This window comes from Hyperolius riggenbachi, chromosome 11 (assembly GCF_040937935.1).
Source record: "Hyperolius riggenbachi isolate aHypRig1 chromosome 11, aHypRig1.pri, whole genome shotgun sequence".
Lineage (NCBI taxonomy): Eukaryota > Metazoa > Chordata > Amphibia > Anura > Hyperoliidae > Hyperolius > Hyperolius riggenbachi.
This window is the reverse complement of record NC_090656.1, coordinates 228,362,891-228,507,069: the sequence shown is the minus strand read 5'-3', so window position 1 is coordinate 228,507,069 and position 144,179 is coordinate 228,362,891. Positions and strand designations below refer to the sequence as shown.

The 144,179-nt window shown below is 47.0% G+C and overlaps 1 protein-coding gene across 4 annotated transcripts; it reads right to left on the bottom strand.

The window, feature by feature from the left end:
* Window positions 1-59,411: 59,411 nt before the first annotated feature.
* Window positions 59,412-116,215, bottom strand: LOC137537655 (tubulin-specific chaperone D-like). Of its 4 annotated transcripts, XM_068259566.1 has the most exons (6): window positions 115,934-116,215; window positions 114,476-114,685; window positions 113,358-113,408; window positions 111,300-111,397; window positions 60,016-60,081; window positions 59,412-59,935 (listed from the first exon to the last, which is right to left on the bottom strand). In XM_068259566.1, the coding sequence occupies exons 2-6, from the start codon at window positions 114,525-114,527 to the stop codon at window positions 59,873-59,875; spliced, it is 330 nt and encodes a 109-aa protein (XP_068115667.1). In that variant the 5' UTR covers window positions 114,528-114,685; window positions 115,934-116,215; the 3' UTR covers window positions 59,412-59,872. The 4 variants fall into 4 exon arrangements, 2 of the variants coding, with proteins under 2 accessions (XP_068115667.1, XP_068115668.1); XR_011024647.1 differs by lacking the exons at window positions 113,358-113,408; window positions 114,476-114,685 and adding an exon at window positions 96,414-96,509; XR_011024646.1 differs by lacking the exons at window positions 114,476-114,685; window positions 115,934-116,215 and adding an exon at window positions 96,414-96,509 and having other exon boundaries at window positions 113,358-113,409.
* Window positions 116,216-144,179: the final 27,964 nt, after the last annotated feature.

Sequence of the window (144,179 nt, the reverse complement as noted above, 5' to 3'; positions counted from 1 at the left end):
ATAGGCAGCATAGCTGCTGTCCCCAATGTAGGTAGTGTTGCTGCCCCCAGTGTAGCTAGTATAGTGGCCCCCGTACAGCTGCCCTCCAGTATAGCTAGTATAGTGGCCCCCATAGTTGCCCCAGTATAGCTAGTATAGTGGCCCACAGTTTAGATAGTATAGTTGCCTCCATTGTAGCTGGTATGGTGCCCCCCCCCCAGTATAGGTAATATGTAATATAGTGGCCCCCATAGATGACCCCAGTGTAGCCAGTATAGTGGCCCCCTGTTTAGCTTCCCCCAGTATAGTGGCCCCCAGTATAGCTAGTATAGTGGCCCCCAGTTTAGGTAGTATAGTGCTCCCCCCCCCCCCCATGTAGCTAGAAGGAGGGGTGACAGCAGGGATAGCGGCGGGGAGGGGGGAAATATCCCCCCTCCCTCACCTGGGTCCCCTACTTCTGCCTCTCTTCTCCCCCCAAAAATGCGGGCAGCAGGCCGGGGGCAGTGGGCAGCGAGCAGGCTGGCGCGGAGAATACTCACGTTACTTCCACGTATCAGCCTGGAACGCTGCGTCGCCGTCACGTGCCTCTACGGCGCCTCCAATGATTGGAGGCGCAGAAGAGGCACGTGATGGCGACGCAGCGTTCCAGGCTGATACGCGGAAGTAATGTGAGTATTCTCCGCGCCAGCCTGCTCGCTGCCCACTGCCCCTGGCCCGCATTTTTTGGGGGGAGAAGAGAGGCAGAAGGAGGGGGACCCAGGTGAGGGGGGGGGGGGGTATTTCCCCCCTCCCCGCCGCTATCCCTGCTGTCAACCCTCCTCCTAGCGCTGCTCTTCCCCTCAGTCAGGTTTAGGGGGGTCGTGGCGACACCCCCCTGGCTGTCTGGCACCCGGTGCGCCACGCCCCCCTGCGCTATTAGGTAGGAACGCTACTGTTACCTCATTTAAAATACTTTTTAAAGTTTCGAAGGAAAAAAGTGACATTTACCTCATTTAAATCGATTTTCTCAAAAACTATAAGGCCGATTTGAAAAAAAAATAATTTTTTCCTCTTGTAGCCACTGGGGGCCCCTACAAGCTCTGGGGCCCTGGGGCAGCTGCGTCCTTTGCCTCTATGGTAGCGCCAGCCCTGAGAGCCAGCGTAGTTTGGGAAAATACCGCAGTGCTATCACAACTGTGAAAATTTTTATGAATGAGCACACAGAAGTCTACAATACTGACAGTTTTTTTTTCTTTTTTTGGTGTATTTTAACTCCCCACAATTAGTGTTTATCTTTAATAAAACATGATGATACGTGCATCATTTACCCCCCCCCCCCCCCTTCCCAAAAAAAAAAAAAGTTTTGAAAGCAATTTAGAGGCCACTTGCGGTTTTCTGTGCGGATATCCGAATAGGTCGGATATCCGCGGATAATGCGTTTGGATATCCACATGAACACGGATAGCAGAAATTTCGGACACAGATATCCGATCTGGACATCTGGGTATCCAGATCAATTTGGATTTTGAAAAGCGGCATCAGAGCACCCCTGAAAACCAATGGAAAGTTATTAGATTTGATCCAGATCCCATATAAATTTATATCCAATTGACTATCTAAATCTATATCTATATATACACACACACACACACACACATAATACAGACCTGTTATTCACCACAGCAGCATATCCACCATGTATACTGCTGTATAACCCACCCACCTTCCAAAATAACACATAACAGCTCCCACCCCCCCAAAAAAAAAAAAAAAAACCTTCAGGAATGCACTTCACACCAAACCAATTCCCCTGGTGGTCAGAAAACAGCTTATAGTCAGAGCTAAGACCACCTGTGTGCAGGAGGCGGGAACTCCCACATTGGGCTCTATTCACTAACAGGCAAAAACACCGCAAAATTTTACCGCTATATTTCCGCCAGCGGTAAACTCCGCATTTTTTCCACATTCACTAATATTTTCTGCATGCGGAAAAAAAGATGCGGAAACAGCCATTATTCATGCGGGAATCATGCGGTAAAAAGGTCGCATGAAAAAGTGTTTAAAAAATAAATAAATTTAAAGTCCACCAAGCACAGCCCTTAACCACTTGAGGACCGTGGGCTTTCTACCCCTAAAGAGTAACTGTCAGGCTGCAGAAGCTAATTTAAACCTCTATTCTCCTGTGTTAAACAGTTTAGAAGGAAGCCAGAAAAGCATTAGTGAAGATAAAAATCTCTCTTACCTTTGATGTGTGCTTATCAGAAAAGCTAATTAGACCCAAGAGGACGCAAGCCGCATACTATATTGCAAAGCATTCTGGGGCCCTCCCCTCGGCTGCTAATGAGACATTACAGCAGCTTGTAATCAGTCCAGCGCGTAGCACTGATAAATCTCCGGGCAGAGTACACTGCAGGAGTCAGCTATTGTTCCTAGCCACATGGCTCATTAATATTCACTGCACACTGTGTTATTCAGTACGAGCTTATCTGTGATCAGGAAGCAGGCAGGACATGACGACACATTTGACAGAAAAACATGGAGCCTGTCAGGAGCATCTATCTCTGCATATACTATATACAAATTCTGTGAAATCCAAACATGGACAGTGAAATGCATATGTAATGTAAGTACAGCCAATATTTAGCTACTGATATATGTGTTTATTTTCTCTGAGACCTTATACCTAACAGCTCCTCTTTAAGGACCGGCCACTTTTTTTTCCATTCAGACCACTGCAGCTTTCACGGTTTATTGCTCCCTCATACAACCTACCACCTAAATGAATTTTGGCTCCTTTTCTTGTCACTAATAAAGCTTTCTTTTGGTGCTATTTGATTGCTCCTGCGATTTTTACTTTTTATTATATTCATCAAAAAAGACATGAATTTTGGCAAAAAAAAGATTTTTTTAACTTTCTGTGCTGACATTTTTCAAATAAAGTAACATTTCTGTATACATGCAGCACAAAAAATGTGGACAAACATGTTTTTGATAAAAAAAAAAAAAACATTCAGTGTATATTTATTGGTTTGGGTAAAAGTTATAGCGTTTACAAACTATGGTGCAAAAAGTGAATTTTCTCATTTTCAAGCATCTATGACTTTTCTGACCCCCTGTCATGTTTCATGAGGGGCTAGAATTCCAGGATAGTATAAATACCCCCCAAATTACCCCATTTTGGAAAGAAGACATCCCAAAGTATTCACTGAGAGGCATAGTGAGTTCATCGAAGATATTTTTTGTCACAAGTAAGCGAAAAATGACACTTTGTGAGAAAAAAAAAAAAAAAGTTTCCATTTCTTCTAACTTGCGACAAAAAAAAAAATGAAATCTGCCACGGACTCACCATGCCCCTCTCTGAATACCTTGAAGGGTCTACTTTCCAAAATGGGGTCATTTGTGGGGTGTGTTTACGGTCCTGACATTTTGGGGGTTCTAAATTGTAAGCACCCCTGTAAAGCCTAAAGGTGCTCATTGGACTTTGGACCCATTAGCGCAGTTAGGCTGCAAAAAAGTGCCACACATGTGGCATTGCCGTACTCAGGAGAAGTAGTATAATGTGTTTTGGGGTGTATTTTTACACATACCCATGCTGGGTGGGAGAAATATCTCTGTAAATGACAATTTGTTAATTTTTTTTTACACACAATTGTCCATTTACAGAGATCTTTCTCCCACTCAGCATGGGTATGTGTAAAAATACACCCCAAAACACATTATACTACTTCTCCTGAGTACGGCGATACCACATGTGTGGCACTTTTTTGCACCCTAACTGCGCTAAGGGGCCCAAAGTCCAATGAGTACCTTTAGGATTTCACAGGTCATTTTGAGTAATTTCGTTTCAAGACTACTCCTCACGGTTTAGAGCCCCTAAAATGCCAAGGCAGTATAGGAACCCCACAAATGACCCCATTTTAGAAAGAAGACACCCCAAGGTATTCCGTTAGGAGTATGGTGAGTTCATAGAAGTTTTTATTTTTTGTCAAAAGTTAGCGGAAAATGACACTTTGTGAAAAAACACAATTAAAATCAATTTCCGCTAACTTGTGACAAAAAATAAAATCTTCTATGAACTCGCCATACTCCTAACGGAATACCTTGGGGTGTCTTCTTTCTAAAATGGGGTCATTTGTGGGGTTCCTATACTGCCCTGGCTTTTTAGGGGCCCTAAACCGTGAGGAGTAGTCTTGAAACGAAATTTCTCAAAATGACCTGTGAAATCCTAAAGGTACTCATTGGACTTTGGGCCCCTTAGCGCAGTTAGGGTGCAAAAAAGTGCCACACATGTGGTATCGCCATACTCGGGAGAAGTAGTACAACGTGTTTTGGGGTGTATTTTTACACATACCCATGCTGGGTGGGAGAAATACCTCTGTAAATGACAATCTTTTGATTTTTTTTTTTACACACAATTGTCCATTTACAGCGGTATTTCTCCCACCCAGCATGGGTATGTGTAAAAATACACCCTAAAACACATTGTACTATTTCTCCCGAGTGCGGCGATACCACATGTGTGGCACTTTTTTGCACCCTAACTGCGCTAAGTGGCCCAAAGTCCAATGAGTACCTTCAGGATTTCACAGGTCATTTTTGTTTCAAGACTACTCCTCACGGTTTAGGGCCCCTAAAATGCCAGGGCAGTATAGGAACCCCACTAATGACCCCATTTTAGAAAGAAGACACCCCAAGGTATTCCGTTAGGAGTATGGTGAGTTCATAGAAGATTTTATTTTTTTGTCACAAGTTAGCGGAAATTGATATTAATTGTTTTTTTTCACAAAGTGTCATTTTCCGCTAACTTGGGACAAAAAATAAAATCTTCTATGAACTCACCATACTCCTAACGGAATACCTTTGGGTGTCTTCTTTCTAGAATAGGGTCATTTGTGGGGTTCCTATACTGCCCTGGCATTTTAGGGGCCCTAAACCGTGAGGAGTAGTCTTGAAACCAAATGTTGCAAAATTACCTGTGAAATCCTAAAGGTACTCATTGGACTTTGGGCCCCTTAGCGTACTTCGGGTGTAAAAAAGTGCCACAAATGTGGTACCGCCGTACTCAGGAGAAGTAGTATAATGTGTTTTGGGGTGTATTTTTACACATACCCATGCTAAGTGGGAGAAAGACCTCTGTAAATGACAATTGTTTGATTTTTTTTTTTACACACAATTGTCCATTTACATAGAAATTTCTCCCACCCAGCATGGGTATGTGTAAAAATACACCCCAAAACACATTATACTACTTTTCCTGAGTACGGCGGTACCACATGTGTGACACTTTTTTGCAGCCTAGGTGCGCTAAGGGGCCCAACGTCCTATTCACAGGTCATTTTGAGGCATTTGTTTTCTAGACTACTCCTCGCGGTTTAGGGCCCCTAAAATGCCAGGGCAGTATAGGAACCCCACAAGTGACCCCATTTTAGAAGACACCCCAAGGTATTCCGTTAGGTGTATGGCGAGTTCATAAAAGTTTTTATTTTTTGTCACACGTTAGTGAAAAATGACACTTTGTGAAAAAAAACCAATAAAAAATCAAGTTCCGCTAACTTTTGACAAAAAATAAAATCTTCTATGAACTCGTCATACACCTAACAGAATACCTTGGGGTGTCTTTTTCTAAAATGGGGTCACTTGTGGGGTTCCTATACCGCCCTGGCATTTTACGGGCCCAAAACCGTGAGTAGTCTGGAAACCAAATGTCTCAAAATGACTGTTCAGGGGTATAAGCATCTGCAAATTTTGATGACAGGTGGTCTATGAGGGGGCGAATTTTGTGGAACCGGTCATAAGCAGGGTGGCCTTTTAGATGACAGGTTGTATTGTGCCTGATCTGATGGATAGGAGTGCTAGGGGGGGTGACAGGAGGTGATTGATGGGTGTCTCAGGGGGTGGTTAGAGGGGAAAATAGATGCAATCAATGCACTGGGGAGGTGATCGGAAGGGGGTCTGAGGGGGATCTGAGGGTTTGGCCGAGTGATCAGGAGCCCACATGGGGCAAATTAGGGCCTGATATGATGGGTAGGTGTGTTAGGGGGTGACAGGAGGTGATTGATGGGTGTCTCAAGGTGTGATTAGAGGGGGGGAATAGATGCAAGCAATGCACTGGCGAGGTGATCAGGGCTGGGGTCTGAGAGCATTCTGAGGGTGTGGGCGGGTGATTGAGTGCCCTAGGGGCAGATAGGGGTCTAATCTGATAGGTAGCAGTGACAGGGGGTGATTGATGGGTAATTAGTGGGTGTTTAGGGTAGAGAACAGATGTAAACACTGCACTTGGGAGGTGATCGGACGTCGGATCTGCGGGCGATCTATTGGTGTGGGTGGGTGATCAGATTGCCCGCAAGGGGCAGGTTAGGGGCTGATTGATGGGTGGCAGTGACAGCGGGTGATTGATGGGTGGCAGTGACAGGGGGTGATTGATGGGTGGCAGTGACAGGGGGTGATTGACAGGTAATCAGTGGGTTATTACAGGGAAGGACAGATGTAACTAATGCACTGGCGAATTGATAAGGGGGGATCTGAGGGCAATCTGAGCATGTAGGCGGGTGATTGGGTGCCCGCAAGGGGCAGATTAGGGTCTGATCTGATGGGTAACAGTGACAGGTGGTGATAGCGGGTGATTGATGGGTAATTAGTGGGTGTTTAGAGGAGAGAATAGATGGAAACACTGCGCTTGGGTGGTGATCTGATGTCGGATCTGCGGGCGATCTACTGGTGTGGGTGGGTGATCAGATTGCCCGCAAGGGGCAGGTTAGGGGCTGATTGATGGGTGGCAGTGACAGGGGGTGATTGATGGGTGATTGACAGGTGATTGACAGGTGATCAGGGGGGATAGATGCATACAGTACATGGGGTTGGGGGGTCTGGGGAGAATCTGAGGGGTGGGGGGTGATCAGGAGGGAGCAGGGGGCAGGGGGGGGGGGTAAAAAAAAATAAATAGCGTTTTTAGATAGTGACAGGGAGTGATTGATGGGTGATTAGGGGGGTGATTGGGTGCAAACAGGGGTCTGGGGGGTGGGCAGGGGGGGTCTGAGGGGTGCTGTGGGCGATCTGGGGCAGGGGGGGGAGAAATCAGTGTGCTTGGGTGCAGACTAGGGTGGCTGCAGCCTGCCCTGGTGGTCCCTCAGGCACTGGGACCACCAGGGCAGGAGGCAGCCTGTATAATACACTTTGTAAACATTAGAACGTGTATTATACACTTTGTATGCGGCGATCGTCGGGTTAACATCCTGCCGGCGCTTCCATATGGCCGGCGGGATGTTGCGGCGGGTGAGCGGCGCCAGGCTAAGGTGGAGGATCGCGTCACTGATGACGCGATCGCTCCGCCCATGCCCCTACAAGGACCGCCGCCAATTGTCAATACGGCGGTCCTTGCGGGGTCCACTTCCCGGCCGCCAATTGTATATACGGCGGTCGGGAAGTGGTTAAGCCTCCACACTTCATTAAAGTCAATGGGATGCGGAATATATCACCTACTATTTGTAGGTGATACAAATCGGTAAATGACGAAATGATGCGCCTGAACATTTTTGAGAATTGATTTTTTTATTGCAGAAAATACCGACTTTTGCAAGTAGTAGGTGATATATTTCGCATCCCATTGATTTTAATGACATCTGGAGGCTTAAGTGCTGTGCTTGGTGGACTTTGAAAAAAAATTTTAAACTATTTTTCATGCAACCTTTTTACCGCATGTTTACCGCACGTTTAATTGCCGTTTCCGCACTCTTTTTACCGCATGCGGAAAACATGCAGAAAATTTTAGTGAATGCAGGAAAAAATGCGAAGATTACCGCTGGCGGCAATTTTGCGGTAATATTTTGCGGTGATTTGGACTCTGAGAATAGAGCCCAATGCATTAGTAGGGAGGGCCAATTAGATGCAAATGCTAACAAGTAGATGCAGGATCATGCAATTTTATTTGCAAATACATACAGCTTGGAAATTGGCCAGATAAATCATGCCATGGTGATTGTCCATTTTCAAGATGCATACATTTGCATGTAAATTTTGCATAATACTGCACCAGCTTGCTATCATTTGCATTTCATTGCCGATCCCTAGTCAGGGACTCTATAACAAATACTGGCTATATTTTAATGGTCAAATTCTAAGCAGCAAAAATTGGCTCCAATCAATATAAAATTGACATCAACACAAAATTGTTACTATTTCATTGACCAGGGGCATTGCTAGGGCCCTGGGAGATCTGGGGCACCAGGCCAGAGTCAAGCTGTGACACGTGTTCCCACATAGAAATACCATAAACAGACAGCATTTTACAATAATGGCAGAGCTTTGTGTTGGCCTGGGTGTTGTGCTCAGCTGGCCTGCTGGAGATGTGCTGGCTGGACTGGCAGTGATGGGAGCATTGCTGGCTTAACCTCCCTGGCGGTAAGCCCGAGCTGAGCTCGGGCTATGCCGCGCAGGGGGAGAGCTCAGCCCCTGGTGGGGCGATTTTTGTGCTGTGAAGTGATGTGCGCGCAGCCAGCACTTTGCTAGCTGCGCGCACAGCTTGATCGCCGCAACTCTGTGGCGATCGGCCGCACGCAGCAGCGAAGGAGGCCCCCCCCCCGCCAGAGCCCTGCCCGGACCAATAAGTTCCGGGCAGCGCTATGGGCTGGATCGGGTGTGCCTGACGTCAGGACGTCGGCTGACATCCATGACGTCATCCCGATCGTCGCCAAGGCGACAGGAGAAGCCAAACAGGGGAACGCGTTATATACGCGTTCCCCTGTTTGCTATAGATGCCGGCGACGATCGCACTAGAGGGACACATGCGCCCTCTAGTGGTGTTTCATGTAGCTACCACTCTGGTAGCTTTACATGAAACAAAAAAAAAAAAAAAAAAAAATTTAAAAAAAAAGTTTTGCCAATTTGGCAAAAAAAAAAATTAACCGCCAGGGAGGTTAACAAGCTTGTGGAACTGTGCTGTCTGGCTTAACCTTCCTGGCGGTAAGCCCGAGCTGAGCTCGGGCTATGCCACACAAGAAGATTTCTCTGGCCCTACTGGGCCGATTTGCTCACTTTTTTTTTTGCAACACGCAGCTAGCACTTTGCTAGCTGCGTGTGCATTCCGATCGCCGCCGCTCCGCGCTTGATCGCTGCCCCCCCCAGACCCCATGCGCTGCCTGGCCAATCAGTGCCAGGCAGCGCTGAGGGGTGGATCGGGACTCCCTTAGACGTCACGACGTCCATGATGTCGGTGACGTCATCCCACCATGGCGACGGGGAAGCCCTTCAGGAAATCCCGTTCTTTGAACAGGATTTCCTGATCAAAGATCGCCAGAGGTGATCGAAGCGGGCGGGGGGAGGGGGGGGGGGGTGCCGCTGTACAGCGGCTATCATGTAGCGAGCCCTATGCTCACTACATGATTTAAAAAAAATAAAAATAATTGTGCTGCGCTGCCCCCTGGCAGTTTCTAATAGACCGCCAGGGAGGTTAATGAGCTGGTGATGCGGACTGTGTTGTGTCAGCTGGCTGAGTGACCAGCTGACCTGGTGATGCTATGCTGTGTGAGGCCCAGTGCACACCAAGACAGCTAGCAGATCCACAAACCACTAGCGGTTTTTGGAGCGGATTGCAGAGATTTGGCCCAGTGCACACCGAGCGGATTTGGATGCGATCCGCCGGCCGCATCCGCCTGTAAATCCGCTTGGCTATTGCATTTCAATGGGCTGGTGCACACCGGCGGTTTGGGGTTTTTAGCGAACCGCAAATGTGCAGCAGGAGGCACGTTTGCGGTTTGGAAAAAAAACTCAAACCGCCGGTGTGCACCAGCCCATTGAAATACAATAGCCAAGCAGATTTGGCCCGGCGGATCGCATCCAAATCCGCTCGGTGTGCACTGGGCCTGACCTACTGTGCTGCAGGATGGCTGACCTATACTAACTGGCAGGCAGTAGGCGAGACACTGAACTGCCCAACAAGCACACAGCTCAACCTCCTGTCTGTCCTAAAGGAAACCCAAGACTTCCAGACTGCAAGCATTTATAGTCACCTGGGTGCTTTCTCCAGCCCCCTGTAGGCCGTAGGCTTCCTCACCATCCTCCCAGTCCCATCCATTTATCCGCTGTGCAGCTCGGTAGTCTGGAAGTTCTGCAAATGCATGACTGAGCATCCGTGGCCGCACTCCTGTGGCTAGGAGTATTCTGCGCAGACAACCGGCCACAGAAGCACCATTGGGGCTGCACACAGTCAGGTATACACAGGGGAACATGACTGAGCCCAGTCACAGATTTAAAGGGAACCTAAACTGAGAAGTATGTTTTTTTTTTTTTTTTTAAATAATACCAGTTGCCCAACTCCCCTGCTTATCCTGTGTCTAATACTTTTAGCCACAGCCCCTAAACAGAAATGCAGATCAGGTGCTCTGACTGAAGTCAGACTGGATTGGCTGCATCATGCTTGTTTCAGGTGTGTGATTCAGCCATTACTGCAGCAAGAGAGATTATCAGGAGTGCCAAGCAACTGGTATTGTTTAAAAGGAAACATCCATATCCTCAGTTAAGGTTCTGTTAAACCCCAGCCAGCCAGTGGAGGAACGGAGCAGCCCTGGAGGAAGGTGAGGGAGCCCACAGGGGGCTGGGGGAAGTGCCAAGTATGAGGGCTCGTTTACACTATCGCGAATCCGCATGCGTCCAACGCTTCACACATGTAATGCAAGTGGATGGGCCTGTTTCCACTGTAGTGTTGAGGTGTTTTTTCAGCGGTAAAAAAACGCACAAAAGAGCCGCAGAATTCGCCTGCGAGTGGAATGCATGCGAATCGCATGCAATGTATTTAATAGGGAAATCGCATGCGGTTTCCTCATGCGTTTTTTGCCGCAAATTCGCATAGGTATGAATGTAAATTCACACAGGCAGTGACATGGTTAAAAATCACATATACCCTCACCTATGTGAATTCGCGGCAAAAACCGCATGGGGAATTGCATCCGCATGCGATTTCATCAGCGGTGGAATCCAGGCGATTCTGCACCGCAATAGTAGAAACAAGCCCTAAATGCTTGTACACATTAAAGTAGGGATGACCAATGAGATGCAAATATTTGACTTCATGCAGATTTATGCAGAGCTGTGGAGTAGCTACAAAAATCATCCAACTCTGACTCCTCAGTTTAGTGACACCAACAATTCCAGGTACCAAAATTGCTTCAACTGACTTCAGCTCCACAGCTCAGGATGTATGTAAATTTGTATGCAAATATATTCAGCTTGGATCTGACCAGCCAAGTCCCACACAGGTTCAATTGATTGGTCCATTTTCAAGCTGCATATATTTGCATAAACATTTAGACAAATCTGCATGAACTTATTTGTGTTTCATTGATCATCCCTACTTTATAGTACAATGGGCTCTATTCAGAAAGCACTACTGCATTTGTTAATGCTCAAAACAGCTGATTTTTCTGATCACCTTCCTAAACTACAATTCACTAAACTTGTTACCACACAAACAAACATAACACAAACCAGTTCCCGACTAGTGAGGTAAATTACCGACTTATGCCATAATTACGCCGGGAAAGATCAATTCACAATGATTTGCACACTTCATTTACCGGACAAAAGCATTTGGTAATTTTCTCCAGCCCACAACAACCTGCTCTCCTCATGCTGTCTCTGTGCAGTAACTTGACAGACAGCCTTTGGGGAGAACCTGGCAGCCAATAGGGAGAGCCACACAGCCTGCTTCTCATGCTAATTGGATGCACTAGGTATGCAGGTGGGACTTTCAGTGTATCAAAGCAGAGACAAGCTACAACTCTGCCGGCATCCCTTTAGATGTGCAGATTTGTATTTTAGCACATAGAAGAGCTCCCCCTGATGGCTCCAGCACATCTAAAGGGATGACAGGCGGCACAGTCTGGAAAACCTCTGAGTCACACACAAAGCTCCCTGCTAGAAAGTGGATTGAGGCAGTTTATTTGGTAAATTACCAAACTTCTGCCTCATGGGAGAAAACTTTTGTGAATTTGGAATAAAAAGTGTAAAATACCGCATGAGATATTTTATCCATTTTTTTTTTTCTTACCGAACTGCTTATTGTGAATAGAGCCCATTGAGCACTAATTCATAAAAAAAAAAAAAAAAAAAAAAAAAAAAGGTAAACCTTTATTTTATTGTAAACATAATTGCCATAAGTGAGGTTCCTAACTTAGTATGCTTTGGGTTGGGGAGGGCAGCACCATGACTTACCTACTGGAGGCTACTTCAAAGAATCCTGCAGTAGAGTACACTCCCAGCCACAATGCATGCCAGCAGATGCATGCTGCAATGTATACTGGGAGCTGTAGTGTGCAGTGCAGCCAGGAGCACACTCTACAGTGGGATTCTTTTAGGTGCGGGAAGCTGCAGCTGGCAATCATCACAGGGACAAGGGGCTACATGAGCAGCCCCCAGGTAAGAAATGGTGCTCCCCAACCCCCATTAGCATACCAAGTTCCAAATCTCCCTTATAGAGGTTCAATTTGGTATAAAAATTCTACAGGTGCACTTAAAGGAAACATGAGGCAAATGAAATCAGTGTAGCTTTACTTACCTTGGGCTCCCTGCAGCTCCTAGAAGTCTGTGTCCCTCGCAGCAGTTCTGCTGTCACCCATAATTCTGTTGTCCACTCCATAGTGATCACTGGCTTCTGCACATGCATGGGTGCATGCACCGCTCATGCACCTGTGGCTGGGAGTGTTCTGCGCAGTAGTACTGCACTTGTGCAGAATGCTCCCCCCAGGCACGAGCACTCAGGATTGCACACACCCGTGCTTGCACAGAAGCCACTGCTGAGGGGACAAAGGAAGAATGGGTGGCAGCAGAACTGCAACGAGGACTACACAAGACTTCTAGTCCCGGAGGAGGCTCCAGGTAAGTAAAGCTGAACGGATTTAAAGGAGGAACTGTAGTGAAAATGACAACATAATTACTTATTGTTTACGATATTCATCTATTGATTATTTAGCAAGTGGTTTCCCATTGTAAAGTCTTTCCTCTCCCTGATTTACATTCTGAAATATATCCCTGGTGATGAGTGACATCTTTAGTTCTGCGCGGAATGTTCATTACTGAGTTCTATGCACAGAGGAAGATATTGCTTGCTTGTTGGTTGGAAAAAGCCACAATTTCCCACAATGCAATGAGGGTCAAAGCCAGCAAACTGTCAGGACATCCCACTGTGGGAGGGGCTTCACCACAATATCCACCATACAGACCCTCCTGATCTATCTGAGAAAAGGTAAATATTGCTTGTGGGAAAGGGGGCATCAGCTACTTACTGGGATGTAGATAAATCCCTGATGGAAAAGGAAGCCAAGGTGTGAGACCTATGGAAGCTGACATGGATTTCCTTTTACACAATACCAGTTGCCTGTGCCTGGCAGTCCTACTGAGAATTCTGGTCAGTTGGGTGTAAATCACACACAGAACAAGCATGCAGCTAATCCTGTCATATTTGTCATAGACATGTGATCAGCATATGCTTGTTCAGGGTCTATGGCTGAAAGTATTAGAGGCAGAGGATCAGCAGGACAGCCAGGCAAATCGGAATTATTTAAAAGGAAACAAATATGTCAGCCACCATATCCCTCTCACCTTGGGTTCCCTTTAATGCTCCTTGTTAATTTGCCTCCCATATATCATTTAAAGGACAACTGTAACAAAAGAGATATGGAGGCTGTCATATGCATTTCCTTTTAAAAAATGCCAGTTGCCTGGCAGTCCTGCTGGTCTACTTGGATGCAGTAATGCATGAATTACACCAGAAACAAGCATGCAGCTAATCTTGTTAGAACACTCAGAACCACCTAACATGCTGCAAGCTTGTTCAGGGTCTATAGCTAAAAATATTACAGGCATGGGATTGACAGGATAGCCAGGAAACAGGTATTGCTTAAAAGGAAATAAATATGGCAGCCTCCATATACCCCTCACCTCAGGTATCCTTTTAAGATGTGCTGGTGGCTGCTCTTGCTGTGCTAAGCTAGCTGACACAAGCCCAGTCCTAATGCAGTTGGCCACTTACCTACACTTTTAAACTCAGCTCTCCTCTCCCTGCTACACACTGCCTCTCCCCACATCTCCCTGTGTGATGGGGGCAGCTGTGTCTGTGGCGTGATGGGAGGGCAGCTGCTGTGTGATGGGGAGGGGGCAAATGCAGCTTCTGTGTGACCGGGTGAAGCAGCTGCGGCTGCTGTGTGATGGGGGGGGGGGGGCAGATACAGCTGCTGTGTGATGGGGAGGGGGTAGATGCAGCTTCTGTGTTACCGGGGAAAGCAGCTGCGGCTGCTGTGTGATGGGGGGGCAGATACAGCTGCTGTGTGATGGGGGGGGGGGGGGCAGATACAGCTTCTGTGTGATGGGGAGGGGGTAGATGCAGCTTCTGTGTGACCGGGTGAAGCAGCTGCGGCTGCTGTGTGATGGGGGGCAGATACAGCTGCTGTGTGATGGGGAGGGGGTAGATGCAGGCTGCAGCTTCTGTGTTACCGGGGGAAGCAGCTGTGGCTGCTGTGTGATGGGGGGGCAGATACGGCTGCTGTGTGATGGGGGGGGGGCAAGTGCAGCTTCTGTGTGACCTGGGGAGACAGCTGCAGCTTCTGTGTGATGGGAAGGGGGCAGATGCAGCTTCTGTGTGACCGGGGGAGGCAACTGCTGTGTGACTGGGGGCAGCTGCTTATGGCTGTGTGACGGGGGGGGGGGGGGGGGGGAGATACGGTTTCTGTGTGACTGGGGGGCAGCTGCTGCTGGCTGTGTGCTGGGGGCTGGAGCTGCTGGCTGTGTGCTGAGGGCTGCTACTGGCCGTGTGCTGGGGGCTGCTGCTGGCCCTGTGCTGGGGGCTGCTGCTGGCCCTGTGCTGGGGGCTGCTGCTGGCCGTGTGCTGGGGGCTGCTGCTGGCCGTGTGCTGGGGGCTGCTGCTGGCCGTGTGCTGGGGGCTGCTGCTGGCCGTGTGCTGGGGGCTGCTGCTGGCCGTGTGCTGGGGGCTGCTGCTGAGCTGGCTGTGTGCTGGGGGCTGCTGCTGAGCTGGCTGTGTGCTGGGGGCTGCTGTGTGATGGGGGCTGCTGCTGGCTGTGTGATGGGGGCTACTGCTGCCGGCGGTGTGCTGCTGTTGTGCATGCACAATCTGTGTCCCTCTCCCTCCCCCTGACAGAGAGTATGTGAGCTCAGCTAGTTAGGCCTCCTTTCCACAGACCGCTGATAGGCAGTGAAATGCCTCTCAAACTCTCTTAACTGCTCACTTCTGCCTGGTAACTGCTTGCTGAGGCAGGTTGGCTTCTGCTGCTGGTCCTGCTGGAGCAGGCATAAGATGGCAGGTACAGGGGAGACAGGCAGCACGCTGTGGGATTCCACGCCAAAGGAATCCATTTCAACAAATCAAGTGCAGGAGGCAGAGCTATTCAAGCTTTTTCCTATCTCCCTCCTTTTGACATCAGATCCACGCCCCCTGCCAGTGATTGGCCAAGGGGGCAGTGGAATTTATTGTGACAGGCTCAGCCTCAGCCCATAGTGATAGCTGTAGGCTGATGCTAGTGCCAAGCCCCGCCCACAACATGTTGCAATATGAGTTCCCTGCAGTATGAGACAGTCCCGCCCCTAAGTTTAGCCAGCCAGTTACTGCAACCCAGCCTCAGCCTTTGTCCCTCCCCTTGGCCAATGATCTCTCCAGTTTATTTTTCCCTCCGATTTGTCCCTGTGAGGATGTGGTAACTGAGGATGGTTATGTGAGTGGCTGACTGCAGGAGCATTTCCCAGCAATGGCTATCTTTCATAAAAGCAGTACGGTAAAAAAAATCTGTGCGGGAAAATACCACATTTGGTAGTTTAGACTTCTTTGTGCTCATTCATAATAATGTTTACAGTTGCGATACAAGTTCGGTATTTTCCCCTGACTAGGCAGGCGGTAGGCTGGCGGTATGTTTGTGTAACATCAGAAGCTGCTTGAGTTGATACATTTACTCTCCAGAGACAGCGTTACTATAGAAGAGGCAGCCCCAGCATCCCTTTACATGGGCATTTTTTTAAAACTGCCTCTCCTTGCCCTGAATCTGTCGGAATCTGTCTATTAGGCCTGGTGCACACCAAAAACCGCTAGCAGATCCGCAAAATGCTAGCAGATTTTGAAACGCTTTTTCTTATTTTTCTGTAGCATTTCAGCTAGCATTTTGCGGTTTTGTAAAGCGTTTTTGGTGTAGTAGATTTCATGTATTGTTACAGTAAAGCTGTTACTGAACAGCTACTGTAACAAAAAACGCCTGGCAAACCGCTCTGAAGTACCGTTTTTCAGAGCGGTTTGCGGTTTTCCTATACTTAACATTGAGGCAGAAACGCATCCGCAATCCAAAATCTGCAGCAGCCCGGGAGTATCAGTTTCTGCAAAACACCTCCCGCTCTGGTGTGCACCAGCCCATTGAAATACATTACCCAAGCGGATCCGCACCCGCAAGCAGATCGCAAACCGCAGCAGAACCACTCTGGTGTGCACTAGGCCATAGTCTTTCTAAAGAATCTACTTAATTGCCACAACTTAGAGGAAGTTCAAAAAAATGATACACATGCAGGCTTTGTGATGTGAAATATATCTGAAAACAGGTACCCAAGGGGTTAATAAAACACAGCCTTTGTATTTCAATGCCTTTTTTTTGCTCTGCTTTCACTGCAGCTGCTGCCTGGGAGGTCTGTCTCATTAGCTTAGCTGTTCTCTGCATGGTTATCGCTGCGTAATATGTTGGCGCATTATCAATTCAATAAATAATAATAATAAATAATAATACTTCAAAGGGAGCGGTAATCTCCGTGCTGACACACCGCTTGCTCTAATCTTTATGAATTGACATATGGTGACATTTGTTAACATAATCACCGCACATGGCGGTAATTTTTAGCTCTGCTCAGGAATGTTAGCTTTTCACTTTGCTAAGGCAGGGAACACACTTGCAGGGCCGTTTTCCCCCTGCGTTTCCGGGTTTTGTGGTCGCGTGCGTTTTTCCATGTGCGTTATCGCGTTTATGCGATTGCATGGCATGTACTGCCATGCAACGTGCGGGAAAAAGCAGACAACTGTGCGTTTAGAAAAAGCGGAGAAAAACGCGAATGCAAACGTGCACAAACGCGTGCGGCACAGCGTTTCCTGCGCTAGGCTATTAATTTCAATAGCCTCTAAAATCGTGCGCGTTTTGCCGTTCGCAGCAAAACGCGCAAAATTGCATGTAGTGTGTTCCCTGCCTAAGTGTTTGGTAAATTCAGCTGTTTTCAGCATTTGCGCATGCGGGAATGCTTTATGAATGATAGCCATTGCAGAGGCTAGATTGGATGGCTAAGGAAGCCTTGTATAGACAATTGCCTCTATTCATAAAACATTTGCAGTAAAAAAAAAAAAAAATCTTGGAGGGAAAACACTGTATCGGTATTTTAGACTTTTGTGTGCTAATTCATAAAAATGTTTACACTTGCAATAATAGGTTGGGGAATTCCCGCACTAAACTGGTGGTACTGGCTGAGTTGTTAAATTTGCTGGCTGAGTTGATACATTTTCTCCTGCAGAGACAGCCTTAGGCCACATACAGACATCAGACCATAGTCTTTGGAAAATGAAAGATCACAGACCAATCTTACCACCCTTCCTGTAGTATAAGAGCCATACTCTACACAGTCTTTTCTATGGAGCTGAACTCCACATCAGGAAAAAATCTTTGCAAGATGCTGCACACAAAGATGCTGTACAGACACAAAAGATCAGTATCTGCAAAAGATCTGTTCTTGCCAAAAATCCATTCCTGCAAATTGCAATGATAGTCTATGAGATCTGCAGATCGTCATACACACATGATTTAACTGACATTCATCTGCAGATCTGCAGATCTGAAAATCCATCCTGGTGGATCTGATCTGCAGATGAATGTCAGTTAAATCATGTGTGTATGATGATCTGCAGATCTCATAGACTATCATTGCAATTTGCAGGAATGGATTTTTGGCAGGAACAGATCTTTTGCAGATACTGATCTTTTGTGTCTGTACAGCATCTTTGTGTGCAGCATCTTGCAAAGATTTTTTCCTGATGTGGAGTTCAGCTCCATAGAAAAGACTGTGTAGAGTATGGCTCTTATACTACAGGAAGGGTGGTAAGATTGGTCTGTGATCTTTCATTTTCCAAAGACTATGGTCTGATGTGTGTATGTGGCCTTAGTATAAAGGAGGCAGCCCCAGCATCCCTTTACATGTGCATTTTTCTGCCTCTACTCCTGAATCTGTCTATTAGTCTTCCTAAAAAATCTATTTAATTGCTGCAGCTTAGAAGAACTTCAATAAATGTTATACATGCCGGCTTTCTGATGTACAATTTATCTGAAAACAGGTACCCAAGGGGTTAAAAAAACACAGCCTTGGTATTCAGAATGCCTTGTCTGCTCTGCTCTCACTGCTACAGCTGCCTGGGAGGTCTTTCTCATTCACTTAGCTGTTATCTTGGCTGTTACCACTGGCTTATCGCCTTATCTAAACAACTGGTGTTCTCAGACAGTATTCCGCCTGCTCTAATCTTTATGAATTAACCTTCAGTGACATGTGTAAGGCGGTAATTTCCCGCACTGCTAAGGAATTGTATCTTTTCATGCGGAAACAGCTTTTATCAATGAACACTTTGCTAAATAGTCAGTAAAGTCACCTGTTTCCAGCAGTAAGCATGTAGGAAAGTTTTATAGGGATGCTCATTCGGATTCCGCGGAAATGCAATTTCCGAAATTCCGATCGGAAATTGCATTTCCGCATCGAAATCCGGAAATCGGTAATGCAAGGCACATTTCCGCCGGAAATCGCGGAAATTTCCGCCGGATATCGCGGAAATTCCACCCGACTTTAACATCGATTTTCTCAAAAACTATAAGGTCTTTTTGAAAACTTTTTTTTGCATCGTGTTCACAAGATTCGGTTTAATAAACGCTGAAAATTTGGTGTTTCTAGGACTTAAGGGGGATTTTCTATTAACCGCTAAAGTAGGCAGATTTTTACTGTAATGTAAAATGCAGAAAATCTGCATCTGCCAATTTTCTGCATTTAACATTACAGTAAAAATCTGCCGACTTTAGCAGTTAATAGCAAAGCCGCCGTAAGTCCTAGAAACACCAAATTTTCAGGGTTTATTAAACAGAACCTTCTGAGCAAGATGCAAAAAAAAGTTTTCAAAAAGACCTTATAGTTTTTGAGGAAATCGATGTTAAAGTTGGGCGGAATTTCCGCGATTTCCGGCGGAAATTCCGCCTTGGAATGCGGAAATTGGTAGCGGAAAGCGGAATCGGTAATCGGTACATGACGGAATGCGGAATTTCCGCGGAATCGGAATTTGGCATTCCGACCATCCCTAAAGTTTTATGAATAGAGGCCAATGTTCTCTTTGCTGCAGCTCACATTTCAATTGGCATTTCAATGGCAGCCCTGACAATAGAGAGGCTGCAGCTGGGATATCACACACACAGAACCTGTAACTTCAAAAATGTCCTCTGGGGGGGTACTTAACTTTGGAGGGGAAATCCTCTGGATCCTATGGAGGCTACCGAATGACCATGAGCTTAGAGCCGCTACTGAGCTGGAGCCGGGAAGGTAAATATTTACATGGCTGCTGTTAGGGGACTGCTAGCACTGTGAACGTGGGATGGAGGAGGATGGGGAAGCCTCAATAGGATCCAGAGGCTACCCCCCTCCCATGGTAAGTACCCCAGGAGACGTTTTTTTAAAGTTACAGGTCCTCTTTTATGTGTCCATACATCAAGCAGTGATGGGCAGATTTGACCAAGGGATAGATCGCTCTCTGATCAGAGAGAGATCTATCAGCTGCCCATACACCACAGGCCGATTCCCAATCAATTTCATGCTAAAATCTTTTGGAAATTGACCCAGTGTGTAGCCTTGCCACTGTTCCCTAGTGTGCACGTGTGCATTTTTACATTACCTGTCCTGTGTCGCAGTGCCCATCCAGCGTCCCAATCCACCGCTCTTCCATCACACACACTGATGTCATATATGGGGCTGAGGGAAAAGGGGCAGGACACCGTGACACGGGACAGGTAATGTATAAACACACACATGTACATTTTTACACTGTGGAAACAGCTCCGGGGGTTTCATCGCTCTTTGTTACTGCCAATCGAGGAAGTCGGCCCTACACCTTGCAGCTTGTCTGACCAATTCATGCACCAATTTCAGGACAAAATTGATTGCATCGTCGATCGGGCGTGCACTTGGCAGCACCGATATCCGTCCGATTTGATTATAATTGAATCGGATGATCGATTGGCCACCAAGTCCCCTGATGTATGGCCACCTTTATGGATTATCCATAAATATATGGTAACATTTGTAACAGTCATGGAACCATTGTTAAAACTGTTGTAGTCACATTGGTTTATTTTGGAGGGAAACCGTTGCTCGATTATGTGTATGTTGGAGGGAATCTGCCAGATTACGTGCATTTTGTGTGAAATGCTATTAGATTATGTGTATTTTGGGGGAAACACTATGGCGGTGCTCAAACTTCCTCCGTAGGAGCACTTACATAGCTGCTAAGGTCATGTATGTTTGGTACCACTCATGACCGTGCCCATGTTCTTTGGCGTTGCCACACCCATTTTGCAGCTGCATGGGGTGTGTGTCAGTAAAAATGATTCTTTGTCAGTATGATTTTCTTGATCGTGAGTGGTGTAAGTTTCTGATCAATTTTTTTTTTTTTTTTTTTTTTGAAAAATTGTATCATGCGTGATTGACAATTTTGTAATGTAGAGACACGACCATTTTTTTTTCAGAATTTTCAATCGTTTTTTTTCCATAATTCAGGAAAAAAGTTAACATAGGTGTGGTACATTGTTGTAATTTTTAGAATGTTACAATCAATCAGAAACATTGATTGTAAATCTTCAATTAAAAAGAAATATTAAAAAAAAAAAAATGTATGATGTGTGGCCACCTTAACCACTTGAGGACCACAGTCTTTTCTCCCCTTAAGGACCAGAGCCTTTTTCTCCATTCAGACCACTGCAGCTTTCACGGTTTATTGCTCGGTCATACAACCTACCACCTGAATGAATTTCACCTTCTTTTCTTGTCACTAATACAGCTTTCTTTTGATGCTATTTGATTGCTGCTGCGAGTTTTACTTTTTATTATATTCATCAAAAAAGACATGAATTTTGTCAAAAAAATGACTTTTTTAACTTTCTGTGCTGACATTTTTCAAATAAAGTAAAATTTCCTATACACTTGAGCGCGAAAGTTATTCTGCTACATGTCTTTGATAAAAAAAAAACCATTCAGTGTATATTTATTGGATTGGGTAAAAGTTATAGCGTTTACAAACTATGGTGCCAAAAGTGAATTTTCCCATTTTCAAGCATCTCTGACTTTTCTGCGCACCTGTCAGGTTTCATGAGGGGCTAAAATTCCAGGATAGTACAAATACCCGCCAAATGACCCCATTTTGGAAAGAAGACATCCCAAAGTATTCAGTGAGAGGCATGGTGAGTTCATAGAAGATTTTATTTTTTGTCACAAGTTAGCGGAAAATGACACTTTGTGAAGAAAAAAAAAAAAAAAAAAAAGTTTCCATTTCTTCTAACTTGCGACAAAAAAAAATGAAATCTGCCACGGACTCACTATGCTCCTCTCTGAATACCTTGAAGTGTCTACTTTCCAAAATGGGGTCATTTGTGGGGTGTGTTCACTGTCCTGGCATTTTGGGGGGTGCCTAATTGTAAGCACCCCTGTAAACCTAAAGATGCTCATTGGACTTTGGGCCCCTTAGCGCAGTTAGGCTGCAAAAAAGTGCCACACATGTGGTATTGCCGTACTCAGGAAAAGTAGTATAATGTGTTTTGGGGTGTATTTTTACACATACCCATGCTGGGTGGGAGAAATATCTCCGTAAATGACAATTTTTTTATTTTGTTTACACACAATTGTCTATTTATAGAGATATTTCTCCCACTCAGCATGGGTATGTGGAAAAATACACCCCAAAACACATTATACTACTTCTCCTGAGTACGGCAATACCACATGTGTGGCACTTTTTTGCACCCTAACTGCGCTAAGGGGCCCAAAGTCCAATGAGTACCTTTAGGATTTCACAGGTCATTTTGAGAAATTTCGTTTCAAGACTACTCCTCACGGTTTAGGGCCCCTAAAATGCCAGGACAGTATAGGAACCCCACAAATTACCCCATTTTAGAAAGAAGACACCCCAAGGTATTCCGTTAGATGTATGGTGAGTTCATAGAAGATTTTTTTTTTTTGTCACAAGTGAGCGGAAATTGATTTTAATTGTTTTTTTTTTTTCACAAAGTGTCATTTTCCGCTAACTTGTGACAAAAAATAAAATCTTCTATGAACTCACCATACTCCTAACGGAATACCTTGGGGTGTCTTCTTTCTAAAATGGGGTCATTTGTGGGGTTCCTATACTGCCCTGGCATTTTAGGGGCCCTAAACTGTGAGGAGTAGTCTTGAAACCAAATGTCGCAAAATGACCTGTGAAATCCTAAAGGTACTCATTGGACTTTGGGCCCCTTAGCGCACTTAGGGTGCAAAAAAGTGCCACACATGTGGTACCGCCATACTCAGGAGAAGTAGTATAATGTGTTTTGGGGTGTATTTTTACACATACCCATGCTGGGTGGGAGAAATATCTCTGTAAATGACAATTATTTGATTTTTTTTACACACAATTGTCCATTTACAGAGAGATTTCTCCCACCCAGCATGGGTATGTGTAAAAATACACCACAAAACACATTATACTACTTCTCCTGAGTATGGCGATACCACATGTGTGACACTTTTTTGCAGCCTAGGTGCGCTAAGGGGCCCAACGTCCTATTCACAGGTCATTTTGAGGCATTTGTTTTCTAGACTACTCCTCACGGTTTAGGGCCCCTAAAATGCCAGGGCAGTATAGGAACCCCACAAGTGACCCCATTTTAGAAAGAAGACACCCCAAGGTATTCTGTTAGGGGTATGGTGAGTTCATAGAAGATTTTATTTTTTGTCACAAGTTAGTGAAAAATGACACTTTGTGAAAAAAACAATAAAAATCCAATTTCCGCTAACTTTTGACAAAAAATAAAATATTATATGAACTCATAATACACCTAACAGAATACCTTGGGGTGTCTTCTTTCTAAAATGGGGTCACTTGTGGGGTTCCTATACTGCCCTGGCATTTTACGGGCCCAAAACTGTGAGTAGTCTGGAAACCAAATTTCTCAAAATGACTGTTCAGGGGTATAAGCATCTGCAAATTTTGATGACAGGTGGTCTATGAGGGGGCAAATTTTGTGGAATCGGTCATAAGCAGGGTGGCCTCTTAGATGACAGGATGTATTGGGCCTGATCTGATGGATAGGAGTGCTAGGGGGGGTGACAGGAGGTGATTGATGGGTGTCTCAGGGGGCGGTTAGAGGGGAAAATAGATGCAATCAATGCACTGGGGAGGTGATCGGAAGGGGGTCTGAGGGGGATCTGAGGGTTTGGCCGAGTGATCAGGAGCCCACACGGGGCAAATTAGGGCCTGATCTGATGGGTAAGTGTGCTAGGGGGTGACAGGAGGTGATTGATGGGTGTCTCAAGGTGTGATTAGAGGGGGGAAATAGATGCAAGCAATGCACTGGCGAGGTGATCAGGGCTGGGGTCTGAGGGCGTTCTGAGGTGTGGGCGGGTGATTGGGTGCCCGCAAGGGGCAGATTAGGGTCTAATCTGATGGGTAACAGTGACAGGTGGTGATAGGGGGTGATTGATGGGTGATTGATGGGTAATTAGTGGGTGTTTAGAGGAGAGAAGAGATGTAAACACTGCACTTGGGAGGTGATCTGATGTCGGATCTGCGGGCGATCTATTGGTGTGGGTGGGTGATCAGACTGCCCGCAAGGGGCAGGTTAGGGGCTGTTTGATGGGTGGCAGTGACAGGGGGTGATTGGTGGGTGGCAGTGACAGGGGGTGATTGATGGGTGATTGACAGGTGATCAGTGGCTTATTACAGGGAATAACAGATGTAAATATTGCACTGGCGAATTGATAAGGGGGGTCTGAGGGCAATCTGAGCGTGTGGGCGGGTGATTGGGTGCCCGCAAGGGCCAGATTAGGGTCTAATCTGATGGGTAACAGTGACAGGTGGTGATAGGGGGTGATTGATGGGTAATTAGTGGGTGTTTAAAAGAGAGAAGAGATGTAAACACTGCACTTGGGAGGTGATCTAATGTCGGATCTGCGGGCGATCTATTGGTGTGGGTGGGTGATCAGATTGCCCGCAAGGGTCAGGTTAGGGGCTGATTGATGGGTGGCAGTAACAGGGGGTGATTGATGGGTGGCAGTGACAGGGGGTGATTGATGGGTGATTGACAGGTGATAAGTGGGTTATTACAGGGAATAACAGATGTAAATATTGCACGGGCGAATTGATAAGGTGGGGGGGGGGTCTGAGGGCAATCTGAGCGTGTGGGCGGGTGATTGGGTGCCCGCAAGGGGCAGATTAGGGTCTAATCTGATGGGTAACAGTGACAGGTGGTGATAGGGGGTGATTGATGGGTAATTAGTGGGTGTTTAGAGGAGAGAATAGATGTAAACAATGGATTTGGGAGGTGATCTGATGTCGGATCTGCGGGCGATCTATTGGAGTGGGTGGGTGATCAGATTGCCCGCAAGGGGCAGGTTAGGGGCTGATTGATGGGTGGCAGTGACAGGGGGTGATTGACGGGTGATTGACAGGTGATTGACAGGTGATTGACAGGTGATCAGGGGGGATAGATGCATACAGTACACGGGGGGGGGGGGTCTGGGGAGAATCTGAGGGGTGGGGGGGTGATCAGGAGGGAGAAGGGGGCAGATTAGGGACTAAAAAAAAAATAGCGTTGACAGATAGTGACAGGGAGTGATTGATGGGTGATTAGGGGGGTGACTGGGTGCAAACAGTGGTCTGGGGGGTGGGCAGGGGGGGGGTCTGAGGCGTGCTGTGGGCGATCAGGGGGCAGGGGGGGGGAAATCATTGTGCTTGGGTGCAGACTAGGGTGGCTGCAGCCTGCCCTGGTGGTCCCTCGGACACTGGGACCACCAGGGCAGGAGGCAGCCAGTATAATAGGCTTTGTATACATTACAAAGCCTATTATACACAGTACACGCGGCGATCCGGGTGCTAGTAACCCGCCGGCGCTTCCGAACGGCCGGCGGGTTACAGCGAACGGGGGGCGGAGCCAGTCCCCGGCTGCTGATCGCGTCACGAATGACGCGATCGCCGCATAGCCACTCCCGCAGCCGCCCCCGCCGATGGGCGTATTGCGGTCGTTTGGGCCCGGACTTTGCCGCCGCCCATCGGCTGGGGGCGGTCGTGAAGTGGTTAAGTGTGAACGAGTCCATTGATTAACATTGGTCTCAGTTTAAATGTGTATTCGTATGCAGAAAACGTGCATGACAACAGAAAAAAAAAATGTGCTCCGCTTCATGCAGTGCTAGTGTCAATGTCCACACTTGTGTCATCAGGACAGGAAATGCAAACCATTTCTCACATGCCATTTTTCAAACAAGAAGTATGTTTGCATTATAATTGTGTCCGTTTTCACAGTAGCAATCCTAGTCAATGAAAAATTGCATTGCTGAATCAGAGATGCTTCCTAAAATCAAGGACAGCACATAGAAATGTATTATTGACATTTTTGCATGTGATGCAAGCCGGGTACATACTTTCAATTACAATTGACCAATCGCTGGCCAATTTCAGTAACCAATGTTCATGTATGAGAGTCAACAGATATTGAATACTATGAGCAAATTGTGTAGGGGAACTTATACTACATGGAGGTGGTAATATTGGTCAGTGATTGGCCAATTATAATTGAAAGCGTGTACAAGGCTTAAGGCCTCGTTCACACTATAAATCGCCAGAGCTATCGCACGTGCTGTCAGCCGATTTATACTGTGATTTTTTTATTACAGTGCTTTTCCCAGCGCTTTTTGCTGAAAGAAATGCCTTTCTAAGCGCTTTTGCTCAGTAATGATTTTTTTCACTTCTTGACGTCAGTCAGGAAGTGAACTGTTTATCCTGGAAATGAATAAATACAATCTATTTATTCATAAAAGCACTCAGGAAATTATACAAAACACTTTTTCAACGCTTTGCGATTTCCCTATACCTTCCATTGAGCTAAAAAAAAAATGGTACATGTGGTGCGTTTGTGATTTTAATAAAACACTCTCATAGGAAATCATTGCACAAGCGCTTTTATCTAAAATCACCAGCGCTTAAAAGAAAAATCGAAAACGCTCAGTGTAAACAAGCCCTTAGGCCTTATTCACACCATACGCGCTGCCGTGCACATTTCAGCAGTAAGTATAATATGCGATCAGCAAGAACATCAGAAGTGCATAGAGAGCACTTCTGGTGCTCAGACTGAGCGCTGCGCAGCAGTGTGATGCGCTATCAAGCTGCTGAATGCATATTTGCCAAAGCACCTTGCTGATTCCATTCACTGTAATTAATAGGATCTGCAGCGCAACGCGGATGGCATGCGATTGGGTGCGCTTGTGTCCTGAACGCACGGCCGTATGCCTTGCCTAATGTGAACAAGGCCTAAGGCCTGATACACACTTTCATTTATGATTGGTCAATCACTGACCAAGTTTACCAACTCCATGTAATATGAGGACTTACCTAATGTGCTCATAGGGCTCTATTCATAAAAAATGTTTGGCGAAAAAACTCCTGGAGGGAAAATACTGCAGCGGTATTTTAGACTTCTGGGTGGTAATTCATAAAAATCTTGCCAGCTGCGATGCAAGAGCGGAGATCTTCCGCTGAAGGCTGGCGGTAAGCTGTCGGAAGGCATGCGGAAACACTTCAGCCGGCAGAGTCCCTCCGTGCACTGCTCTCTCTGGGAGGTCTGTCCCATTCACTTGTATGTAATCCGCAAAATCAGAGGAAGCGGTATGTCCCGTCCACATACCGCTTCCTCTAAACTTCATGAATGGCCATTTTGTTACTTTTTTCTAGATAAATCTAGAAAAACACTGGAGAAGGTGGAAATTTCTCGCTCTGCTGGGGGATTGTAGATTTTCATGCGGGAACAGCTTTTATGAATGCCCACTTTGCTAAATGGATGGGAAAATCCGCTGTTTTGAGCGGAAAACTTGCGGTAAGGTTTTATGAATAGAGCCCATAGTATTGAATATTTGTTACATTAAACTTAAGGTAGCCATAGATCAGTAGATTACGGGCAGATTCAACAAAGAAACACATTTATCTGTAAGCAAATCTGATTAGAGAGAGATCTGCATCTTTGTCGAGCTGCCATATACAGCATTAAATCTTCAGGGAATCGGCTGAGTCCGCTGTATCTGCCCTGCCGCTGCCCCCTAATGTATAAATTATATAAATGTGCCCCCCAATGTGTGCATTTACACATTACCTTTCCTGTGTCAGCCTCCACGTGGTGTCCATCTGTCCTCTGGGTGGCTCTGCCGCATACACGCTGGTGGCGGCGCACAGTGTCACACGCTATGCGCAGAGCCACCCGGAGGACAGACGGGCCCCACGCGGAGGCTGACACAGGACAGGTAATGTATAAATGCACACACCGGGGGGCACATTTATACATGGGGGGCAGTGGTGGGGTTTTTTTGTTGTTTCGTCACTCGCCCCGAAATTGGCCGCCATACTGCCGCACGCCTGACCAACCAACTTTGGACAGACATCTTGCAATAGGTGCAATCGAGTAACACAACCAACTTTGGCCTACAATTGGTCACATAGTTGGTCGGGCCTGCACTAGGCGGCATCGATTTTCAACCAATTCTTTAATAATAATCACATTTTTTGGTCAATTAGCTTCCACAGTCAGCTGATATATGGGCACCTTACATGGTCAATGATTAGCAAATCATAATTGAAAGTGTTTGCTAAGCTTTAGTCAAACGTCACTCTCCTTAAGGTGCACACAGCACACATCCAATTTTGATTGACCAATGTTTGTCCAACAGATTTTGAATAATAATTCTTTATAAAGATCATATTCGCTTATGGTGGAACATACATAGTTTAGAACAATACAAAAAGGAATCTATATACCCCAGAGGCCTGAGAGTGCAAATCTTTCCCACATGGGAACTCCTAGGTGATTCTAAACAGAAATGGGAAGAGGGCCTGGGTAGGTGCTCTGTTATTATTATTAATATGCTTATTGAACATGATCAGAAACTTCTTAGGGATGTTAAGTCCGGCATTGCTGACCTTGAGACACAATTGAATTTACTTGATAAAGATACTGTTATCAAGCCCTTTATTGTTACATTTAAGAAGGATATGGAACAAATGGAACAGTCCATCATTGAGGGGAAAAAGAAAAAGTTGGATAGGGATAGACATGACTATGATACTGGTACTGCATATAGGTGGACACATCGTGGCAATAATAGACGGATTAGACGCAGACCCCGACCCAGACCCAAGGGTGATAATCCAGCACCTCAGGGTGGGCCACAGATCCCTAAACCTAAACATGTACCCAATAATGGTCAATATGGCTTACTATCTACTGACCAATCAGACACTCATAGTGATTTTTTATCAAGCGACACAGAAGAGGGAGAACCAGACGGGGGGGCCAGAAACATAAGAGATCTCAGGTCCCTACTGGATTCTCCTCGGAACCCCAAGCGCATGAGACACAAGGATTATGCCAATCAGACAGATTAAATGTGATCAATTTGACAGAGTATGTACTATCAGCAGATGAAGTGGCAGTTTTGCAGAAAGGCCTTTCTTTTTCACCAACTAGGACATTGGACAAGTTTGAATTGGTCAAAGATTTGTATTTGTTTTGCAGAAGGCTGTCTTTTAAAAAGCACTTTGGAAGCACTACTCCTATGGAAGCTAACTCAAATGAAATGGATCAACAGGCACTCAACGATCTTCTAGAATTACTCGATGAAGCTGAGGGTCAGGACGTGGTGAGTCAAAGGAACCGACGTTTTAGGAACCCTTCAAAATTCATGCCATGTTTTGGCAATTATCCCTCTATAAAAATCTTCTTTGAGGTTATGCTAAAATCGATTGCACAGATAGTACCTAAACAACATCATAAGTTAAATCTGAGTAGGAACGAAGTTTTGGCCATGAACAGTTTGAAAACAAACAGCCAGTTTATCATCAAAGAGGCTGACAAAGGGGGTAATATTGTGCTATGGCCAAGGGAAATGTATTTGAAGGAAGCTCATAGACAATTGGACAATCGCATTAACTATGTGGTTCTACCCGGTGACCCTACTGAATATTATCAGACCCAGTTGGAAGTGTTATTATTTGATGCTAGACAAGGCGGTGTTATCTCTTCTAGGGAATTTGATTTCCTGCTTCCTAAGTGGCCAACCGTACCCACTTTTTATATGCTTCCGAAAGTGCATAAAACTATTGATAATCCACCTGGCAGGCCCATAGTGGCGGGAATTAACAGCCTGACTGCTCCAGCATGCTCCTTCATAGACTTCTTTCTGCAGAAACATGTTATATCTTTAGATTCTTATCTCCGTGATAATATGGATTTGCTTTGGATTCTTGATGACATCAGGCTACCATCTGGTACGTTGCTGGTTACATGTGACGTGGAGTCACTCTATACTAACATATCACATCAATGGGCTATGCACTCTGTCAAATATTTCTTGAATATGGAAGATCTTACAAACTCTGACCTGCATGTGTTTTTGTTACAGCTACTGAATTTTGTTCTTGGACACAATTACTTCATTTTCAACGGGAAGTTTTATAAACGGGTATGTGGCGTGGCAATGGGTTCCAAATGTGCACCGGCCATAGCTAATCTGTTCCTGGGGTACTGGGAGCGTGAGATAGTGTTTGGGGACCTCTATGTGGCATACCACCCTTACATTTTGGGGTGGTATGGCTACATAGATGACCTGTTGATCATGTGGAGTGGCCCAGAGGACAAATGTCGACAATTCTTTTCAGAACTGAATAACCATATGAACATCTTTCTTACCATGCAGGTATCTGCCTCTGAGGTGCAGTTTTTGGACTTGACCATACGGGTCGAGGAAGATGGGTCTGTCACATCGGATTTGTATCGTAAGCTCACTGCCATAAATAGTTTTCTACACTATCAAAGTGCGCATAATCGGTCTTTTAGAAATAACATTCCAGTTAGCCAATTTTTACGGTTACGTCGACTTTGTTCTAATGATGATGATTTTTACAGACAGGCACGGGACCTACAGGGGAGATTCTTGGCTCGTGGATATCCCAGAAAAATCATTAAGAAAGCCTTTCATGTCGCCAAGGCCAAGGACCGTATGGACCTGATCAATAGTAGACCGAAAATTCAATCTAACTTGGTGAGATTAACCTCCCCGGCGTTCTATTGAGATCGCCAGGGAGGCTGCGGGAGGGTTTTTTTTTTAATTAAAAAAAAACTATTTCATGCAGCCAACTGAAAGTTGGCTGCATGAAAGCCCACTAGAGGGCGCTCCGGAGGCGTTCTTCCGATCGCCTCCGGCGCCCATAATAAACAAGGAAGGCCGCAATGAGCGGCCTTCCTTGTTTTGCTTAGATCGTCGCCATGGCGACGAGCGGAGTGACGTCATGGACGTCAGCCGACGTCCTGACGTCAGCCGCCTCCGATCCAGCCCTTAGCGCTGGCCGGAACTTTTTGTTCCGGCTGCGCAGGGCTCAGGCGGCTAGGGGGGCCCTCTTTCGCCGCTGCTCGCGGCGAATCGCCGCAGAGCGGCGGCGATCAGGCAGCACACGCGGCTGGCAAAGTGCCGGCTGCGTGTGCTGCACTTTATTTGATAAAAATCGGCCCAGCAGGGCCTGAGCGGCAGCCTCCGGCGGTGATGGACGAGCTGAGCTTGTCCATACCGCTCAGGAGGTTAAGCACTACCTTTAATAACGGGTGGCCGGATATGTATAAAGCACTACAGCATGCATGGCCAATTCTACAAGCTGACCCTGACCTGGTTAACCATATTACCGCTCACCCGTCTGTGACGGCCAAAAAGTGCCCATCATTAAAAGATAAACTCTGTCCTAGCCACTTTAGTTCAGTAGTTGGCCATACTCAAGGGAACCGCATTTCTGGAAGATATCCATGCGGATCTTGCAATGTGTGTCCTTTTATGCAGAGACAATTATCGATTATAAATCCAACACTGTCTAAACCATTCAAAATTGAACACTATGTTAATTGTAGGACCCGAGGTGTGGTATATGCCTTGAAGTGTAGTTGTCCAAAGATTTATGTAGGTCAGACAAAGAATGCCTTAAAAACTAGGATTCAACAGCACTTGTCGAAAATCAGGTTGGCAGCAAGAGACTTTGCAGAGGGGAAAACACTTACCTCTGTAGCGTCCCATTTCCTACATGTGCATTCAAGCAGCGTTTCCTGATTGCAAGTCTATGGCCTGGAGCAGGTTAAAACAACAGTAAGACGTGGGGATATAGAGAAAAAATTACTGCAGAGAGAGGCTAGATGGATATACATGTTGGATGCTAAGTCTCCCCATGGCCTGAATGAAGAAATTGATTTTTCTGGCTTTCTGTAATGGTTGCTGAGGTTGTATGTTAGTACAATATCTGTAATACTAATACTCATATGCTTGTTCTGCAGATTGGATATGGGTTCCCCTGTTTATAAATACATGTATCATGTTTTGCTGCGCTTATAATTGATATCAGCGGACTTCTTATTGTCACGTGGACTCTGTGTTACACCCGAGATGGATGGACTTTGTTGATCTTGGGACCTTTTGCTATTGGACCTATTGGATGTCGATTCGTCGTTTATGTGCGGGTTCGTTGTGGATCAAGGACTCTTGAACTGTCTTTACCCTACTCATCTTTGGACTGGACCTTCCTTGTGGACTATATAAATTGTAGTGTTTCTCTCCATCCATTGGGAGGGAATGTTATGTGATACAGAATATGTAAGTTTAATAGTTGTTGCTGTTTGTGCAATTAACATGTAAATTGCTTCACAGGTTATAGAGGCTGAAACACATGTATATATAAAAGTGTACTATGCGCTTTTTTGATATAAACTATATGCACTATTCTTTGTTTAGAGTGGTGCATTGTTTTGATACTTACTTCCTGTTTGCGCTCCAGCGTGGTCTTGGTTGGCCTTGTATCCCTCCTCCTATTGCCCTTATCGGCATCATCGGGCGGCTTGGGTCATGTGACGTTTGGACACCATGTGACGCTGACGCGTCACGCGGATAAACACATGCGATTGGCTATGCGTATGATGAGGCGCGTGCATGCTATGATGACGCATGCGCTCCACGCAGACATTTTGACGCGTCGTGCAATCACGTGACACCCGCCCCTCTCCACTATATAATTTGGCGTCCTTCGCCATTTTAACACATGGAGATTCCCCAGCTCTTGATAAAGCGGCATAATAGCCGCGGAACCGGTGGAGACATCCGCCTGGGGTCCTTCTTCCTTTTGCCAGCCTGATGTTGCGCTCTCATCCGGATAAGTATATTGTACATGTGTCCTCCGTGGTTCCTGTCCAGTATGCAGTATCATAGTCACTTTTGTTAAGTGTGTTCCAGCTTCACTGGTATTGTGTATTCACTGAAGATTGTTTGATCATATTGCATCGTTTTGTATTATTACATCATATTGATAGCATTTAGCACTGTATTGGGAGTTACTGTCATCAGGACAGCATTGCACTTTATTACTAGTATACTGGTTAACGATTGAACCCGGGTTCACACCCAGTGGGTGGCTCTTATGTGAGCACCCCTGAGGTTGATCTGTGACTATTATATACATATGGATTCAATGAGCGCTGCTATTTCATGGTGATTAATTACACAGGTGGCATATATGTTTTAATTGTTTTTATGTGTACAGTGATGTTATTGTACTAATAAATTGCATATATCTTTTCATTACTGTACATGTGTGGTGCTGTTTCTAAAGGGCCTTGTTCCTCCGCCCCCCATGCAACAGATTTTGAATGCAATGAGAAGATTGCACAGCTAAGGTGTCTGGAAGTGGTAAAATTGGGTAATGATCGAACAATCAACATTGAATGTGTATGCACCCTAAACAAGGTCAAAAACAATCCAATTTCTGGCAAAAAAAATCATTTGAGCGATCAGATAATTCTGATCGATGTGATCAGATTGGTTGTAAATATTCTCCACTGATGGGCACAATCGATCCACCCATCGTCAAACCAAAATTTGTATTTTATGGTTGGCTGCGATAAATGGGAAGCAAAAATTGGCTTGTTGATGGTGTTCAATATATTACAATATTTGACTTCAGATCAGAATTATCTGATCACTTGAATGATTTTTTGCTAGAAACTGGATCGATAGTGGCAACCATAAAGGTGGCCTGGCCACTAATGGTCCAGTTTTTAGTGAAAAATCGTTCAAGCGATCAGACAATTGTGATCAGACTGGCAAAAATAAACTCACAGCCCACCCATCCAGCTCTTTGTGCTCCGAGGGCAATGACTGGGTAGCCCACCCACCCAGCTCTCTATGCTCTGAGGGCGGTGACCGGGCAGCCCACCCACCCAGTTCTCTATGATCTGAGGGTGGTGACTGGACAGCCCACCCATCCAGCTCTCTATGCTCTGAGAGTGGTGACTGCACAGCCCACCCATCCAGCTCTCTATGATCCGAGGGTGGTGACTGCACAGCCCACCCATCCAGCTCTCTATGATCTGAGGGTGGTGACCAGACCGCCCACCCATCCAGTTCTCTATGCTCTGAGGGTGGTGACCAGACAGCCCACCCATCCAGTTCTCTATGCTCTGAGGGTGGTGACCAGACCGCCCACCCATCCAGTTCTCTATGCTCTGAGGGTGGTGACCAGACAGCCCACCAATCCAGCTCTCTATTATCCAAGGGGGGTGACCAGACAGCCCACCCATCCAGCTGTCTATGATCTGAGGGTAGTGATCGGCGGACAGCCCACCCATCCAGCTGTCTATGCTCCGAGGGCAATGACCGGGCAGCCCACCCATCAAGCTGTCTATGCATTGAGGATGGTGACTGGACAGCCCACCCATCCATCTCTCTATGATCCGAGGGTGGTGACCGGACAGCCCACCCATCCAGCTCTCTATGCTTTGAGGGCGGTGAATGGACAGCCCACCCATTCAGCTCTCTATGTTTCGAGGGTGGTGACCAGACAGCCTACCCATCCAGCTCTTTATGATCAGAGGGTGGTGATCGGATAGCCCACCCTTCCAGCTCTCTATGCTTCGAGGATGGTGATGAGGCAGCCCGCCCATCCAGCTCTCTACGATACGAGGGTGGTGATGAGGCAGCCCACACATCCAGCTCTCTATGATCCGAGGGTGGTGAACCGACAGCCCACTTATCCAGCTCTCTATGCTCTAAGAGCGGTGACTGGACAGCCCACCTATCTCATTCTCTGTGCTCTGGGAACAGTGACCGGACAGCCCACCCATCCCGTTCTCTATGCTCTGGTTATGGTGGGAGACCATCGGATCATCCGGAACATCCGGATCCGAATCAACTCGGATTTTAAAAAGGGGTATCCGAGCCCCTCTGGGGATTTGCAAACACTGGTTTGCAAACTTTGTTTGCCCCACCAAACTGTCATCTATACTTAGCATTTCAATGTCCCCTCCTGTCTTAGTATTCCAGTCTAATGTTTCCGAGTTGTGGTAATGTGGCATTTCTGCTGAACAGCTGAGATTGCCAGAACAGCCACAATACTGCTGTATTCACATCCTTGACAAATATATATATATATATATATATATATATATATATATATATATATATATACACACACTGTAATTTCCGACATGTCCGATCTGATTTTCGATCGTTTTTCTGATTGACATCATAGAAGTGAATGAAAATCGATTGAATAATCAATTGTTCACATCTAAATTCAAAATCGCTGATGCCAGTGATTTTTGTTTTTTTTGTACGTTTTTTTCTGTAAGGGCTTTTGCAGAGCGAATGAAGAGAATAGAGTAAAACAATTAGCATGTATTTTATTTTGCACTTAGCAAGCAGTTGAGTAAGGGATTTATATATCCAGTTAATAATGTAATCTGTTTTTCCTGGCAGGTTGATATGGACTATCACATCAGGTTGATATGGACTATCACATCAGATGTCCAACATAGAAGGAGAAGTAGATGTTATTTATTTATTTATTTATTTACGATTTAATTTTTTTGGGGGGGAAGAGTTGGTGTTTATCTGTGTGAAATTGTGCTTTGTTTGAGACAATATGACAAAAATAAGCCAGAGAGTATGGAAAGAACATCAAAGGGTCTAAGTTATTGAAAAAGATTCAACCTGGTATTTCTATAAATTAGGTTACTTTTTTTTTACTATTTTATATTTTTTTCAGACTTATGTACCAAGTAATCAATGCATTGAAGTTCATTACAGAGCTAAAGACAAATATCTGGGTACCAGTAACAGGCCATCTAATCTCATGAAAAGAGTAAGAAGACAAGATGCTGAGGTAAGTATATTATTTATATCACTTTCATATTAAATCACTTTCTCCCACTGACACTCACTCTCTTATCCACTCTCGTTCCTTCTCAGCCACTCCCATTCCTTCTCAGCCACTCTCATTCTTTCTCAGCCACTCTCGTTCCTTCTCAGCCACTCTCGTTCCTTCTCAGCCACTCTCATTCCTTCTCAGCCACTCTCATTCCTTCTCAGCCACTCTCATTCCTTCTCAGCCACCCTCACGCCTTCTCAGCCACCCTCACTCAACCATATTCATCAATCTCAGCTACTTTCCCTCATTTACATCATTTTTTGATCACTCTATCTCACTGTCACTCGCTCTCTTATCCTTACCTAGACCTGGTGCACACAGAGCGATTCTGAGTGCTTTTAAAAATGCTAACGCTTTGAAAAACACTTGGCTAATATGTTTGTATGGGATGGATCCCATAGAATCACCACATTTTCTATGAACTGCCCACTGTGTGATATGTGAGAAGTGTAAAAGATCAAATCCTGACCAAAACAAGGGTCTCCTCCCACCAGCCCAGGAACAAATCTGTGTATGCACATAGCACTGCCCCTCTGCTGATGGTAGAAGTGCCCTCAAACAGACAGACATTGTGAATGAGTATAAAACGTAAGAAGTCAGTTGTTTACCTCTCATACTCAGGAAGTGTGAGACTGCTGCAATGCCTAGTTCATGATGAATATTACTGTAGAGGCACTCTACATCTACACTCGCTAACATAGTGGTCTCAGACACCTACATGTTCTGTAGACATGTGAGGATGTCTTTTGTGTCTCATAAATAGGACGGAAAGGCTTCCATAAATGGGCGCAGAAATCTATCGACAGATTGGCTGATCTCATCAGCGAGGTTCCCTCTACCTGATACAATCGATCTCCCTGGGGGAGGAGTCACCATTTTGTGTGTCTTAGGAAGGACATAAAAAGTGATACTATGGGATGTGCAATTGATTTTTTGAGTTGTATATAATCATCTAAGCACAGGGAACCCTGATCCAAACCACCCTTCAAAATGAGTTCCAAACACTTCTAATGATCTTTCAGTGAGTTCTTTTTCAATACTGCATACTGTTGAGTGTCCATAAAGCAGAACTGAAGATATTATTAAAACAAACATTTCCACTTGCTTGGGGCTTCTGCAAGCCCCTTGCAGCTGGCCTGTCCCACAGCTTTCCTCAATGATCCTCCATTCCCCGCCGCCAGCTAGTTTCATTCCTCGACTTTTAAGTGGAGGGAACAGTGCGCCTGCACAGCCCTGCAAAGCGTATCCTTTTTCTGCATTCCCCTCTGCAATAGTGCTATTGTGGACTGGAACACAGAGAAGGATATGCGTGGCCAAAGCCGTGCAGACGCAGTGGCCCATCTGTGAAACCAAAACTACCTGGCAGCGGGTGAACAGGGGATCGTGGAGGACCGGCACAGTACAGGGAAGCCCCAGGTAAGTGAGACTGTTAGTTTTACAAATGTTTTCAGTTCCGCTTTAAGGATATTAAAGCACATTTGTTTATTCATGCATTTGTCCATTAACACCACATTACCCCCCTTTGTCAATGTGTATGGTGACTTTTCCTCAGGGTCTCTAGTGCTCTCATCTCATCTGATCACTCAGATTATCATGTATATAGAATTTTGGGGTAAAGGTAGACAGCATGCAAGGGCACAGGCTAATGTAGAATGTTGAGGCAGAGGTAGACAGTATGACAGGGCACAGACTGATATAGTATGTTGTAGCAGAAGTAGACAGTATGCCAGGGTAGAGGCTGATGTATGTTGGGGTACAGGATAATATAGTATGTTGGGGCACAGGTAAAGAGTATGCCAGGGCACGGGCTGATGTAGTATGTTGGGGCACAGGGAGACAGTATGCCAGGGTATAGGCTGATGTATGTTGGGGTACAGGATAATATAGTATGTTGGGGCACAGGTAGACAGTATGCCAGGGCACAGGCTGATGTAGTATGTTGGGGCACAGGGAGACAGAATGCCAGGGTACAGGTGGATGTAGCATGTTGGGGCACAGGTAAAGAGTATGCCAGGGCACGGGCTGATGTAGTATGTTGGGGCACAGGGAGATAGTAGGTCAGGGCATAGGCTGATGTATGTTGGGGTACAGGATAATATAGTATGTTGGGGCACAGGTAGACAGTATGCCAGAGTACAAGCTGATGCAGTGTGTTGGGACACAGGTAGACAGTATGCCAGGGTACAGGCTGATGTAGTATTTTGTGGAAAAGGTAGACAGTATGCCAAGGCACAGGCTGTTGTGGTATATTGTGGTACATGATGACATAGTATGTTGGGGCACAGGTAGACAGTATGCCAGGGCATAGGATTATGTAGTATGTTGGGGTACAGGATGATGTATGTTGGGGCACAGGTACACAGGCACACAGTATGCCTGGGCACAGGATGAGGTAATATGGTAGACAGTATGCCAGGGCACAGGCTGATATAGTATGGTGGGGAACAGGTAGACAGTATGCCAGGGTATAGGCTGGTGTAGTATGTTGGGACACAGGTAGTCCGTATGCCAGGGCACAGGCTGATGTATGTTGGGGCACAGGTAGAAAGTATACTGGGGCACAGGCTGATTCATGTTGTGGGCACAGGTAGACCTTATGCCAGGGCACAGGATGATGTAGTATCTTGGTGGGCCACATGAAAGTAGTATGCAACAGTGGGGCATATGTAGACATTATGCAAGGGCACAGGCTGATGTAGTATGTTGGGGCACAGGAAGACAGTATAGCTGGGCACAGGCCAATGTAGTGTGTTGGGGCACAGGAAGACAGTATAGCAGGGCACAGGCTGATGTAGTATGTTGGGGCACAGGTAGATAGTATAGCAGGGCACAGGCTGATGTAGTATGTTCGGGCACAGGTAGACAGTATAGCAGGCACAGGCTGATGTAGTATGTTGGGGCACGGGTAGACAGTATAGCTGGGCACAGGCTGATGTAGTATGTTGGGGCACAGGTAGACAGTATAGCTGGGCACAGGCTGATGTAGTGTGTTGGGGCACAGGTAGACAGTATAGCAGGCACAGGCTGATGTAGTATGTTGGGGCACAGGTTGACAGTATAGCTGGGCACAGGCTGATGTAGTATGTTGGAGCACAGGCTGATGTAGTATGTTGGGGCACAGGTAGACAGTATATCTGGGCACAGGCTGATGTAGTGTGTTGGAGCACAGGCTGATGTAGTGTGTTGGGGCACAGGAAGGCAGTCATCCAGGGTACAGTCAGATGTAGTATGTTGGGTCACAGGTAGAGAGCATGTCAGGGGACAGGCCGATGTAGTGTGTTGGGGCACAGGAAGACAGTCATCCAGGGTACAGTCAGATGTAGTATGTTGGGTCACAGGTAGACAGCATGTCAAGGGACAGGCCGATGTAGTGGGTTGGGGCAAAGAAAGACAGTCATCCAGGGTACAGTCAGATGTAGTATGTTGGGTCACAGGTAGACAGCATGTCAGGGGACAGGCCGATGTAGTGGGTTGGGGCACAGGTAGACAGTATAGCAGGGCACAGGCTGATGTAGTGTGTTGGGGCACAGGAAGACAGTCATCCAGGGTACAGTCAGATGTAGTATGTTGGGTCACAGGTAGACAGTATGTCAGGGGACAGGCCGATGTAGTGTGTTGGGGCACAGGTAGACAGTATGCCAGGGTACAGGCAAAAGTAGTATGGTGTGGCACATGGTAGACAGTGTGCTATGGCACAGGCTGATGTAGTATTTTGGGTAAAGGTGTATCGTATGCCAGGGGAAAGGCCTAAAGGATACTGCAGCCGAAAGGTTGCTGAGAGATAAAACCTGCAATGTGTAGGGAAAGAAAAGTACATACTCACCGCTCCCCTCGCTCCCTGCCGTCGGGTCCCGATCATCAGCCACAGCTCCTGGTACTGGCCGACTCTCCTGACCCGGACATACTGCGCCACGCATGCGCAGTATGTCCTGTAATCTTCGCTTCTGGCATCGCATCATGACGCCAGAAGTACGGACACTCCCCTGCCTCCTGCGTGTGCGCTCCAGCGGCTCCACTATAAAGCTTTATCCTTTAAGTAGTATGTTGGGGCACAAGTACACAGTATGCCAGGGCACAGGCTGATGTAGTATGTTGTGGCACATGTAGACTGTATGCCAGGACAAAGGATGATGTAATGGGTTGCGGAATAGGAAGACAGTATGCCAGGACATAGACTTATGTAGTATGTTGCGGCACCAGTTGCGGCCGGGCACAGGCTGATGTAGTACGTTTTGGCACAGGTAGACAGTATGGGCCTGATTCACATAGCGGTGCAAACTGTTAGCATGCTGGTGAAATGCCCCTTATCACGTGATAAAATAAGTCCCACGCGCAAAGTCTAGCGCGCAAAGTGTTACGTGCGCAAGAAAAAGTAATGCGCGCGCTAAGGAGGTGCATCACGTGATCAAACATTTTGCACGTGATCAGGCATCAGATAGCAGGTACTGAATACAAAGCACGTGATGTGAAGTTGTCAAAAATGTTATGGAGCTCAGCATCGACTTTACGCATGCAAAATGTTGCGCGCCATAACCGATACGTGCTGCACGTGCACTATCAATGAACCATGTGTTTGTGATTATTGTGATGATGATGATAATGAAAGAAAGTAGTTAACATTGATCAGGTGTTTTGGGCCTTTATAAGCTTTGCTTATGAGGAGATGATTCAGAATGGTTTGCGATTGAGCAAGTAAGTGCTGTTTGATGTTGTGCCTTCCACTTGTTTCAAGGTGAAATGGTAGTTTTGTAACATATTTCTTGTTAATGTGAATGAATGTGTCTTTTGATTATGAGTTGAAGTGAGTTTAGTATGATGTCCTGGGGGCCCCTCTGCTGCTGGGGCCCTGATAGTGTGAATGCCTTAAACATTGGTATGTTTAAAATTATTTTGTATCCCCTTTACAATAGTTAATAATGGTGTTCACAATAATTATGTTGACTTTTCATTTAGTAGGTGGAGTTAATACAACTTATTTAAGTTGGTGCTTTCCTGTATGTTTAATGTTAGTTTGTAAAAGTTTGTTATTTTCCTTTCCATTCTCATTTACAGATGGAGCCCTTTGGTGTTTGGTTCAATGTGGACCGCATATGCCGCTATAATCTGCGCAGGAGACACATTCCACGTCTCATACGGGAACGCACTGATGTGGCGTTGCTTTCAGACAGAGAACTGCTGAGGCTGACAAGGCTGAACAGGGCAGCCTTTGATGAGCTCTATGCTCGTTTGGAGACCTATCTCAGGCCATTAACATCTTGAAGTCATGCTGTGAGTGGGCAAACTAAGTTGTTTGCCTGCCTGCAGTTCCTGGCCAATGGGAGCTTTCAAAGGCTGGGTGGCTTCGCCTGTGGGGTGTCCCAGTCCACCATGATCAGGGTTCTATCCCAGTTCCTGATGGGCATGCGGAGGATGAACAGACAGTTTATCCACTTTCTGAGGTCCCGTGCCCAATGGGATGCAGTCATAGTGGCATTTTACCATCTTGTCCAAATGCCCAGGTTTACATTGATTGAAAATAATGTTTAAAGTTCTCATATTAACATTCTTTGCTGTTGCCAAGTTAAAGGATACCCAAAGTGACATGATGAGATAGACATGTGTATGTACACTGCCTAGCACACACATAACTATGCTGTATTCCTTTTTTTTTTCTTTCTCTGCTTGAAAGAGTTTAATATTAGGTTTGTAAGTGGCTAACTCAGTCCTGACTCAGACAGGAAGTGAGTAGAGTGTGAGCCTCACTGTTAAGAAATTACTAGTATAAAACACTTTCCAAGCAGAAACTGGCTTCTAAAAGCAACAAAGAGATAAAAATGCTAATTTATTATCAGTGCGCTCACACTGTCAGTACTGAGTCCGGACTGAGTCACCCACTTACAATACCACATATTTAACTCTTTCAGATACAGAAAAAAAAAAAAAAAAGGAACAGCATAGTTATTTGTGTGCTAGCCACTGTACATACACATGTCTATCTCATGTCACATGTCACTTCGGATATCTTTTAAAGTGAAATGTTAATTTCTTACTAATTTGTTTCTTCTTACAGACCCTCCTACGCACCAATTATGACAACGTGCATGACCTTCTTGCCAAACGGCGCATTATGGAGGAGCTGCAATGCCGAACTCCGGCAGCACTTCCGGGGCAACCACACCATAACCCAAATCCAACGGAGGTGGGCGAACATGAAGAGGAGGGAGCGGAGCTTCATCCGAGAAGTCCTACGGGAGCATGTGCCTGGTAAGTAATCTATACAAACTGTTGTGTATTTTTTTGGGTCGGGAGGGTGGTGAATATAAAAATGTTTCATGTACATGTCCTTTTGGAATTATTGTGCTTGCAATGCTTTGTGTGGGTGGTTATGTTAAACAATTTTTTTGTCTAAGGAGCCACAATGCAGATAGCACGGGTGCCTTAACTATTTTTTTATGTGGCTTGATTACCTACAGCACTGGAACAAGCATGCATATCTATTGGCATTGAAGTGATCTTTAAAGCTATTTTCCCGTTGACTGTTGTGTAAAGAATGGTGACTATTCTCAACAGGCCAAGCAGATACCTTCATGGCTTGTAGACACCATAGAAGTTTGGCATTAAAATGTGCCTACAGATATAGCAGGAAGTGTTTGTGTGGTGATTGGCCATACAGCAGTACTACAGGTGTGTTTTATGCAGTGTCATTCTCAACCCATTACTTTTTTTGTCGGAAGATACAAATTACCGTATTTTTTGGCATATAAGACGCACCTAAGTTTGGAGGGCAAAAATTAGGAAAAAAACTAAACCTAGGTGCGTCTGCAATGCTTGGGCATCTTATGGACCTTTCACCTACTAAAACTGTCTCTAACCTACTCTATCTACACTACACTATCCCCTGCTGCCCTACCAACTAAGCTACATAGCAATTAACTACACAACACTGCACTAACACACCACTTCAATACACTTCACTACACTATTACTGCACTAACACACCACACCACTTCAGTACACTTCACTACACTATTACTGCACTAGCACAACACACCACATCAATACACTTCACTATACTATCCTGCACTAACATAACACACCACTTCAATTCACTTCACTACACTATACTAACACTACAACACCATCAATACTACACCTGATCCTGCCATGGCGCTCCTTTCCCCCTTCTCTCCTGCTGCGATCCTCTTATACCTCTGGAAGTCAAGTTCGGTGAAGCTGCTGCCGCTGGGTCCTCTGTTCCTCCTGTGATGAAAATAAAGATAGGTACATCAGCGTCACGTTACCGATAGTTTATGCGTATCCGAAATTCCCTTCCATGCACCTCACGGAAAGCCACCCCCTGTCGCTACACGCTGGGTCCTTCTCACTGGCCGCCTCCTTTCCCGTCTTCACTGCACGTGCGCCGCATCATGCATGATGTCACGCATGACACGGCGCATGTGCAGTGAAGATGGGGAAGGAGGCGTCCAGCGAGAAGGACCCAGCGTGTAGCGGCAGGGGGTGGCTTTCCGTGAGGTGCATAGAAGGGGATTGCGGATGCACATAAACTATCTTTATTTTCATCACAGGAGGAATAGAAGACCCAGCGGCGGCAGCAGCTTCACCAAACTGGACTTCCAGAGGGAGAAGAGGATCGCAGCTGGAGAGAAGGGGCAGGATGAGTAAGAGCTTCCCTGCGCACTCTGCACCCATTTTTTTGTATCTTTGGCATATAAGACGCACTCACTTTCCCCCCCCCCCCCCCCCCCCGTTTGGGGTAAGAAAAAGTGCGTCTTATATGCCGAAAAATACGGTACTTCCCATACATCAATTTCCAAAAACCAAAAAGGGTAAAGAATAGCCCTACAAGCACCACAAGCACCACACTAAAGCAAAATTGTTATAAATAGATAGATGGTCATCTTTATTATAACATCAAAAATATATAAAAACATGTAAAAACAATAACATGGGTCTGGGGTCCCGAAGAGCAATAAATAACGTATCAACACTGATGATAATAGACAAAGGCAATGCTACAGTGCATGATAAATATACAAAAATACAAGTACAACAAACTCTCACAATAGCCAAAGGATAAACAACACTGGAGTGAAGAATGGATAAATGTTCCAGAAAGGAAACAAAAAAGATATTCAATAAAGTGCAATAATACAATGAGGTAGTCTATATGTCAAGAAGTATTGTATATGAAAAAGTGACAATGTGCAGCAAGAATAAATAGATGTTCCAAAAGGTGGTACACAATTGATATCCAATAAAGTGCAAAAACACACAATTGCAATGAGGTAATATGTATACCAAGAGGTGGTGTGTATTGAAAAAGTGTCAATGTGCAGCAAGGTGAAAAATAGAAATGGACAATGTGCAAATACAGCAGTGATAAGAGGTAGATGAGAGTATGAGAGCATGTGCAAAAGTGCACTGAAGAGCGACAAAGTGTCTAGGGAAATACTCAATACTCACTGGTGGATGGCTAGAGAGAAGAAGAGGGGACCCCAGGCTCACGGAAAGCCTTAGTGCACCTCGCGGGAAACGCCCGCTTCTAAGGAGGTTGGTTGAGGTTATAATAAAGATGACCATCTATCTATTTATTACAATTTTGCTTTAGTGTGGTGCTTGTAGGGCTATTCTTTACCCTTTTTGGTTTTTGTGATGTTGTCTTAGCTTATAGCAAGCCTAGGCCTTTACTTATCATGTATCATTGTTAGTGGTGCTTGTCAGGGCTGGATTTGTACTTTTTACCGCCCAAGGCCGACTATTACCAGCCGCCCCAACCGAAACCGTATCCTACCACCTCTCTCCACACACACCCATCCAAAAAAATTTGGGCCGATGGTGTCCACTATTGGGGCTAGTGCCGAGGTCTCCATGGCAACATGAAGTGAATCAATCATGTCACACGGGGGAACTGGTCAATCAAGCGATCTACAGGTGATGGGCGTGGTGTGAGCCGTCCACCACACACACATAGTCAAAAGTGGCTCACAATTGGACATTGGGTGGGGTTAGCAACACGTAAAAGTGAGTCCTGTAACCACTGCTGTCTCCAGGATAACAGCGCTGGCCAATCAATTAAGAAATGGGTACTGTGAGAGGCTGCCTTCTGTATTCTGTACTATTTGCTGGTGCTGCCCCTGGTCCTTTCATCCCCCACACCAAGTGTGTGAGACCCGGCCTTCTGTAACTGCCTGGAGCAGCTGCTATGTTATTGGACAAGGTTTGGCTTTTTGCTAGTCACACACTGTTCACAAACGTTTGGTTAACGGACTGCAGCTGCCTGTAGCACAGCACAGGCAGATGCCAGCTGGTACTAATAGTGCAGTTATCCTGACCACTTTCATTTGTTTGGACACTTGCAAATAATGCCCTGCAAATAATGCCCACTGTGTGCAGGCCGCCCCTTGTTTATCTGGTGCCCTAGGCCATGGCCTATGTGGCCTTGCCAGAAATCCGGCCATGGTGCTTGTTCCTATCCCTTCTATGAACTAAATACATCAATTTCCAATCATAAACCAAAGTAACAGTCATAAAATGTTATAGCCCCTGTTTGATTGATGGGCTTTAATTATTGTAATGGGCCCCACTGATGATCCAATCTTTTTCATCCAATCTGAGAATTTCTACCTAATATAAGGGAACTGGCTACTTTATCCATTTAATCAATTACCCTTATACTACATAGATTTACTCGAGTGTGATTTTAACTTGTGAATAGAAATGTTGCGAACCTCCAATTTTTGGTTCGCGAACCCTGTTCGCAAACTTCCGCGGAAGGTTCGGTTCGCGGAAAAGTTTGCGAACCGCAATAGACTTCAATGGGGTGGCAAACTTGAAAATTTAGAAAAATTTCTACCGGCTGGAAAAATGATAGAAAACATGTTTCAAGGGATTTAATACCTGGAGGAAAACATGATTGAGTGAAATACACATCAAAAGTCCCAGGCAAAAATCTAGATTTCACATAAACCCCTATTTTAAGGTCACAAATCTCAATGTTTAATTACAGGCCTACACTGCTTTACAACATCAGGCAGTGTCTCCCTCCCTCCCTCACCTTCCAGGGAATTGTAGAATTTCAAAAGCCAGATTATATACCTTGGCCGGGAATAGAACCCAGGTCTGAGTGCTTGGTAGATAGCTCTCTTAACCGGTATACCACCACCAACACTACATTCTGAAACCAGCCTAGCATGTACCATTACGATATAGCCTAGAGAAAAATGAGCTTGCTTAAAGATTTGTAGGCTTTCAAAAGCCAGCTTACACATACCTTGGCTGGGAATTGAACCCAGGTCTGAGTGCATGGTAGATAGCTCTCTTAACTGCTATACCACCACCCTCACTACATGCTGAAGCCAGCCTAGCATGTACCATTGTGATATACCCAAGAGAAAAATGAGCTTGCTCTCTCTCTAGGACTTGATGGTTTCAACCACTTTACCCCCGCGCGTACGTATTTCTCCGCCCCTTTTTCCATCCTTTAAAAACCAGGGACGGAGAAACACGTACTTTCCGCGTTCCCGACGCTGTCCGCGCTCCCGCTCGTAAACACGCCGCCCGCCGCTAGTAAAACCGCCGCCGCCCGCTCGCCCAGAGATCAATGAACGGGAAAATCCATTCCCGTTCGTTGATCTAAGCCCCACAATGACCCGCTGCTCTCCTATGGGCAGCGCGATCATTGTGAGAAGAAACTCACGTGTCCAGCCTCCTTATTCTTCCTCCAAGCTTCCGGAAGGAGGCTTGGAGGTCGCAATAAAGCAAAAAGTTACTGTGGCCATCTTGTGGCCAAATAGTAAACTACACCCTACACATTTTTCACATACAAATAAATGACTTTTACACAAAAAATTAACTCATTACCTCCCACACTCCCCATTTTTTTTTTTTTTGTAATTAAAAAAAAATTAAAAAATTTACAATTAAAAAAAATACATAATTAGTTACCTTAGGGACTGAACTTTTTAAATATTTAAGTCAAGAGGGTATAACACTGTTACTTTATAAACTATGGGCTTGTAATTAGGGATGGACGCAAAACTGAAAAAAAATGCACCTTTATTTCCAAATGAAATATTGGCGCCAAACATTGTGATAGGGACATAATTTAAACGGTTTTATAACCGGGACAAAAGGGCACATAAATTTCATGGGTTTTAATTACAGTAGCATGCATTATTTAAAAACTATAATGGCCGAAAACTGAAAAATAATTTTTTTTTCCCCCACATTTTTCCTATTTTCCCATTAAAACACATTTAGAAAAAAATAATTCTTGGCATAATGTCCCACCTAAAGAAAGCCTAATTGGTGGCGGAAAAAACAAGATATAGTTCATTTCATTGCGATAAGTAATGATAAAGTTATAGACGAATGAATGGAAGGAGCGCTGAAAGGTGAAAATTGCTCTGGTGGTCAGGGGGTAAAACCCCTCAGTGGTGAAGTGGTTAAGCTGAAAATTCACTTCAATGGCATCAACGGATACCAACAGAATTTCACAGGCAATTTCAGAATTCTGCCAGATTGAAAAAGCAATTTCGTTCCGACCAAATGGAATGGAATGACCAATTTCCGCCCAAAATTGCGGAAAATACAATTCTGCAGAAAGCGGTGACCATCCCTACTAGAGAGAGAGAGATGAATCTACATGGTTATCTGGGGTTCTCTTCGGACAACTGTTGAACACAAAAGGCAAGGCCATGCTTGGGTGGGGTTGAACTACCAACCTTTTAGTTAACAGCCAAACACACTAACCAATTGTGCCACAGAGACTGTGTTCTATTCCAGTGGTGCTCACCGCCAGGTCGTGATCATGCTTACGCGTGGATTCATGACCATTTTGACGCATTCCGCCTCGGACATGCTAAGCCGTGAATAGATTTTCAACCACGAAATCTGCTTCGGCTTCGCGTGAATGCGGACAGAAATCCGCATTCACGCTCGTGAAACCCGGCACTGAAGTCGTGGTTAGCGGAAATGTGTCAAACTATGCGGAAGTGACACATTGCAGGCCAATCAGAGGGCCCCAGCCAGGCCCTAGCAACCAATCACAGGAGGGGAGCTATGCCCTCCCCTCCTGAATATAAAGCGGCGGCCATGATGGAAAAGCTCTGTCCTTGCTAGACTGTGGTGCTGAGAGGATTATCTCCAGGCCATTGTTGTTTGAGCAAGTGCATTTATTGTGTTAAAAACAAAGCGTTTTTTTTGCTAACACTGCTCTTATACTGTACACAGTTAGCTAGTCAGTGAGTGATTTTTGTAGTTAGTTGTAGTCAGTGTAGTGTAGTGGGAGTGTGGGAGTCTAGTGATTATTTAACTGTGTGTAGTGCAGGCAGGTTCAGTGCTGCAGTGTAGCCAGTGTAGTGGGAGTGGGGATTATCTGTGTGTAGTGCAGGCAGGCAGGTTAGTGCAGCTGCAGTGTTCACTTGTATATTCCAGTGACAGTTATACACTTGTACTATTTGCAGGCAGCCAGTCACACCGCCGGCGCCGCCACTCTCTGCCAGCGCTGTTCATTCATTCTGTCAGTGACCTTGTGCAGTGCCCACTGCTCGCTGGCATATAAGCATCTCATTACACACTTGTATATTATTTCAGTGACAGTTATACACTTCACTTGTACTATTTGCAGGCAGCCAGTCACACCGCCGGCACCGCCACTCTCTGCCAGCGCTGTTCATTCATTCTGTCAGTGACCTTGTGCCGTGCCCAGTGCCCACTGCTCGCTCGCTGGCATATAAGCATCTCATTACACAGTGTGACATCCTTGTGTGCCCACTGCATCCTTCAGTGACCTAGTTGTATATCCAGTGCCCACTGCATCCTTCAGTGACCTTGTACTGTGCCCACTGCATCCTTCAGTGACCTAGTTGTATATCCAGTGCCCACTGCATCCTTCAGTGACCTTGTACTGTGCCCACTGCATCCTTCAGTGACCTAGTTGTATATCCAGTGCCCACTGCATCCTTCAGTGACCTTATACTGTGCCCACTGCATCCTTCAGTGACCTAGTTGTATATCCAGTGCCCACTGCTGTGCCCACTGCATCCTTCAGTGACCCACTGCATCCTTCAGTGACCTAGTTGTATATCCAGTGCCCACTGCTGTGCCCACTGCATCCTTCAGTGACCTTGTACTGTGCCCACTGCATCCTTCAGTGACCTAGTTGTATATCCAGTGCCCACTGCTGTGCCCACTGCATCCTTCAGTGCAGGCTCGGACAGAGCCGCCAAACCACCGATTCTCCTGGGGGCCCCAGAGCTAAGAGGAAAGGGGGCACAGCTTGGAAGGGGGGGAATTGGGCACAGAGCGGCGGGGAGGGGGGGAAGCGTCCCCCCCCCCTCCCTCACCTAGGGCCCCCCCTTCCGCGCACCCCCCTCCTCCAGAAGTGCAGCCAGCAGCGAGCGAGAATAGCTACAGAGATGATGCTATCTCGGCTCCGCTCCGAGTCCACATGCCGCTGCCCTGCTGGTCTCTGACTGTAGTGTGTGACGCTGTCCAATCACGCTCTCGCAGTACTTCCTGCGAGAGCGTGATTGGACAGCGTCACTACAGGAGACAGAGACCAGCAGGGCAGCAGCGGCATGCGGAGTGGAGCGGAGATAGCATCATCTGAAGCTGGTAAGCTATTCTCCGCTCGCTGCTGGCAGCACTTCTCGAGGAGGGGGGTGCGCGGAAGGGGGGGGGGGGCCCTAGGTGAGGGAGGGGGAGGGGGAAGCTTCCCCGCTGATCTGTGCCCTCTGCCCCCCCTTCCAAGCTGGGGGGGACTTGCATTGTGTGGGGGTATCTCTGCCACCAACCTGATCAGGGGCGAGCCTGTGCGGGTGCTGCGGCTAGGGGGGTGGGGGTGGGGGACTGTCACTCACTCACTCACTAACTAAAGGGGGTCCCTGTCACTCACTACATCTACTGGTCACATATACCCCCTGGCTACCTCTACTGGGCACATATACCCCCTGGCTACCTCTACTGGGCACATATACCCCCTGGCTACCTCTACTGGGCACATATACCCCCTGGCTACCTCTACTGGGCACATATACCCCCTGGCTACCTCTACTGGGCACATATACCCCCTGGCTACCTCTACTGGGCACATATACCCCCTGGCTACCTCTACTGGGGACACTGGCTGTTTGTCATTATGTGCATTTACTGGTGAAAATCTGTCTCTTATTAGGTTCATTTGCTGGTGAAAAGCTGTCTCTTATTATGTACATTTACTGGTGAAAAGCTGTCTTATTATGTGCATTTGCTGGTGAAAAGCGGCCTCTTATGTGCATTTACTGGTGAAAAGCTGTCTCTTATTATGTGCATTTACTGGTGAAAAGTTGTCTCTTATTATGTGCATTTACTGGTGAAAAGCGGTCTCTTGTTATGTGCATTTACTGGTGAAAAAAACTGTCTCTTATTATGTGCATTTACTGGGGAAAAGCTGTCTCTCATTATGTGCATTTACTGATGAAAGATTGTCTGTCATTACGTGCATTTACTGGTGAAACGCTGTCTCTTATGTGCCTTTAGTGGGGAAATGTTGTCAGTAAAAATCTTTTGTCAGTAAATTTGTAGGTATTTGTCAGTAAAAAGTAACGTGAAAGGTTGGTAACACTGGCAGGCTGTGCGGCGCAACGGGAAAGATACAGGCAGCCCACCTCACGCTTGGGCTTGGCGGGGGGAGGAGCCGATGACAGCGAGCAAGAGTAGGGTGGCCAGGCAGCCATAAATACGCAGTGTGTGACTGCATCGCACTCGCAGAGCCTCTCAGCCTGAGTCAGTCCAGAGACTAGCAGACTCTCAGGCAGCCAAAGCCAGCCAGGAGCAAGCCAATGGAAGAGGGGTAGGAATGGGGTATCGCATGCGTAAAGAGGTGGAAGGTGTGGGTGTGATTAGGCAGGACATGGGTGTGGTTATGTGGTTGGGCGCGGTTAATTTAACCACTCCTATAAGCGCCAGAGAAAATCTTGCACCCAGGTGCCAGGCACCCCAGGCTCACCCCTGAACCTGATTGCATAGTGTGGGGGTATCTCTGCCACCAACCTGATTGCATTGTGTGGGGGTATCTGCAGCCAACCTGATTGCATTGTGTGGGGGTATCTCTGCCACCAACCTGATTGCATTGTGTGGGGGTATCTGCAGCCAACCTGATTGCATTGTGTGGGGGTATCTGCAGCCAATCTGATTGCATTGTGTGGGGGTATCTGCAGCCAACCTGATTGCATTGTGTGGGAGTATCTGCAGCCAACCTGATTGCATTGTGTGGGGGTATCTGCAGCCAACCTGATTGCATTGTGTGGGGGTATCTGCCAGGGCTGTGGAGTCGGAGTCGGGGCAATTTTGGGCACCCAGAGTCGGAGTTGGAGTCGGAGTCGTGGTTTCAGAAACTGAGGAGTCGAGAGTCGGAGTCGCATGATTTTTGTACAAAATCCACAGCCCTGTTAAGTATCAGACTAAGGAGTCGGAATCGAGGAGTCGGAGTCTGAGCAATTTTGGGTACCCGGAGTCGGAGTTGGAGTCGTGGTTTCAGAAACTGAGGAGTCGGAGTCGGAAGATTTTTGTACCGACTCCACAGCCCTGGTATCTGCAGCCAACCTGATTGCATTTTGTGGGGGTATCTGCCACCAGGCTGGAACTTCCTTGGTGGGCCCTTGGTGTCCCAGTCCGACCCTGCTTCAGTGACCTTGTACTGTGCCCACTGCATCCTTCAGTGACCTAGTTGTATATCCAGTGCCCATTGCTGTGCCCACTGCATCCTTCAGTGACCTTGTACTGTGCCCACTGCATCCTTCAGTGACCTAGTTGTATATCCAGTGCCCACTGCTGTGCCCACTGCATCCTTCAGTGACCTTGTACTGTGCCCACTGCATCCTTCAGTGAACTAGTTGTATATCCAGTGCCCACTGCTGTGCCCACTGCATCCTTCAGTGACCTTGTACTGTGCCCACTGCATCCTTCAGTGACCTTGTACTGTGCCCACTGCATCCTTCAGTGACCTAGTTGTATATCCGGTGCCCACTGCTGTGCCCACTGCATCCTTCAGTGACCTTGTACTGTGCCCACTGCATCCTTCAGTGACCTAGTTGCATATCCAGTGCCCACTGTTGTGCCCACTGCATCCTTCAGTGACCTTGTACTGTGCCCACTGCATCCTTCAGTGACCTAGTTGTATATCCAGTGTCCACTGCTGTGCCCACTGCATCCTTCAGTGACCTTGTACTGTGCCCACTGCATCCTTCAGTGACCTTGTACTGTGCCCACTGCATCCTTCAGTGACCTTGTACTGTGCCCACTGCATCCTTCAGTGACCTAGTTGTATATCCAGTGCCCACTGCATCCTTCAGCGACATTGTACCGTGCCCACTGCATCCTTCAGTGACCTAGTTGTATATCCAGTGCCCACTGCTGTGCCCACTGCATCCTTCAGTGACCTTGTACTGTGCCCACTGCATCCTTCAGTGCCGTTGTACTGTGCCCACTGCATCCTTCAGTGACCTTGTACTGTGCCCACTGCATCCTTCAGTGACCTAGTTGTATATCCAGTGCCCACTGCATCCTTCAGTGACCTTGTACTGTGCCCACTGCATCCTTCAGTGACCTAGTTGTATATGCAGTGCCCACTGCTGTGCCCACTGCATCCTTCAGTGACCTTGTACTGTGCCCACTGCATCCTTCAGTGCCGTTGTACTGTGCCCACTGCATCCTTCAGTGACCTTGTACTGTGCCCACTGCATCCAGTGATTCATTACTAGCAACATGTCTGGCAGGGTTTCGCGGGGTGAGAGGAAAGGGAGTTCAATTGCCTCAGCCACTTCTGGGACTGCTCCACGTCCAGGGAGAGGACACCCAGCTGTACGTGGTCGTGATGCAGCAGAAAGGGGGGCAGCAAAGCCTGGGCCGAGTCAGCGGACGCCATTGTCCAAATATTTTAAAGTTTCTGGTCCCCGTGTGGTGGTTGAGCAAATGGAACCTGACGTACTCATGGACATCATGACTTCCTCCCAGACCTCTACTGTGAGCACCACTCCAAGCAGCCGGCAGCAGCCGCCAATGTCGCACGCTTGTTGTGACATCCACCTCAGCACCCACTGGTCAGCAGCCCTCCCAGGATGACAGCGTTCTGTCCCTCAGTCTGGCATCTGGGAACCTGCTGATGCAAGAAGCTCAGGACTTAGGCCTCGTTCAGACTATACGCGCTGCCGTCCGCATTTTGGCAGCGCGTATAGTGTGCGACACGCAAGAACGGTAGAAGGGCATAGACAGCCCTTCTACCGTTCCCATCATATGCGCTGCGTGGCAGCGCGATTGCGCTATCGCGTGCTGCACGCATTTTTGGGAATCGCAGCGCAGATCCCATTCATTGTAATGAATGGGATCTGCAGCGCAGCGCATAGGAGCGCAGATGGCGTGCGATCGGACGCGTTGCGTTCCAATCGCACAGCCATCTGCGCTAAATGATGTGAATGAGGCCTTACTGGGGACTGATGTGGCAGAGATTGAGATCGGGCCACAATCACAAGCGTTGTTGAGTTCTGGTGATGAAGAAGAGGGGTCTGTGTCTGGGGATGTAGGGACAGAAGAGGAGGCGGGGGAGTCAGAGGAAGAGCTGGATTATGATGATGCTGCTGATGATGACGACGTTGTGGACCCTAACTATGTGCAGCCTGCTGAGTCCGTGGAAGAATGGTCAGAGCAGGATGATGAGTCACCTCGGCCTAGGCAAGGATATCACCATATATTTCAGGCAGGGGCATCGGCAGCAGTGGGCGTGGAGGAAGTAGACCGGACACTGCTTCAGCCGGCACCACCACCATGCAACCCCCGGCAACTACTACCACACATTGTTTCGCTGCACCCTCTGCTAGTGGGGGCCGCAGTAAATTAAAGTCACCAGTGTGGGATTGCTTTGACGAATGTACTGATGACAAAAGGTATGCGGTGTGCAGGTTATGCAGCAAAAAAGATTGAGCCGTGGGAAAAGTCTGAGCAAGATGGGTACCTCATCCCTCCAGGGCCACCTGAGAAGCCGCCACTGCCGCGAGTATGCGGAGTTTAAGAGGAAGCAGACACTGCTGGCAGGGGTTCCTGAGAGCAGAAGGTCCACCAGCGCAGCAGCATCATCCCTCCCTCAGGGTCGTGAATCCCCCACAGCAGTAGCAGTAGTAGTAGCACGCAATCGCTCTTCCACCTCGGCTACTCAGGACACAGACATTGAGGCTGGCAGCCAGTGTTCGTCTCTCTCCTCTGTCTCCCCTGCATCCCAGCGTCGTCAGACCCTGCTGAGCGACACCTTTCAGGGTCTGACCAAGCCTCTGCCTCCAAGCCACAGGTGGATCCGCAAACTAAATGGCTTGCTGGCCCGGTCCATGGCATCACAGCTGCTTCCCTACTCCCTGGTGCAGGAGGGGAGCGCCATGCGGACGCTGCTCCAATTTGGCATCCCCGAGTGGCAAGTCCTGCCACTATTTCAGCAGGAGCGCGATCCCAGCACTCCACAAGTTTGCGGTGGAAAACGTGGCCCGTTCCCTGGACTACTCTGTGGGCAAGCGGGTCCACGTGACCATGGACTCGTGGAGTAGCAGATTTGGGACAGGTCGCTACCTGTCCTTTACGGCCCACTGGGTGACACTGATGGAAGGGAGGGAGGACAAGAGCGCATCAGCCCAGCTAGTGGTGCCACCACGCGGGATCAGGGGGGGATGCAGAAGGGTCCTGTCACGACACTCCCTCTGCACCCGGAAAGCAAGCCCGCCTCGGCAGCAGCAGCGCCAAGCCTCGGCACTGCCAAGCCCTTTTAAAATTGGTGACCCTGGGGAAGGAGAGGCTTATGGCCACCAACGTCCTGGCCGCCCTCAGGAAGCAGGAGCGGAGGTGGCTGACCCCCAGAGGCCTGGAAGTGGGGTATGTGGCAGCCAATAACGGGGCCAACCTGGTGGCAGCAGTGCAGCAGGGAAACCTCCAGCACATCCCCTGCTTGGCCCACGTGCTCAATCTTGTGGTGCAGCGCTTCTTGCGCACCTACCAGGGGATGAGCGAGCTGCTGCAGGATGCCCGGGCGGTGGTACGCTTTTTCCGCCTGTCAGCCACTGCCTCTGCACTCTTGTCCACCTTACAGCAGCAGTATGGAAGGCCACAACACTGGCTGATCATCGACATGCCAGTTCGCTGGAATTCGACTCTGGCCATTTTGGAGCGGCTGTGTCAGCACAGGCTGGCTCTTAGGGCCTACATGCTAGACCTAAGTGTCCCCATGATTACTGCCACTCAGTGGACACTGATGCAGCAAGTATGCCTGGTGCTGAGTCCCTTCCTGGAGGCAACCAAGATGGTCAGTGAGGAGCGGGCCTCTGTGTGCCAGTGGGTGCCCTTGGTTTGTCTACTGGAGCAGGCAATGGACAATTTAATTGAGCGTGGGGATGAAGCCCTGAGGCAGTTGGAAGAACAGGAGCAGATGGCAGCACAGTCCAGCTCAGAGGAGGGCTCACAGCAGGTAGTCGAAGAGTTGGAGGTCCCTAACCTGAATGAGGAGGAGGAGCAGAGTGCAGCAGGCGTTGTACGTGGATGGCGGTTTGAGGAGGACAACGACATGGCACAGGAAGAGGACAGGCATGCGTTATGGGACAATGGCGAGGAAGATCTTGCTGGCAGGGCCCACTTGTTTCCCATGGCTGTGCACATGTTCTGCTGCCTTCGCAGGGACCACTGGGTGATCCAGATGCGTTCAAGGGAGGAAATCTGGATTACCGTGATGCTTGATCCCCATCTGAAGGGGAAGCTGGGAGACTTAATGACGCCATCCACCACCGAGCAACGCACAAGGGAGTTGAAGGAGGCCCTTGTGCGCAGACTACTGGAAGCATTCCCCCAGCCTTCCACCCCCACTGTAACTGCTCTGCCAAGCCAGCAAGAGGTGCCTGCCATTGCCACTAGCAGCACAACAACAACTACCAGCAGCAGCAACTGGCGCCCCGGAGACCTGAAGAGCCTAAGCAAGAGCCTGTATGCAGTGCAGCAGCCCAGAACAGAGGTGCCCGCCACCAACCAGCACAAGCAACGACTGACCACCATGGTGTCTGACTATATGGGGTCATCCAGCGGGCTCAATGACACCGACAGCCCCGTGGACCCCTTGGAGTACTGGGTCAAGAGACTGGACATCTGGAGCGAGCTTTCCCAGTACGCCCTGGAACTCCTATCCTGCCCTCCTTCCAGTGTCCTCTCAGAGAGATGCTTTAGTGCGGCCGGTGGCGTGGTCACAGAGAAGCGCTCTCGGCTCTCCCACGCCTCTGTGGACAAACTCATCTTCCTGAAAATCGACCAGGCTTGGGTGGAAGGTGAGTTCCTGGCCCCTATTGTCGGACACAGGGGGACATGAAGTGGCTGCTGCATGTGCTGTTGTTAACTATGCCTGCCTTTATAAAGACAGTTACTACCTGCCTAGTGCCTACCTTGGTTATTTTTTTGGTGTTATGGTACTACTACCAGTAAGTTGCCATGGTCCTCCTGAGCTGCTGAACTGACCGCCCGCTTTGTCCTCCTGACTCAGTCGCTACTACACTTTGCGTTCACACTGCCCGGGTCACTGGGTGCATTTAATTTTTTGGCCAGCACTATGACGCTGTGCTGCTACTACTACCACCAGTATGTTGCCATGGTCCTTCTGTGCTGCTGCTGCTGAACTGAACGCCCGCTTTGTCCTCCTCCTCCTCCTGACTCAGTCGCTACCACGGTACCACCAGTGCACTCTGTCTGCGTTATCACTGCCCGGGTCACCCGGTGCATTTAATTTTTTGGCCAGCACTATAACACTGTGCTGCTACTACTACTACTACCAGTATGTTGCCATGGTCCTTCTGTGCTGCTGCTGCTGAACTGACCGCCCGCATAGCCCTTCTCCTGACTCAGTCGCTACCACCACTGCACTTTGTGTTCACACTGCCCGTGTCCACTGACAACTCTGCTGCGATGTCATTGCTAATTGCTGCAAAAAAAAAAAAAAATTACAAAAACCTCTCTGGGGCCTTTTTGGCGTCAGCCACTCATCCTCCTCCAGCGGTACCTTCGCCGCCAAGTGCCATTGGAACTCGCCTTCACCTCCTTGATTGCTTAACGCGTATATCCCTTTTTAAAACCACGTATTACCAATTAATAGCCCCATTTACAGTGGTTATTTGTCTTTAAAAGCCATTAAAAAAAAATCCATTAATTTGGGGGATTGTAGCATGTATGGGGGCTTTGTTATTAACGTTAAAAGAAAATCCACCTCCGGGCGGGAATCTACGCGTGATTACGCCATTCACGGCAGAAAATCCGCGTGGTTGCGTGGACGCGGACTAAAATCCGCATGCGGCAGGGCCGAATGCGGATTTTTTTTTGCAACCATGTGGATTGCCGAATTCGTGGATGAGGCACATCCGAGCATCCCTGTTCTATTCCTGGCCAATGTGAGTTGGCTTTTGACATACTACACATCCTTAAGCAAGCTCATTTTTCTCTAGGGTATATCATAATGGTACATGCTAGGCTGGTTTCAGAATGTAGTTTTGGTGGTGGTATAGTGGTTAAGAGAGTTATCTACCATGCACTCAGACCTGGGTTCAATTCCTGGCCATGGTATATAAGCTGGCTTTTGAAATTCTACAATTCCTTGGAAGATAAGACCCTCCTCCCTCTAGGAGGAGGGAGTGAGGATGGAGTAAGGGAGGAGGGAGTGAGGGAGGAAGGGAAGTAATTAGAATTAGCTAGGAACAAGCCTATAAGAGCCTAACTAAACTCTTCCTAGCAGAGTCTGTCAGCAGCTGTCTCTTAACTAATTAGTGCAGGCAGACTAGTGAGTAAAATGGCACAAGGACCTTGCCTTTTATAAGGGGGGGTAGGGCTCCAGGAGTGAGTGCAGTCTGATTGGCAACAATGTTCCTGCTGACTGTGATGTAGAGGGTCAAAGTTCTGCTCAATAGAGCATTATGGGGCGAATCAAATTTCCGGGAAAGTTCGCCTTCGCAGGCGAACGCGAACCACCCGAAATTCGCCTGGAACTGGTTGCTGGCGAACCGTTCGGGACATCTCTACTTGTGAATCATTACTGGTCACCTTTACATTTGGCAAGTATTGTGTAATGTTACATGTAATGTTAAATATACTTATTTACAGAATAAAGTAGTATAACACTTGTGTTGTGTGAAACAGGGCTGTTCACCACAAGTGGCTTAACCACTTAAGTACCAGTGGTCTCTGCCCCCTTAAGGATCAGAGACGACAGATACAGGAAGAAGGAATCATGACTAATAGCTGTACATACCCGCCACACGCCTGGTTTGAGAGCCACTATTAGGGGGCAGCATTGTAAATGGCTGCAGCGCTGACTCTTTGCTATATAGGGCCTGGTAGCCGTTAGGCCAACAAAACAGGGAGTACCTTTAATGCTGCATGGACCTTAAATACTTATGTTTGTATGTCTCCATAGATGCACAAATGCCACGCCGCCGACACCGCAGTAGGGCAAAAAAATCAGGACTCCCACTCGGACGAGGCTCAGGACCAGCCACCTCCGTTGAATGTGGGTGAAGAAGCTGGTCCACCAAACCAGCCACCAGCACTTCAGCCAGAACCTTTGGAAGTCCCCAGGAAGGTGATGTGGCCCAGGAATACCCCCCAGCGCCAGCTGCAGGCTGTCACCATCGCCCAAGATGCAACAGTAAGTTTTGACATTATTCTTACTCCCACAAAGTTTACATGCGTATTGTTTGTCTAACAACATTGTGTAATTTTTTTTTTTTTTTTCATAGGACTTTCTCAATTGGCGGCCATAGCAAGGCAACTAGGCCAATTGGCTGCTTCATTGCAGGAGGCCCTGGCAGACTCACTCGTCTGATGATTAGTGTATATATTGTATAGTTATTGTATTGTACATATTTTGAATTTTGTCGTGTTTTTTTATATTGTATATACTTTGTAATTTTGCACATTTAATGAAAAAAAATAAAAAATTAAATGTGTTAAAATTGACACTTGCTTTCATCATTGTGTTTGTGGCTTATATTGTTGTTTTACCAACTTAGGCTTCATTGAGTAAACTTTATTAGGGTATTCTGGTTACATTACTGCCATAATTCACTGTTGAAAAACCCTAACGCACAGTTCAACAACACTCTCCACAAGGCCCACCAACAGTGCATATTCAATTACGTGTGCGCAGAGAATCTGAAGTCAACTGTGAATGTTTGTGTTGTCATGGAATACATGCACTGTTGGTGGGCCTTCAGGACATGGTTTCTGAAGTGTGGCGTCAAGTTGTTATAGCAAACCTATTGCCATGGTCAAACTACTAATGACCCAAGTACGTTGATGCATTGCAAGTAGGGATGGCCCAGCCTAGGTGAACCCGTGGAGAAGCATGTGATTATTTTGATCAGCTGATAGATTTGTAAGCCTCTGATTTGCTGTGAAGACTTCCTGGTTTAGCACATGATCAGGACCAGGAAATCTGAACCTTACAAATCTATCAGCTGTTTAAACTGATCACATGCTTCTCCATGAGTTCTACTAAGCAGGACCATCCCTAATTACAAGTTACCAGTCAGACATTATAATATTACCATAGCCAATGTGTAACCAACCATATACTCTAACTTTACACATATGCTTGTATTGGAAGCTTTTGGTTACACAATGTTAATAATTTGTTTGGTGTGCATACATCAGAATGTCACAAATGTTTGGCAACCAAAATAATTACCCATGGAAAGGACAGTAAGGTTTTGTCAACGTAATCAGATTAAGATGTGTTTACATCGTATTAACATTCTTAATAAGGTCCAGTAAAGACAAACTAGGAACTGTAATGTGAACAACAACAAAAAAAATCATTTATTTAACAATTGCTGTAGCAATTAATTTTGGTTTGCAATTGCTTCATTCATTCTGGCGTGAGTAACATTGTGCCGGTGTAGGCCATCTGCCAAAGGGCCTAACACTACATTGTGGGTTTCGACCACATGCGACATTCGGCCTAAAATTAAATTTTGGCGCTCTTGGCCCTCAGCCAATCTTAGCAATAACCTTTGTTGGGCCTCACCTACATTGGCCACTTGCTGCAAAGTGCCCCCTAGGTCCCGAGTACTGGCATTTATGTCCGCTAGGTCAGTATGAAATCAGCTCATTCATGAGGCTCCTTCATGAGGCCCCTGTATTCTGATTGGGCCTGGATAAACTGTCTTGAGTGCCAGCGATCCAAATTGTAATTGTCACGGTAATATGGGTGTGAACGTCCATCTGGTGGTGCTGATGCTGCAGCAGCACTTTCTTCTACTGAACCTGGTGACGATATGAGAGTTGTGTCATGAGACTCGGAAGAGGCGTGCAGATTCAACTCATGTCCTTCAAATTGCTTCTGATCTTCAGCAAGAATTTGAAGTGAAGTCTCCTCAGCTAGGAAGGTAATAGAAAAATACTTTAGGTACATACTTTCAGTACAAAACAAGCTGTACACTCCTCATTTATACACTCACCAGCAAATGTTTCCTCAGGATGTATAGACTCCAACACAAGCACGACATCTTCCGAGTCAATGTCACCTATTACATGAGAAAAATAACACATTAACATTTATGGCCTGTATTCCAATTACCCACATTTCATGTAGATTTTACACACTTTTCCTAAGACCAATCTACACTATACGATTATATTTATGAATTTATAACAATTCTATTAATGATTCAATTAAATCCAACATGTCCGATCCTGATTCAATTTGATTCCATTTGATTTGCCATTTCTTTGTAATGGCGAATTGCATCAGGATTGGACATGTTGGATTTAATCAAATTGTACATAGAATCAAAATCAATTAGTAAACAGAATAGTATAGTGTACATGGGGCTTTAAGCCCCATGTAGACGATACAATTATTTGTACAATTCCCTAACAATTAAATCCGACATGTCAAAATGGATTTCAAATCAAATCAATTAAATTTGCTATTGATTATTATGTATGTAATAGAGATGTGTGTATTAGCTGGAAAAAAATCAGCCTTGTAGATGATGGCTTAGGCCTTGAACAACAATCAGAAAATAAACAATCACTTGGGACCTTTTATAATGGATGATAACACATTAATCATATATTTTTTTATGCAAAACACAATAAAAACAAATGGATGGGGAACATGGTGGTTACATAAAACCTGTATTGATAAACTCAGCATGGGGGGTACTTACCTCGGCTGTAGGAACCCTCCAGATCCTATTGAGCCTTTCCCCCTCCTCCTTCTCCTCCATCCCACGGCAGCTGACACTATCCTCCCAGAGCGCCGCCAATGTCAATATGTACCTAGCACGCTGAAGCGCAGCCACAGTACCAATTATCTGCATGCGAGACCTATACATCTGACTGCATATACTGGGGGCACCTATACACCTGACTACATATACTGGGGGCACCTATACACCTGGCTATACTGGGGACACCTACACACCTGGCTACATATACTGGGGACACCTAAAGACCTGGCTATCTATACAGGAGACACCTATAGACCTGGCTATCTATACTGGGGACACCTATAGGCCTGGCTACCTATTCTGGAGACACCTGGCTACCTATACTGGGGACAGCTATAGACCTGGCTATCTTAAATGGGGACATCTATAGACCTGGCTATCTATTCTGGGGACACCTGTAGATTAGGCTACTTATACTGATGACACCTATAGACCTGGATACCTGCACTGGGAAAACCTATAGACCTGGATACTTCCACTGGGGATACCCTTTGACCTGGTTACCTATACTGGGGGCACCTATTTTGGGGGAACTGCTGGCAGATTAACTATTTTTGGGGAACTGCTGCTGCCAGATTAAGTGTATTTTGAGAAACAGCTGCCAGATTATGTGTATTTTTGGGGAACCGCTGCCAGATTGTGTATAATGGGGGAACTGCTGCTTCCAGATTCTGTGTATTTTGGGGGAACCACTGCTGCTACATGTATTTTTGGTGATCCGCTGCCAAATTATGTATATTTGGGGGAACCGCTGCTGCCAGATAACGTCTATTTTGGGGGAACGACTGCCATATTATCTGTATTTTGGAGGAACCTCTGCCAAATTGCATGGATTTTTGGTGAAATGCTGTCAGATTACATGTATTTTGGGGGGAAGCACTATGGCAGAGTTCAAACTTCCCCAGCAGACCTTTTACACCACTGCTAAGGTCATGTATATTTTGCCCCACCCATGACCACGCCCACATTCTGTTCCGTGACCACACCCATTTTTTGGCGGTTTTTGTCACTGTGTAATATCTCAATATAACATATTTACTGTTGTCAATAAATTATTATATCTTAGTCTGTAAAAATATAACGTGAAAGGTGGGAAACACTGGTATGGGGGCCCCATAATCTCCTATTGCCCGGGGGCCCCATGAGTTGTCAGTCCACCCCTGAACGTCCCACTGTGAAAGCAGCCTTAAAGGTGAAATAATAAGGTAAGAGTGATATGTTGGCTGCCATATTTATCACCTTTTCAACAATAGCAGCTGGACACCTGTCCTGCTAATGCATAGGTCTAAAACAGTTTTAGCAAAACAGGAAAAAAAGAGTACACTAACAAAAAAAATACACAAAAATAATAAAAAAAACTAATAAAAATTATTTAAAAAATAAACCACAAATACCTGATCTCCTGCCTGCTTGTTCAGGGGCTATGTGTACACCTAGCATAGTCACATAATCACCAGCAGAGCCAGGCAAGTGGTATTGCATCCAAATGTAGATATATGGCAGCAGGGGCGTTTCTAGGGTCCTTGGAGATCGGGGGCACCTGTGGGCACCAGGTCGGGAGGTGCATGCGGCGCGCGCAGCGGCAAAAAAATGGGCGTGACCATGAGGTGAGTGGCCGTGGCCATGGGTGGGGCCAAATGTACATTAACTTATCAGCGGTGTAAGCTACAGATAACGGGCCTGCCAATCGAAATATTGGATGGAGCCCCCTCTCCTTTATTTAGATAATTTACACTCAGTATAAGCATAGATCAAAGATGTATACGCACATACAATTTTGATTGGTCAATCACTGACCCCCAATTTTACCACCCCCGTGCAGTAAGTGGGCCAACATACAATGAATTTTATGAACAGAGCTAAAATTGTCTAATCAAAATTGTATGTGTGTACCAGGCTTTACAGCTAATACTGTACATACTGAAAGTAGCAGGGATCAGCATACAATATAGCTGGTTTACAATCAGTAAAGGCACAGAGTAACACCTTACACTGTACACACTGGAGGTAAATCAGCACACAGTGCAGGCACTAGAGAACAGCGTATACTGTACATACTGTAGGCAGCAGAATTCAGCACACTGCAGCTAGCATGCCAAAAATATGAGGATCACGTTGTGCGGCGTGCTTATCGCGCCGCACCAAAAAATGGGTGGGCCATGGACCAGAATATAGGTGTGGTAACGGGTGGAGACAAATTAACATGAACCTAGCAATGGTGGGACATTAGATTATGACAGTGGTGGTGAACCTTTTGGAGGCCGAGTGCCCAAACTGCAACCCAAAAGTCACATATCTATCGCAAAGTGGCAACAGCAATATAAACTAAATACTGTACAAACGTTTTAACTCATACATGAACATTATGGAAAATCCAAGTTTAAAATAAACTGTGAAGATAAACAATTTCATCCATCCTACTCCTGAAAAATGTATTCAATTTTTTAGAATCTGCCAGTTTTATTTTCTGAAAAAAAAGCTAAAAAAGTAGGTTTAATGCTATTGTCTCATATGATAAGGATTCAGCTTTTCCCATAGTCTCGCAGTTAGCAATCATTTGACCTCCAACAAGACAAATTCAGCAATCATGAGGCACATAAATAGACAGCATTTCACATAAATAGGCAGAATGCCCCCTTAATATGGTAGCCCCCCAAGTTAGGTAGTGAGTGACAGGGACCCCCAGGTTAGCTAGTGAGTGACAGGCACCTCCAGTTAGGTAGTGAGTGACAGGGACCCAGATAGTGAGTGCCAGGGAGCCCCTTCAGGCAGTGAGTGCCAGGGAGCCCCTTTAGGCAGTGAGTGAGTGCCAGGGAGCCCCTTTAGGCAGTGAGTGAGTGCCAGGGAGCCCCTTTAGGCAGTGAGTGAGTGCCAGGGAGCCACTTTAGGCAGTGAGTGAGTGCCAGGGAGCCACTTTAGGCAGTGAGTGAGTGACAGGGAGCCCCTTTAGGCAGTGAGTGAGTGACAGGGAGCCCCTTTAGGCAGTGAGTGAGTGACAGGGAGCCCCTTTAGGCAGTGAGTGAGTGACAGGGAGCCCCTTTAGGCAGTGAGTGAGTGACAGGGAGGCCCTTTAGGCAGTGAGCGAGTGACAGGGAGGCCCTTTAGGCAGTGAGCGAGTGACAGGGAGGCCCTTTAGGTAGTGAGTGAGTGACAGGGAGCCCCTTTAGGCAGTGAGTGAGTGACAGGGAGCCCCTTTAGGCAGTGAGTGCCAGGGAGCCCCTTTAGGCAGTGAGTGAGTGCCAGGGAGCCCCTTTAGGCAGTGAGTGAGTGCCAGGGAGCCACTTTAGGCAGTGAGTGAGTGCCAGGGAGCCCCTTTAGGCAGTGAGTGAGTGACAGGGAGCCCCTTTAGGCAGTGAGTGACAGGGAGCCCCTTTAGGCAGTGAGTGACAGGGAGCCCCTTTAGGCAGTGAGTGACAGGGAGCCCCTTTAGGCAGTGAGTGACAGGGAGCCCCTTTAGGCAGTGAGTGACAGGGAGCCCCTTTAGGCAGTGAGTGAGTGACAGGGAGCCCCTTTAGGCAGTGAGTGAGTGACAGGGAGCCCCTTTAGGCAGTGAGTGAGTGACAGGGAGCCCCTTTAGGCGGTGAGTGAGTGACAGGGAGCCCCTTTAGGCAGTGAGTGAGTGACAGGGAGCCCCTTTAGGCAGTGAGTGAGTGACAGGGAGCCCCTTTAGGCAGTGAGTGACAGGGAGCCCCTTTAGGCAGTGAGTGACAGGGAGCCCCTTTAGGCAGTGAGTGACAGGGAGCCCCTTTAGGCAGTGAGTGAGTGACAGGGAGCCCCTTTAGGCAGTGAGTGAGTGACAGGGAGCCCCTTTAGGCAGTGAGTGAGTGACAGGGAGCCCCTTTAGGCAGTGAGTGAGTGACAGGGAGCCCCTTTAGGCAGTGAGTGAGTGACAGGGAGCCCCTTTAGGCAGTGAGTGAGTGACAGGGAGCCCCTTTAGGCAGTGAGTGAGTGACAGGGAGCCCCTTTAGGCGGTGAGTGAGTGACAGGGAGGCCCTTTAGGTAGTGAATGAGTGCCAGGGAACCCCTTTAGGTAGTGAGTGAGTGCCAGGGAACCCCTTTCAGGCAGTGAGTGAGTGCCAGGGAGCCCCTTTAGGCAGTGAGTGAGTGCCAGGGAGCCCCTTTAGGCAGTGAGTGACAGGGAGCCCCTTTAGGTAGTGAGTGAGTGACAGGGAGCCCCTTTAGGCAGTGAGTGAGTGACAGGGAGCCCCTTTAGGCAGTGAGTGAGTGACAGGGAGCCCCTTTAGGCAGTGAGTGAGTGACAGGGAGCCCCTTTAGGCAGTGAGTGAGTGACAGGGAGCCCCTTTAGGCAGTGAGTGAGTGACAGGGAGCCCCTTTAGGCAGTGAGTGAGTGACAGGGAGCCCCTTTAGGCAGTGAGTGAGTGACAGGGAGCCCCTTTAGGCAGTGAGTGAGTGACAGGGAGGCCCTTTAGGCAGTGAGCGAGTGACAGGGAGGCCCTTTAGGTAGTGAGTGAGTGCCAGGGAGCCCCTTTAGGCAGTAAGTGAGTGACAGGGAGCCCCTTAAGGTAGTGAGTGAGTGACAGGGAGCCCCTTTAGGCAGTGAGTGAGTGACAGGGAGCCCCTTTAGGCAGTGAGTGACAGGGAGCCCCTTTAGGCAGTGAGTGAGTGCCAGGGAGCCACTTTAGGCAGTGAGTGAGTGCCAGGGAGCCCCTTTAGGCAGTGAGTGAGTGACAGGGAGCCCCTTTAGGCAGTGAGTGAGTGACAGGGAGCCCCTTTAGGCAGTGAGTGACAGGGAGCCCCTTTAGGCAGTGAGTGACAGGGAGCCCCTTTAGGCAGTGAGTGAGTGACAGGGAGCCCCTTTAGGCAGTGAGTGAGTGACAGGGAGCCCCTTTAGGCAGTGAGTGAGTGACAGGGAGCCCCTTTAGGCAGTGAGTGAGTGACAGGGAGCCCCTTTAGGCAGTGAGTGAGTGACAGGGAGCCCCTTTAGGCAGTGAGTGACAGGGAGCCCCTTTAGGCAGTGAGTGAGTGACAGGGAGCCCCTTTAGGCGGTGAGTGAGTGACAGGGAGGCCCTTTAGGTAGTGAGTGAGTGCCAGGGAACCCCTTTAGGTAGTGAGTGAGTGCCAGGGAACCCCTTTCAGGCAGTGAGTGAGTGCCAGGGAGCCCCTTTAGGCAGTGAGTGAGTGACAGGGAGCCCCTTTAGGCAGTGAGTGACAGGGAGCCCCTTTAGGTAGTGAGTGAGTGACAGGGAGCCCCTTTAGGCAGTGAGTGAGTGACAGGGAGCCCCTTTAGGCAGTGAGTGAGTGACAGGGAGCCCCTTTAGGCAGTGAGTGAGTGACAGGGAGCCCCTTTAGGCAGTGAGTGAGTGACAGGGAGCCCCTTTAGGCAGCAATTGAGTGCCAGGGAGCCCCTTTAGGCAGTGAGTGAGTGCCAGGGAGCCCATTAGGTAGTGAGTGAGTGCCAGGGAGCCCCTTTAGGCAGTGAGTGACAGGGAGCCCCTTTAGACAGTGAGTGAGTGACAGGGAGCCCCTTAAGGTAGTGAGTGAGTGACAGGGAGCCCCTTTAGGTGGTGAGTGAGTGCCAGGGAGCCCCTTTAGGCGGTGAGTGAGTGACAGGGAGCCCCTTTAGGCAGTGAGTGACAGGGAGCCCCTTTAGGCAGTGAGTGACAGGGAGCCCCTTTAGGCAGTGAGTGACAGGGAGCCCCTTTAGGTAGTGAGTGACAGGGAGCCCCTTTAGGTAGTGAGTGAGTGACAGGGAGCCCCTTTAGGCAGTGAGTGAGTGACAGGTAGCCCCTTTAGGTAGTGAGTGAGTGACAGGGAGCCCCTTTAGGCAGTGAGTGAGTGCCAGGGAGCCCCTTTAGGCAGTGAGTGACAGGGAGCCCCTTTAGGCAGCAATTGAGTGCCAGGGAGCCCCTTTAGGCAGTGAGTGAGTGCTAGTGTTGGGCGAACATCTAGATGTTCGGGTCGGGCCGAACATGGCCGCGATGTTCGAGCCGAACGCCGAACATAATGGAAGTCAATGGGGACCCGAACTTTTGTGCTTTGTAAAGCCTCCTTACATGCTACATACCCCAAATTTACAGGGTATGTGCACCTTGGGAGTGGGTACAAGAGGAAAAAAAAATTAGCAAAAAGAGCTTATAGTTTTTGAGAAAATCGATTTTAAAGTTTCAAAGGGAAAACTGTCTTTTAAATGCGGGAAATGTCTGTTTTCTTTGCACAGGTAACATGCTTTTTGTCGGCATGCAGTCATAAATGTAATACATATAAGAGGTTCCAGGAAAAGGGACCGGTAACGCTAACCCAGCAGCAGCACACGTGATGGAACAGGAGGAGGGTGGCGCAGGAGGAGAAGGCCACGCTTTGAGACACAACAACCCAGGCCTTGCATGAGGACAAGAAGCGTGCGGATAGCAATTTGCATTTTGTCGCCATGCAGTCATAAATGTAATACAGATGAGAGGTTCAATAAACAGGGACCGGAAACGCTAACCCATCACAGATGTTCATTTTTCATGTTACTTGGTTGGGGTCCGGGAGTGTTGCGTAGTCGTTTCCAATCCAGGATTGATTCATTTTAATTTGAGTCAGACGGTCTGCATTTTCTGTGGAGAGGCGGATACGCCGCCGATCTGTGACGATGCCTCCGGCAGCACTGAAACAGCGTTCCGACATAACGCTGGCTGCCGGGCAAGCCAGCACCTCTATTGCGTACATTGCCAGTTTGTGCCAGGTGTCTAGCTTCGATACCCAATAGTTGAAGGGTGCAGATGGATTGTTCAACATAGCTACGCCATCTGACATGTAGTCCTTGACCATCTTCTCCAGGCGATCGGTGTTGGAGGTGGATCTGCACGCTTGTTGTTCTGTGTGCTGCTGCATGGGTGTCAGAAAATTTTCCCACTCCAAGGACACTGCCTATACCATTCCCTTTTGGGCACTAGCTGCGGCTTGTGTTGTTTGCTGCCCTCCTGGTCGTCCTGGGTTTGCGGAAGTCAGTCTGTCGGCGTACAACTGGCTAGAGGAGGGGGAGGATGTCAATCCCCTCTCTAAAGTCTCCACAAGGGCCTGCTGGTATTCTTCCATTTTGACCTGTCTGGCGCTTTCTTCAAGCAGTTTTGGAACATTGTGTTTGTACCGTGGATTCAGAAGGGTATAAACCCAGTAATTGGTGTTGTCCAGAATGTGCACAATGCGTGGGTCGCGTTCAATGCAGTCCTAGGCCGAAGAGGTCATAGCCTAGGGTCACAAAAACCTGTTTATTTGGGCAATTTCAATGGTGGCGAGTCTGACGTACATAAATCGCAGCAATGGCCGTTAGCAACGTCTGAATCTCACGAAATGTCTCATGCAGGTAGAAGACATATTGTTAGACTTGGATTCCAAAGATGGGGTCCCTACATCTCTGCAAACCAGAGTTACAGGGCTCCAAAATTGGTAAAATCCCCCATAGGCTTTCATAGGGCCTCCTATTTACAGTTCCAAAATCTCACATCTTTTCAAAGGGCAATTGCTCAGCAGTGGCAAATTTTCTAGCATTGTAGGGACCCTTAGGGGGAATATGACTGGTGAGTTTCGGGCCCCTAGGCCGAAGAGGTCATAGCCTAGGGTCACAAAAACCTGTTTATTTGGGCTATTTCAATGGTAGTGATGGTGACGTACATAAATCTCAGCCATGGCCGTTAGCAACGTCTGAATCTCACGAAATGTCTCATGCAGGTAGAAGACATATTGTTAGACTTGGATTCCAAAGATGGGGTCCCTACATCTCTGCAAACCAGAGTTACAGGGCTCCAAAATTGGTAAAATCCCCCATAGGCTTTCATAGGGCCTCCTATTTACAGTTCCAAAATCTCACATCTTTTCAAAGGGCAATTGCTACGCAATAGAGGTGCTGGCTTGCCCGGCAGCCAGTGTTATGTCGGAACGCTGTTTCAGTGCTGCCGGAGGCATCGTCACAGATCGGCGGCGTATCCGCCTCTCCACAGAAAATGCAGACCGTCTGACTCAAATTAAAATGAATCAATCCTGGATTGGAAACGACTACGCAACACTCCCGGACCCCAACCAAGTAACATGAACAATGAACATCTGTGATGGGTTAGCGTTTCCGGTCCCTGTTTATTGAACCTCTCATCTGTATTACATTTATGACTGCATGGCGACAAAATGCAAATTGCTATCCGCACGCTTCTTGTCCTCATGCAAGGCCTGGGTTGTTGTGTCTCAAAGCGTGGCCTTCTCCTCCTGCGCCACCCTCCTCCTGTTCCATCACGTGTGCTGCTGCTGGGTTAGCGTTACCGGTCCCTTTTCCTGGAACTTCTTATATGTATTACATTTATGACTGCATGCCGACAAAAAGCATGTTACCTGTGCAAAGAAAACAGACATTTCCCGCATTTAAAAGACAGTTTTCCCTTTGAAACTTTAAAATCGATTTTCTCAAAAACTATAAGCTCTTTTTGCTAAATTTTTTTTCCTCTTGTACGCTCGAACACCCGAACATCGCGGCCATGTTCGGCCCAAACCCGAACATCTAGATGTTCGCCCAACACTACACGTGACCCGTTCGGCCAATCACAGCGCTAGCCGAACGTTCGGGTAACGTTCGGCCATGCGCTCTTAGTTCGGCCATATGGCCGAACAGTTTGGCCGAACACCATCAGGTGTTCGGCCGAACTCGAACATCACCCGAACAGGGTGATGTTCTGCAGAACCCGAACAGTGGCGAACACTGTTCGCCCAACACTAGTGAGTGCCAGGGAGCCCATTAGGTAGTGAGTGAGTGCCAGGGAGCCCCTTTAGGCAGTGAGTGACAGGGAGCCCCTTTAGGCAGTGAGTGAGTGACAGGGAGCCCCTTAAGGTAGTGAGTGAGTGCCAGGGAGCCCCTTTAGGCAGTGAGTGAGTGACAGGGAGCCCCTTTAGGCAGTGAGTGAGTGACAGGGAGCCCCTGAAGGTAGTGAGTGAGTGCCAGGGAGCCCCTTTAGGCGGTGAGTGAGTGACAGGGAGGCCCTTTAGGTAGTGAGTGAGTGCCAGGGAGCCCCTTTAGGCAGTGAGTGAGTGACAGGGAGCCCCTTTAGGCAGTGAGTGAGTGACAGGGAGGCCCTTAAGGCAGTGAGTGAGTGACAGGGAGCCCCTTTAGGAAGTGATTGAGTACCAGGGAGCCCCTTTAGGTAGTGAGTGAGTGCCAGGGAGCACTATTAGGGAGTGAGTGAGTGACAGGGAGCCCCTTTAGGCAGTGAGTGAGTTGGCAGCGGTTGTGTAGCGATTTGCGATGAGCGTTTTAAATTCCAATTGGTCCTTTCATTTTTTTTTTTTTTATTTTGTTACAGTATGCAATAACTTAAAAAAAAAGCTAGAAAAATCGCTCTAGTGGGTTCCAACCCTAAGGGCTGGAACGAACAAGGGCTATTTTCAGAGCATTTTTGGAGCCTTTGAAAATGCTAGCGCTTTGAAACAAGGATCAGCTACTGTTAATGGATGGGCCAACTTCTACTGGAGAGATTGCAATACAGAACATTGCACATGCAGGACATGCAGCATTTCAGGAACGTTAGCACTTAAATGTAAAGTAGTTCATTTAAACCTGCACGGAGCCATTTTACTTGCGTTTTTAAGTTCCTGCACACCGTAACAAACTTAAAATGATTTTAAAGGACCAATCACACTTTAAAACGCTAATCGCTAAACAAGTGCTTGCAAATTTATACACTTTTTACAAACGGTCACTAAAACACTCATGGAATTGCTTTCAAAATGATCAAACAAAACTCTAGTGATTGCAATGAGTGAAAGCATTTTGCAGTGGGTTCCAGGCCTTACAGACTGTCCTTATGTAAAAACGTTATGCTAATATATATCAATCACACCAGGAACAAGCATGCAGCCACTCAACACACAAAACAATATCACATGGATGCATGCTGGTTCAGCCCGTGAAGCAACAACCAATGAAACCATACAATCAAAAAAAAAAAAAAAAAACACTGCCAAGTGGCATTTAGTTAGTTCTCCATCTTGGCATGTTATGTTACCAATTGTATGTAGTATAAGGGAACTGCCTAAATAAAGATGTCACTGTATGTTTTGATTTTAGCCTTATACTACATATAAATGGTAAGATTGTATCACAGAAATGGAACCGTGTATGCCCACCATAACACCAAAACCAAACATTATTTAATAAAAAAAAATGTTGCTTCAGTTGTGGCAGACAATGAATATACATGGCAACAATTGACTTGGACATTTTTATTGCGTTGCTAATGCATTTTGTCATAACATTCATTTAAAAAAACAAAAAACAAAAAAAATAAATAAAACTTCCAAAACTTACGCACACTGTCGCAGCTTGCTCAACTTCTTCCATAACTGTAGCTTTGTTGAACCCTTTAAGTCTCCCTGCCCATTAGAGTGCACTATACCCTGCCTTAGCCTCACCTTACAGATCAGACTGTGACTCCTTCTCAAAGTCTTCCTTCTCACCTTTGAGGGCGTTCATTTTTGGGGGACTCCACCGCCTGGCCACACAGTCCACGTAGCCAAAAATAAAAAACCTCCAACCACTTTAGATCTGATCAGTACAGACTCCTCCACAAATACCTCCCCATATCCCCATGCTGTATTCCAAAAGCCCCTGTGCTGCTGCAGCCCTGGTGAGGGTCATCACCCCACCAACACCAGGCAAATCCTCCGCTCTCTAACCTTACCCCCCTCATGCCAGGATATATTGCCATGTGAAAAGCAGGCCACTGTGGCGATGCCTAGAATTAGTACAGTGTAGGGATGGTCAAGGAGATGCAGATCATTTCCAGTTAATGAAGGACTATGCAAATTGTGAATGCAAATGTATGCAGCTAGAAAATGGACCAACTGGATTTTACCTCAGCAGGATTTGATTGGTTCATGTTCAAGCTGCATAAATTTACTTAGTGCTGCATCACCTCGAAATTTGGATCTCATTGACCATCCCCAGCACAGTGTTCCTTATTAACCCTTTAGCAGCCCCATCTGAATTATTTTGTGTACTAGAACTTGGGGCAGGGCTGCTGCAACAGGCTATATAGATGGGCTGCCTCCCCCAGCAAAGTGGCAAAGGGAGCACAATATTAACCTAAACTGCACGCAGGTTTTGCTCATCTCCCACCACCGAGTGGCGCTGTAATGCTGACATCATCCTTACATCCAGATCACGATATGATGTGATCGGTACCCGAAGGAGGCTTTCAGTGTTACAGCGCCACTCGGTGGTGGAAGAAGAGAGCTGATCCTGCATCCAGATCAGGTAAATATCCTGTGCCGCTCTGCATTACACTGTGGGAATCTCAAACCAATGTGGCGCTCGTAACTAAAATAAAAAAAAAACACAGGGTAAGGGTTAAAGAAGGTCCTCTTCTGTATTTGTATATTAGTCTAGTGCTCCCAATTCAGGGAGGCCCTGCCCAAAATTAGTATAGATTTAAATAAAGGTGGTCCTACCTAGAACTATCATAGAATTGATAATAAAGAGAGACCCTGATCAGTATGAGTACCGTATATACTCGCAAGCAAGCCGAATTTTTGACCCCCCAAAAGTGGGCCAAAAGTTGGGGGGTCGGCTTGCTTGCGAGTCATGGGTGGGTGGATAGGTGCTGTCCCTCCCCGCTCCCCCCGCGGCCACCGCTGCTATTACCTTAAGCGGCGCCGCTGCCTCTATCCCCGTCCTCCTCCGGTAACTCATTCACAGCAGCGCGCCCCCCGCTACTGTGATGACGCAGGAAACCATAGAGAGCGGTTCCCATAGTAACGGCATCGCGCTACAGGAAGCCGCTCTCTATGGTTTCCTCATCATCACAGCAGCGAGAGGCGCGCTGCTGTGAAATTGAATGAGTTACCGAACTTACCGGAGGAGGATGGGGATAGAGGAAGCGGCGCCGCCTAAGGTAATAGCAGCGGCGGCCGCGGGGGGAGCGGGGAGGGACAGCACCTACCCACCCACACTAGGGCACTATGCTAGCTATAATGGGGCACTATACTAGCTATAATGGGGCACTATACTAGCTATAATGGCTATAATGGGGCACTATACTAGCTATAATGGGGCACTATACTAGCTATACTGGGGGCACTATACTAGCTATAATGGGGCACTATACTAGCTATACTGGGGGCACTATACTAGCTATACTGGGGGCACTATACTAGCTATACTGGGGGCACTATACTAGCTATACTGGGGGCACTATACTAGCTATACTGGGGGCACTATACTAGCTATAATGGGGCACTATACTGAGCACTATACTAGCTAAACTGGGGCACTTCACTAGCTATACTGAGCACTATACTGAGCACTATACTAGCTATACTGGGGCATTTTACTAGCTATACTGAGCACTACCTACCTATACTGAGCACTATACTAGCTAAACTGGGGCACTTCACTAGCTATAATGAGCACTATACTAGCTATACTGAGCACTATACTAGCTATACTGAGCACTATACTAGCTATACTGAGCACTATACTAGCTATACTGAGCACTATACTAGCTATACTGAGCACTATACTAGCTATACTGAGCACTATACTAGCTATACTGAGCACTATACTAGCTATACTGGGGCATTTTACTTGCTATACTGAGCACTACCTACCTATACTGGGCACTATACTAGCTATACTGGGACATACTGGGGGGATCACGCGGCCAGCGTTTCCTACCCCCGGCTTACATGAGGGGATAATTTTTTCCTGTTTTTGGGGGTAAAAGTGGGGGGGTCGGCTTACATGCGGGTCGGCTTGCTTGCGAGTATATACGGTATATACTGTAGCTATTAACCACTTGCCGACCGCCCACAGCCATTGGGGGCGGCGGCAAAGTGGTGTGCAGAATGACCGCAATACGCCCATCGGCGGCTACTCATTCGGCACTTTCTGGCCGGGGATTGCGCTGGATGCGCACGCATCCGCCGGCAATAGGTTACGCCCACCTGCGACGTCAACCCGCCGGCCAATTAGCAGTGCCGGTGGGTTGTTAACCCCCGATCTGCCGCATTTAGGGCCCAATCACACTTAGAACCGCAGAACGCCGGCAATTACCGCTGGCGTTTTGCGGGAGTGATTTTACCGCGATTAGCACGGAAAAAAAATCACTGGACACTGCGGCGGTTTTGGAGCGATCGGGATTAGCGTGCTTTGCACGCTAATCACGATTGCTAATCGCGGAACGCTCGTCGCGGACAAACCGCTGCATGTAGCGCGGTTGCGGTTAACACTAACCGCCACTGTGGCAGTGGGAACAATAGAGATGGCTACAATGTGTAGTGGATTTGACAAAACCGTTAGGAGTTTGCCCTGAGCGGGATTTCCACAATTCCCGCTCAGGTGAGAACGAGCCCTAAAAGCGTATAATACACTTTATAATGTATACAAAGCATATTATACAGGCTGCCTCCTGCCCTGGTGGTCTCGGTGATCGAGGGAGCACCAGGGCAGGAGGCAGCCCCCCTAGTAAGCACCCACACACACAGATCCTGCCCCCCCTTCCCTCTGATAGCCCACAGCACTCCTAAGACCCCCCTGCCCACCCCCAGACCCCTGTTTGCACCCAATCACCCCCCTAATCACTTAAATCACTCCCTGTCACTATCTACCACTGCTATTTTTTAGATTAGGTCTGAAACTGCCCCCTGGGGGCTCCTGATCACTCCCCCCCACACACCCTCAGATCCTCCCAAGACCCCCCCAGAACCCCCCCCCCCCCCATGTACTGTATACATATATTCTCCCCTGCAATCACCCACTGATCACCTGTCAATTACCCAACAATCACCCCGTCACCACCTGTCACTGCCACCCATCAAATCAGACTCTAACCTGCCCCTTGCGGGCACCCGATTACCCACCCACACCCTCAGATCGCCCCCAGACCCGCCCTCAGATCACCTCCCAAGTACATTGTTTACATTTGTTCATCCCTCTAATCACCCACTGATCACCCATCAATCACCCCCTGTCACCACCTGTCACTGCTACCCATCAGACCAGACCCTAATCTGCCCCTTGTGGACACCCAATCACTAACACCCTCAAATAGCCCCCCAGACCCCCTCTGAGCAACTCGCCAGTGCATTGCTTGCATATATTCTCCCCAGTAATCACCTACTGATCACCTATCAATCACCCTGTCACCCCCTGTCACTGCTACCCATCAGATCAGACCCTCATCTGCCCCTTGCGAGCACCCAATCACCCGCCCACACCCTCAGAATGCCCTCAGACCCCGCCTGAACACCTCTCCAGTGCATTATTTACATCTGTTCTGCCCTCTAATCACCCACTGATCACCCTGTCACTGCTACCCATCAGATCATACCCTCATCTGCCCCTTTGCGGGCACCAAATCAACCGCCCACACCCTCAGACCCCCTCCCCCCAGTGATGCTCATCAAGATTCAAGATACCAAAACTATCCAGATATCCGTGAACAAAATAAATCATAGCTAATCATAGCTTAATCATAGCTATAATTAAGGAGCCATGCAGAGCTCCGATACGCGTGAGCTGTTTGTGTTTTTGCTGATGTGTTAAATAAAGTCGGAGAGATCTTTTTACCCTACAACGGTGTAGCGGGATATCCCTTTCTTTTGTTCACTGTTGGCTGATGCTCCGGGTCCCAGGCTCCCGTTGGCCGCATTGGTGGTTGCAGCGATCCACACCTTTTTTCTCTATCCAGATATCCAAAAAATGTTTTGGTATCTGAACCCGGATACGGATTCTAAATACCTGGATAAATCCGGAACACACTATCCGAGCTAACTCAGATACCTGTTAGAAATCAGTCCAGATCCCTAGTTCGGGTACCCGGATCCGGATAGCGTAACTACAAAGATGACGTCCATGACGTCATTGAGCCAATCAGAGGGCTCCCAGCTGAAGCCCTAGCAACCAATCACAGAGGGGATCCCTGGCCAGCCCCTCCAGTATAAAAGGTAGGCGCCATGATGAGAATCTCGTCCTTGCTTGTGACTGCTCACTGAGAGACATCTCCAGTGCTATTGGCTAAGCAAATGCTGTATTACTAAGTTAAACCTAGTGTTTTTGCTCCTAAACACCTGTACTACACCAGTATTTTATTGCTTTTTTAGTTAGCTAGCTAATATTTTGATTTTAGTCAGTGTGACAGTCAGACTCAGTGCTGCAGCTGCTAGGCTAGGTTAGGCCCTGCTGTGTGCACAGGCTAGGCCTGCTGCCAGCCTTAGCTACAGTATAGCTTGTAGGTTATTAGGGATTAGGTTACTGTACTACTGCTAGTCTATCTACTAGTACTACTACAACTAGTCTACTACTACCAGTTATATATAGTTAATTTGTATTGAGTTAGCTTACTTTAATTGCAGTGCTGTTACAGTGTGACAGATAGACGGACAGTGTGTCAGTGTGTGCTACTCTGCTGTCACTCCATTAGTTGAAGTTTTACTACTGTTACTATCTACTAGTACTACTGATTGGAATAAAGTAGTACCCCACTTCATTTGGACACATATAAAGTTGTACTATGTCTGCTGGCACTGGCAGCCGGGGGAGGGGCAGCATGAAAAGGAAGGGCAAGAGGAGAGGGAGCAGCATTGCCGCCACCGTCGGCAGTTCTGCCGCCTCATTGTCCATTCCACCGCTAGCCAGCCGGCTAGCAGTAATGTCCCAGTTGTGTACTGGACACAATGTGGGCTACATGACTGCTGTCTGGAACCTCCTAATGTTAATTTAGAGCCATTTCGGTTCAAATCCAGATATCTGGATTTATCCAGATTTTTTACTATCTGGATCCAGAACAACCCAGATATATAAAAAAAAAAAAAAAAAAAAAAAGGAGGTATCCGAGCACCACTGCCCCCCCCCCCCCCCCGCCTGATCACCTCCCCAGTGCATTGCTTGCATCTATTCCCCGCCCTCTAATCACACCTTGAGACACCCATCAATCACCACCTGTCTCCCCCTAGCACACCTACCCATCAGATCAGGCCCTAATTTGCCCCGTGTGGGCTCCTGATCACTCGGCCAAACCCTCAGATCCCCCTCAGACCTGCTTCTGATCACCTCCCCAGTGCATTGATTGCATCTATTTCCCCCCTCTAATCACTCTTGAGACACCCATCAATCACCTCCTGTCACCCCCTAGCACTCCTATCCATCAGATCAGGCCCTAATCTGCCTGATCACTGCTGGTCTCTATGACTTAATTGTGGCTGAGACCAACAGTTATGCCACACAATACGCAACCGCCAATCCAAGAAGCTACCATGCCCAGCTTTTTCGGTGGAAACCACTCCATGTTTCCAAACGTAACATTTTTTGGGGCCTTCTCCTTAACATGGGTCTAGTCAAAAATAATGTATTGCGGTCTTATTGGTCTACGCACCCAATACATCACATACCCATGTTCTCTGCTGCCATGTCCAGGTCACGATTTGAGAAAATCCTGCACTTCAGTGCCAATACAACCTGTCATCTAAGAGGCCACCCTGCTTATGACCGGTTTCACAAAATTCGGCCCCTTTAGACCACCTGTCATTAAAATTTGCAGATGCTTATACCCCTGAACAGGCATTTTGAGGTATTTGGTTTCCAGACTACTCCTCACAGTTTTGGGCCCCTAAAATGCGAGGGCAGTATAGGAACCCCACCAAGTGACCCCATTTTAGAAAGAAGACACCCCAAGAGGTATTCCTTTAGGTGTATGATGAGTTCATAGAAGATTTTATTTTTTGTCACAAGTTAGTGGAAAAATACACTTTGTTAAAAAAAAGAAAAAAATCAATTTCCGCTAACTTGTGACAAAAAATAATTTCTATGAACTCACCATACACCTAACGGAATACCTTGGGGTGTCTTCTTTCTAAAATGGGGCCACTTGTGGGGTTCCTATACTGCCCTGGCATTTTAGGGGCCCTAAAGCATGAGGAGTAGTCTAGAAACCAAATGCCTGAAAATGATCTGTGAAATCCTAAAGGTACTCATAGGACGTTGGGCCCCTTAGCGCACCTAGGCTGCAAAAAAGTGTCACACATGTGGTATTGCCGTACTCTAGAGAAATAGTATAATGTGTTTTGGGGTGTATTTTTACACATACCCATGCTGGGTGGGAGAAATATCTCTGTAAATGAGATTTTTTTTACACACAATTGTCCATTTACAGAGATATTTCTCCCACCCAGCATGGGTATGTGTAAAAATGCACCACAAAACACATTATACTATTTCTCTAGCGTACGGCGATACCACGTGTGACCCCTTTTTGCAGTCTAGGTGCGCTAAGGGGCCCAAAGTCCTATGAGCACCTTTAGGCTTTACAGGGGTGCTTACAATTTAGCACCCCCAAAATGCTAGGACAGTAAACACACACCCATTTAGGAAATTAGACACCCCAAAGTATTCAGAGAGGGGCATGGTGAGTCCCTGGCAGATTTCATTTTTCTTTGTTTTTGCCACAAGTTAGCAGAAATGGAAAGTGTCATTTTCCGTTAACTTGTGACAAAAATTAAAATCTTCTATGAACTTACCATGCCTCTTAGTGAATACTTTGGGATGTCTTCTTTCCAAAATGGGGTCATTTGGGGGGTATTTATACTATCCTGCAATTGTAGCACCTCATGAAACATGACAGGTGCTCAGAAAAGTCAGAGATGCTTAAAAATGGGAAAATGTACTTTTGGCACCATAGTTTGTAAACGCTATAACTTTTACCCAAACCAATATACACGTATTAGATTTTTTTTTTATCAAAGACATGTAGCACAATAAATTTGGGCAACAATGTATATAGAAATTCTACTGCATTTGAAAAATGTCAGCACAGAAAGTTAAAAAAATCATTTTTTTTTGCCAAAATTCATGTCTTTTTTGATGAATATAATAAAAACTAAAAATCACAGCAGCAATCAAATAGCACCAAAAGAAAGCTGTATTAGTGACAAGAAAAGAAGGTCAAATTCATTTAGATAGTAGGTTGTATGACCGAGCAATAAACTGTTAAAGCTGCAGTGGTCTAAATGGAAAAAAAGTGTCTGGTGAAAAGACTGCAGTCCTCAAGTGGTTAAAATACATCTGTAACAAAAAAACAAAAAACAAAACAAAAAAACAAAAAAAAAACAGCCCATATGGAATACTTGCCTCAAGAAGGGGAAGCCACAGGATCCTAATGAGACTTTCCCCATCCTCTGTAGCCTTGGGGATCCAGCGCCCCTAAAAATTAGCCCAACAAGCAGCACTGCGCAGGCACAGCAGCACAGGGCAATATTTACCATCAGGGCCCCAGCGCAGGCGCAGTAGAGGCTCTCTGTTTGGGCTCTGGCAGAAAAAGCCAAACCCGATCGGGTCTGCTCTCCTGTGCAGGAAAAGGCAACTCGCACCTGTGCAGTAGAGCAGACCGGATGAAGCTTGCCTATTTCTGCTGGAGCCCGATCATAAAGCTTCTACTGCCCCGGTACTGGAAGCCAAAAGGTAAATATTGCTGCGCATGGAGTTCAGGGGCATTCTGTGCTGGATCCAGGAGGCAGAAAAGGACTGAGGGGTAAGCATCATAAGAATCCAGAGGCTTCCAGCTCCCCAAGGTAAGTACTCCATTTTCTTTCCAACCAATAGTACCATGCAACGTACTAACAAAGACATGGACAGGGCTCAGCAACCAGTAGTACCACACAACGTACTAACCAAGACACGGACAGGTCTTAGCAACCAATAGTACCACATAACATTTCAGACCAGTTTAATACAGTGAGGGGCATATGGTCTGAGCACTGACAAGCTGGCCATCCAACCCTTCAACCTCTGCAACAATGCTGCCAGCACTCACATGTTTATTTGCAAAAGACAACCTGTGGATTGGACATTGACGACATGTACTCAACTACTTACGTTGACCATGGCTAGGCATGTTATAAGTGGAACCTTTCTTCTTAAACTGCTGTATGGTCTTGGCCAAAGAAAGCACAAAAGCTGCCCCTGCCCAGCGTACTCAAAATGCAGGAAGTGACTAACGTCACTTCCGCATGTGCAGCACACTAGACGCAGGTAGCATGTACCTCTCTGGCATGGCTGTTGCCCAGAATTCTGAGGTCTATTACTAGAAGTGAAAGAGTCGTGCTCAGGCATCGGCGGTGGGGACAGCACTGGAAGCACAGTGATCGGCGGTGGTGGCAGGCACAGCACGCGTGCCCTCAAAGACGGCTCTGCAAGCCGCCTCGGGCTTGTGTGCCATAGGTTTGCCATCCCTGCTATAGGCACTAGTGTATAGTTTCATCGGGATAGGAAGGGACCCTCCCTAAACTGTTCCCACAACGTTGGGGAGCAGGAGTGTGTCTGAGTAACTGGGGAAAAGGCCATATCTGGTGAACTGCAAGTCTCAGAAACACCAAATTTGCTGGGCAATCTCTGGGTGCCCCGAGGGCCCTACACAACAATTTTAGGCCCACTGGCACTGACAGAACGGAAGTTGCTTAAAGTGCCCTGGCCACCCAAAAATGGACATTGATGCCCAATGCCGAACTTTGGGGGCCAGGGGCCCCAAGCTTGGCATGCAGGTGTTCCTCTACCTGGTAAAGATGCATGCCATGTTTGGGGCCCCTGGCCCCAAGTATACCTGATCTAGAGCCCAAAAACCGTTTTGGGTTATTTAAAAAAAAAAAAAAAAAAAAAGTATATGGTTTCTGGCCTTGTTTAAAACCAAATATCTCCGTCTCTGGAGGAGTCAGATACCCCAAATTTGGAGTGCATGTAGAACATACTTTGAGCTAGACCCTGGTATTAAAATCTAAGCTCTGAGCCCTGGAGTTCAAAAGCTGTGAATGCCCAAACTTGCACAATTTCAAACTTGAACAATTTTCTTTCAATCTTTGGGGTCTGGTAATTCCAATTCTGGGGGGCTAGCGTGACCGCACCTGTACCCACATGTAGCCCCTAAACTTTAATAACCACACCTGAAATTTGGGGTCACTGGAGGAAAGGGCCACTGAGATATGGCCTCCCAAAGAGGGGGCACACAGGCAAAAAATTCAATAAAATGTGGGGGCATATATCTGGCTCTGGGGGTGCCAGTGACCGAAAATTTGGAGTGTAAGAAAGTCAATATGCCTTCTACACACATATCAAATGTCAACAGCCTGGGATCTTCCTAACAGAAAACACTCCCAAACCAAGCTTCGTTTTTGGGGTGCAGTATCTCTGGTTCTTGGAGGGTTAGCATGACCCAGATTATGCCCACGTGTAGCCATGATCCTCTGCTACACACACCTGAAATTTAGGGTCTCTGGGGCTAAGGACTCCAGAGATACGGCCTCCCAATTGGGGGGAACCTGGACCAGTAAACCTGCTCCACAGTGCCACCTCTGGCCATAAAGGACTTCGTATCCTCCGATATTCTCCAATTCAGAAGATACTCAATTCACCCCCTGGTGGCCACAGGTGGTAATGCAGCAAACGGGGGGGGGGGGGGGGTAGTGCAATATTGGCATCTAGTGGCCACAATTGGTAAAACAGTTATCCTAGCCTGCAAATATGTATTTATTGTATTTATAAAGCGCCAACATATTATGCAGCGCTGGACATTAGTTTCGGTTACAGACAATATTTAGGGGTGACATACAGCAATACGACAACACAGGAATACAAGAAAACCAAGGTCACACCGCACAGTATGGGCTTGATTCACTGAACCGTGACAAGTCATATCAAGGCCATTTTTGCGTGCATTTTTGCGTTTGTACGCAATCGCAAATTATCAGGTGCAATTGTGAATTTTTGCGAATTATCACGGTTTAGTAAATCAAGCAATATGAGTACAAGGCAATGCTTAGTCAGTCACTGGATGGGAGCATGGGGATTAGGCAAGCTGAGTTCACTGAAATGCATAGCATGGGTGCACAGTAATGGAGGAGCATGATCAGGTAGGACACAAAAGGATCAATATGTAATAAAACTGAACACAAGTTCCTGCCTGTGGAGTGCCTCCTACTATACTGAGGACACAAAAGGAGGAGGCCGGAAAGTCTTACAATCTAGAGGGAGAAATAGGCAAGGCCAGATTATCCCACTAACCATTCCAATCACCTGATTGGGGCCCCATCAGCAGAGTCTAAGGGGCCCCATCAGCATGTAATCTGGCCCTGGTATCCTAGATGCTGTCTCATAAAAACAGCAGGGCTCATGTGCTTTTGCTGCAGAGGGGAGAAAGGACACTGGAGAAAAGAGCTTATTAATTTTTTAACTGCTAAAGTTCTTCTTCCCCCCTTCAGTTAATAGTTTAGCCCTCAGACGCTGCTGAGCTGTGGCTGTATGTTGCCAGGCAACAGCAGGAAGCCGGGTTCTGCTCTAACAGAAGCAGCCCATGCTTCCTGCAGCATTGAATTGTCTGTGTCTGCTCTGGCTGTTTCCCCGCACTTTATGCCCTCTCCTCCCATCCCAGGAGGAATATAAGCTTCAGCATGAAGAATCAGGAGAGGCGAGCAGGCATTTCCAGAGCAGGCATTTCCAGTGTCTTTTCAAAGGGCCGTCTGACACCCTCTCATGTCACCCCTCCCTGCATGAGCCACCTCCTCCCTGTATCACCAGTCCCAGGCAGCTAGCTGGCAGAGATCTCCCACTGCTCCCAGTCATCAGACATCTGCAAGGCAAAGATGGTAAGAAGGACAGCAGGGGGGGTAGAGAAAGTTGTGACTTTCAGTTTCAGAGCACTGAAAATATGATTGGATTATTTCACAAAGCTTTTCTCTTGACCTAACCTGCAGTCTGTATGTGTCTGTGTGTGTTGTGGTGGGACAGACAGTGTCTGTGTGTGTTGTGGTGGGACAGGCAGTGTCGGTGTGTGTTGTGGTGGGACAGGCAGTGTCTGTGTGTGTTGTGGTGGGACAGACAGTGTCTGTGTGTGTTGTGGTGGGACAGGCAGGGTCTGTGTGTGTTGTGATGGGACAGGCAGTGTCTGTGTGTGTTGTGGTGGGACAGGCAGTGTCTGTGTGTGTTGTGGTGGGACAGGCAGTGTCTGTGTGTGTTGTGGTGGGACAGGCAGTGTCGGTGTGTGTTGTGGTGGGACAGGCATGGTCTGTGTGTGTTGTGGTGGGACAGACAGTGTCTGTGTGTGTTGTGGTGGGACAGGCAGGGTCTGTGTGTGTTGTGATGGGACAGGCAGTGTCTGTGTGTGTTGTGGTGGGACAGGCAGTGTCTGTGTGTGTTGTGGTGGGACAGGCAGTGTCTGTGTGTGTTGTGGTGGGACAGGCAGTGTCTGTGTGTGTTGTGGTGGGACAGGCAGTGTCTGTGTGTGTTGTGGTGGGACAGGCAGTGTCGGTGTGTGTTGTGGTGGGGCAGGCAGTGTCGGTGTGTGTTGTGGTGGGACAGACAGTGTCTGTGTGTGTTGTGGTGGGACAGGCAGTGTCTGTGTGTGTTGTGGTGGGACAGGCAGTGTCTGTGTGTGTTGTGGTGGGACAGGCAGTGTCTGTGTGTGTTGTGGTGGGACAGGCAGTGTCTGTGTGTGTTGTGGTGGGACAGGCAGTGTCTGTGTGTGTTGTGGTGGGACAGGCAGTGTCTGTGTGTGTTGTGGTGGGACAGGCAGTGTCTGTGTGTGTTGTGGTGGGACAGGCAGTGTCTGTGTGTGTTGTGGTGGGACAGGCAGTGTCTGTGTGTGTTGTGGTGGGACAGGCAGTGTCTGTGTGTGTTGTGGTGGGACAGGCAGTGTCTGTGTGTTGTGGCGGTGTGATACAGTGGCTACAAGGTGGTACAGAGGGGACATGAGGGGAACAGAGTGGCACAGGGAGAACAGAGGGGCACAAGGGGATGCACAGAGGGGACATGGGGACAAGAGATGGCATGGGAGAACAGAGGGGAACATGAGGTGGCTTGAGGGAAGAGGTCCTAGATCTGCCATTTTGCTTATGGCCCCATTTGGTCTTAACCACTTGCCGACCACCCACTACCTCTGGGCGGCGGCAAAGTGGACCCTGCAAAGACCCAGTGGCGTAGCTAAGAAGCTGTGGACCCCGATGCAAGTTTTACATGGGGCCCCCCCAAGCACTCTATACATAACAATTGATACGGCGCACCAAAACCTGCCAATGGCAACTACAGTGTCAGAGGTGCAAGAAAAGGATGGGGAACAGTGTGTTATTGATTACCACTATTCAATGTATCTATAGAAATGATTATTATGAGCACAGGACCAATAGAAAGCTAATACTGCAGTTGAGGGAGGGCCCTTCGGGGCCCCTCTGGCCCAAGGGCCCCGATGCGGTCGCTACCGCTGCAACCCCTATTGCTACGCCCCTGCAAAGACCGCAATACGCCGATCGGTGGCGGCTCCTGTGGGACTAGCTGGCCAAGGATTGCACACTGGGATGCGAATGCATCTGCCGTCAATAGGCTCTGCCCACCCGTGACATCAACCCGCCGGCCGTTTGGAAGCGCCAGCAGGATATTAACCCCCAATCTGCCGCATAGTAAGCGTATAATATGCTTTGTAATGTATACAAAGTGTATTATACAGGCTGCCTCCTGCCTTGGTGGTCCCAGACTCCCCAGTGATCGAGGGACCACCAGGGCAGGAGGCAGCCCCCCCTAGTAAGCACCCAAACACACCGATTCTGCCCCCTGATTGCCCACAGCATCCCTCAGACCCCCCCTCCCCCCCGATCACCCCGAGACCCCTGTTTGCATCCAATCACCCATCAATCACCTAGTCACTATCTGTCTACACTATTTTTTAGAATAGGTCCTAAACTTCCCCCTGGAGGCTCCTGATCACTCCCCCCCCACACACCCTCAGATCCTCCCGAGACCCCCCCCCCCCCCTGTGTACTGTATACATCTATCCTCCACTGTAATCACCCACTGATCACCTGTCAATCACCCATCAATCACCCCCTGTCACTGCTACCCATCAGATCAGACCCTATTCTGCCCCTTGCGGGCACCCAATTACCCGCCTACACCGTAAGATTGCCCTCAGACCCCCCTTATCACCTCCCTAGTGCAATATTTACATCTGTTCTCCCCTCTAATCACCCATCAATCACCCCCTGTCACTGCTACCCATCATACCCATCAGATCAGACCCTAATCTGCCCCCTGCGGGCTTCTGATCACCCGGCCAAACCCTCACCACCCCCACCCCCGTGACAGAATTTTTCTCTTTTCTGATCACTGCTGGTCTCTATGACTTAACTTAGCGTGTACCTCTCTGGCTTGGCTGCTGCCCAGAATTCTGAGGTCTATCACTATAAGTGAAAGAGTCGGGCTCAGGCAGCGGCGGTGGGGACAGCACTGGAAGCACAGCGATCAGCGGTGGTGGCAGGCACAGCACGCGTGCCCTCAAAGACTGCTCTGCATGCCACCTTGGGCATGTGTGCCATAGGTTTGCCATCACTGCTATAGCCACTAGTGTATAGTCTCATCGGGATAGGAAGGGGCCCTCCCTAAACTGTTCCCACAACGTTGGGGAGCAGGAGTGTGTCTGAGTAACTGGGGAAAAGGCCATATCTGGTGAACTGCAAGTCTCAGAAACACCAAATTTGCTTTGCAATCTCTGGGTGCCCCAAGGGCCCTACACAGCAATTTTAGGCCCACTGGCACTGACAGAACGGAAGTTGCTGAAAGTGCCCTGGCCACCCAAAAATGGACATTGATGCCCAATGCCGAACTTTGGGGGCCAAGGGCCCTAAGCTTGGCATGCAGGTGTTCCTCTACCTGGTGAGGATGCATGCCATGTTTGGGGCCCCTGGCCCCAAGTATACCTGATCTAGAGCCCAAAACGGTTTTGGGTTATTTTTTAAAAAAAGTATATGGTTTCTGGCCTTGTTTGAAACCCAATATCTCCGGCTCTGGGGGAGTCAGATATCCCAAATTTGGAGTGTATGTAGAACATGCTTTGAGCTAGACACTGGCATTAAAATGTAAGCTCTGAGCCCTAGAGTTCAAAAACAGTGAATGCCCAAACTTGCACAATTTCAAACTTGAACAGTTTTCTTTCAACTTTTGGGGTCTGGTAACTCCAATTCTGGGGTGGCTAGCGTGACCACACCTGTACCCACTTGTAGCCCCTAAACTTTAATAACCACACCTGGAATTTGGGGTCACCCGAGGATATGGCCACTGAGATATGGCCTCCCAAAGAGGGGGCACACAGGCACAAAATTCTATAAAATGTGGGGGCATATCTCTGGCTCTGGGGGTGCCAGTGACCCCAAATTTGGAGTGGAAGAACGTCAATATGTCTTATACATACATATCAAATGTCAACAGCCTGGGATGTTCCTAACAGAAAACGCTACCAAACCAAACTTTTTTTGGGGTGCAGTATCTCTGGTTCTTGGAGGGCTAGCATAACCCAGATTATTCCCACGTGTAGCCATGATCTTCTGCTACACACACCTGAAATCTAGGGTCTCTGGGGCTAAGGACTCCAGAGATATGACCTCCCAAAGGGGGGAACCTGGACCAGTAAACCTGCTCCACAGTGCCATGAAGGTCTTCAGACTTAGGGCCTGATTCACAAAGCGGTGCTAACAGTTAGCACGCTGGTGAAAAGCCCTTTATCATGCCTAAACTCAGTTTAGGCGTGATAAGTTTAGGCGTGATAAGTTTAGGCGTGATAAGTTTAGGCGTGATAAGTTTAGGCGTGATAAGTTTAGGCGTGATAAGTTTAAGCACCAACTGGGTTAGCACGGCAGTGCACAGCTGATCAAAAGTTTTGCGCTAGCAAAGTCTGGTGCACTTCGCATAAAGTTTAATGGCGCTGCTTTGCGTGAGGGATTTTGCGCGCGATCTAAACTTATCACACCTAAACTGGCTTTTCACCAGTGTGGTGCAAAGGTTATCACACCTAAAGTCTTTTAGGCGTGATAACTGAGTTATCACCGCTTTGTGAATCAGGCCCTTAGTATCCTCCGATATTCTCTAATTCATAAGATACTCAACTCACCCCCTGGTGGCCACAGGTGGTAATGCAGCAAACTGGGGGAGGGGGGGGGGGGAAGAGTGCAATATTGGCATCTAGTGGCCACAATTGGTAAAACAGTTATCCTAGCCTGCAAATATTTATTGTATTTATAAAGCCCCATCATATTACACAGCGCCGGACATTAGTTTCGGTTACAGACAATATTTAGGGGTGACATACAGCAATCCGACAACACAGAAATGCAAGAAAACCAAGGTCACACTGCACAGTATGGGCTTGATTCACTAAACCGTGACAAGTCATATCAAGGCCATTTTTGCGTGCATTTTTGCGTTTGTACGCAATCGCGAATTATCAGGTGCAATCGTGATTCTTTGTGAATTATCACGGTTTAGTAAATCAAGCCATATGAGTACAAGGCAATGCTTAGTCAGTCACTGGATGGGAGCATGGGGATTAGGCAAGCTGAGTTCACTCAAATGCATATCATGGGTGCACAGTAATGGAGGAGCATGATCAGGTAGGACACAAAATGAGGAGGACTCTGCCTGAAAGTCTTAAAATCTAGAGGGAGAAATAGGCAAGGCTGGATTATCCCACTAATCATTCCAATCACCTGATTGGGGCCCCATCAGCATGTAATCTGGCTCTGGTATCCTAGCTGCTGTCTCGTAAAAACAGCAAGGCTCATGTGCTCCTTGCTGCAGAGGGGAGGAAGGACGCTGGAGAAGAGAGCTGCTTAATTTTGTAACTGTTAAAGTTTTTTTTCTGTTAAAGTTCTTCTTCCTCCCTTCAGTTAATAGTTTAGCCCTCAGACGCTGCTGAGCTGTGGCTGTATGTTGCCAGGCAACAGCAGGAAGCCGGGTTCTGCTCTAACGGAAGCAGCCCATGCTTTCTGCAGCATTGAATTGTCAGTGTCTGCTCTGGCTGTTTCCCCACCCTTTATGCCCTCTCCTCCCATCCCAGCAGGAATATAAGCTTCAGCATGAAGAATCAGGAGAGGTGAGCAGGTATTTCCAGAGCAGGCATTTCCAGTGTCTTTTTCAAAGGGCCATCTGACACCCTCTCATGTCACCCCTCCCTGCATGAGCCACCTCCTTCCTGTATCACCAGTCCCAGGCAGCTAGCTGGCAGAGATCTCCCACTGCTCCCAGTCATCAGACATCTGCAAGGCAAAGATGGTGAGAAGGACAGCAGGCAGCGGTAGAGAAAGTTGTGACTTTCACTTTCAGAGCACTGAAAAATATGATTGGATTATTTCAACAAAGCTTTTCTCTTGACCTAACTTGCAATCTCTATGTGTTTGTGTGTGTTGTGGTGTGGCAGGCAGTGTGTGTGTGTGTTGTGGTGGGACAGGCGGTGTGTGTGTGTGTTGTGGTGGGACAGGCGGTGTGTGTGTGTGTTGTGGTGGGGCAGGCGGAAACAGTAAATTCGGGCGCCTGAGGCTAGTGGACAAATCGGGCGCCGCCATTCACTCCTATAATAAATATCGTTTAATGGGCGCCCGATAGGAAAAAAGGGCGCCGGAGAAAATTAACGTTTTAAAAGCGGCGCCCGGAGACTTAATGTTTTATTACTGTTTCTCATGATTACACATTATTTAATGATTTATACATTTTTAAATTTTATTTTTAAACGAAAACAGTACAATATTTTTTTTCAAACATTATTTTTAAACGAAAAACAGTACATTTTTTTTAATAACATTTTTAAACGAAAAAAACAACAGGGGGGTCTTAGGTTTAGGCACCAACAGGGGGGTCTTAGGTTTAGGCACCAACAGCGGGGTCTTAGGTTTAGGCACCAACAGGGGGGTCTTAGGTTTAGGCACCAACAGGGGGGTCTTAGGTTTAGGCACCAACAGGGGGGTCTTAGGTTTAGGCACCAACAGGGGGGTCTTAGGTTTAGGCACCAACAGGGGGGTCTTAGGTTTAGGCACCAACAGGGGGGTCTTAGGTTTAGGCACCAACAGGGGGGTCTTAGGTTTAGGCACCAACAGGGGGGTCTTAGGTTTAGGCACCAACAGGGGGGTCTTAGGTTTAGGCACCAACAGGGGGGTCTTAGGTTTAGGCACCAACAGGGGGGTCTTAGGTTTAGGCACCAACAGGGGGGTCTTAGGTTTAGGCACCAACAGGGGGGTCTTAGGTTTAGGCACCAACAGGGGGGTCTAGGGGTTAGGGGTAGGTACAGGGAGGGTTACTTAGGCACCAACAGGGGGGGGTCTTAGGTTTAGGCATCAACAGGGGGGTCTAGGGGTTAGGGGTAGGTACAGGGAGGGTTACTTAGTAATTTTTTTTTTTAAACGTTATTATACGGTTCACTATTTAAACGAAAGATTAACGTTTTTACAATTGCCGATTTAATGCACATTATTTAATGATTTATAACTTTAAAAACCATTAATTTTAAACGAAAAACAGTACAATATTTTTTTAAACGTTATCCATGCTTATCGTTAAAAACCCGGCGCCCTTTTTTCCCAGCGCCTCTTTTTAACGTACGCGGGGCAGGCGGTGTCTGTGTGTTGTGGTGGGGCAGGCGGTGTCTGTGTGTTGTGGTGGGGCAGGCGGTGTCTGTGTGTGTTGTGGTGGGACAGGCGGTGTGTGTGTGTGTTGTGGTGGGACAGGCGGTGTGTGTGTGTGTTGTGGTGGGACAGGCGGTGTGTGTGTGTGTTGTGGTGGGACAGGCGGTGTGTGTGTGTGTTGTGGTGGGGCAGGCGGTGTGTGTGTGTTGTGGTGGGGCAGGCGGTGTCTGTGTGTGTGTGTTGTGGTGGGGCAGGCGGTGTCTGTGTGTGTGTGCTGTGGTGGGACAGGCGGTGTGTGTGTGTGCTGTGGTGGGACAGGCGGTGTGTGTGTGTGTGTGCTGTGGTGGGACAGGCGGTGTGTGTGTGTGCTGTGGTGGGACAGGCAGTGTGTGTGTGTGCTGTGGTGGGACAGGCAGTGTGTGTGTGTGCTGTGGTGGGACAGGCAGTGTGTGTGTGTGCTGTGGTGGGACAGGCAGTGTGTGTGTGTGCTGTGGTGGGACAGGCAGTGTGTGTGTGTGCTGTGGTGGGACAGGCAGTGTGTGTGTGTGCTGTGGTGGGACAGGCAGTGTGTGTGTGTGCTGTGGTGGGACAGGCAGTGTGTGTGTGTGCTGTGGTGGGACAGGCAGTGTGTGTGTGTGCTGTGGTGGGACAGGCAGTGTGTGTGTGTGCTGTGGTGGGACAGGCAGTGTGTGTGTGTGCTGTGGTGGGACAGGCAGTGTGTGTGTGTGCTGTGGTGGGACAGGCAGTGTGTGTGTGTGCTGTGGTGGGACAGGCAGTGTGTGTGTGTGCTGTGGTGGGACAGGCAGTGTGTGTGTGTGCTGTGGTGGGACAGGCAGTGTCTGTGTGTGCTGTGGTGGGACAGGCAGTGTCTGTGTGTGCTGTGGTGGGACAGGCAGTGTCTGTGTGTGCTGTGGTGGGACAGGCAGTGTCTGTGTGTGCTGTGGTGGGACAGGCAGTGTCTGTGTGTGCTGTGGTGGGACAGGCAGTGTCTGTGTGTGCTGTGGTGGGACAGGCAGTGTCTGTGTGTGCTGTGGTGGGACAGGCAGTGTCTGTGTGTGCTGTGGTGGGACAGGCAGTGTCTGTGTGTGCTGTGGTGGGACAGGCAGTGTCTGTGTGTGCTGTGGTGGGACAGGCAGTGTCTGTGTGTGCTGTGGTGGGACAGGCAGTGTCTGTGTGTGCTGTGGTGGGACAGGCAGTGTCTGTGTGTGCTGTGGTGGGACAGGCAGTGTCTGTGTGTGCTGTGGTGGGACAGGCAGTGTCTGTGTGTGCTGTGGTGGGACAGGCAGTGTCTGTGTGTGCTGTGGTGGGACAGGCAGTGTCTGTGTGTGTTGTGGTGGGACAGGCAGTGTCTGTGTGTGTTGTGGTGGGACAGGCAGTGTCTGTGTGTGTTGTGGTGGGACAGGCAGTGTCTGTGTGTGTTGTGGTGGGACAGGCAGTGTCTGTGTGTGTTGTGGTGGGACAGGCAGTGTCTGTGTGTGTTGTGGTGGGACAGGCAGTGTCTGTGTGTGTTGTGGTGGGACAGGCAGTGTCTGTGTGTGTTGTGGTGGGACAGGCAGTGTCTGTGTGTGTTGTGGTGGGACAGGCAGTGTCTGTGTGTGTTGTGGTGGGACAGGCAGTGTCTGTGTGTTTTGGCGGTGTGATACAGGGGCTACAAGGTGGTACAGAGGGGACATGAGGGGAACAGAGTGGCACAAATGGAACAGAGGGGCACAAGGGGATCCACAGAGGGGACATGGGGACAAGAAATGGCATGGGGAACAGAGGGGAACATGAGGTGGCTTGAGGGAAGGTGGCCTAGATCTGCCAATTTGCTTAGGGCCCCATTTGGTCTTAACCACTTGCCGACCGCCCACTACCTATGGGTGGCAGCAAAGTGGACCCCGTAAGGACCGCAATACGCCAATCGGCGGTGGCTCCTGTGGGACTAGCTGGCCAAGGATTGCACGCTGGGATGCGAATGCATCCACCGGCAATAGGCTCTGCCCACCCGTGACATCAACCCGCCGGCCGTTCAAAAGTGCCAGTGGGATATTAACCCCCAATCTGCCGCATAGTAAGTGTATAATATGCTGTGTAATGTATACAACGTGTATTATACAGGCTGCCTCCTGCCTTGGTGGTCCCAGTGATCGAGGGACCACCAGGGCAGGAGGCAGCCCCCCTAGTAAGCACCCAAACACACCGATTCTGCCCTCTGATCGCCCACAGCATTCCTCAGACCCCCCCTTCCCGATCACCCCCTCAGACCCCTGTTTGTACCCAATCACCCATCAATCACCCCATCACTATCTGTCTACACTATTTTTTAGAATAGGTCCTAAACTGCCCCCTAAAGCTCCTGATCACTCCCCCCACACCCTCAGATCTTCCCCAGACACCCCCCCCCCCCCCCCGTGTACTGTATAAATCTATCCTCCCCTGTAATCACCCACTGATCACCTGTCAATCACCCCGTCACTGCTACCCATCAGATCAGACCCTAATCTGCCCCTTGCGGGCACCCAAACACCGCCCACACATCAGATTGCCCTCAGACCCCCCTTATCACCTCCCCAGTGCAATATTTACATCTGTTCTCCCCTCTAATCACCCAATCACCCCCTGTCACTGCTACCCATCATACCCATCAGATCAGACCCTAATCTGCCCCCTGCGGGCTTCTGATCACCCGGCCAAACCCTCACCATCCCCATCGCAGTGACAGAATTTTCTCTTTTCTGATCACTGCTGGTCTCTACGACTTCATTGTGGCTGAGACCAACCATTATGCCACACAATACGCAACCGCCAATCCAAGAACCTACCATGCCCAACCTTTTCAGTGGAAACCACTCCACGTTTCCGAACGTAACATTTTTTGGGGCCTTCTCCTTAACATGGGTCTAGTCAAAAAGAATGCATTGCGGTCTTATTGGTCTACGCACCCTATACATGATGTCTGCTGCCATGTCCAGGTCACGATTTGAGAACATCCTGCGCTTCCTGCACTTCAGTGCCAATACAACCTGTCATCTAAGAGGCCACCCTGCTTATGACCGGTTCCAAAAATGTCGGCCCCTCAGACCACCTGTCATCAAAATTTGCAGATTCTTATACCCCTGAACAGTAATTTTGAGGCATTTGGTTTCTAGACTACTCCTCACGGTTTTGGGTCTCTAAAATGCCAGGGCAGTATAGGAACCCCACAAGTGACCCCATTTTAGATAGAAGAAGGTATTCTCTAAGGTGTATGGTGAGTTCATAGAATATTTTATTTTTTGGAACAAGTTAGTGGAAAATGACACTTTGTGCAAAAAAAAAAAAAAAAACACAAAATCAATTTCAACTAACTTGTGACAAAAATAAAAATCTATGAACTCACCATACTCCTAACAGAATACCTTGGGGTGTCTTCTTTCTAAAATGGGGTCACTTGTGGGGTTCCTATACTGCTCTGGCATTTTAGGGGCCCTAAACCATGAGGAGTAGTCTAGAAACCGAATGCCACAAAATGACCTGTGAAATCCTAAGGGTTCTCATAGGACTTTGGGCCCCTTAGCGCATCTAGGCTGCAAAAAAAAATTGTCCCACATGCGATATCGCCGTACTTCGGAGCAATAGTATATGTGTAAAAATACACCCCAAAACACATTACCCATGCTGGGTGGGATACATCTCTGTAAATGAGATTTTTTTTTTTTTTTTTTTTTTACACACACAATTGTCCATTTACAGAGATATTTCTCCCACCCAGCATGAGTATGTGTAAAAATACACCTCAAAACACATTATACTATTTCTCCTGAGTATGGCGATATCACATGTGACACTTTTTTGCAGCCTAGGCGCGCTAAGGGGCCCAAAGTCCTATGAGCAACTTTAGGCTTTACAGGGGTGCTTATAATTTTGCACCCTCAAAATGCCAGGACAGTAAACACACCCCACATATGACCCCATCATGGAAGGTAGACATCCTAAAGTATGCGGAGAGGGGCATGGTGAGTCCGGGGCAGATTTCATTTTTTTTTGGGTCACAAGTTAGCAGAAATGGAAACTTTTCATTTTATGTCACAAAGTTTCATTTTCCGCTAACTTGTGACAAAAAATAAAATCTTCTATGAACTCACCATGCCTCTTAGTGAATACTTTGGGATGTCTGCTTTCCAAAATGGGGTCATTTAGGGGGTATTTATACTATCCTGGAATTCTAGCACCTCATGAAACATGACAGGTGCTCAGAAAAGTCAGAGATGCTTCAAAATGTTACATAGTTATTTTGGTTGAAAAAAGACATACGTCCATCGAGCTCAACCAGTGAATGAGAAAAATTCACATTTTGCACCATAGTTTGTAAACGCTATAACTTTTACCCAAACCAATAAATATATAGTTATTGGATTTTTTCTTTTTATCAAAAGACATGTAGCACAATAAATTTGGACAAAAATGTATATAGAAATTTTACTTTATTTGAAAAATGTCAGCACAGAAAGTTAAAAAAAAAAATCATTTGTTTGACAAAATTCATGTCTTTTTTGATTAATATAATAAAAACTAAAAATCACAGCTGCAATCAAATAGCACCAAAAGAAAGATGTATTAGTGACAAGAAAAGGAGGTAAAAATTCATTTAGATAGTAGGTTGTATGACCGAGCAATAAACCGTTAAAGCTGCAGTGGTCTGAATGGAAAAAAGCCTCTGGTCCTTAAGGGATGTAAAGACTGTGGTTCTTATGTGGTTAATCCGGCTCTGGAGGTAGGGGCACAAAAGCTAGGGGACCAGAGTTCAGCTGGGGGTTTAGAGCACTAGTGAGGGGTGGTAGGCCAGAATGAAAAGGTGAGATTTGAGAGCCTTCTTGAAGAGGTTGAAGGAGAGAGCTGCCCGAATGGGTGGAGGTAGGAAGTTTCATAGTGTTGGAGCAGCTCTTAAGAAGTCCTGGTGGCCTGCATGGGACTGGGTGATGCGGGGGTGGCCAGGCAAAGTTCATTAAAGAAGTGGAGCGAGCAGTTAGGAGTGTACCTCTGAGTAAGATCGGAAATGTAGGTTGGACAGGTTTTGTGGACATATTTGTAGGTCAGACACAGTATCTTGAATCTGATTCTGGACTGGATAGGAAGTCAGTGGAGGGATTCACAGAGGGAAGCCACCGTGGTGGAATGATGGGAGAAGTGGATAATTCTGGCTGCCGCGTTTATGATGGACTGCAGTGGGGCAATTCAGGTCATAGGGAGACCAGACAGAAGGGCATTGCAGTACTCAAGGTGGGAGATTATGAGGGCATGGATGAGGAGTTTGGTGGTGGCAGAGGTCAGGAAAGGGTGGATCTTACAGATGTTATGGAGGTGGAAGTAGCAGGACTTGGTGAGTTTTTGGATGTGGGGAGTGAAGGAGAGTGCAGAGTCTAGGGTGACATGCAGAAAGCGGGCTTGAGAGGTAGGGCAAATGGTAGTGTGGTTAACAGTGACATGCAAATCTGAGAGGTTCAGCGATGGCCGGGGTGGGAAGATAAATTCAGTTTTGTCCAGATTTAGTTTCAGGAACCTAGCAGACATCCAGGAGGAGATGGCTGATAGGCAGGAGGAGACCTTGTCCATGGTAGTGGAGGATAGGTCAGGAGTGTGGAGGTAGATATGGGTGTCATCTGCATACAGATGATAGTTAAAAACCATGGAGGAGATAACCTTGCCAATTGAGGATGTGTATAGGAAGAACAGTAAGGGGCCCAAGGACCGAGCCTTGGGGTACTCCCACCTAGAGGTTGTTAGGAGTGGATAAGGACTCATTGAAGGAGGTCATGAAGGAGCAGTTGGAAAGGTAGGATGAGATTTAGGCCAGGGCGAGGTCATTAATGCTCATGGACTGGAGGGACTGGAAAAGTAGGGGAAGGTCTCCTGTGTCAAAACCTGCTGAAAGGTCAAGGAGGAGGAGAATGGAATATTTACCTTCAGCTTTAGCTAAGGCAAGGTCATTGACCACTTTGGTGAGAGCTGTTTTGGTTGAGTGGTCAGGCCAAAACCCAGATTGCAGTGGGTCTAAAAGGGAGTTGGCATTGAGGTACTGGGTCAGGCATTTGCCTCCAAACTCCTTTAGTGTCTGGTTCCCAAAGGGGAGGAGGGAGATAGGGCGGGAATTGGAGGGTAGTGAGGGGGGGGGGGGTCGAGGGAGGGCTTCTTGAGCAGGGGTAGTACAGTGGCCTGCTTGAAGTCTGAGGGGAAGGTGCCTGTGGATAGAAAGAGGTTAAACAGGGTAGTGAGGACTGGGGCCAAATCCATAAAGTGAGGATGGCGTAAACCAGCAGACATGGGGTCAAGGGGGAGGGAGTGTGTGGAAGTCTGCACTATGTGGTTGACTTCCTCAATGGTAGTAGGAGTGAAAGAGGTGAGGGGAGGATAGGATGGAGGAGGAGCTGGATGGGAAGGGGGTGGGAGGTGAAGATTGAAGATTAGATATTTCCTGACAGATGGAGACAATTTTGTTGGTGAAGTGGGTGGCTAAATCTGTGGCAGAGAGGGATGAAACGGAGGGTGGGTCTAAGCAGGGAGTTGAAAGTGGCAAAAAGACGGCAGGGGTTGGAAGCTTGTGCTCTGATGATCTTGGTGAAGTATTCCTGCTTCACATCAGCAAGGACAGTGTGGAACTGCAGCAGGTTAGCCTTGTACTGTAGGAAACCCTTAAGTCTAGTTTTCCTCCATTTCCATTCAATGGCACTTGTTACCCCCTTGATGTTGCGAGTATGGGTATTGCGCCAGGGCTGGGGGTTAGGGGGGTGGTTGTGTTGGAATATTGGGGGGCAGCTTCCTCTAGGGCTGAGGAGAGTGTTTGATGATACTGAGCTGCAGCAAGATTGGGACCGGTTAGGGTGGGGAGAGTGAAAGAGGGCATGTAGGGTTGCAGCAAGGACACTAGGGTTGAGCTTGTGTAAGAGCAGGAGGGAGAGAGTGTAAGCAAATGTGAATGAGATTTAAATGTTTGGGAGATTTTTGAGCTGCTGGTGAGAGTGAGAGATATCAGGAGAGCTAACAGTTCATGAGAAGCTGAGCAAGGTTAGGAAAGCATAGCAGGTGAAATGAATATGGAGTGTGGTACATTGTGAGGATGTACATAGCAATGCAGCTTGTAGAAGTTTGCAGACAGGCATAACAAAAGTAAAAGTGCAGTAAACATGGTAAGTGTGTATGATTATAACAAAAAGATTTCCAACTACTAAACAGTTTATATGGGTATGCAGGTAGTGCAAGCAAACCTGTGTAAACAAAAAAGCAGATGCTACTTGGCCGTGCAACATAATCAGCTGCAATGACTCTTGGAACTTCTACTGGGTTGAGGACATCGATGGTACCTTAAAAAAAAAAAAATAAAAAAAGAAAAATAAAGCTAACTTACTGTAAGTTTCACATGCAGCTGTCTCGTAATTATAGAGATTTGACCGCAAAGGAAAAACACCCAATGATCACCAAATGTGTTGAGCGGTTTACTGCCTTTTTACACAAGTGAAGTTAAATGCCACCCAGTTCTTAACTCAAAGGTTTATTATATTTTAATTATATAACAGTCATTTAATGCACAGGCATTGATGTTGGATAAGAAAGCAAGGTTCACAGTCCCTACTTTATCCCAAAGGTGCTCTCTGCGGGGTTAATATCAGGGCTCCATGCAGGCCAGTCACACGTCTTTATGGACCATTCTATAGGCACTGATGCATAGACCTATCGGAATAGGAAGGGGCCCTCCCTAAACTGTTCCTATAATGTTGGGAGCAGGAGATTGTTCAATATGCGGTGCAAAATAGCCTGGGAGAAAAGGCCATATCTGGCAAACCGCAAGTGTTTACTATATCCAAAGACAGCGTCATGTAGGGGCCAAAAAAACATGTTTACTGTAACAGAAGTTTTATTAAATCATAGTTTACTATACCAGGCATTGCTCCTATAGACCTATAATGGATGCAATAGAAGAATGAAAGCAGATCTGGCACCGGTTGCAATTAGACAGTTCCTTTAATCCAGTGGGTACAGCATACAAACAGGTAGTGAAAGTGTCGGCCTAACAGCCGTTTCGCAGGTCTCCCTGCTTCTTCAGAGGCACATAGATGTGCCTCTGAAGAAGCAGGGAGACCTGCGAAACGGCTGTTAGGCCGACACTTTCACTACCTGTTTGTATGCTGTACCCACTGGATTAAAGGAACTGTCTAATTGCAACCGGTGCCAGATCTGCTTTCATTCTTCTATTGCAAGTATTAAGTGTTATATGGTTTTGAGCACGGAGTCAACAGAATCCAGCGCTGTTTCCAGTCCTTATTTTTGAGTGCCGGTCTTGTTGCTTTTTTCTCCTTCTTAAAAAAGACCTATAATGGAGATTGACCGGGACCTGGAGAGGTAGTTTATTATAACAAGATTATGCTGTAATAAAAGAATCCACTGAAAACCACGTGTGGAGTATTGCTGACTAAATACACCAATGTTTGATCTTACCATCTAAAAGGTTAACATATCACCAAATCAGATTTTGACAGCAAGCAAATTGATAAAAAAAACTACTCACAAGATGGTACCTAACCCCTAGAAAAATAGCATTATTCACTTCTAACCAATCTCCAAAATGCTGGAAATGTAACAATTATTTGGATACACTAAAACATATGTTTTGGGACTGCCATTTAGTAAGATCAATATGGGACCCTTTAGAGATCTTCATAAAAACATATCTCAAGTGCTTTCTCACAAAAGCCAGAACTTGCCCTCTTTATAGTTGGTCTTGAAAATATTCACAAACACATTCAACCTATAATATGCCATCTCCTTTTAGCGGCGATCTACCTTATAACTAAACTAGAAGTCCACAGAACCCATATCATGGCTGCACTTCCAAGCCTTGGCCAATTCCTATCTGAAATTAAAATCTATTATAAGAACTAGAAACTAAGGGTAAATCCAATGACCTTTATCAGGGCCCATTCCCTAAGTGAAAAGTAACAATACCACCAGCCAAATTACAATATTCTGGCACTACTAAATACAACCCCAAGCAGCTACCTTAAAGTAGTTAGACTTAGTTTTAGTTTAGTTATAGTTTGGGTAAGGCCTAGTCCACACTAGGTCCGGAAACGTATCCGTGGCTGCGTTTTTCAGCCCTGATGAAAAACGGAGTCCAGGATACTAATGTTAAAAATAGCAGCCATCCTCACCCAAGAAAAAAAACGGATCCGTCTGCGTTTGCAGAAACCCGTTTTCAAAACCTGAACGGAAGGTCCGGATCTGTTGAATTTTCACGGACCATGGATACACGGATGGGTAGTGAAAAGCAATGGGAAAACGCATCTCCATCTCCACAGGCAAAACAGCAACAAAAACTGATGAGAAAACGGATAGCCTAAACTTTATTATTGGCCAAAAAAATCCTCCCACTACCTTCCTAATGATAGAGACGTTTTCTGTCCGTTTTTTGGGGTAAAAAACTGAACGGAAACTGATGCAAAACTGATGCACTTTGATCAGTTTTCGGTCTGGTGGTACTTCCCCCTGACCTTCCCCTGATCCCGGACTGCAATGTCCGTCCTGCAACCGTGCCTAGTGTGGACCTAGCCTTAAAGTTTCAGGTTATTGGTTTAAATACAAGAACCCAATGTTATGATACATCTCTCCAATCCTACTAGGAGAGACCATACAGTGGTTAATGAACCCATGAACATCCTCACACTAATCTAATTTGAAGAGATCAAGATACAGGATGAAACGCCATATTAAAGCGGATACCAGACAGGGTCTTCAAATCTGCGAAGACCAAATCAAAACCCCTCATCAGCCTTCCACCTCTATTTGATAGAGGGTCTGGGAAGGTTTGAGTAGGGGATTGCCAAGAGTTCTATCTTTAATAAAGACTATAGATAAGATCATACTTCAAAGTATACATTACTTAATCAGACGTGCCAGATGTATTATAATAGAATATATGTTATTGACATGTAATAAATGGCTGAGATGCCGCCGCGCTGTCTGGCGGTGGGGCGGGCATCTCCGCGTCCAGCGCGGCGGTTTGTCCACAGCAGCGTGCGTCTTGTGTGGCTGGATCTGTTAGTTCACACAGTTTGAGGAATATGCGCGCGCTGAGAGGCAGAACCTTTATGGCAAACAAGGAGGGATCAGCTGACCAGGTTGGTCAGCTGACCTCAAAGCAAGTGGCTATTGGCTGAGTGGCTCGGGCGGGGCGGCAGAGTCCTGCAACTATATATAGTCACTGCTGGCCAGTCTCAGGTTGTCTGCCATTGCGAACACTTACGTGGAAGCACTCAGACCATAGTCAGATCTCACAGTGTGGTTGAACCAGGAGGTCCTGGGAATTCACACTGAGCCAGATTACTTCTGTGTTAATATTGTGTTATTGTCCAGACTAGTTCCAGGGTGCTGAGACCACGGACCTCACACCCAAGACTAGGGATCCTGTGCTACTATCATATATAATTCAGACTAGTTCCAGGGTGTCGAGACCACGGACCTCACACCCAAGTCTAGGCATTGTTTGATATCTGTTATGGCCTATTGCATTCCTGATTACTCCTCTGCTCACTGATTTGGTACCCACGCATACCTGTTGCCAAACCCAGCCTGTCCCTAGTTACCAAGTCAGCTTTCCATCTCTGTACTTTATCTGCCCGTGTGTTGCCGACCTGGCTTGCCCGACCTAGAGAGCTATCTCTCTCTTTAAGAGATAGTCTCCAGACCTGCTAGTGACATCCACCTTCCAGGTGTCACTCACAGGTCCCTCCTACCTTCACCCTGGGACTCCACCCCTTTGGAGATCTCCGGCTGCTGGAAGGTCTTTGTACTTCACAAAAGGCGGTATCACCCGTACTGCCAGAGACCACCTGCTCCTCGGGTGGTCTTACTCAAAGTCATTACTGTTGCACCAAACACTCACACTATAAAGGTGTCCAGAGGTTAGTTATACTTAGATTATCGATGATTCTGCAGATCATCAATAGTCAGGTATAATCTGTATTCTTGGTGATACTGCAGATCACCAATAATCAGATTCTCTCTGTGTGCTGACACCGATCGTTACACATGGTAATTGTTTCAATTAAGGTTATTGCCATTTTATGTCTTATGTACAATTTATCAAACAATGTATTTTCTATAAAGCTGTAAGTTGATGTTAAAATTAAATAAAATGTTATAAAAAAAAAAATGAAAACCACGTGTGGAACACAATTGTAAAAAGGAAGAAAATGCCTGGAAAACCTAAAATCCCAACAAGCCGTGCGCTCCCTGCCTTGCCCGCGTACCGATACAATTATCTACATTTTGTTTCCCATGTAGCCGCATTAAGGCAAGAAAGATCCTTTTAGCCGTAAACAAGTGCAACTCAAAGCAAAATGTTTCAATCTATTTTAGCCCTTAATATTGTTAAAAAGACGCAATTTATAGTTTCACTTTTATGTTTTGTCTAATTGAATTCCCCAGTTTAGATAAACCCGTTTATGAGATTCTTGACAACCGATGGAAGTTCCATGAAAAGCTCACAAAACTGCCAGCCATGACTTCGCTCATCTCTTATCAAATAATTCATCACTATGTGTGCAATGTATACTACATATTCCCGTTACCACGGTGACATTGCAAACTGGGCTTATTTTGGGGGTTGAGCTTATATTGCGATCTTTCTAAAAAAAAAATCATGCATTTTATGGTCAGGTCTTAAAGTGAACCTGAGGTGTGAGCGATATGGAGGCTGCCATATTTGTTTCATGTTAATCAATGCCAGTTGCCTGGCAGCCCTGCTGAGCTATTTGGCTGCAGTAGTGTGAATCACACCAGCAACGAGCATGCAGCTAATCTTGTTAGATCTGACAATCATGTCAGAAACACCTGATCTGCTGCATGCTTATTCAGGGTCTATGGCTAAAAGTAAAGAGGCAGAGAATCAGCAGGACAGCCAGGCAACTGGTATTGCTAAGAGGATACCAGAGCCCAACATTCTATGATTAAAAAAAATAAATGTTGTGCAGGTGGGAAGGTGTCCTAGTTCACTTGCCGCTCCCTCAGTTTCAAGCTGTGTGGCTCCGTTCCCCCGTTTCAACCTTCCGTTGCAGCTCCCGACCAGAGAGAGTCCAGTATGGAAATACTGTGCTGTGCATGCGCAGTATTTCTTTCTTCTGCCCTGTGAACGCGCTCCTCCATCTTCCCTAGTCACGCCCACTCGCTCCCGTCCTGCAGGCATCTGCACGTTCCACAGCCTTCTGCAGTAGGGAAGATGGAGGAGCGCGTTCACAGGGCAGAAGTATTTCCATACTGGACGCTCTGGTCTGGAGCTGCAATGGGGGTTTGGAACAGGGGAACGGAGCCACGCAGCTTGAAACAGAGGGAGCGGTAAGTAAAGTATGACACCCTCCCACCTACACAACATTTTTTAATAGAATGTTGGGCTCTGGTATCCTTTAACAGGAAATAAATATGGCAGCCTCCATATCACTCTCACCTCGTGTTCACTTTAAGGTACCCATACATTAATCGAGTTTTCATCAAATAATCAACTACAGTGTGGTTGATGGAAAGTCGATCTACTAGAGCCCCACACACTACAAGCAAGATTTTATAGGATTCTCCTTCACTAATCGAGCTGAACCATGTTGTGCCCCCCATGCTCCAACACCAAAGATCCAATCTGTGTCTATCGAAATCTTGTGAATGTTAGCCGATTCCATTGCAGTCCACCAATATTTGCCATCCTGCCCGATTGAGTTGATTTGCCAATACATCAGTCAAATTCCATCATTCAAGCAGAATGGAAAAATAATCAATTCTCCTCTGATTCAATAAAATGATTGAATGGTCAATCAAGCAGGAACATTGAGTGGTGTATGAGCAACTTAACACATCACCAGAAATCACACAATTACTGTCTACATCAGTTATAAATGAGGATGATACCAATTATTGGCTAACTTAAAAGGACAAATAAATACCTGTTCCTGTAATAATTCTGAAGAAACCTGATCATCCAATATCTTACTCTGTTTCTTCCAAGTTAGTCAACACAGTGCTGCCCATAATTATTCATACCCCTGTCAAATTATGAATTAAAGTTTCTTTTACTCAACCAGCAAGTAATTTTTGATGGGAAATTATATTGGTATCTCCCAAAAGATAACAAGATGATGTACAAGAGGCATTATATTGTGTCTGTGTGTGTGTGTGTGTGTGTGTGTGTGGGGGGGCATTTCTCAGCTTTTATTTACATTTGAGCAAAAAGTGTCCAGTCCAAAATTATTCATACCCTTCACAAACTGTCAGTCTGAGTAAATCCAAAGTTGTGTACCATTCCAAATAGCCCAAGCTGTTCTAAAGCTTCCCAATTACCCTGATTAATTGGGAACAGCTGTTTTAATCAACCTAACAGATGAAAAACAGCAGCTCTCTGCAGTTGGGTTTGTGGACAGTCATAGTTAAGATTAAGGAACTCAGTGAGGACCTGCAGCTACAAGCTACAAGGCCATTTCTAAATAGAGATGGCCCGAACCTCCGATTTTCGGTTTACTAATGCGAACTTCCGCAAAAGTTCGGTGTGCACAAACTTTCGTGAACCGCAATAGACTTCAATGGGGAGGCGAACTTTGAAAACTAGAAACACTTATGCTGGCCACAAAAGTGATGAAAAAGATGTTTCAAGGGATCTAACATCTGAGTTTTCGCATGGATCAGTGGGATGGACACCAAAAGTTCAGAGGAAAAATCTGGATTTGACGCAAAGCAGCGTTTTAAGGGCAGAAATCACATTGAATGCTAAATTGCAGGCCTAAAGTGCTTTAAAACATCTTGCATGTGTATAAATCAGAGAGTGTAATTAGAGTACTGCTTCACACTGACACACCAAACTCACTGTGTAACGCACCGCAAATAGCTGTTTGTGTAGCGACGGCCGTGCTGGACTGGTGCGCACCATGGCGAGAGTGCAGGCCGTGGCTGTTTTCAAGCCCATATGGTCACCGGGCTGTGGTAGCTCAATGGCAGAACAACAGGGACTGTCTAGCTGATCAAATTTGGTCCGTTCACAATGAAGCAGCAACCTTATCTTGGATGTACCCCCCCCCCCCCCGGGACACTCATATCGGCATCGGTCATTTCGTTATTGTGATACGCAAGCCCCTTCACCGCGGCAAGGTAATTATCAAGAAGGGGAATTGGCACATGTACATGCCTTAAAAATTCATGACTCCACCTGAAGTCCTGGACCCTGTTGGCGGTGGCAGAGAAGGCAGTCAAGCGTCCTGCAGGCAGAGGTGTGCTGTGTGGGGACTGGGGACCGACTTAGTCTTGGGGCAGGCAGTCACATGGAGTGCAGGCAGAGATGCTGTGAGCGGGGACTGACTTAGTCTTCGGGTGGGCAGTAGCCCTTCAGGATCCATGCCTCATTCATTTTGATAAAGGTGAGGTACTGAACACTTTTGGGCCTCAGGCAACTTCTCTTCTCAGTGACAATGCCTCCAGCTGTGCTGAAGGTCCTTTCTGACAGGATGATTGAGGCAGGGCAAGACAGAAGTTGGATGGCAAATTGTGACAGCTCTGGCCACAGGTCAAGCCTGCACACCCAGTAGTCCAAGGGTTCATCGATGCTCACAGGGTCGACATCCACACTTAAGGCCAGGTAGTCGGCTACCTGCCGGTCGAGGAATTGGTGGAGGGTGGATCCAGAAGGGCTAAGGCAGGCATGGGCAAACTTGGCCCTCCAGCTGTTAAGGAACTACAAGTCCCACAATGCATTTGCCTTTATGAGTCATGACTGTGGCTGTAAGACTCCTGCAATGCATTGTGGGACTTGTAGTTCCTTAACAGCTGGAGGGCCAAGTTTGCCCATGCCTGGGCTAAGGTGAGGCGTTGGACTAAAGAATGTCCGACATCACCATGAGATCGCTGGAGCCTCCTGTCCTTGCCTGCGTGGACATGGGAGAAAGATTACTGGCAGTGGTACCTTTATTGCGTTGTGCAGTGACATCACCCTTAAACGCATTGTAAAGCATAGTTGCCAGCTTGTTCTGCAAGTGCTGCATCCTTTTCGCCTTCTGGTGATTTAGAAACATCTCCACCACTTTGGCCACGCTACTAGACCCTCAGTATAGGCACACCCATTACAGCTCATTCCCCTTGAGTTTTTTTTTTTATACGGGGGTCCATCAACAGGCTGGACAGCATGAAAGACGCCATCTGCACAAAGTTGGATCCAGACGTAGGCCTGGTGCACACCAGAGGAGTTTTTCTGAGCGTTTTGAGTTTTTAAATCTGCTGCTAATATTATCCTATGTGTCTGTGCACACTGGAGCAATGAGGTTTTGTACAAAACCCCATAGCATTACATTGGGAAGAGCTTTTAGAGGTTTCAAAAGCTCTTCCCAATGTAATGCTATGGGGGTTTTTACAAAACCTCATTGCTCCAGTGTGCACAGACACATAGGATAACATTAGCAGCAGATTTAAAAACTCAAAATGCTCAGAAAAACTCCTCTGGTGTGCACCAGGCCGTACTATCCATCTCCTCTTGCTCTTCCTCAGTGACGTCAGGTAAGTCCTCCTCCCCCAGCCACCAACAATACCAAGGGAATGTTGAGCAGCACAAGCTCCCTGCGATGCCTGCTGCGGTTGTTCTGCCGCCGCCTCCTCCTCCTCCAAAGAAACACTTTCCTCATCATCCGTGTCTGACTCCTCTTCCCCACACGACTCTTCCTCCTCCTCCCTCTGTGCTGCCACAGGTGTTGAGGAAACATCTGGTTCTGATGAAAATTGATCCCACAAAGCTTCCTCCTGTAACTTTTCCTGTTCACGCTCCTCCACCACTCTGCGCTGGGCACGCTCCAGGAAGTAAGCGTATGGGATCAAGTCGCTGATGGTGCCTTCACTGCGACTCACCAGGTTGGTCACCGCCTCAAACGGCCGCATGAGCCTGCATGCATTTGGCATTAGTGTCCAGTTGTTGGGCCAGAACATCCCCATCTCCCCAGAGTGTGTCCTACTGTAGTTGTAGAGGTACTGGGTGACTGATTTCTCCTGTTCTAGCAGGCAAGAGAACATAAGGAGGGTCGAATTCCAGTGAGTCGGGCTATCGCAAATTAGGCGTCTCACCGGCAACTTGTTTCTCCGCTGAATATCCACAAAGTGTACCATGGCCGTGTAAGACCGCCTGAAATGCCCACACAACTTCCTGGCCTGCTTCAGGATGTCCTCCAAGCCTGGGTACTTTGACACAAATCTTTAAATGACTAGATTCAGCACATGTGCCATGCAGGGTACCTGTCAGCTTTCCTAAATTCAAAGCGGAAATGAGATTGCTGCCGTTGTGTCACACCACGTTGCCGATCTCCAACTGGTGCGGGGTCAGCGACTGATCCACCTGTTTGTTAAGCGCAGTCAGGAGAGCTGCTCCAGTGTGACTCTCCGCTTTGAGGCAAGACATGTCTAAGATGGCATGACACAGTCGTGCCTGGCATGCTGCATAGGCCCTTGGGAGCTGGGGCTGTGTAACTGGAGAGGAGTTCACAGCACCAGCAGAGTTGAACTGCCACTCCGCCAAGTAGGAGGAGGATGACGACAGTGAAGAGGATGTAGCAGGAGGAGAGGAGGTGGCAGGAGGCCTGCCTGCAAGCCGTGGAGGTGTCACAAGTTGGTCCGCTGCACTGCCACGTACTCTCTGCTAGAGTTGGGCCGAACGGTTCGCCTGCGAACGGTTCCATGCGAACTTCTGTGGTTCGCAATCGCGTCCCGCAGGCGAACCTTTGCGGAAGTTCGGTTCGCCCCATAATGCACCATGGAGGGTCAACTTTGACCCTCTACATCACAGTCAGCAGGCACAGTGTAGCCAATTAGGCTACACTAGCCCCTGGAGCCACTCCCCCCTACTAAAAGGCAGGCAACGGCGACCATTACGGTCACTCGTGTGCCTGCATTAGTGAGAATAGGGCGAGCTGCTGCACACTCTCTCTCATAGGGAAAGATTAGTTAGGCTTAGCTTGTCCCTGGCTGCATACCTGTTCTGTGAACCCGCCACTGCATACCTGTTCTGTGAACCCGCCACTGCATACCTGTTCTGTGAACCCGCCACTGCATACCTGTTCTGTGAACCCGCCACTGCATACCTGTTCAGTGAACCCGCCACTGCATACCTGTTCAGTGAACCCGCCACTGCATACCTGTTCAGTGAACCCGCCACTGCATACCTGTTCAGTGAACCCGCCACTGCATACCTGTTCAGTGAACCCGCCACTGCATACCTATTCAGTGAACCCGCCACTGCATACCTGTTCAGTGAACCCGCCACTGCATACCTGTTCTGTTCAGTGAACCCGCCACTGCATACCTGTTCTGTTCAGTGAACCCGCCACTGCATACCTGTTCTGTTCAGTGAACCCGCCACTGCATACCTGTTCTGTTCAGTGAACCCGCCACTGCATACCTGTTCTGTTCAGTGAACCCGCCACTGCATACCTGTTCTGTTCAGTGAACCCGCCACTGCATACCTGTTCTGTTCAGTGAACCCGCCACTGCATACCTGTTCTGTTCAGTGAACAGTTTGGTGTGTCAGTGTGAAGCAGTACCTTAATTACACTACCTGATTGATGTATACACATGCAAGATGTTTTAAAGCACTTTAGGCCTGTCATTTAGCATTCAATATGATTTCTGCCCTTAAAACGCTGCTTTGCGTCAAATCCAGATTTTTCCCGGGGACTTTTGGCGTGTATCCCACTCCGCCATGCCCCCCTCCAGGTGTTAGACCCCTTGAAACATCTTTTCCATCACTTTTGTGGCCAGCATAAATTTTTTTTTTCAAAGTTCGCATCCCCATTGAAGTCTATTGCGGTTCGCGAACTTTAACGCGAACCGAACCTTCCGCGGAAGTTCGCGAACCTAAAATCGGAGGTTCGGCCCAACTCTACTCTCTGCTTGCCAGCGGTCACCAGGTTGACCCAATGGGCAGTATAAGTAATGTACCTGCCCTGACCGTGCTTGACAGACCAGGCATCTGTGGTCAGGTGGACCCTTGACCCAACGCTGTGTGCCAGAGATGACACCACTTTCCTCTCAACTTCAGACACCTGGCTGCTGTGCGCAGAGGAGCAGGAACTGCTCAAGGTCAGAGGCGGAGTGGAGGAGGGTGGCTGTGAAGGTGCAAGGGAGAAAGCAGCTGAAGATGCTGCACCTGAAGAAGGAAGAGGAGAAGGAGGCTGGCTTTTCTTTTGTGTGCTGCTTTTTCTCTGGTGCTCTTCCCATTGCAGTTTGCGCCTTTTCTGCATGTGCCCTCCTAAGGCAGTTGTCCCTATTTGGGTGTTGGCCTTTCCACAGCTGATGTTGAAGGGCATGTTGGCTGGCTGTCCATAGGTGGCGATACATGGCGCTGGACACTGCCACCAGCTGTTTCTGATGATGAGCTCCCCCTGCTTCTTTCAGGAACTAGTCTCCTCCTACTCTCCGAGTCCCCCTCTGAACTGTCCCCTTGGTCATCTTGTCTTAGGATCCCATGTGGCATCTGTATCGTCATCATAATTATCCTGCCCAGCTTTGCTTGCCTCAGACACCTCATAAACTGCACCAACAGCAGGTACTTCATCCTCCTCCTCCTACCTTACGTCCATAGTGTCACCTAACTCAGACATGTGAGGTGGTGTAACTTACTTAGCGCCTTCATCTTGTAACAATAATGACTGTGCATCAGTGATTTCCCCACCAAATAACTCCTGTGAAGTGTCAAATGCAGCGGATGTGGTGCTTGTAGTAGCGCTGGTGGCTGCAGAAGATGAGGTGTTCTGTGTTAAATAGTCAACCACGTCCTGACTAGAGATGGCCCGAACTGTTCGCCGGCAAACTTCGGTGGTTCGCGTTCGCAGGGAACCACAAATTTTTTTTACAAAAAAAAAGGTTTGTGTTCGCATTTTTCCGATAGACTTTAATGCCTGACGAATTTAGCGGTTAATAGCAAAGTCCCCTTACATAGTAAAAACACCAAATGTGCAGGGTATGTAGAGGAGGGCAGTGACTACAGTAGGAGAAAAAAAATCAAAACGATCTTATAGTTTGAGAAAATCGATTAAAAAAATATGTATTTTTAATTAATTTTATGTGCAGAGTGTGGGAAATCTTATAAAAAAAAAAACTGACGTGGTGCACAGGACGCATTCTAAGCTATACTAACGGTTCATGAATGATCCGGTTCTTTTTAATGAATTGGCCCTTTTTTAATGAATCGGCCCTTTAATGAATCGGCCCTTTTTTCTTTGAAACTTTAAAAATCGATTTTCTCAAAAAGTAGAAGGTTTTTTTGGGGAAAAAAAAAAAAAAAAAAATGTTCCTCTTGTTCCCACTGTTCTTAACACTTCCAGCAATGTTGGAGTTTCTAGCTTTTAAAGGAGCTTTGCTATTAACAGCTAAATTAGGCGGACGTTTAATTTTCCAACAGTCAGAAGTAGAATTTTTAAATCCATTTTCTCAAAAACTATAAGGTCTTTTTGAATGTTCTCTTTTCCCTCTTGTCACTGAAAAAACTCAGGCGTTAGACCCCTTGAAACATCTTTTCCATCACTTTTCTGGCCAGCATAAATGTTTCTAGTTTTCAAAGTTCGCCTCCCCATTGAAGTCTATTGCGGTTCACAAAAGTTTGTGCGAACCAAACTTTTTGCGGAAGTTCACGTACCGAAAATCGGAGGTTCGGGCCATCTCTAGTCCTGACAATCTTGGGAGTTTATGGGACGTGCCTTCTTCTGAGTACTGTACTTTGGTCCAGGGCTGACCTAAATCACATCAGCACGACCTAGCACAGAGCTGCCCGGTGGCCATCCTCTGGGTCTGCCTCTACCCATTTTGTCCATATCGGGGGGGGGGGGGGGGATGAAGTGAAAGGTATGCACTATGCACTACTGACTTGACTAATACAATGTGCAGTCACACAGGTACAGTTAACAGGTATGCACGGAGAGGTATATCACACTGCGTGCGCTCACGTAGGTGGGTGGGTGCACTGTGAACAACAGGTAGGTATATGCAGTGATGGGTATTATAAGGAGCCAAAGCCCAGCTGCAACTGACTGGGCCAGGGCCAGGCCGAGGCATAGGCTGGAGAGGCTCCAGCCTCAGGGCGCAGTGTAGGAGGGGGCGCACAATTCATTCAGCTGTTATTCCTAATTGTGTTTGAAGCAGAAAGAAATAAGAAAAAGGAGATACATAGAAGTGACTACAAGCCATATAACTAGAGATTAAGGTGTTGGGGGCCCTGGGGTGCCTCTTAGTCTAATAGCAATCAGTGTGTGAAGGCTGGGGTGGGAGGGATGGAGGGGTGCACTTTGGTGTCTCAGCCTTGGGTGCTGGAGGACCTTGTCCCGGTTTTGGACTGGGCTTTATATAATGCAAGTGGGTCACACACGAAAAAAAAAGAAATAGATCACAAGAACAAGATTAGCTCTCAGAGCTTTTGAGGGGTGTTTTTTTTTTTTAGCAATAAGAATCAGCAAGGAGCAAGCTAACAAACCTACAAGAGCCTAACTAAGCTTTCCCTATAGGTCCCTGCACATCAGCTCTCCCTTTTCTAATTACTGCAGGCACACGAGTGAGTGAAAAGCCTGATGCTGCCTGACTTTTATAAGGGGGGGGGGGGGGGTGGGGCTCCAGGAGGGAGTGTAGCCCGATTGGCTATAATGTGCCTGCTGACTGATGTAGAGGGTCAAAGTTGACCCTAATGATGCACTATGGGGGTGAATCGAACTTCCGGAAAAGTTTGCAGTTCTCCGCAATCGCGAACCATGGAAGTTCTTCGGGAACCGTTCGGGCCATCTCTATTTCTAAATGTTTTCAAGTTCCAGTGGCTACAGTGCAAAGTATTATTAAAAAGATGTCCCGCACTGTAGAAAATTTCAGAGGACGTGGTCGAAAGCCAAAAGTGACACTTGTGCTGCCCAGGAGGACAGTGAGAGAGGTGAAAAACATTCCAAGGATCATCACCAAAGCCATCCTGGTGAATCTGGGCACTTCTGGTGGCAATGTCTCAAGGCAGACAATCCAACGGACACTGCACACTGCTGGGTTCCACAGATGCAGACCAAGGAGGACACCACTTCTCCAAATAAGGCACACAAAAGCTCCCTTGGCCTTTGCAAATGCTCATCTGGACAAAGAAGAAGACTTCTGGTCTTCTGTGTTATGGTCAGACGAAACAAAAATTCAAATGTTTGGTCACAATGATGCCTCCTTCATTTGGCATAACAAAAGAGAATCCTGCAACCCTAAGAACACCATACCCACTGTCAAACATGGTGGTGGGAGCCTAATGCTTTGGGGGGGGGGGGGGGGGGGGGAGGGAGTGTTCAGCCAATGGACCAGGGAACCTAATCATGTACATGGCACCATGAAAAAAACAAACAAAAACAATACATGAGAATTCTCAATGACAACATCAGGCAGTCTTGCATGGAAACTTGGCCTTGGGAACCAGTGGACATTTCATTATGGCAATGACCCAAAACACACAGCAAAAATGGTGAAGAGATGGTTAGCAGACAACAACATTAACGTTTTGAAGTGGCCCAGCCACAGTCTTGACTTGAATCTAATTGAGAATCTGTGGAGGGAGCTAAAGATCAGGGTGATAGCAAGAAGACCCTCTAACTTGAATGATTTGGAGCTTATTGCTAAAGATGAATGGGCAATATGTGTGGAGACATGCAAAAAGCTGGTCTGCAATTAATGTAAGCGTTTGAGCGCTATAATAGCCAATGGAGGTTTTTCTATTGATTATTGAGAAGGGTATGAATAATTTTGGACTGGACACTTTTTGCTCAAATGTAAATAAAAGCTGAGATTTAACCCCCCCCCCCCCCCCCACACACACACACACACAAAATAATGCCTCTTGTACATAGTCTTAAACTTTGGGAGACACATATTTCCTGTCAAATAAAATTACTTGCTGGTTGAATAAAAGTAACTAAGTCAAAATTTGTCAGGGATATGAATAATTATGGGCAGCACTGTAAATAGCATCATCCTGATTCAAATATTCTTGCTTTTACTGATGGCTGACATGGTACGATACTCTACTGTCTATATCAGTGTCACCGGCCTTCAGAGAGCTTTCCCAGGCCAGGGTTTGTCTGACTTACCTTAGAAATGATAAAGAGGAATTTGAAGGTCAGGTGGAAGAAATCAGGCGAGGATGATTTATCCTGTATAATTTCCAGCAGTAACTCCAACATCCACCCTGCAAGACAAAGCAGGGACTATCACTGCACTGAGCCAGGAGAGAGATGAGAGCTCTGGAGGCTCCTAGTGGGAAAACATGAGTAATGCACCTATCAGCACACTGCTATGCAGGGCTTCGGACAAGCAAAACTCCCAACTCAGATTTCTTTATCCACAGCACTTCCAACCTCCTCCAATTACACATCCATACAGGAAATAAATGGTAAATATACATTTCTTACCATGCAAGGCGTGTCATCCCTGCCAGTGTGAATACTCCAGATAATATACAACCCTCACAAATGCAAGGCTATAGATGTGTCAATGGTTAATGAGATGCAAATAAAACTGAGATTATGCAGAATTATGCAAATATAGGCAATTTAAATGAACTAACCAGAATGTTGCATAATTCTACATCTATGAATTATTTTCATCTTATTGCCTAGTCAGTAACCTTATAACAAAGGACAGTTCGTACGTTCTCCCTGTGTCTATATGGGTTTCCTCCGGGCACTCCAGTTTCCTCCCACATCCCAAAAACATACAGACTGATACATACACTACACAATATAGACATGGGGCTATGGTAGGCATTCAATTGTGAGCCCCTCTGAGGGACAGTTAAATAGGAATTGTAGTGAAAAGATCAATACAATTGCTTATTGTGAGTTTCTCAAACCTGTCCTTGTGACTCCCCAAAAGTGCATGGTTTGCAGGCAACCTCACTTGTGCAAAGGTGGGGTAATTAGTGTCTCAGCTACATGGAATCCACCTAGCTGAGACACTAACTACCCCACCTGTGCATAAGTGAGGTTGCCTGCAAACCATGCAGCGCTGGGGAGTCACGAGGACAGGTTTGAGAAACATTGGTTTACTATAGTATTTACAGATTATTTAGTCAGTGTTTGTCCATTGTAAAATCTTTCCTCTCCCTCATTAACATTCTGAAATGTATCACTGGTGGTGACGTGTTTAGTTCTGCCAGGTGATCTGTGCGAAATGTTCATTACTGAGAGTTCTATGCACAGAGTGAAATACTGCTTGCTGACAGTTGGAAAAAGCTGTTCTTTCCCACAATGCAATGAGGTTCTCAGAGAGCAAACGGTCAGGACCATGGTCATGACATTACACTGTGGGAGGGGTTTCACCACAATATCAGCCATACAGACTCTCCTGATGATCGATTAGAGGAAAGGTAAACATTTCTCATGGGAAAGGGGGTATCAGCTACTGACTGGAAAGGAAAGTGACAAGACAATATACTGTGTACAGCTCTGCGTAAGGTGTCGGAGCTATATAAATACTAAATAGTAATAATAAAAACTTTATAACTGAATGGGTTTACTTTTGATTACATACAAATAATAGGCATCAGAGTCAGAAATAGGTTCAAAATTTACTGACATGACTGATCTGAACCCATGACTGATGCCACAGCCCTGATCTGAAGCCATGACCTTGATCTGAACCCATGACTGTAGCCATGAACCTGATCTGAACCCATGACTGATGCCACAACCCTGATCTGAAGCCATAACCTTGATCTGAACCCATGACTGACACCATGACTTTGATCTGAACCCATGACTCAGTAGCCATGATCCTGATTTGAACCCATGACTTTGGAGCCACACCCCTGATCTGAACCCACAACACTGTAGCCATGACCCTGTTCTGAACCCACGACTTGACGGCATGACTTATCTGAGCCACTGACTGGAGTCCTGACCCTGATCTTACACCATGAACCTGATCTGAAGCAATGACTCTGTAGCCATGACCCTGAAACTGATCAGAACCTATCACTTTGAAGCCATGATTGGGATATAGCAGCCCTGACAGGTTCACAAAGTGATCGGTTTACAAAGTGAAGTGTCAACTGGCTCCACGCTGTTAACATTAGCAACATTTCTCTGCAGCCCGGAGGTGCCTTGCTGGCCCTGACTCTACTGTCTATGGTTATGAAAATAACTTACCTAGATGTGGATCCAGAAGGTGAAGCTGCTCCTGATAATTGTCCATAATAACTACAATGAAAGAAGAGAGGATGGTGAGACTCAGACAAGAGACATACGGGGAAGTCATCCGCCTCTGCATGGGACGCCACGCCGCCCCGACCCCCGCTCTGACACTGTGGTGAGGCCGTTACCATTCAGCCTCCTCCGGTCACCCAGCTCCACATCTTGAACGGCTCTGGTGCTGATGCCAGCTGTCAACCGCTCCCACATGCAGCACTTCAAAGGTGGATTACCAACAAGCCCGCAGTGATTCTCCCTCCTGCAGCCCATGAGCTCTTCTCGTGAGTAGGGTGAGACACACACTGAAGCCCTGCGAGGAATTGGTGAGATCTATGCTTACTGTATTGGCTTTAATGTTGGGGAGACCTGAGATGGCACCTATGGACACATCTGCTTCATGAATCTATTTGGCTGACTTACATCCTGCTTGCTGTGCCATTGCTTGGATGAACTGTGTCCTACAGGTCACGATGCACATCCTGTTTGCTGTGCTATTGCTTGGATGAACTGTGCTTTATATGTCACGTTGCAACAATAACATCAAAGCTTGTGTGTATAGCGCTGGATGGTGTCCAAATCAAGCTTTCCCGCTTTGGCCGTATCCTCCTGTTGCTGTAGGGGGGACATCATGTACTTTGCACATCCTGTATAACCTTTGTTGCTTACATCATCTCAGAAGCTGCTGTTAGCATTAGATGCCGGCGGGTGTATGTTGGTGTGACGTGGGTGTCTGAGTGGGTGAGTTGTGGCGGGGTGGCCATCCCATGTGATTTTTATTATATTTTTTTATCAGTTTTTGTGGACCTAATAAAGGAATTGATATTTTCATGAATTTGGTATTTATGTCGGATTATTGGGGGTGTATGTCCTACCGTTTGAATTGTTTTCACTGCCAAGCTTGAATAGTAAGAGACATACAGGCTTCTCGCCTCCTACCCCTGCCTAATCCCCAAGCGCAGAGTTCAATCTATTACGCCAGCAATCCCACCTCCAAACAGATTCTGGATCAGCAGGACTCACTATGTCCTGCAGTCACACACATATGGATCTAGTGATTCGTAGTCTGGTTCGCTCACCTTTAAACCTCTGTGTGCGCACCTCTCTGCTCACCGGCTCCATACAGGACATCTGCAGGTTGACAATCAGGTCTTGTGTGTTTGCTCTCCGTAAAATATCCCAAGATGTTACCGCTCAATACAATCTCCGGGCTGCCATCTTCCTCTTGCTCAGCATGGTCTGCCGCCATCGTGATGATTCTCTGCACTAGAGACGCTCATGGCTCCCACCTAAACACACAGAACAGAGGCTTTCCTGAGCTGCCATTATGTTGCTAGTTACAGTTGAATGATCTCTGTATGAGCACAGCACCAACGCAGGAATATATTCTCCTCCACATCACACATTACAGAAGTCTAACCTGTTCAGGCAGATCTGGCTCCTGATTGGCTGCTACGGATGTCAGAATAATGCCAGCAGCTGCACATACAGGGGGGGGGGGGGGGGTTATTCAGTTCCAAACACATCCAAACGCCAGCAGGAAGTATGCGGCCCCTTTCACACTGCATGCGTTTCCATTATTGAGCCACATGCAACCGCAAGGACACCAGCGCTGATCCCAGATCCCGAGAACAGCTGATCCCATTCTCTGAATGTGGCATTTCTGCATAACGCCATACAACACCATTCAATACAACTTTTACTGCTGGTACAAATTGCAAAGTACAAGTGCACAGGAAAACCATTGCCCCCTTCCTACACACTTTATACTGTGAGAGGGCCCTTATTGTCTGGTTCAAAAAGAGTGGGGAGAGAAAATATAGTGTAGTAGGTCCTGAGGTCCTTTGTCTTAGCCATGCCTGTCCACAAACCAACTGCAGAGAGCCGCTGATTTTCATCTGTTGAGTAGATTACAACAGCTGTTCCAAATTAATCAGGGTAATTAGGATGCTTTAGAACAGCTTGGACTATTTGGAATGGTATAGAACTTTGGATTTCCCCTCAGACTGTGACAGTTTGAAGGGTATGAATCATTTTGGACTGGTCACTTTTTGTTTAAATGTATGTTATTTTTCCCCACAATAATGCCTCATGTACATTAGCTTATATTTTGGGAGACACCTATGTCCTTTCCCATCAAACAAATGACTTGGTTGAATAAAAGTAACGTAAAGTCAAAATTTGCCAGGGGTATGAAAAATTATGGGCAGCACTGTATATGACTAAGCCTTGTTAGCAGTTGCCTGAGATTAGGAGTGGCTGAACATCACTAAACATTGTGATGCCCCATTGACTAACGATAGGCACATTTCTAAAACCTTCATGGTATCCCTGCAGCCACAATTACTTAAACAAAACAAAAAAGTGTACAACGTGTCCAGAAACCCAGATAGAGTCACTGCGAGGGGGGTGTAAGCCAGTTGAGTGCTACAGGCTTACACCCCCCTTGCAACCATGCAATTTTTCACACTTCTGCACTCTGGAGCTTTAACAGCTCCCTGCAGGTCCATACAACTTAGCAAACAAATAAATCTTACCTCCATTTCTTCAAACAAATAGGCCTTTCTTTTAGTGGTCTGTGATAGCTGCTGCGATTGCTAGTTTGTTTTTTTCCCATAGTTATTGCTCCCTCCCCCCTCCCAAATTGGCCCTCGGCTGTGAGCCATAGTTTTTTCCCACTTCTCATAGGCATTAGCATGGGGGGAGCTGTGATTCTCATTCTATTGAGCGGAACTCACATCACAGTAAAAAAAACTTTAAATTGTGCCACAAAATCAATTCACGCTTTGTGCTCCCAATGTGAACTCGCCCTTACAGAGCTGGCTGCTGCTGCCATGTGGTTCAGTGAGTCAGGCTGTAATGACTTTTACTAATATGACCATGCCGTACTAACTATCACAACAATGTGACGGACTCTAGCCCGCTGGAGCATGGCTGGAGGAGATTTGTACAATTGAGAGATTGAGAGGCGAGAACCACTAGTGACGAGCAGTGGAGGCTGATATCCCATGGCAAGAGGGAGGAGCAGCAGATTAACATTACTGCAGCTGCAATAGATATTGGAAAGCAAAGGTTTCATTTGAACAGACAGCACAAAATAGCCTTTTTATGCACTACCTGTCTACTCAACAGCACTCCAAGAGTTCAAATAACGCACTGCAGTTCTCCAGATTTTACAATTTTCAAAAAGCAGCTGAAAATGCGCAGGCCTGGGGTGCCGACGCTGCGGACCGCGGGTCGGGGCCAGCGAGGCACCTCCAGGCCGCAGGCCTGGGGTGCCGACGCTGCGGACCGCGGGTCGGGGCCAGCGAGGCACCTCCAGGCCGCAGGCCTGGGGTGCCGACGCTGCGGACCGCGGGTCGGGGCCAGCGAGGCACCTCCAGGCCGCAGGCCTGGGGTGCCGACGCTGCGGACCGCGGGTCGGGGCCAGCGAGGCACCTCCAGGCCGCAGGCCTGGGGTGCCGACGCTGCGGACCGCGGGTCGGGGCCAGCGAGGCACCTCCAGGCCGCAGGCCTGGGGTGCCGACGCTGCGGACCGCGGGTCGGGGCCAGCGAGGCACCTCCAGGCCGCAGGCCTGGGGTGCCGACGCTGCGGACCGCGGGTCGGGGCCAGCGAGGCACCTCCAGGCCGCAGGCCTGGGGTGCCGACGCTGCGGACCGCGGGTCGGGGCCAGCGAGGCACCTCCAGGCCGCAGGCCTGGGGTGCCGACGCTGCGGACCGCGGGTCGGGGCCAGCGAGGCACCTCCAGGCCGCAGGCCTGGGGTGCCGACGCTGCGGACCGCGGGTCGGGGCCAGCGAGGCACCTCCAGGCCGCAGGCCTGGGGTGCCGACGCTGCGGACCGCGGGTCGGGGCCAGCGAGGCACCTCCAGGCCGCAGGCCTGGGGTGCCGACGCTGCGGACCGCGGGTCGGGGCCAGCGAGGCACCTCCAGGCCGCAGGCCTGGGGTGCCGACGCTGCGGACCGCGGGTCGGGGCCAGCGAGGCACCTCCAGGCCGCAGGCCTGGGGTGCCGACGCTGCGGACCGCGGGTCGGGGCCAGCGAGGCACCTCCAGGCCGCAGGCCTGGGGTGCCGACGCTGCGGACCGCGGGTCGGGGCCAGCGAGGCACCTCCAGGCCGCAGGCCTGGGGTGCCGACGCTGCGGACCGCGGGTCGGGGCCAGCGAGGCACCTCCAGGCCGCAGGCCTGGGGTGCCGACGCTGCGGACCGCGGGTCGGGGCCAGCGAGGCACCTCCAGGCCGCAGGCCTGGGGTGCCGACGCTGCGGACCGCGGGTCGGGGCCAGCGAGGCACCTCCAGGCCGCAGGCCTGGGGTGCCGACGCTGCGGACCGCGGGTCGGGGCCAGCGAGGCACCTCCAGGCCGCAGGCCTGGGGTGCCGACGCTGCGGACCGCGGGTCGGGGCCAGCGAGGCACCTCCAGGCCGCAGGCCTGGGGTGCCGACGCTGCGGACCGCGGGTCGGGGCCAGCGAGGCACCTCCAGGCCGCAGGCCTGGGGTGCCGACGCTGCGGACCGCGGGTCGGGGCCAGCGAGGCACCTCCAGGCCATTACTGCTTCATGTCTTTACACTTGACTCACAAAGGTTCTGTTCTGTTCTGTTCTGTTCTGTTCTGTTCTGTTCTGTTCTGTTCTGTTCTGTTCTGTTCTGTTCTGTTCTGTTCTGTTCTGTTCTGTTCTGTTCTGTTCTGTTCTGTTCTGTTCTGTTCTGTTCTGTTCTGTTCTGTTCTGTTCTGTTCTGTTCTGTTCTGTTCTGTTCTGTTCTGTTCTGTTCTGTTCTGTTCTGTTCTGTTCTGTTCTGTTCTGTTCTGTTCTGTTCTGTTCTGTTCTGTTCTGTTCTGTTCTGTTCTGTTCTGTTCTGTTCTGTTCTGTTCTGTTCTGTTCTGTTCTGTTCTGTTCTGTTCTGTTCTGTTCTGTTCTGTTCTGTTCTGTTCTGTTCTGTTCTGTTCTGTTCTGTTCTGTTCTGTTCTGTTCTGTTCTGTTCTGTTCTGTTCTGTTCTGTTCTGTTCTGTTCTGTTCTGTTCTGTTCTGTTCTGTTCTGTTCTGTTCTGTTCTGTTCTGTTCTGTTCTGTTCTGTTCTGTTCTGTTCTGTTCTGTTCTGTTCTGTTCTGTTCTGTTCTGTTCTGTTCTGTTCTGTTCTGTTCTGTTCTGTTCTGTTCTGTTCTGTTCTGTTCTGTTCTGTTCTGTTCTGTTCTGTTCTGTTCTGTTCTGTTCTGTTCTGTTCTGTTCTGTTCTTAAATAGGAAGATACACATATATACATAAACATATATAACCTAAATTGATGTCCAGTGCTGCATAATATGTTGGCACTTTATAAATACAACAAACATAGACATACATAGACATACCTACCTAGACAGACATACCTACACAGATACACTTACATATACTGTCCTGGCCAAAAGCTGAGACTGTCAAAAATATTGGAAATGATAAAAGTTGGTGCTTAAGTTTTTATAACAACAATTTGCATATACCCCATACAGTTATGAAAAATGCTCAGATGAATTGCATAGTCCTTTGCCATATAAAAAAAAAAAACCCTTTAGTTTCCACTGCATTTCATTGCTGTCATTAAAGAACCTGCTGAGGCACCGTTCACACTGCACGGGTTTCTAGCCGCGTTTTGGAAACGCGCGCGGGAGGCTGACACGCACAACATCAGACAGTGCATAGAGTGCACTGTTTGATGTTAACACTGCATGCGTTCCAGACCTGAGCAGCACAGGAACACATGTTGCACACATTTTTTGCAAAAACGCGTGGCTGTCCCATGCACTTTTCAGTGATGGGATCAGTCACACAACGCACACAAACATGGATGGCGTGCGTTTGCATACATTGCATTCCGCACGCATGGCTATCCGCGTTTGTGATGTGAACAGGGCCTAAGAACATTCCAGTAATTGTCTTGTTAACTCAGGTGAGAATGTTGAGCACAAGGCTGGAGATCATTAGGCTGATTGGGTTAGAATGGCAGACTTGACATGTAAAGAGGAGGGTGATGCTTGAAATTATTGACCTGCCATTGTTAACCATGGTGACTAGCAAAGAAACTCATGCAGCCATCGTTGCATAGCCTAAAAATGGCTTCACAGGCAAGGATATTGTGGCTACTAAGATTGCACCTAAATCAACAATTTATACGATCAACAAGAACGTCAAGAAAAGAGGTACAGAAGGCTTCAGGGCGTCCCAGAAAGTCCACCAAGCGCAAAGATGGTCTCCTAAAGAGATTTCAGCTGCAGGATCAGAGTGCAACCAGTGCAGAGGTTGCTCAGGAATGGCAGCAGGGAGGTGTGAATGCATCTGCATGCATCGTAAGGTGAAGAATTTTGGAAGATGGCCTGGTGTCAAGCAGGACAGCAAAGAAGCCACTTCTCTGCCCCCAAAAAACATCAGGGACAGATTGATCTTCTGCAGAAAGTATGGTGACTGGACTGCTGATGACTGGTGCAAAGTCATATTTTTTAATGAAGCCCCTTTCCAATTGTTTGGGGCATCTGGAAAAAGGCTGGTCAGGAGAAGAAAAAGGTGAGCACTACCATCAGTTCTGTGTCATGCCAACAGTAAAGCATCCTGACACCATTCATGTGTGGGGCTGCTGCTCATCCAAGGGAGTGGGCTCACTCACAATTTTGCCCCCCCCCCCCCCCCAAAAAAAAAAAAAATAACACAGCCACAAATAAAGAATGGTACCAAAACACCCTCCAACAGCAACTTCTTCCAACAATCCAACAACAGTTTGGTAATGAACAATGCATCTTCCAGCACAATGGAACACTGTCATAAGGCAAGTGATAACTAAGTGGCTCGGACACCAAAACATTGAAATTTTGGGTCCGTGGTCTGGAAACGCTACAGATCTTAATTGCATTAAGAACTTGTGATCATTCCTCAAGAGGCAGGTGGACAAACAAAGACCAACTAATTCTGAGAAACTCAAATAAGTGATTATGAAAGAATGGGTAGCCATCAGTCAAGATTTGACCCAGAGATTTGCAGAAGTCCTGAAACAGAAGGGCGAACACTGCAAATACTGAGTGTAACGATTGTGGAATATCTCCGTGGTCAGCGCACAAGATATGCGCTGATACTGCGGAAGTCCTCCACAAGAGTATTAAACGATAGGACTCAGATTTGGTGCAATGCACCTGTAGAGAGAAAAGTAAGCACAGAGATAGAATGTATGTGTGTCCACCAATCTAGGTGCCACCCAGCGACGGTGAACACACAACAGCGGAAACAAAGTTGGAACGCAACCGCAAGAATGGCGATTGCCAATAGTGACAAGACTGAGCAGGACAGAGCACAAGGGTAGCAAAGACACAGCAAATAACCAAGATCAGAACATCAAGGAAAATAACTAACGCTAGCTAAACACGAACACCACACTCATTTGCAACAGCAGACACATTTAAACATAATCACCGCACGTTAGGCCCCCAGTGATAAGCGTGTCACCCTAACTAACCAATGAAACACAAACACGAAATAGAGAACGCTTGCTAAACTGTTCCTTACCGAGCCTACAGCAAGCGTTCGTACCAGACAAGACAGACAGATGGGGCTACCAGTAGCAACCGCTGCTCTGGCTATTACCCCTAAGACAGGATACAGAAGGAACCACCGCTGCTAGCGCTAGAGCGGATGCGATCCAAACAGACATAACAATTTCTTGTCGACCGCCGCTGGCGACAAAACAATCGCAAGACAGGAGGAGTAACCAGTAGCAACTGCAGCCAAGGTTATACTCCAATACACGGACCAGAAAGATCCATCGCCACTAATGCTAGGGCAAATGCGATCTAAGTTCAAGACAGAACGATTCACTATCGCCAACCGCTGGTGACCATGCAATCGCACACACAAGACAGAATAGGCAGTACAAATATACACTAGCTGACTGCACTAAATAGGAATGCAAGGAGCACTCCCCGAGAATTAGCTACACTGAGATAGCAATGGCTGACACTCCAGGTGAGTTAAACAGGAACAAACCTCTATGACCAGCAAGGGATTCTGAGAGCAAAAGGTATTTATACTGCAAGCTAGGCAATTTGCATGACAAGTATATGCAAATTCCTCAGCAGAGCAACTCTGAAACTTGCAAAGTGAAGACAGGTCTCTTAGAGACCTGTAGCATTCAGACCTAAAGAATGGTCAAACAGCTGTCTGCCTGTGCAGACAGCTGAGCGGATCATTACACTGAGTCTCTACATAAATATCATGTGATTGTCAACAAAAGCCTTTGAAACATATGAAGTGCTTATAATTATATTTCAGTACACCACAAACAACTGAAACAAAGAGCTAAAAGCAGTTTAGCAGCAAACTTTGTGAAAATTCATATTTTTGACAGTCTCAAAAAAACTTTAGGCCAGGACTGTATACATAGTATATACACTATATTCATACATTATATAATTACACAAACATGTATTGTGTATACATACTACATACAGACAGTATATACAAACATGCATTGTGTATGCATAGAATACACACAATATATACAAACATTGTGTATTCATAGTATATACACATGTATGTACAAACAGGGCCATCCCGAGGCAGAGGTGAGAGAGGCTACAGCCTTAGCGCACAGTGTAGGAGGGGGCGCACAACTCACTCAGCTATTGTTCCCCTATTTTTTTTAGAAGCAAAGAGAAATAAGAAAAGGGGATACATGGCAGTGACTGCAAGCCAGATGACTAGAGATTAAGGTGTTGGGGGCCCTGGGGCACCTCTTATTCTAATAGCAATCAGTATGTGGCAGCTGGGTTGGGAGGGATGGGGGGGTGCACTTTGGTGTCTTAGCCTTGGGTGCTGGAGGACCTTGTCCCGGCTCTGTGTACAAACATGTATTGCGTGTATACATAGTATATAAACACATAATATACACTAACATGTATTGTGCATACACAAAATATACAAACATGTATTGTGCATACACAAAATATACAAACATGTATTGTGCATACACAAAATATACAAACATGTATTGTGCATACACAAAATATACAAACATGTATTGTGCATACACAAAATATACAAACATGTATTGTGCATACACAAAATATACAAACATGTATTGTGCATACACAAAATATACAAACATGTATTGTGCATACACAAAATATACAAACATGTATTGTGCATACACAAAATATACAAACATGTATTGTGCATACACAAAATATACAAACATGGATTGTGCATACACACAAAATATACAAACATGTATTGTGCATACACAAAATATACAAACATGGATTGTGCATACACAAAATATACAAACATGGATTGTGCATACACAAAATATACAAACATGTATTGTGCATACACAAAATATACAAACATGTATTGTGCATACACACAAAATATACAAACATGGATTGTGCATACACACAAAATATACAAACATGTATTGTGCATACATAGTATATACACAAACACATATTGTGTGTGCATAGAGTATACACACATAATATACACTAACATGTATTGAGTATACATACTACATGCAAAATATATATATATATATATATATATATATATATATATATATATATATATATATATATATATATATATATATATATATATATATATATATATATATATGCTCACAATATATACAAACATATTGTATATACCCCAACATGTAATGTGTATATATAGTATATACACTATATTAATACATCATATAATTATATAAACATTTATTGTGTATACATACTGCATAGTATATACAAATATGTATTGTGTATGCATAGTATACACACACTATATACAAACATTGTGTATTCATTATATATACACATACATGTACAAACATTTGTGTGTATACATAGTATATAAACACATAAGATACACTAACATATCGAGTATACATACACACAAAGTATACACACTATAGACAAACGTATTGTGTATGCATAGTATATCTATATTCATACATTTAACATGTATTGTGTATACATACTATACACATATTGTGTACTCATGCATAATATATGCACACACAAACAAATATTATGTTGGCATTTGTAACTTCATCATTCTGTATATATTAGACATTTACATAAATACATATAAAAAAATAAAAATATAAAAAATGCATTGAATGAACAGATGAAAACTCTATATCAAAAGTTGGTGTGTGTGGCTTTAGGCTTCCTCACATCCTTCTGTCTCTTCATGGAATCCCAGACACACTCCATGTGGAGATCAGGGCTCTGTGGGGGCCATACCATCACTTCATTACGCTGAATATACTTCTTACTTAATTTGGCTGTGCGTTTGGGGTTATATTCCTGCTGTAGATTACATTTCAGGCCAATCATATGCCTTTGATGGATAAGGAGAACAAAATTATGCAGAAAGTCTTGCATGCAAGCACATGCAAACCAAAATACACCTCAAATTGTGCGCTGGAATATTTTTAACCCCATTGGACTAGGTGCAAGACAGACAAAAAAGAGAAATAACTCGAAATAGAAACATTGGCACCCAAATGATTAAAAATTGTTTGACCCCCATCTGACTTAAGGAATCATCAGGGGGGAAACAAAAACAAACACCTTACTCACCTGGGGCTTCCTCTTGCCCCTTGCAGCAGACTGTCCCACGCCGACTGATCTGCTCTCTTCGCTGCTGTCCCGGATTCCCCCGCACAGTGCAGAGGACGACCTCTATGCAGTGGCGTACCCAAGGTATTTGGCACCCGGTGCTAATTATCCACAGACACCCCCCCCCCCCAAAAAAAAAAAATTCATATAAACAAAAAAGGAAAATTAGTGAGCGTGACAGCGAGATATTGGTAGGTTTAGATTGTGAACTCCTTGGACAGTCAGTGACATGACTATGACTATGTACTCTGTAAAGTGCTACAGAAGATGTCAGTGCTATATAAATACATAATATGGCAGGACATTAGCCTATGACTATGGTAGGATTAGATTGTGAGCTCCTCTGAGGACAGTCAGTGACATGATTATGTACTCTGTAATGTGCTACAGAAGATTGCAATGCTATATAAATGCATAATAATATGGTAGAACATTAGACTAGGACTATGGCAGGATTAGATAATGAGCTCCTCTGAGGACAGTCAGTGATATGACTATGTACTCTGTAAAGTGCTGCAGGAGATGTCAGAGCTAAACAAATGGCAGGACATTAGACTAGGACTATGAATATGGTAGGATTAGATTGTAAGCGCCTCTGAGGCAAAGTGGGTGTGGCCATAACATGTGGGTGGAGCAACCACTATATAGCCAGATGTGAGTACCAACCTCCAGCATAGGTGACAAGGTGCCCCATAAATATGTAGGGTGCCCCCAGTATAGGTAGTGAGGTGCAGCCAGTATAGGTGGTAAGGTGTCCCCAGTATAGATAGTAGGGTGTCCCCAGGCATTGGGTGGGTCTGTAGGTAGGTAGGTATCAGTGTGTGGGGTTTTAGGTAGGTGGGGGAACAGCCCAACCGGAGTTGATGAGCCGAGGCAGAGCACAGCGGCAGGGGCGGCAACTCAGGGCTCCGGGTGTCACCCCCTAACATGAAGACATCCGGGGCGGGCCGCTCCTGTCGCTTGACGGTAGGAACGCCACTGCCTCTAAGTCATACTTACTGCACCTGCGTGAAGCACCGCTGTCAATCATGGCCACATTATCTGTGGCGCACTGGGCTGGCACAGTAGTTCTGCACCATGCGGAGAACCCGGCACAGTGGCGCAGAGTGGAGCGGTCGGTGTGGGACAGTCGGATGCAAGGGGCTGGAAAAAGCCCCAGGTGAGTAACGCTGATTTTTTTTGCCTGATGATTCCTTTAACCTCCTTGCCGGTTATCCTGAGCTCAGCTTGGGGTAACCTGCGCAGGAGGATTTCTCAGGCCCCGCTGGACCGATTTGCATAATTTTTTTCTTCCTACACGGAGCTAGCAGTTTGCTAGCTGCGTGTGGTACGTGATCGCAGCAGCTACCCGCCGATACCTGCCGCGCTGCCCACCGAGGGCCCTGGGCTTGCTACATGATTTGAAAAAAAAAAAAAAAAAAGTGCTGCGCTGCCCCCTTGCTGGCGGGAATTGGACCGGCAAGAAGGTGAAGTGAAGATGAGGAAGTCTTTAAAAAAGGTGGCCACTAATAGTACAATTTGCCAAACTACTGTTCACAAACAATCTTCACATGAAGATTTGGAAATGCTACCTTGGGACCACTAGTAGACAAAAATCTCCTAACCAGTTCCATCAGCTTGACAGAATCCTTAAGATAAATAAATAAAATATATGTCTTTAATCTGATCACATTGGTTATGAGATTTTTGTCTTACCTAGTAGATCTCACTTTTTGTGTAGTAATTAAACTTCTTGGATCCAACCAGTGCACACCCCTGAAACCTCTCCTACCCAATTCACCCATCCACCACCACCCTTCTGACAGACCAGTCAACATATTTAATATAATGCTAATGGTTCTGAGCTAATACAAAATGTTATCTTGCTTAGATCTGAGCCGGGTACACACACCTTTACATTATAATTGGCTAATCACTGACCAATTTTACCACCTCCATGTAGTATGGAGGTAGGAACACACTAGGCAGAATCGCATATGCGGTTTTCATAGCCGTCGACCCTTAGACCGTTTTCACACTGCAAAAAGGCAGGGTGCCCCCGCCGCCTAGATCAGGCCTTCGGGAGAATACCGTGTTACTACGCAGTATTCCTCATCTGGCCAAGCAGGAAGTGCACGGAAGCGTATTATAAAAACACACTTCTGTGCTACTACATCACGTTGGAAAGTTTTTACAAATACTCATGTCGCCATAGACCAGTGATGGCTAACCTTGGCACTCCAGCTGGCTGGGCAGCGGGCGTTTCAGCGGTAGTACCCGTGTGGTACTTCCGCCCTTTCTCTGACCTCACGTCCTCTGCATACGAGAGTACGCATCACGCGTACCCTCGTATGCGTCATCACGCAGAGGACGTGAGGTCAGAGAAAGGGCGGAAGTACCACAAGGGTACTACCGCTGAACCGCCCGCTGCCCAGCCTCCCTCAACGCGTCACTCTCCGGACTCCTCCTCCTCACTCACTTCACAGTGCCACTGCCAGCCACTACCACCGGTACTATTTTACTTTCCTTAAACTTTTGTATGGGGAAGCGGGCAGAGGGGGGAGCGCTAACGGAGGGGGTGGGGGCCCTGTTCGGCCAAGCATTGAGCCGTTCGGGCGAACCCGAACAGTTTGGCCGAACTCGAACATCACCCGAACAGGGTGATGTTCTGCAGAACCCGAACAGTGGCGAACACTGTTCGCCCAACACTACTAACAACTAACGGGCTGACTCAGGTCACTGCGCTGTAACGTAGTTCTGGACCAGTGTCAGAGCGAGGACTTCCGGGGGACCGCAACGCTGGTAATGTGATTTACCCCATAGGTTTGTAACGGACTACAGCAGCAGTGCATTTAGGGCCCATTTCCACTATCACGAATTTGCATGCGTTTTTCGCATGTGAATTCGCATAGCAATACAAGTGAATGGGACTGTTTCCACTTGTCAGTCAGGATTCCTTTGCATTTTTCTGAATAGAAAAAATTTGCACGGCAGAGCCATCAGAATTCGCATACCGCTATGCGAATCGCATACAATGTATTTAATAGGAAATTTGCACACGGTTTGGGTATGCAAATTTTCATGTGAATTCGCATAGAAACAATGGGGGAAAAAAAAAAAAAAAAAAAAAAAAAAAAATCACCAGCACTGCCATGGTTAAATTCACATACATCATCCATGCGAATTTGCATGAAAATTCATAGACTTGCATGCAAATTTCGCATCCACATGCAAATTTTTCAGGCGACAATTCCCACCGCACAAGTGGAAATGCAGCCTCACTTGATGCACCGCCCCAGAGTGAAAGGGTCCTTCTACTACATGGAGGTGGAAAAATTGGTCAGCAATTGGCCAAATAATTGAAAGAGTTTACCAGGCTTCACTGGTCAGTATAATAATGAATGCCATCCGTATCACATCTGGCATCCATTTTCCATGCACTACAATAATCCATCAGACACCAAAGGAAGTGAGATTTTCACCACTTCCCATTCCTGAGCTGTTACACCATGGCCCATATGCAATTCACTTTCTCCTAGGTGAGATTTTCACACCTTGCTAGAAAATGCATTTTAAACCCCCAGCAAGCAAGAAAATACTCAAAATGATTTGGATAGTGCTTTTTCAATTGTAAAATGCTAAAACCTTATTTGAAAAAAAAATATATTAAAAAAAAAAAAAAAAATTATCTTCTAGGAGGTAACTCAGGAGAAAAAGTGACTTGCATATGGGCCCATACATTCAAAATATAATATACACTAAAGACAAGTTACTAGGCTTTTCACAGGTTATATTTTCCCCAATTATTATTTTAATTTATTTTTTTTAGTAGGAAAAATGCAGAAACATTTATCAGTTTTTGTATGGCAAGTCCCACAGTTTGGCCTTTCCCTATTCAAAGGATACCGTATTCCACTACTAGCTGGCCATGCAGCAGACCATTATCCCCAGCCTGCATGTCAGTAATGATCGGATGCGATTGCTGTTTGGGGGACAGGTCAAGTACCTCAGTGCTGTATGTATGCAGTGCTAGGCAATGGCAGAGCAATGCATCTGTAGAGCACTGGGGCACCAAACTATCCCCTAGCAACAACTGATCACTACAGGTGGAAGTCAAAGGTTTAACATATAGATATTACAGTGGTAAAAAATAAAAAATAAACATAAAAAAGCTGTTAAAACTGAAGGAAAAAAAATATTTCTCTTTATCAGAAACTGCTGATGCCAGAATGATTAGCAGTAGGGATGGTCAATGTGATGCAAATAATTTCAAGTTGATGGAGCATCATGCAAATTTTAAATATAAATGCAGTTTGAGGCCAGAAACCCACTAGGAGTTATTTTTTGAGCGATTTGCAATTTAACCACTTCCCGACCGCCGTATTGACAATTGGCGGCCGGGAAGTGCACCCCGCAAGGACCGCCGTATTGACAATTGGCGGCGGTCCTTGTAGGGGCATGGGCGGAGCGATCGCGTCATCCGTGACGCGATCCTCCGCCTCCGCCTGGCGCCGCTCACCCGCCGCAACATCCCGTCGGCCATACGGAAGCGCCGGCGGGATGTTAACCCGACGATCGCCGCATACAAAGTGTATAATACACTTTGTAATGTTTACAAAGTGTATTATACAGGCTGCCTCCTGCCCTGGTGGTCCCAGTGTCCGAGGGACCACCAGGGCAGGCTGCAGCCACCCTAGTCTGCACCAAGCACACTGATTTTTTACCCCCCCTGCCCCAGATCGCCCACAGCACCCATCAGACCCCCCCCCTGCCCACCCCCCAGACCCCTGTTTGCACCCAATCACCCCCCTAATCACCCATCAATCACTCCCTGTCACTATCTGTCAACGCTATTTTTTTTTTATCCCCCCCCCCTGCCCACTTCTCCCTCCTGATCACCCCCCCACCCCTCAGATTCTCCCCAGACCCCCCCCCCCCCATGTACTGTATGCATATATCCCCCCTGATCACCTGTCAATCACCCGTCAATCACCCGTCAATCACCCGTCAATCACCCGTCAATCACCCGTCAATCACCCGTCAATCACCCGTCAATCACCCGTCAATCACCCGTCAATCACCCGTCAATCACCCGTCAATCACCCCCTGTCACTGCCACCCATCAATCAGCCCCTAACCTCCCCCTTGCGGGCAATCTGATCACCCCCCCACACCAATAGATCGCCCGCAGATCCGACATCAGATCACCTCCCAAATCCATTGTTTACATCTATTCTCTCCTCTAAACACCCACTAATTACCCATCAATCACCCATCAATCACCCCCTATCACCACCTGTCACTTTTACCTATCAGATCAGACCCTAATCTGCCCCTTGCGGGCACCCAATCACCCGCCCACACGCTCAGATTGCCCTCAGACCCCCCCCCCCCCCTTATCAATTCGCCAGTGCATTAATTACATCTGTCCTTCCCTGTAATAACCCACTGATCACCTGTCAATCACCTGCCAATCACCTATCACCCATCAATCACCCCCTGTCACTGCCACCCAACAATCAGCCCCTAACCTGCCCCTTGCGGGCAGTCTGATCACCAACCCACACAAATAGATCGCCCGCAGATCCGACATCAGATCACCACCCAAGCGCAGCGTTTACATCTATTCTCTCCTCTAAACACCCACTAATTACCCATCAATCACCCCCTATCACCACCTGTCACTGTTACCCATCAGATCAGACCCTAATCTGCCCCTTGCGGGCACCCAATCACCCGCCTACACGCTCAGATTGCCCTCAGACCCCCCCTTATCAATTCGCCAGTGCAATATTTACATCTGTCCTTCCCTGTAATAACCCACTGATCACCTGTCAATCACCTGCCAATCACCTATCACCCATCAATCACCCCCTGTCACTGCCACCCATCAATCACCCCCTGTCACTGCCACCCATCAATCACCCCCTGTCACTGCCACCCATCAATCAGCCCCTAACCTGCCCCTTGCGGGCAAACTGATCACCCACCCACACCAATAGATCGCCCGCAGATCCGACATCAGATCACCACCCAAGCGCAGTGTTTCCATCTATTCTCTACCCTAAACACCCACTAATTACCCGTCAATCACCCCCTGTCAATGCTACCTATCAGATTAGACCCCTATCTGCCCCTAGGGCACTCAATCACCCGCCCACACCCTCAGAATGCCCTCAGACCCCAGCCCTGATCACCTCGCCAGTGCATTGCTTGCATCTATTCCCCCCTCTAATCACACCTTGAGACACCCATCAATCACCTCCTGTCACCCCCTAGCACACCTACCCATCAGATCAGGCCCCAATTTGCCCCGTGTGGGCTCCTGATCACTCGGCCAAACCCTCAGATCCCCCTCAGACCCCCTTCTGATCACCTCCCCAGTGCATTGATTGCATCTATTTTCCCCTCTAACCACCCCCTGAGACACCCATCAATCACCTCCTGTCACCCCCCCTAGCACTCCTATCCATCAGATCAGGCCCAATACAACCTGTCATCTAAAAGGCCACCCTGCTTATGACCGGTTCCACAAAATTCGCCCCCTCATAGACCACCTGTCATCAAAATTTGCAAATGCTTATACCCCTGAACAGTCATTTTGAGACATTTGGTTTCCAGACTACTCACGGTTTTGGGCCTGTAAAATGCCAGGGCGGTATAGGAACCCCACAAGTGACCCCATTTTAGAAAAAAAGACACCCCAAGGTATTTTGTTAGGTGTATGACGAGTTCATAGAAGATTTTATTTTTTGTCAAAAGTTAGCGGAAATTAATTTTTATTGTTTTTTTTCCCAAAGTGTCATTTTTCACTAACTTGTGACAAAAAATAAAATCTTCTATGAACTCGCCATACACCTAACAGAATACCTTGGGGTGTCTTCTTTCTAAAATGGGGTCACTTGTGGGGTTCCTATACTGCCCTGGCATTTTAGGGCCCCTAAACCGCGAGGAGTAGTCTAGAAAACAAATGCTTCAAAATGATCTGTGAATAGGACGTTGGGCCCCTTAACGCACCTAGGCTGCAAAAAAGTGTCACACATGTGGTACCGCCGTACTCAGGAAAAGTAGTATAATGTGTTTTGGGGTGTATTTTTACACATACCCATGCTGGATGGGAGAAATTTCTATGTAAATGGACAATTGTGTGTAAAAAAATCAAACAATTGTCATTTACAGAGATATTTCTCCCACTTAGCATGGGTATGTGTAAAAATACACCCCAAAACGCATTATACTACTTCTCCTGAGTACGGCGGTACCACATGTGTGGCACTTTTTTTACACCCTAAGTACGCTAAGGGGCCCAAAGTCCAATGAGTACCTTTAGGATTTCACAGGTCATTTTGCGACATTTGGTTTCAAGACTACTCCTCACGGTTTAGGGCCTCTAAAATGCCAGGGCAGTATAGGAACCCCACAAATGACCCCATTCTAGAAAGAAGACACCCAAAGGTATTCCGTACGGAGTATGGTGAGTTCATAGAAGATTTTATTTTTTGTCACAAGTTAGCGGAAAATGACACTTTGTGAAAAAAAACTATTAAAATCAATGTCCGCTAACTTGTGACAAAAAAATAAAAACTTCTATGAACTCACCATACTCCGTACGGAATACCTTGGGGTGTCTTCTTTCTAAAATGGGGTCATTTGTGGGGTTCCTATACTGCCCTGGCATTTTAGGGGCCCTAAACCGTAAGGAGTAGTCTTGAAACGAAATTTCTCAAAATGACCTGTGAAATCCTAAAGGTACTCATTGGACTTTGGGCCCTTTAGCGCAGTTAGGGTGCAAAAAAGTGCCACACATGTGGTATCGCCGTACTCAGGAGAAGTAGTATAATGTGTTTTGTGGTGTATTTTTACACATACCCATGCTGAGTGGGAGAAAGATCTCTGTAAATGGACAATTGTGTGTTATAAAAATTAACAAATTGTCATTTACAGAGATATTTCTCCCACCCAGCATGGGTATGTGTAAAAATACACCCCAAAACACATTATACTACTTCTCCTGAGTACGGCAATACCACGTGTGGCACTTTTTTGCAGCCTAACTGCCCTAAAGGGTCCAAAGTCCAATGAGCACCTTTAGGCTTTACAGGGGTGCTTACAATTTAGCACCCACCAAAATGTCAGGACAGTAAACACACCCCACAAATGACCCCATTTTGGAAAGTAGACTCTTCAAGGTATTCAGAGAGGGGCATGGTGAGTCCGTGGCAGATTTCATTTTTTTTTTTGTCGCAAGTTAGAAGAAATGGAAACTTTTTTTTTTTTTTTTTTTTCTCACAAAGTGTCATTTTCCGCTTACTTGTGACAAAAAATAATATCTTCTATGAACTCACTATGCCTCTCAGTGAATACTTTGGGATGTCTTCTTTCCAAAATGGGGTCATTTGGGGGGTATTTATACTATCCTGGAATTCTAGCCCCTCATGAAACATGACAGGGGGTCAGAAAAGTCAGAGATGCTTGAAAATGGGAAAATTCACTTTTTGCACCATAGTTTGTAAACGCTATAACTTTTACCCAAACCAATAAATATACACTGAATGGGTTTTTTTTAATCAAAAACAGGTTTGTCCACATTTTTCGCGCTGCATGTATACAGAAATTTTACTTTATTTGAAAAATGTCAGCACAGAAAGTTAAAAAAATCATTTTTTTGCCAAAATTCATGTCTTTTTTGATGAATATAATAAAAAGTAAAAATCGCAGGAGCAATCAAATAGCACCAAAAGAAAGCTTTATTAGTGACAAGAAAAGGAGCCAAAATTCATTTAGGTGGTAGGTTGTATGAGCGAGCAATAAACCGTGAAAGCTGCAGTGGTCTGAATGGAAAAAAAGTGGCCGGTCCTTAAGGGGTAGAAAGCCCTAGGTCCTCAAGTGGTTAAAAACGCTTGCTAATTGTCATGATAGATGTTAGCACACAGAAAGAATCTGATTATTGGTGATCTGCAGTATCACCAAGAATGCAGAGATATACCCGATTATTGGTGATCTGCAGAATCACCGATAATACAGATATATTGCCAACCTCTGGGCACGACAGCAAAAATAACACAACAAAGACAGTAAAATCACAGAAGTGTGGAAATATCCACCTCACGGTAATTCCTCAGAGGTGTGGTTACCTCTGAATGGGAACCCCGTGAGTGAGATCCTCTAACCAGGCTGAGTTAGGAATCTCGACCCCTAGCAGTAATCGTCTGCTTGGGGCAGGCGTCTCAGAGAGGCAAGCCTTAGAGATAACCCTCCAGTGGGAGACGTGCCACTGAAGGGAGAAGGGTCAGACAGGCAAGGGTTCAGCAACAGAGATGACGGCAGCAATACAGGAGCAGAAGACAGAAGAGTAATCGGTGAATGGGCAGACGTCGGCAACAAGGATCAGATAGGCAAAGGTACAAGATCAGCAAGAGATAGAGTAGTCAGGGATAGTCAGAGTCAAAACACAGATCAATATACAATAATTCCTAAGCTAAGGTGTGAAATCCTTAGTATCGACACCAGGGCACTGCACTAAGGTTTGAGCGCTAACACAACAGTGTATGCACGACAGCTGACAACTTGCGACTGACAGGCAAGTTGTATTTGTAGCTAGAGAGCTACTCAGCGCCGCCTCAGAGCCCCAACCAATCAGGACACCTCCTGAGGTCAGCTGACTAGTGAGTCAGCTGAGCCTCCTACGTAGGAGGTAAAAGTCCTGCCTTCTAGCGTGCACGTGCGACCCTTTGCTTAGGCTGAAGTTCCCCAAGAAAGAAAGAAAGAAAAAAAACAAAAAAAAACAAACAAATACACAACACACCCAGTTAAACTTGCTACAAAATCAAGTTAGAGAATTTTGCCCATTCATGCCTACATGCAATATGCATGTCTGCAACATCTAAAACCAACAGGGTTGCTCATCCAGATTCTGGATATCCAAACTTTTTTATGCTATCCGGATCGGATTCAAGAGTCTGGATTTCTCTAGAAATCCGGATAGCTATCTGCAGATATTTGGCCGCATAACACAGATATTGCGGATATCCGGATCCAAAATACTGTTACTAAGGTGATGATGTCCTGCAGCCAATCAGAGGGCTCCCAGCATAAGCCCTAGCACCCAATCACAGAAAGGAACACTGGCCAGCCCCCCTGTATAATAAGGAGGGCTGCCTTGATGAGACAGATCGTCCTAGCTTGCTGAATGTACACAGACATGCTCCAGTGCTGCTGGCCTAGCAAGTGCTAGCCTGTATACAGTGATAAACTTTTCAGTGCTGAACACCTTCACTACACTAATGTTCTATTGTTTGATTTTGTTTGATTTCATTCACTCGGTGACAGTCATATTCCTGTGCAGCAGCAGCCTGCTAGTTAGGTCCTGTGTCTGTGTGTGCTGTGCAGGCAAGCAGGACAGTATAGGTTAGGGAATAGGATTACTGTGTTATTATATAGTTAGTATTGCAGTTAGTTGTTAGAGTAGTACTGTGTTAGCTTACTACAGATTACTGCAGTGCTGCTGTGCTGAGCAGTGTCAGTGTGACAGACAGATAGTGTGCACTATCCTCTACTCTGCGGTCTGTCACTCTGTGCTGGTTTGCTTTAAAGTCCAACCCCGATTTTAATAAAGTAAAAAGTACCCCACATCATCTGGTGACATCACATATAAGTTGTACTAGGTCTGCTGGCACTGGCAGCCGGGGGAGGAGCAGCAAGGGCAAGAGGACAGGGAGCAACATTGCGGCCACCCTCAGAAGGTCTGCCGTGTCAGTGTTGACATCAGTGGGCAGCCTACTCTCAGTCAGTGAGCTTTTCGCTCCAGGTGCCATGATCAAACTCAGGGCTGTTAGCCGCAAGGAGTTTGAGGAGGATATTCTGGGTTTTGAGGAGATGGGTATGTTGATGATGAGATGATAGACCGTGACTACCATCCCCAGGATGGGAATGTCAGCTCTTACTCTGAGGAGGAGGATGCGTCGGTGGATTTGGCACGGAGGATCAGCATTGCAGGCAGTGGCTATGGAATGCGGGACCCACAGCCTTCTGCCGCTACCACCAGCTGATCCACTCAGCCCCCAACCACCACAGGGATAAAAGCAGCAGCATCCCATTCAGGCCGCAGGGGAATCTTCACCTCCCTAATCTGGTGGTTTTTCACTCTGCCCTCATTGGACAGCAAGTTTGCCACACAGTGGAGGAAATAATTATTTGACCCCTCACTGATTTTGTAAGTTTGTCCAATGACAAAGAAATGAAAAGTCTCAGAACAGTATCATTTCAATGGTAGGTTTATTTTAACAGTGGCAGATAGCACATCAAAAGGAAAATCGAAAAAATAACCTTAAATAAAAAAGTTAGCAACTGATTTGCATTTCATTGAGTGAAATACGTTTTTGAACCCCTACCAACCATTAAGAGTTCTGGCTCCCACAGAGTGGTTAGACACTTCTACTCAATTAGTCACCCTCATTAAGGACACCTGTCTTAACTAGTCACCTGTATAAAAGACACCTGTCCACAGAATCAATCAATCAAGCAGACTCCAAACTCTCCAACATGGGAAAGACCAAAGAGCTGTCCAAGGATGTCAGAGACAAAATTGTAGACCTGCACAAGGCTGGAATGGGCACAAAACCATTAGCAAGAAGCTGGGAGAGAAGGTGACAACTGTTGGTGCGATTGTTCGAAAATGGAAGGAGCACAACATGACCATCAATCGACCTCGCTCTGGGGCTCCACGCAAGATCTCACCTCGTGGGGTGTCAATGGTTCTGAGAAAGGTGAAAAAGCATCCTAGAACTACATGGGAGGAGTTAGTGAATGACCTCAAATTAGCAGGGACCACAGTCACCAAGAAAACCATTGGAAACACATTACACCGCAATGGATTAAAATCCTGCAGGGCTCGCAAGGTCCCCCTGCTCAAAAAGGCACATGTGCAGGCCCGTCTGAAGTTTGCCAATGAACACCTGAATGATTCTGTGAGTGACTGGGAGAAGGTGCTGTGGTCTGATGAGACCAAAATAGAGCTCTTTGGCATTAACTCAACTCGCTGTGTTTGGAGGAAGAAAAATGCTGCCTATGACCCCCAAAACACCGTCCCCACCGTCAAGCATGGGGGTGGAAACATTTTGCTTTGGGGGTGTTTTTCTGCTAAGGGCACAGGACAACTTAATCGCATTAACGGGAAAATGGACGGAGCCAAGTATCGTGAAATCCTGAACGACAACCTCCTTCCCTCTGCCAGGAAACTGAAAATGGGTCGTGGATGGGTGTTCCAGCACGACAATGACCCAAAACATACAGCAAAGGCAACAAAGGAGTGGCTCAAGAAGAAGCACATTAAGGTCATGTAGTGGCCTAGTCAGTCTCCGGACCTTAATCCAATAGAAAACCTGTGGAGGGAGCTCAAGCTCAGAGTTGCACAGAGACAGCCTCGAAACCTTAGGGATTTAGAGATGATCTGCAAAGAGGAGTGGACCAACATTCCTCCTAAAATGTGTGCAAACTTGGTCATCAATTACAAGAAACGTTTGACCTCTGTGCTTGCAAACAAGGGTTTTTCCACTAAGTATCAAGTCTTTTATTGTTAGAGGGTTTCAGAAACGTATTTCACTCAATGAAATTCAAATCAGTTGCTATCTTTTATTTAAGGTTATTTTTTCGATTTTCCTTTTGATGTGCTATCTGCCACTGTTAAAATAAACCTACCATTGAAATGATACTGTTCTGAGACTTTTCATTTCTTTGTCATTGGACAAACTTACAAAATCAGTGAGGGGTCAAATAATTATTTCCTCCACTGTATGCAGTATGTGCAAACTACAGATTATCAGAGGTTGTGAGTGACCCCTACAAGTTTGTCACCTCCAGCTACATCACCCATCTGGCCCAAAAAAAATGTTGTTGAGCATGGAGGAGTTCAAGAGGCTGAAGCAAGCTGGTGCTGGCTCCCACCACCACAGTGCCACAGGCCACTGCTGCTGATACCACCACCTATATTTAACCCAAAACACAATTGCAGTGTCATTTTTTTTGGAGGTGTCTGGTCTAAAAAACTGATGTCCCAGTTGTGCGGTTGGACTTTGGACACAATGGCTATCATTCATAACAGCTGAATTTACAGAGCACTTTGCAAAATGTCTATTCATAAAAGCTGTTTCCGTATGAAAAGCTACAATTGCCGAGCATTGTGATAAATTACCGCCTTGTGCGGTGATTATGTTAACACGTCATATGTCAATTCATAAAGATTAGAGATAGCGGTGTCAGCACAGATAATACTGCTTCCTTGGCAGAGCAGATAAGCATGCGGAGAACAGCTAAGCTAATGAGACAGACCTCCCAGGCAGCAGCAGCGAGAGCAGAGCAAAAAAAGGCATTCCGGAATACCAAAGCTGTGTTTTTTTAACCCCCTGGGTACCGGTTTTCAGATTTCACATCACAAAGCCTGCATGTGTAATATTTTTTTGAAGTTCTTCTAAGCTGTGGCAATTAGATTGTTTAGAAAGACTAATAGACAGATTCAGGGCAAACAGAGGCAGTTTAAAAAAAAAAATAATGCACATGTAAAGGGATGCTGGGGCTGCCTCTGCTATAGTAACAGTCTCTGGAGGAGAAAATGTATCAACTCGGCAGCTTCTAGCGTTTCTGCAAGCCTACCGCCTGCCTAGAGCCAGCAGGGCCGATTTAAGCAACAATGGGGCCCCAGGGCAAAATAAACCTGGGGGCCCCCCCTGACATATACCCCAGAACAAAAATCGGCATTAGGGGACCTTTTTTGCAGCTGGTATAGTCAGGGTGTGAAGTCCCAATTGGTCGGAGCTCCACATTCTGGCTATCCCAACCTGCATGGGGGACAAGGGGTTAAAAAGTTTCAGGAGGGGGAACCCCACATCATTTTTTTTTTTAAATTCCCACACTCTAAACATAAAAAAAAAAAAAAAATTGGGAAAATAGGAAAAATGCCAGGGAGTCTCATACAGCCATATTGCGGCTGTATAGCGATCCCTGGCCAAAGCACTGCGGCTGCGTATAGACCCCCTGGAAACCCCATCAGGAAATTTATTGCGCTTTCGTTTGATGCATGTAAAATTACACTACTGTTAGGTTTGCTACTAAAAGTGACATTTACCGCATTTAAAATACTTTTAAATGAGGTAAATGTCACTTTTTTCCTTCGAAACTTTAAAATCGATTTTCTCAAAAACTATAAGGCCGATTTGAATTTTTTTTCCTCTTGTAGCCACTGGGGGCCCCCTACAAGCTCTGGGGCCCTAGGGCAGCTGCATCCTTTGCCTATATGGTAGCGCCGGCCCTGAGAGCCAGCCTAGTTCGGGAAAATACCGCAGTGCTATCGCAACTGTGAACATTTTTATGAATGAGCACACAGAAGTCTACAATACTGACAGGTTTTTTTTTTTTTTTTTGGTGTATTTTAACTCCCCACAATTAGTGTTTCTCTTTAATAAAACATGATGATACATGCATCATTTACCCCAAAAAAAAAAAAAAAAAAAAAATTAACAGCAATTTTAGAGGCCACTTGCGGTTTTCTGTGCGGACATCGGAATAGGTCGGATATCCGCGGATAATGCGTTTGGATATCCACATGAACACGGATAGCAGAAATTTCGGATGCAGATATCCGGTCTGGATATCTGGGTATCCAGATCAATTTGGATTTTGAAAAGCGGCATCAGAGCACCCCTGAAAACCAATAGAAAGTGTATTAGATTGATCCAGATCCCATATAATTTATATCCAATTGACTATCTATATATATGTTACGGCCAGAACCCGAAGTGTGGCCACTTCTAGTTCTGGCCGGCCAATGTGCAAAGTGGTCGCAGCGCAGCGGCCAATGTTAGAAATGGAATGTTTCCTTTGATTATTAATGTAGTTTTCCGGCCGTCTCTGGCCGCAAATGTAGCAAAACAGTTAGTTCATTTAATTAAATGAAGCTGGCGGCTCCGCCTCCTCTCCTCCGCCCCTGCCTCTCTCTCTCTTCTTCGGGCAGCCGGCGGGGACATGCGTGTCCCCGAGAGTCGTTCGTGGCGGCAGGAAAGCAGAGCGGGGAGGCTGCAGACATTGCTTCTGCCAGCACCCGCTCTGCAGGGACAAACGACAGGATTGCCTGCCGCGACGAACAACTCTGGAGGGGACACGCATGTCCCCCGCTGCCAGTATCGGGGGAGGAGAGAGAGGCAGGGGCGGAGGAGAGGAGGCGGAGCAGAAGCCGGGCGGCTTCATCCTTCTACATTGCCGCCAGCTTTAATTAATTCAATGAACTAACTGTTTTGCTACATTTGCGGCCAGAGACGGCCGGAAAACTACATTAATAATCAAAGGAAACATTCCATTCCTAACATTGGCCGCTGCGCTGCGGCCACTTCGCACATTGGCCGGCCAGAACCCGAAGTGGCCGGCCAGAACCCGAAGTGGCCACACTTCGGGTTCTGGCCGTAACATATACACACACGCACACACTTAATACAGACCTGTTATCCACCACAGCAGCATATCCACTATGTATACTGCTGTATAACACAACACCTCCCAAAAAAAAAAAAAAAAAAAAAAAAAAACCCACCTTCAGGAATGCACTTCACACCAAACCAATTCCCCTGGTGGTTAGAAAACGGCTTATAGTCGGAGCTAAGACCACCTGTGTGCAGGAGGTGGGAACTCCCACATTGGGCTCTATTCACTAACAGGCAAAAACACCACAAAATGTTACCGCTATATTCCCGCCAGCGGTAAACTCCGCATTTTTTCCACATTCACTAATATTTTCCGCATGGTTTCCGCATGCAGGAAAAAAAGATGCGGAAACAGCCATTATTCATGCGGGAATCATGCGGTAAAAAGGTCGCATGAAAAAGTGTTTAAAAAAAAAAAAATTAAGTCCACCAAGCACAGCCCTTAAGCCTCCACACTTCATTAAAGTTAATGGGATGCGGAATATATCATCTACTATTTGTAGGTGATAAAAAAATAAATAAAATCGGTAAATAACGACGAAATTATGCGCCTGAACATTTGAGAATTGATTTTTTATTGCAGAAAATACCGACTTTTGCGAAAATTTTTCCGCATGAATCCTGCACTTTTACCGCATGCGGAAAAAACATGCGGAACATTGAGAATTTCAACTTGCCGGTATTTTGGTCGCAAACTTCCCGCATGTGCTTTACCGCATGCGGGAAGTCTTTGAGAATAGAGCCCAATGGGCTCTATTCTCAATGACTTCCTGTTGCAGTAAATTCAGTGTGGGAAATTTGTGTTTCCGCATGCGGTAAATGTGCGGTAGTAATGCTGAAGAATTTCTGCAAAAGTCGGTATTTTCGGAAGAAAAAAAAAAAAAAAAAAAAAAAAAAAAAAAAAAACACAAAATATTTCAGATGCATTATTTCAGCGTTATTTACCGATTTTTTATCACCTACAAGTAGTAGGTGATATATTTCGCATCCCATTGATTTTAATGACATCTGGAGGCTTAAGTGCTGTGCTTGGTGGACTTTGAAAAAAAATTTTAAACTATTTTTCATGCAACCTTTTTACCGCATATTCACCGCACGTTTAATTGCCGTTTCCGCACTCTTTTTAACGCATGCGGAAAACATGCAGAAAATTTTAGTGAATGCAGAAAAAAATGCGAAGATTACCGCTGGCGGTAATTTTGCGGTAATATTTTGCGGTGATTTGGCCTCTGAGAATAGAGCCCAATGCAGTAGTAGGGAGGGCCAATTAGATGCAAATGCTAACAAGTAGATGCAGGATCATGCAATTTTATATGCAAATATATACAGCTTGGAAATTGGCCAGATAAATCATGCCATGGTGATTGTCTATTTTCAAGATGCATACATTTGCATGTACATTTTGCATAATACTGCACCAGCTTGCTATCATTTGCATTTCATTGCTGATCAATAGTCAGGGATTTTATAACAAATACTGGCTATATTTTAATGGTCAAATTCTAAGCAGCAAAAATTGGCTCCAATCAATATAAAATTGACATCAACACAAAATTGTTACTATTTCATTGACCAGGGGCATTGCTAGGGCCCTGGGAGATCTGGGGCACCAGGCCAGAGTCAAGCTGTGACACGTGTTCCCACATAGAAATACCATAAACAGACAGCATTTTACAATAATGGCATTTGTGTTGGCCTGGGTGTTGTGCTCAGCTGGCCTGCTGGAGATGTGCTGGCTGGACTGGCAGTGATGGGAGCATTGCTGGCTTAACAAGCTTGTGGAACTGTGCTGTCCGGCTTAACCTTCCTGGCGGTAAGCCCGAGCTGAGCTCGGGCTATGCCACACAAGAGGATTTCTCAGGCCCTACTGGGCCGATTTGCTCACTTTTTTTTTGCAACACGCAGCTAGCACTTTGCTAGCTGCGTGTGCATTCCGATCACTGCCGCTCCGCGCTCGATCGCCGCCCCCCCCCCAGACCCCGTGCGCTGCCTAGCCAATCAGTGCCAGGCAGCACTGAGGGTTGGATCGAGACTCCCTTAAACGTCACGACATCCATGACGTCATCCCACCATGGCGACGGGGAAGCCCTTCAGGAAATCCCGTTCTTTGAACAGGATTTCCTGATCAAAGATCGCCAGAGGTGATCGAAGCGGGCGGGGGGGGGGGGGGGGGTGCCGCTGTACAGTGGCTATCATGTAGCGAGCCCTAGGCTCACTACATGATTTAAAAAAAAAAATTAAAAAAAAAAATTGTGCTGCGCTGCCCCCTGGCAGTTTCTAATAGACCGCCAGGGAGGTTAATGAGCTGGTGATGCGGACTGTGTTGTGTCAGCTGGCTGAGTGACCAGCTGACCTGGTGATGTTATGCTGTGTGAGGCCCAGTGCACACCAAAACCGCTAGCAGATCCACAAACCGCTAGCGATTTTTGGAGCGGATTGCAGAGATTTGGCCCAGTGCACACCGAGTGGATTTGGATGCAATCTGCCGGCCGCATCCGCCTGTAAATCCGCTTGGCTATTGTGTTTCAATGGGCTGGTGCACACCGGCGGTTTGGGGTTTTTAGCAAACCGCAAATGTGCAGCAGGAGGCACGTTTGCGGTTTGGAAAAAAACTCAAACCGCCGGTGTGCACCAGCCCATTGAAATACAATAGCCAAGCGCAGTGGCGTAGCTAAGGAGCAGTGGGCCCCGATGCAAGTTTTACAATGGGGCCCCCCCAAGCACTCTATACGTAACAATTTATACGGCGCACCAAAACCTGCCAAGGGCAACTACAGTTTCAGAGGTGCAAGAAAAGGATGGGAAACACTTTGAATAGTGGTAATCCTTAACAAACTATCTATAGAAGTAATTATTATGAGCACAGGGCCAATAGAGAGCTAATACTGTAGTTGAGGGAGGGCCCTTCGGGGCCCCTCCGGCCCAAGGGCCCCGATGCGGTCGCTACCTCTGCAACCTCTATTGCTACGCCCCTGGCCAAGCGGATTTGGCCGGCGGATCGCATCCAAATCCGCTCTGTGTGCACTGGGCCTGACCTACTGTGCTGCAGGATGACTGACCTATACTAACTGGCAGGCAGTAGACGAGACACTGAACTGCCCAACAAGCACACAGTTCAACCTCCTGCCTGTCCTAAAGGAAACCCAAGACTTCCAGACTGCAAGCATTTATAGTTACCTGGGTGCTTTCTCCAGCCCCCTGTAGGCTGTGGGCTTCCTCACCATCCTCCCAGTCCCATCCATGTATCCGCTGTCCAGCTTGGTAGTCTGGAAGTTCTGCAAATGCATGACTGAGCATCCACGGCCGCACTCCTGTGGCTAGAAGTATTCTGCGCAGACAACTGGCCACAGAAGCACCATTGGGGCTGCACACAGTCAGGTATACACATGGGAACATGACTGAGCCCAGTCACAGCTTTAAAGGGAACCTAAACTGAGAAGTATATGGATTTTTTTATAAATAATACCAGTTGCCCGACTCCCAGACGCGTATCTACCAGCATGCACATATGTCATTTGCCCTGGGCGCCCGCTTCTCCAGACAACAAGGGGCGCAGACTGACTATATCATTCATAGTTATCACATGCGCCGTCATTAGCAAGTGATCGGCACCTGATTTCCTCTATCACATCAGTTGTATACAGCCACGCTAGAAACAGCCTCCTTGTATTTCCTGCAGAAGCCCCGCCCAGAATTCTCCGCCTTCTCCAGTGTGCGGTGTGGCTGGGACTTGTAGTGCTGCGTGTGCGGTGCGGCTGGGACTTGTAGTGCTGCGTGTGCGGTGTGGCTGGGACTTGTAGTGCTGCGTGTGCGGTGCGGCTGGGACTTGTAGTGCTGCGTGTGCGGTGTGGCTGGGACTTGTAGTGCTGCGTGTGCGGTGTGGCTGGGACTTGTAGTGCTGTGTGTGGTTTTCATTTGTCACTTGGGGGGGGGGGGGGGGGGGAGAGGCCTCACACTACCTGCAATGGTCACTTGGGGAAGCTGCATTTATAGCTTGGGAGGCCTCACATTAGCTGCATTTATCACTTGAGGGCCTCAGTCAGGCCATGCACACCCTGCCCACTCCCACAACCCCTCCCCCAATGGAAAATACCTACCGAGTTAATGACTCCACCCGTCTGTAAAAAAATTGTCTACGTTTTTTAACCTTTTGTCCAGGAAAAATTGCATCAAACCCCCGCCCCCCCATTCCCTAAAGGGGCGCAATTTAATTGCTTGCCATGGGCGCCGTCATCCCTAGATACGCCTCTGCCGACTCCCCTGCTGATCCTGTGTCTTTAATACTTTTAGGCCACATACAGACATCAGACCATAGTCTTTTGAAAATGAAAGATCACAGACCAATCTTACCACCCTTCATGTAGTATAAGAGCCATACTCTACACAGTCTTTTCTATGGAGCTGAACTCCACATCAGAAAAAAATCATTACAAGATGCTGCACACAAAGATGCTGTACAGACACAAAAGATCAGTATCTACAAAAGATCTGTTCCTGCCAAAAATCCATTCCTGCAAATTGCAATGATAGTCTATGAGATCTGCAGATCATCATACACACATGATTTAGCTGACATTCATCTGCAGATCAGATCCACCAGGATGGATTTTCAGATCTGCAGATCTGCAGATGGATGTCAGTTAAATCATGTGTGTATGATGATCTGCAGATCTCATAGACTATCATTGCAATTTGCAGGAATGGA

Coding starts and splice junctions, on each gene's coding strand:
- LOC137537655 (XM_068259566.1), bottom strand. CDS start 114,527: ATGTCCTGTATGGAGCCGGTGAGCAGAGAGGTGCGCACACAGAGGTTT. Junction 113,409..114,475: donor GCGCACACAGAGGTTTAAAG/GTGAGCGAACCA, acceptor CTTTCATTGTAG/TTATTATGGACAATTATCAG. Junction 60,082..111,299: donor TCCTCTTTATCATTTCTAAG/GTAAGTCAGACA, acceptor CTCATGTAATAG/GTGACATTGACTCGGAAGAT.